The 135,491-nt window shown below is 42.2% G+C and overlaps 3 protein-coding genes across 3 annotated transcripts; 2 read left to right on the forward strand and 1 right to left on the reverse strand.

The window, feature by feature from the left end:
- The first annotated feature begins 3,108 nt into the window (after nt 1-3,108).
- On the forward strand, nt 3,109-50,337 carry LOC121354435 (cell migration inducing hyaluronidase 1). The gene is made up of 28 exons (XM_041469072.1): nt 3,109-3,184; nt 6,062-6,214; nt 6,875-7,013; nt 7,796-8,032; nt 8,412-8,591; nt 12,479-12,549; nt 13,299-13,394; nt 14,046-14,167; nt 16,346-16,487; nt 17,330-17,521; nt 25,327-25,502; nt 26,067-26,276; nt 31,530-31,735; nt 33,625-33,694; nt 34,449-34,577; nt 35,257-35,342; nt 38,029-38,160; nt 40,110-40,145; nt 40,228-40,383; nt 41,837-42,017; nt 43,235-43,450; nt 44,375-44,586; nt 45,039-45,224; nt 45,919-46,123; nt 46,868-46,954; nt 47,264-47,421; nt 47,791-47,891; nt 48,517-50,337. Exons 1-28 carry the CDS (start codon nt 3,109-3,111, stop codon nt 48,642-48,644), a joined length of 4,083 nt encoding a protein of 1,360 aa, XP_041325006.1. The 3' UTR covers nt 48,645-50,337.
- A 10,276-nt stretch (nt 50,338-60,613) lies between these two features.
- MESD (mesoderm development LRP chaperone) lies at nt 60,614-67,770 on the reverse strand. Its single transcript, XM_041469062.1, has 3 exons — nt 67,573-67,770; nt 61,717-61,949; nt 60,614-61,023 (listed from the first exon to the last, which is right to left on the reverse strand). Exons 1-3 carry the CDS (start codon nt 67,765-67,767, stop codon nt 60,759-60,761), a joined length of 693 nt encoding a protein of 230 aa, XP_041324996.1. The 5' UTR covers nt 67,768-67,770; the 3' UTR covers nt 60,614-60,758.
- Nucleotides 67,771-76,766: 8,996 nt separating this feature from the next.
- On the forward strand, nt 76,767-79,922 carry TLNRD1 (talin rod domain containing 1). The gene has a single exon (XM_041468831.1). The coding sequence runs from the start codon at nt 78,085-78,087 to the stop codon at nt 79,150-79,152; it is 1,068 nt and encodes a 355-aa protein (XP_041324765.1). The 5' UTR covers nt 76,767-78,084; the 3' UTR covers nt 79,153-79,922.
- Nucleotides 79,923-135,491: the final 55,569 nt, after the last annotated feature.

The raw sequence follows: 135,491 nt of genomic DNA on the forward strand, positions 1-135,491 counted from the left end.
TGCAAGGGACATCATGGGGATGAGAATGGTACAATAGCCTGAGCAGCTGGAGCTGACCCCCTAGGGAGATCCCTGAAGTCCTTTGGATCTCCTATTAATACCTAATTGTTGTGATTTCTGATGCTGTACAGGGGAAAAAAGCAAGATGTTTTTGGCTCGTAAGCATAAGCCCAGCACTGGAACAAGTACTTACAGAGCAAGCTTTTAGCTTCTTGGAGATTTATTTGATAATCTGTGACATGTCCAGACCCTGGATCCCAATAAAACTTTGCAGAGCTCTAACCCCAGGCTGAGACTAAACAATTGGCAAAGGAAGAGCCTGGTGAAGGAAGGAGAGGAATGTTCCTAAACTTCTGAAAAATCTCTATTCCTCCTCCCGCCCCAGAAGGAGAGCAAATGGCAAATGTCCTGGAGAGGAAGGCGTGGAGTCGTGGCGAGCCAGATGCAAACAGTGAAGTACCACAAAAGCAAAAAGAAAAATATTTACATCCTGATGCAGTTATTTGGGTAGTTAAAAGCAGCAGTTTGAAGAGGATTCAGGATGCTGTGATCCCTCTTCAGCCACAGCACTCACTTTCCTTACCTTGGGAGGGAAAAGAGCCCTCTAACCAGGGACGCTCTGCAGAGGGTACTGTTCCTCCAGGGACTGCTGGGACATTCAAGGGGATGTTTTCAGAGGCTGCTGCTAACTTGGCACTCACCAGGAGCCCGTGTGAATGAAGCTGTGGGGTAAGTGCTGCATGGGTGTTGTGTTGGAAGGAGGCTGCCCTATTCCTCCTGGGATTTCCTGAGGATATCCACCCGTGTGCTGGAGTCCCCAGGGGCTGTGAGTGTCCTCGTGGACTTGCAGCTAATCCAGGTGTGTCCAGCACATCCCATGCATTCAGGGTGTGTGGCCATTCTGGTCATCCCCAGAGCATTTCTGCAGTGGCTCTGGCACCCCCTGGAAGCACGAGCTTGGCACAGCAGAGTCAGGTCACCCTGAGCCTCAGCAAACGGGGCTCAGCTTCCCTCTCCTTTGGTGCTTTGAAAACTTCATGTGCTGGAGGAGGGTTTAATTCAGCAAAATGCTGAGCACTTCGAAAGCATGTGAAATTGGGAGGCAGTCAGCCTCAGATGGGTGGAGTGATGGGAATTGCAAATGATTTTGTTTAAACGGAGCCAAAAATTGCTTCCTTTCCTCTTCAAAGTCCGTAAGCCTCTGAAAAAAAAAGTAAGCACCCAATATTGGGAGTAACTTTAAAAAATTTTGTTGCCAGGTTTGGGTGGTTGGTGCAGAGTTGTGCAAGGGGGAAGAGTCATGGTATGTGTTTCTGAATGACCCCGGAAAGCTCTGCTCTGACCCTTCAGATTCGGTGTCTGTGTGACCCCACCACAGTACCTGTGAGGATCCAGCTTCCTCAGAGCATTTCTTCACCATTTTGTTCTCAGAATTGTCCTCAGTGTGTAGCCTCCAGCATCACACCCGTGGGAAGGGCGGTGCAGAGGGACCTCTAGTAATGTTTCTTTGAAAGAGCTCTGGCTTATCCAAAGTTGATGGTTAATGCTGTTAAAATGTCAGACACGTGCAGCCTGGTTCTGGCACAAATTCCATGGCGACGGCGCTGCTCTCTGATAATGCAGATCATTCAAAGTTATAGCACTGCTAAGTGCATTCCTCTCTTCCACTGCTCTCTAACAGCATTTCAGCACCTGATAGACTCTACCAAGCCCTGAGCCTATGCTGTTTCCAGAGCTCAGGGCTGTCAAATACACTATACCAAAGCAAACAAACATTTCCCTGGCAAAATATTTCCTGTAAAATCTGCTCCTAGTTCTATTTTTACTGCAATCACTGGATTACATGTGTTTTGAACCTATCATTGTACTTTGAGCTGTGGCACCTTTATGAACAGTACAGATGTGTTTTACATATAAAATTTGCTCCAGAATAAATCCTGGCTTCTTCCATTCTTTTTCTTGTGTTTTTGTTGTTGTTTTTGTTGTTTTTTAACAAGTGACATGGAAAATAACATTCATTTTTGCCCTAAAGAAATTGGGGTACCCTGGAATTGTTTTTCAGTGGGGTTTTTTTTTGTGTTGAGATAAACTGTGTGATGCATACATTTATCCTGTTTCATCAGTGAGATGTGACATGACAGCTACAAATAAATGTCTTTGATATTCCCCAGACACTGGCTTATATGATAAAACCTAAAGACTCCAAGGACTGCATGTGAATTTTAAACAGTGCCTTATGAATACAGAAGTGGGTGTCCTTGCCTCCCTGTGAATACACATGTCAATAAATTGTCATGAGCCTGGGGCAGAGCTGCAGAATCAATCACTGGAGACAGAGAAAATCACATTAATTCTAACTTTGACTTTCATGACACTGCTTGTTTGTTTTTGCTGGGGGTTGGCTACGGAAGAAACAAAAACAACATTAGGTAGACTGGTTTCAAAAGCAGCTTTTGGTTTTGCAAGAAAATTCTGAGCTGGCGCACTAAATAGACAATATTTTCTTAGATCTGAAATCTAAGAAACTGCATGCTTCAGGTTGGAAGTGTGAGTATGGTTTAGCTGGGGGTTACACAAAACACCAATGCTAAAAATGTGTGGGTATTTTGGGGGGAGAGAGGTGCCACTGAAAGGTTACTCCATGAAAATTTGTCACTCTGCAAACGCCTTCTCTGTTGTGTTTCATTACTTTCTAGCACATGTGAATATTCAGCCCTAGAGTCCTGACACTGGATGTGTTTATGCCACATTCCTGAGGCGTTTTTGGTTACAGCTGGTGGCTGCTTTCTGAGTGTCTATTTGGATTCCCGAGTGGGTTGATCCTAAACCAAACAAAGGGTGAGGAGCTGCCCGTGGCTCCTTGCTCTGTTCAGGCTGGTCCTGAATCAGTGCAAAGGTGTTTTCAGCCATTGAGCTGAATGGGAGTGGAGGTGGTCTAGCATAAAACTGGATTTAACTTCTGCTTCTTTCTCTCTCTCTTTTTTTTTTTTTTTAATTTTTTTTTTTTTATTTTGCAGTGAATGAGCTGAGAAAAAAAAAAAAAAAGTGACATTTTCTTGATATTCTTTTTTCACAGTTATCCATACAGAGAATTGAAAATCCTGAAGAATGGCTCTACCTACTTCCAAGTGTCTGGCTGGAAGTTTGGGGTTTTTTCTGTTCGTAGTCTCTTCAGTAAGCACAGGTAAGTTTTCTTGCCATGGGGAAAAAGGGTATGGTTTGTACTGCTATTTTTAACAGGTTTAAATTGATCAGCTTTTCACTCTTTGTATAAAAAGAGTCAAGGACAGAGTGAAAAAAGAAAAGCAGTTCAGGAGAAAAGCAGTTTTCTGGTGTGCCAATATATGCAGTCAAGGGCAGCTGGAGTGGCAAAGACTGAAATTTCTGAGCAGGTGAAAGTCCCCTCAGCAATGCCTCAGACTCTGCCACACATTCTTAAACCAAACAAAAACCCAACAAACTGCCACCAAAAAAAAAAAAAAAAGCAAAAGAAACCTCAGGTCTAATAGCTGTGGCTGAGGGAGGTGAAGGCGAGCGTTCTCCTGCATTCCTCAAGCCCAGATGTGGAGAGCAAAAAACCCTGACCTGGGACATCCCTGTCCCTTGGGTTTTGTCTCTTCCAAGCTGTTTTTTTTTACTAAGCATTTCAGGGAAGGAGGAAAGGGGAGCTTGATTTACATATTCTATACAGAGCTAATGTGGAGGTTTGTATTTGTTTGGAACAAAGAGACCATATGTCTTGCCCCAAACACTGCAGCTGCATGAAGCAACCTCTCATTGTCATGCTCAGGCCCTTTTGGTCAAGAAGCAAACATTCAGTTAATTCATTGTGCTGGGTAGAATTTGCACTTTTATTTCAAAAATGACAATGAAAGCAGTAGTCAAGCTGTCAAGGTAACTGGAGCAGCTGGCAGAAGATGCTCAGCCTGATGGTGCCATTGGCACAGCAGATGCTGGTGATGTGCAAAGTTCCTGCTACAAATTGGTTAATGAAATTGGGAATTTGGGTCCTCTGCTTCTGGTTTGTTGGCTTTTACTGTTTGTCATCCCAAACACCAACTTAAATTCCTCTTGATTTCCCCTTAGGCTTCCCTGTGTGCCTCTCTGTTTCAAAATAATGAGTTTGGGGCACAAGTCATTTTTTGAGACTGCAGGAAGCTCCTTGCATCTTCAAGTAAATGGAAAAATGAATAAGATTTTTATCCTTTACATTTGAATTGATTAATTAAGATATAATTGATAAATTATACCTTTACATTTGAATTGATTCTCTTGGTTTTATATCACTTATCATGAGCAAATTTTCTCTATTATCTTTATTCCCAGGGAAATAACAGATTTTTATTTCTTTTTAAATTGTTGTCAGTGTGTATTGCAGTAATATTTGAACATCTATTTACAATGCAAGCCCCATTCCCTGTCTAAAATATTTATCTTTTATTAATTCTCTGTGGCTTCTGGTAGGAAACCAGAAACACCTCCTCATTTTTCTCAATTACTGTAAATCAGAGGGAGTGCCTCTGACATTATTAACACAATTCCAGCTTCCAGCTGGCACAGTGGTATCAAAATCAGGTCCTGGATGTTTATCTGTATCTGACTTGCTGCCTGGTAGATTATTGGCCCTTTTTGATTTACTTCATATATATAGGAAAAGTTTGCAGAGAGACAGGTCTATGCAGCCCACAGGAAACATCCCTCACTCACCTTGAAAATTTATATTTATTGGGGCTCTGGAGACTTTAAATCTATGGCTGGTCCAATTCTATTGTTTTCTTAAGATATGAAGCTGGTGGAGGAATGTGAGCGGAAACTGAATGCAGATGGACAGATTTTGTTTTTGTTGCAGTGGAATTACAGATGTCCTTCAAGTTCCACAGTGGCGGCACAAAACAACTGCCTGTCAACTGCACCAGCAGCAGGAAATGTTTCCTTGCTTGGATTCACATCATTGTCCCTTCCATTACCTGGAGGCATTAGTACCTGTGGGGCAAAACCCACCCAACTTTACTATACCAAGTTCCAGAGACATAACCCTGGTGAGGTCAAGGTTTATCCCATGCCCATCATCATTGATTTGCTGGTGCTGTAGTTTTCTCCATGGTGTTTTTGTTTTAAGGGATAAAAACGGTAGAGCTGGTGAGAACTCCCAGCCCTGTCTGAAGGCAAAGGGCTCATTGTTCAAACTTCCACTGACCTCACCTTCCTAGGATTAGAAAGGGTTCTACCCTCAGAAAATATGCACCACACAAGAGACTCTCACTCACAGTTTTGTTGATTACAGTAAGACATGAGGCTCACATATCAGCTGAGGTGGTACCAGGGAAATATTTTATCTGAAATAAATAGTTGCAACACGAGACTCTTGCATGTGGTATGAGAGCTGTTCAGACTAACACGTCATGGCAGCCCATCATCAAATTTGTGTGTGGAGACTGCAGATGTGTGATCCCAAAGTGAATGAATCCTTATTGCTTCTGCCTGGAAAAGCTCACAAACCCAGACACACTTGTGAGGTTCCTGTTGCTCTCTGTTACTGGATTACTCTGTACTGGTAATTGCTTGTGTTTCCATGTTAGTTTGATCTCTTTTTCTTTCTATCTCCAGTGAAAATTTGCAGTGAAAACATATTTTAACATCTTTATATTAAACAAAGCAGGTTTTTGGGGACATTTTTAAAGGTAGTAGTAGTTTTATCCTTTTTTGAACACATTCCCAGGGCTTTGTGTCTAGATGGCATGAACAGAGCTAAATGTCACTGCAGGAAGGGCTCAGTGAAAGTCCCTTTTCAGTAGTTTTCTAGAAACTGCATCCCCTGCAAGGCTCCTTTGCATTGGGTTTTTCCATTCTTCCAGAAAACAGAAAAGCATACAGCTTAAGCTGTTGTTTGTTTTCTTTTGGTCGTGACCCACATGTACCCTGCTGCACTGAGGCATTGCTGTGTTCCAGGGAGTCAGCCAAGAGGCTGATGCTGAACGATACTGTAAAGATGCCCAGGTGCAGAGCTTCCTGTCTCGCTCCAAACAAACACTGATTGTCCTCACTCTCCATCTTTGCCCAGCAGAAGCAGCTGTCACATGTCCTGACAGAGAGCCTGAGTTAGAAATCTGGAACCCGGGTCACAACGAAGAAAACCGCGTTGAAATCCGCAGTGGCAGGAAGCTGCTGCTCTCTTCTTCTGCCACTGTTCACTCCATCCACATCACTGACAGAGGTAAAACCTGCTGCTGGCAAGGCTGGCTGCACTCTGATGGTCACTGGGACTGTTTAAATCCCTGTGGATCATGCTGGGAGAGCTTCTTGCTTCTTGCTGAGGAGTGGGTGGCGACTGGGCAAACACAACTTTACCTCAGTACGGGGCTGGGTGACAGCTGAGGTGCTGGGATTCTTTGGCCATTGTTACCAGCCTCATTTCTGTCCTGTCTGGAGAATTTACACAAGTAGCTCAGTGTAATGACTAGTTCTACTTCTGCGATTTGCTTCAAAAACATTATTTTTACCAAACCATTGGCCTGATAGCATCATACTGCAGTAGTTGTGTTATCAGGGCCTCAGGACAGGGCAGATGCTCATGTCCCTCTTTGCCTCCAAGGACAGAGCCATAGTGTTGCTGGCATAAATAGCTTTCATTCATCTTAATTCTAAATTTCTGTCTCAGTTTTGAATGGGTTTTCCATGTTAATCTTATTTGCACTTGTCAAGAACTGGACTAAATAAAAACCAATGTTTTCAGGATTGGTATTGAGAGCTGTTTTGGGGTGTATGAACAGAATTTTTCAAAAACTGAGATGACAGCCCAGCATTGTGTTTAGCACAATGATACCGCAACCTCACATGAGCTGCTGGGTAATAAAGCATAACCTTCTCTGCTTAGGAAAACTGGTCATCAAGGACGATGTGCAGCCCATCATCCTGCGTACAAGACACATACTCATTGAAAATGATGGAGAGCTACACATTGGCAGTGAGCTGTGCCCTTACCAAGGCAATGTGGTTATCATCTTATATGGGCGGTACGTAAGCATGATAAAATACTGCCTTAGAACCTTCTGGCATCTCTCTTCCACATCAGGGAATGAAAACGTTCCTTAAAATTACATGTTCTCAGGTACACTTACCATCAGTGCTCTGTGGAAAGTTCAGTAACTTTTTAAACAATTTAAATGGCCCACAAAAATTGATGCAAGTTTGGGATTTTTTCTCTTTTACTGGGATAAGAACACTGGGGGTTTGGGCATGCTAGAGAATCAGCATGCACCTTCCTACAACTTAAACTGATTTTCCAGAATAGGCTTAAAACCTGAGGAGTTATTTTTGTCTGAAAGTTCTCTTCTCTAAACATCCTTTCTTTCTGTATGGGAGCTGTGAGCTGAAGGATAGTATGCTTGTCTTGCAGATTGGTACAGGATCTCTTAAAATTTCAAGGAGGCTAAATTAATATTTAATAACCACTGGACCTCTTAGCTCCTGGTTAGGGTCTTGCCTGCCTCCAGAATTCAAAAACACAGATGTGCCATTCAGTCTGGGCTCCAGGCTTTCTCTGGCCTGGATATAACAAATGTAGCATGTATAAGCTATGTTCCAGAGTGCTTTTGGTCTTTGGTAGCTGCCACTATTTTTTAAGATAATTTTTTTTCTGTACAATGTGGGTAGCTCCTGATTCTTGGAATACCTGAAAGAAATGCACAGCACACCATGGGACTTCTCTCCGTGGGTCATGGCAGCACAAGGAGAGAGGTTCCCTGACTCAGATACAAACCCAAACCTGGTCCCTTTTCCTCCCTTCCTGCTTTAGAGCGGATGACGGCAGCCAGCCAAACCCTTACTTTGGACGGAAGTACCTTGGAGTCAGCAAAGGTGGCACTCTTGAGATCCATGGAAAGAAAAAGCTGTCCTGGACTTTCTTAAACAAGACTCTCCATCCTGGTGGCATGGAAGAAGGTGGATATTACTTCGAGAGGAGCTGGGGCCACCGGGGTGTCATTGTCCATGTCATTGACCCAAAGACAGGGGCAGTTGTCCACTCAGACCGGTGAGTGACCTTTTGTCTGCCTGGATGTGAGGATCCTGAGGAGCAGGTTGGGGACAGCATCTCAGCAAGCTCAAACACACACATTTCAGCATCTTGTTCAAATGGGTGTAATTGCATGAATGTACAATTCCTCCTAGACCAGCCATCTCCAAAACCAGAGTGTGAGCTGTGTTATACCTTGCAGTTTTTCAATTAGAGTTTAATCAGTTTGGTTTAACAGAGCCCTCTAACACACCCTGCTAGACAAGAGCTTTTGCAGCAGGGTAATGTTACAGTGAGCAATACAAAAGAGTACTTTCTTTATAGCACTTGCTTTTCAGTACATAAAGGTGTGGTGAATGCTGCAGTAAATGCTTATGGGTGTTTTTGATCATTTCAGGTTCGATACCTACAGAGCAAAAGAGGAAAGTGTCCGCCTGGCTCAGTACTTGGGCAGAGTTGCAAATGGCATGATCCTGTCGGTCGCAGTGAATGATGAAGGATCCAGAAACTTGGATGACTTGGCCAGGAAAGCAATGACCAAACTGGGCAGCAAGCATTTCCTCCACCTTGGGTTTAGGTATGTGCCAGTCCTGCCAGTTCTCCCAGCACAGAGGCTTTATTATGTTCCTGAGATGTCCAAATAGTTCCACTCTTTCAAAGTCACAAAGTTCTTTCACATGGGAAAAAAAAAGTAAAAAGAAGAGGGAAACTTCTCAATGTGCAGTTTTAGCAGTTAATTAGATAGTTTTAGATGCACTCAGAGTCTATATTGGGTATTTTTATTAGCAGATTGAGGAATAGCATATGATTCACATTAAAAAAGATGGTTTTCCAAGATATTGTTCCCACAGGTTGCTTATTCCAATTTATTTTCAAGCCATCCCCCAAAGATTTAAGAAGCATATTTACACACACACAGAGGATTAGATGGGCTGAGCATTAAGGAGGGTACAATAATTGCTGTGTAGCCCTGGCTACATACATACAGACACACATACAGCACATTGCTCAGCTTGTCCAGTACAGGTCTGGGGACTTGTGCAGCACAGAAATTTAGCAAACACGGATTTATGATGTGGACTGTAAATACTTCTGTGGCCAAAACAGTGTCTGTGTTGGCACACAGACTGTTGAGAATACTTGCTATTTACCCAACTGTAGCCATTATATTTTTTGTGTTTATCTGAATTTATGTAGGCTTTTTTTATGAGGAACTAAGAGGGTGTCTGCAGAACACACACACACACACACAAAATCTGCCTTGTAGGGAGAAGTGTTTCAATACAGTAGTTTGTGGAAAGAGACATCTGTCAGCTGGGCACACACAGATGGAGCAAGATCTGGGATGGCTGATGAAGAGGCTGTGTCAAAAGTTACAGGGGCTCCTGGGCACCAGACAGCACATTTCAAAGAATCACCAAGGAGGGCAGAAATGGTCTCCAAAACCAGGCTATCTCCATCAGTGCAATTCTTGCTCTCAAATCTAGAGCCCCCATTAGAGCCCAGTAGCCTGCTGGGTGTTTTTTCAAATGCTGGAATTAGGGAAACAGAATGTGGTTTTTGAACATTATGCTTTTTTTCCCCAATGATGCTACAGGGAGGAATTGATGGTTTTTACATATGTTTATAAAAGTAAATCACACTTGTTTTTTTTAGGCTGCTGTGGTGTTTTAAAGCAAGCTTCTCATCATTTTGCCATCATTGTTTACAATGGGAATAACACAGAAATTCATCCATGGAAGTGTGACTTTCAGTGTTGCTATTGTTTGTGGTCAAAAGGCTAATCCTTGCCATGCTGTTATCTGAAATGCCACAAAACTGCATTCCATGAATTATAGAGACATGTGGATAAATAATGAGGGAGTAATTGGTCAACACTGTTTTCCACCAGCATACTGGTGCGTGGAAAAATATCTGGTGCATTATTTAAAAGAACATATTTATAGGAGTGTTCTCAGAGCTTAAGTTCATCAGTTCTCAAAAACCACATTGTCTGGATGGCAGCTGGGGCCAGACTTAGAAAGGCAGTTTGATGGCACAGTGGAACACAGGCAGCCTTAGGTTTATTCAAGCTTTTCCTCTAAAGCAAATTGAACTTCCACTTCAGTGTAACAAGATTTAGACATAGTGGTTTACATTTCAGATACATCTATAACTATGAATAAGGATGTATGCACTGGACAGGTACTTTTGGAAATTTTTTTTTACTATCTCAGAAAAAATTGTTCGGAATGAGAAAATTATACACGTGTGTCCACATTTTACCCTCTGTGGCCATGGCAGGCTCTGACTGAGGAGAAGAGATGGGTTTTTCTTGCTAACATGCCTGTCACCACTCACTGCCCAGCACTGGGGTTTGCTGGCTGGTCCTGCTGAATCCAGGCTGTCAAATCTCAGCTCCTGACGATGGCTGGGGCTGGCCTTGGTCATCCCTGAGAGAAGAATAATGTAATTCAGTTGTAGATTTTGTTGGTTTCTGGAGGGGGTGTTGGTGGGGGTTAATGGGCAAATTCCTGTCCATCTCCACTTGCTCAGTATTCAAACAGATTGTGAAGTTGTGCAACTCCCCCTTGCTGTAGCAGATCCGATGTACAAGGCTGATTTATTCAGAAATGTTTCTGTGCTCCTGGAATCTCTTTTAATTGCCTATTTGCTGAGTCCAGAACATTAGGAATGAAAGGAAAATCTTGCACTCCTCTCCTATTGTTTTCCTTCTGAAAAGTGTGTTTACTCTTTCAGTGTGAGCCATTTTTTCCCCCTTTTACTAATAAATTAAGAGAAAGCCTTTTTGCACTTGATGACATAGTTATTCTCTTTGGAATTCCACACAAATATCTCCTGCTTGGCTCTGGACTTCCTGGTCGCTTCATTTCATACAGCCCAAACAGATTGCATGTGTCCTTATGTGTCAGGGTTGAACGACTTTAAAACTATTTTTAGTGGTAAAATAACTGGGAGAAACAAGTATTTTAACACATGAAATGGGGCCAAACCTTGAGCTGCAGAATAACTCCTTATCCTTTAAATTTTTTTCGAGATTATTTTTGAGGCATCATAATTTTTTGTCATTAGTTTCAAATTTGGTTTACCAAAATAATAATAATAATAACAAAACCAAAAAAAATCTATCCTGACTGCTGAGTGATAAAGTGTCCTTCCTGCTCCCATCCCCCTTCTCTCCCTGGATGGAGATCACAGCCCGTCAGTGCCTTCGGCAATTGGCACGAAGGCAAATTTTCCAGCAGGAGCATCTGGCTCGCTGGCAGGCTCCCGAGGCAGTGGTGCTGGCAGCTCCCACCGAGCCTGGCCAGGGCTGGGGCTGAGGACACACTGGGACAGTGTCCCCTTGAGCAGCCGTGTCCCCTGGGGCCATGGCATGGCATGGGCTGCACCAGCGCTCACCCTGAGCCTGCCCCGGCTGCCCCCAGAGCTGCACACCCAGCGAACCCCAGCTCGTGATCTGGGCGTGTTTCAGTGGCTCTCTGTCAATGGCTGTACGTGTTTTATTCCAGAGTTCCAAACCAGAGTGGTTTGGAACTTCACTTGCACCAATGAAAGGTGACCTGCAAGACTTTTGATGCAAGTGAAATGACCAGATATTTATAACTATAGAGACATGACCTAATCCATGGGAGTTTTTGGTAATTCAGGACAGTCTTCCGGCACCCTAAAAGCATATTTTTTATCCTCTTACTCATTAAGAGCAGATATGCCTGAACTACTCCTACTTTGAAGATAAAAACCTTCCCTGACCCCTCCTAACTGGGTTCACCCCCAAGGTTGGGAGGCACTTCTCCATTGCTTTCTCATCCTCCAGCGTGGCTGATAGCTATTGAACCCACTTGATCAAAAACCATCAGATGATAATGAACTGAATTCTGACATGGGATCAGATTTGAATAGAAAATTCAGAGCTGTGAACCTTTATCTGTGTTCAATGTTCAAAGAAGGAAACTAGATATGCAGAGACTAAGCAGTTTTTACTGTCCTTTGCCAGCCAGTCTGTCTATTAGAAATTCTCATGGGTCATTCCAAAGACAATTGTCATATACAAGGTTTCAGCATGAGCTAAATTTATTTAAGTAGAAGTGGCTTCTTTTCATATTCTTCAGTGTATACACATGTACACACACACAGAGGATTTATTTTCAGGCTCCCCAAGGAGTTGCCAGTGTCTCTTGGGTCTGTCATACACAAGTTTCTTTAAACACTCATTTAAAAAACAAACACACTTGTTACAGGCATGTTTTAAGTAGGTATTGTCTTCAAATTTGCTTCTCTTCTGATATATTTACTGAAGAATTATAGAGTGTTAAAATAATATTAATTTTAACTACACTGCCTCTGACACTAATGAGACTGTTTTGGATGTGGTGCCTCTGAGAAATTTAGGAACATTGGGCTATAAGAAATATGCATCTCATACTTGACATTACTTGATCATTTCTCATTTTCATTTTCCAGGCACCCATGGAGTTTTATTACCATTAAAGGAAATCCCTCCTCTTCTGTTGAAGACCACATTGAATATCAAGGTATTTAATGCACAAAATGCTGTCTTGACGTGATGTCTGGGAGTTACTGGAGTTATAACAGATTAATCTGGCCAATGGTGTTTTTGCTTCCCACTGCATTACATCGAAGCCATGAGCATTGGTGGTTTGACACATTTAATTGAATGTTCTCTTTATATATTGCTTCTTCCCACTAATGCATCTGGAGCAGATGAGTGAGACATAGCTTAGGTTATCCAAACCTTCAGATAAAAAGTGAAATCCTGCACCAGTGTAAGTCCATGGAACTTCACTGAGCTCAGTCACTGCCTCTCTTAAGACACAAATCTGTTGAACAGACCCAGTTCACACCAGCTGAAAATTTAATCAGTGTATCCTGAATTAGTAGCCTCAAGTCCTCCTGTGAAACCATTTTCTTGCAAGCTGAACACTGCTGAGTCTCTGTCTTCTCATGACATGAATAACACAGCTTGCTACAACATTAAATAAAAATAACAACATATGACAAATAATTCTGGGCTTTATCCTCTCTTGATTTTTGAAAGTTTTTCTTCTTCATTATCCATGCAGTTGCAAAAGTATCTTGAAGCCTCATTGCAAGATTAGTAAATTTTTCTGGAAGTTGTGCAGGACTAATTTTGAATAATGTAGTCAAAGTATACAAATATGCACAGAGACAATTATTTTCAGTTCTTACTCTTATCAACTGCATTCAATGATTTTTCCAACTGATTTCAATGATTTTACCAATGTTTTGGGTTTTTTAACAGGTCACAAAGGCTCAGCTGTGGCCAAAGTATTCAAACTATTCAAAGCTGAGAATGGAGAACATTTTAACGTCTCTTCAACGAGCGAGTGGGTTCAAGGTGAGAGGTCTGTGGGCTTTTTCACTCAGTGCTAGACAGCTGACAAATAGGGTGAATCATCCTTTTTCCTGCAATCCTTTTCCATTTGGGAAGAGTGGACTTGCTAGCTGCTATTTATGCCATCACTAAACCAATTAATGAACACTCACAGATTCTTTCCCCAGTTGTCTCTAGGACCCTCTGAATAACTGGGATCCTTTTTCCTTTTCTGCACTGGGTATGAAATTCCATCTCCTATAGTCTCAGAGATCACACACAACCTCTTCTTTTCACTGCACAGTCATCATGTCCATGTTTCAGACAACACACAGTAGCTGGTGCAACTTGATCTGAAGATCAGAGAAGGCAGCTAAGGCAGACACAGATCCAAAATCTGTATCTATTAATAATGCTTATCTATCTGTATCTATTAATAATGCTTACAGTGCACATGCCAATTATGAAGCCTTTAATAACTCTGCTCTCCCCTGGCTGGTTGCACTTCACAGCATCATTAAAAGTGGCTGACAGGCTGGCAGGAAGAGGCATGAATCAGATCATCAGTGAAGAAATTGTGAATGATATCCGAGATCATATTATGCTTCGTGCATTTTTCCTGCACTCATTAAGCTTGACTTTCAAATGACAATACTTGTTTGCACTTGTCTCCAGATGTAGAATGGACAGAGTGGTTTGAGAAGCCTGACAAAGCGAGATCTAAGGACATGGAGAAGCTGTCTGACTTCAAAGCTGCTCATCCTGACAAAGTCTGCAGGCAGCCCATTGACATCCAGGTAGGCAGGCTTACCACTCACTTTAGAGGGGCTAGTCTTCTTTGGACTGGCACTGAACCCCCAAAATAATTGTGCTTGTCAGTAATTTTTGCTTCTAAATAAAATACACCAATTATTTTACCACTCTAATACATAACCAACAAGATCTTGTATACAGTCTCGTATTGTTCTGGGACAAATTTGATAGAATTGAGTTGCTTTCAGTAAATTCCAGCTCCTGGCATGAAAAGGTGCACAGATGGGTCATGGACAGCACAGATGCTCTCATGAAATATGTGATTCCCTGCTGGAAGATTAAAAGGAGCAACCACATGAAAATTTCAAAGGTTTTAAATGGTTCTGGAATGGACCCTACCTAAAAAATTAATCACAAAATGCAACAAGACAGTGCAACTACCAGCTGTAGCAGGTTGTCAAAAATATTGGTGAGCTTTCAGCCATTTCTTGGAACCAATTGTTTCATCTCTGTGGAAAGAAATTTGAATTCTGTTTGGAGCTAAGCATTATAATTATACCATCAGGCCAGCATGCTGAGGACCACTGATACCTTTTCTGACCCTGCAAAAAACCTCTTTAAGGACAAAAAAGCCTAGCAAGAAATGAGGGTATTTTTTTTAATATGTTCACCATATACTTTTTATGCCTACCTATAGCAGAAGCATTGCCTAGAAAAAGACAATAAAATCCTTCACATCTGTGTGAGGCTGAGCCTGAGGCTCCTGTGTGCTCTGAGCCAGTGGAGTTGCTCTCATTCACAAGAATGTGGCTATTGAAGTAAATGGGAATGCTGACTGTATGAGTGAAAGTTTCCAGGGCTAGATGTTATAAAGGATGTCTCTTGAACAGAAAGGAAAAAACTGCCCTATAATTTTCTGCCAGGTTTTACCAAATCCACATTCATTTCTGCTTCCATATATGTGTATTAGAAGTGACAGCTTAGTTCAGAACAGGGGTCAGATGTTCCTTACAATACATCCACTTCTAGAATGCATGTTAAAACAGAAAGAAGATATTCTTCTGCTCTAGAAAAAAACCTTATTTTTTCCCTTCTTCTGTGAAATAAGTTGTTTTGTTTGTTTGGTTTTTTTCCCCCATGTATATTAAAAGTGAACCCCCATGCAGTTTATCCTGCAGATCTTAGGGCAAATCCTTAGGTAGTGTAATCTGGTACTGCTCATTGCTTTTATAAAGCTGCACTGATTTATAGCAGCTGGCCTGCCCCAGCTCTGGAACATGGGAGAAAATTGAAGATATGATGATAATAACAGCAGAACAGCACAGCCAGAGGCACATTCCTCCAGCTGACGGTGCTAATCCCACACACAGCAGCAGGGTGGATTCATTAATAAGGAAAGCCTGCATGAGTGAGACAATCAGGATCAGACCCTTCATTGAAAGATGGCTTTTCTCCTGGTGCCTTGCCAAAATGCACGTGGTATTTGGATTGCCCCATGCAATGCGCCACATTTTTGTGAAAGGGTCGAGAGAAATGCAAGCTCTGGAGACAGAATGTGAAATTTGACATGACCCTGAGACGTTGCCCCAGCAGGAACAGCAGAGAGGTTTCATATCTCACTGCTTCTTGGCATGATACAGCCTTTTTTCTCAAGGCAGCTCTTTTCTCACAGGCTGGTACTTGCCTGTGAGAAAAGGCCACTTTCTCCTTGTTTCTTTTGGAACAGGCAGCAGTGTTGCAGCACCCTTGGGGTTTTTTTTGAGAGACTGATCGATGCAATGGAGAAATAAAACCCCTAGCCCCTTTCTTCTGCAAGGTTCAGACAGAGCCTAGCCACCAGCAATGGAATGAGCGCAGTGCAGAGGCTTGAAGCCATGAGTTCATCTGGGTGCAAGCATCTGCGCTCAACGTTTCCATCTGCCCTCAAACCAGTGGCAAGAGAAAATCTAGGGCACTGAGGCAGCTGTTTGTGAAGCTCACAGACTCCTCCCAAAGCAGCCCCTGGTCTCATATAGACACAGGAAAAGGCGTGCACCTCAGCAGTGGCTGTGTGTGAGCAGCAGCTGGAAACTGGCTGGAGAGCCCAGGCACGGGGGTTTGCTAGGCAGTGCTTGTGCTGTCACCCAAAACAAAGCAAAGGCCTCTTCTGATGGCTCAGATGTTTTGGTGAAATCCCTTCACCTCACAGCAGCCCCTGAGTTGTATTTCCATCCTCGTTGCAGGCGATGACGCTTGACGGAGCGGATTTAACCGCGGAGGTTTTCTACAAGAGCGGCCACGATTACCAATTCCTGTGCCACGGCAAGGACCAGACCGGCCAGGGCTGCCACAACTACAGAGTCAGGTTCTTGTGTGGCAAATCTGGTATGTGCACCCTCGCTGAAAGCCAGAACTGAGAACAGCAGAAATCCTGTCCTCCCATGACTGGTTCCTTCTTGGTGTCACAAAAACTTCTGTAATTTTTCCAAGCTGAAGGTTTGTGCTGGGCTATGGACACAAACTCAGATAGAATGGCCAAAGATTTATCTCAGGAAAAATTCCTGAGAATTTTTATATAACAGACTAACAAAAGCAGCGGGGCGGTTTTTCAAATACCCAGCAAAGCTGTGAGAAATATTTGGCAAGTTCTTTCATGTAAATTCCTTGTCTTTTGCAAAAACATTTTGGGATGACGTAGGATTAGTCAATCAGAACGTGTGAAGACAACAGGGTTTGAAACTGTCATTTTGTAGTTAATCATTCCAACACCGCTGTCCTTACCTTGGTCATTAGACAGGTCATTAGGATTTTTGGAGCTGGCAGGAAAAGAAGGGTGGCACACTGTTGTTTTGCTGGAAAAAACCATGATTAGGTTAAAGACCACTTGGCTGCTGTAAACAACAGCACCCAGTGCCCACAAGAGCTGCTGCTAAGTGGGTGTGGTGAGAATGAGCCACTAAGAGCTACATTTAAATTTATCCTGAGGTTAGTGGAAAATCTACCTGCCTGCAACTAAAGACAAATACTTTCCTGTTTTCTTGCTCGCCAAGCCAAAGCCAGTAAAAAAACATGTTTGAAGGAGTTAACTTTTTTTTTTTTCTTTTTAGCATGAGAAAATAATAATTTTTGGTGCACACCAAGGAGGGGTGGGGGGGAAAAAAAAAGAAGGAGCAAGCTTTTTCTGATGGGATTGATTGAATTGCCCACCCTTCATTTTGGGTTTTCAGTGAAGCCGAAGCTCACGGTAACCATTGACACCAACGTGAACAGCACGATCCTGAATCTGGCGGATGATGTGAGCTCATGGAGACCTGGGGACAGGCTGGTGGTGGCGAGCACTGACTACTCCATGTACCAGGCAGAGGAGTTCCAAGTGCTGCCCTGCAGAACCTGCAGACCCACCCAGGTCAAGGTAGCAGGTGAGGTGCTTCACCTTATCACTCTGGCATTGCAGTTCACCAGTCATTTGCACTGAGGTGACTCCAAGAAGAACTGAAAAATGTTGAAAGACGCCTGAATTTGATGGCTGGTTGTTAGATGCTTTTGGGATATATAGCTTTCATCCTTGAAAACAATCTGACTTGATTTTGGTTCCTTTCTGCCTTCTCTTTTCATAGCTGATCCATTTTTTGTCCCCAGGCATGCTATTGAGTGGGTGAATTTACTTAAGAGGAACAGATACAGGTTATGTATCTGAGATTTGCAGTAACTGCATTTGAAATACCACTTCATAATAACTTCATTTGAAATACCTGGAAAGCAGAAGAGCACAGCTGATGGGAAGAGGGAACTAGGGCAAGAGCAGACTGTGAGACACTGTAAGGCTATGAAGTAATTTCCAGCTGGCTGCTTTCCTAAGTTCTATTTAACAAGAACTGTAATCTTACATTTTAGAAATACTGTTTTGTATTTCTGCTAGTGAAGCTACTGTTTCCCGTTTACTGTGTCTCCAGAGAGTATTGCTTAGAGGTGATGCCAAACATTTCTGGCAGCCAGTGAGTTGTCCTGAGCCTCTGCACTGGGGAGATGGAGTGGCAGGGTGCTGCCAGAGCCAGCTTGAGAAGGAGGAGTGGGACCCTTTGTAGAGCCCCAGCATTTCTCTCTTGTAGGTGACCAGCTCAAGTGCAAAACAAATTGCTTTTGATTAATAGATTTTGTAGCCCAGTGATTGTAGAATGGCCTCTGGACACAGAATCCAATTAAGAGGCATAACTATGATGAAGCACAGACTATTACCAGGATGAGCATAAAACTGAAATCCAGAGTGGGAGATTTAATCTTCACTTGAGTCTGTGAAGTTGTCTTTCCCTTCTAGAACCTTGTTTTGGCACACTGATAAGCAGACCATGGAAAAAGCACATGAACTGCCCCTTATCTGAATAGATGAGGATTACTTTGCTTCTATAATTTACAAAAGCAAACATTATTTTGCAGTGTAAAAGTCTGTAGTAGATGAGGTTGTCTTTCAGAGGCAGCATCTGCCTGGTCGTAAATCATGCATCATAATTTATCTTTGCTTGCATGCTGGCTGTTGCCCTAGGCAGAGGTCTTGTCTGCACTTACAGTAAGACCTTTCTGAGAAACCATGAGGGCACTTGGAACATCCCATGCACCAGGGAGTTCACTTGGTTCTCTGAAATGAACGACTTCAACATTATCTCTGGTGCAACTTCTTCTGGAAGGTACCAATAACTTCCTTTGGCAGCTGCCTCCCCACACAGCTTTGGCCATCCATTGTTGGAGATGTGCATTAGGCCAAGAAAAATGTTATTCACAGTCTGAATGTATCATAACCTTATGACTTCAAATGTCTAGTGCTTTCAAAGAAGATGCATTTCCAAGCTGAATATTTTTCTTGAGCAACTTTTGAGCTGTTGGACTCAGACTGGTATGATACAAGTCACATCATGAAGATGGTCTTGGAAGATTGCCAGTAAAAATAAAGATGGTGTAGGAGTCTTGGGCTTCCCATAATCTGATGGATCTGTGGAATTCATGTAGTTGCATTCATCTTCTGCAACAGTGGCAGCTAGGTTAGTTTAAGGAAACAAATAATGGATTAAAAACAACAAAAAAGTTCATGTGAATTTCAAGTAAAAAAGCAGTGGAAACACTTGTTAAAGCAATTGTGCTCTTGGTCTCCAGTTTCTCTTTAGGAGAATTAGGACATTCCTTTTATTACCACAAATGACATGAACACCAGGGCCAAAGTCTCTCCTCTCTTATATCCAGGCAACTCTATTGACGTCAATGGGATTTCACTGATTTATAAATCAAGGAAAAATTTAGTGCAATTATAAAAATCACTTCCAACTTGTAACAAAAACACATTCTCACTAGAAAACAAAATAATCTGCCTGAGTCTAAGTTCAGTCTAGATGAAATAAAAGCTGGCAAGGCTGAGATGTCCCCTGCCTTTAGGGGCCAGGAGGTCTCTGAGCTGCTCTCTGCCTGGCCATGGTGTAACTTCAGCCACTGTCCTGAGCCATGATGGATAATTAGCCAGAATAAGGATCACTAATGGCCCCTGGACTCAACACAGGTGAGCAGACCTGGCACAGCCTGGCCTTGTGTGCCTGGCCAGGTTTGTAATTGGGTGTAGAAGCACATGCATCATAAATATCTGCCTCTCTTTTGCTATGGAGGTAGGCAAGATTGCTTTGCTCCTTCTGAGAAAGGCCTTCCACACATACATTTATACACAGGATCTCAGAGGGATGTCATTTGTAATAAGTGAAAAGGCTTAATTTTCCTAAGAGGTTTAGTTTAGCAGCTGAGAACTCCAAAAGTTTGCCCTTTGAAAGACAAATGATAAAACTATTCCTCCCCATGATGATTTATTTCCTTTTTAATCTTTATTTTTTTTCTTTCTATTTATTTTTAAATTGAAACCTAAATGTCAGATCTGAACTACTTAAGAGTCTCTTTGTTATAAAAAAGGCAGAAAACCTCTGCTTTGTGGACAGCCAGTTTGGTGTGGCAGCCACTTGGCATACCAAGGTTTAATGTAATTTATGCTCTCATAATTTAATAGTATTTTAATAGACATGGTTTAGCATATTGTGCCAAAAAAGTCAAACTCATTAGTTAGCTCATGTCCTATTTATATTTGATACTTCCTGCTGAAACTCATACTTTCTTTCCTGGCTAGAAATGGATTGATTAGAGCTTTTCAAAAGAACTGAAGGCAGTTAATACTCAATTGCCATCAGGTGCTAGGAGGATTTAGTTATTTCACTATGGACATCTGCAAATCTCAGTGTAGAAAGTGAGGGAGGGCACACAGGCTCTGATCTTTTGCACTTTTTACTGGAGTAACTGCCCTAATGTACAAACTGTGTCTCTCATGGGTGAGTGTGGTTTGCATGAGGACCCAGATCTGCAGGTCCTGCTCCCAGTCAAATGGTCACTCACTTAAAGGGAGCTTTCCCCTCCTCTTGCTTTCTTTGTTTAACTCTTTTTTTTTTTTTTTACTTGTAATTTTTTGTGCCTGGATTATTTTCACTGTGGGAACAGACTAAAACTGTTTGATCTTCCAACTTCACAAGGTTTGGGGAGGGACAGCAGTGCAGGGCAAAGGGAGGGAGGGAGGAAGGAAGGAAGGGTTGTGTTGTTATGATAGAACTGGATAGTAGGAAATATCTAGTATTTTGTCTAGTTTCTCTGGGAAACAAGTCTTATCTTCATCTTGGTTGCTCTGTATGAAGTTTCTACAAATGCTGATAAGTTTCACCATGGAACAGAAATGATGAAGTGCTCTTTTGTGCTCCTATATGCTCTTGATAAAGGATGAAAAAACTATTTGTGCCTGGCATAATTGCTCCAATTATCCCACATACTGGTGAACCTATGAATTCAAGCACACATCTCTTAAATCCTGCTTATTGGGTTGCAAATATTAGAGAGTTAAGGAGTTAACTGTGATCTTGTTCATGCAGAGAACTTTGAATTAAAAGTATAAATATGTAGTTGTCTCACAAATTCAGCCTATGTCAGCATTCATCTGGTGCTGTAAGAATGGGAGAATTTACTCCACTATCAAAATTCAGATATTTTTAGAGATTTAGGGTGTTCTGTTTAGAAGTTGGCATCATTTTGGCTGGAACTTGACAAAAGCTCTTTTTTTTAAGGCAACCCTGGTGCTTGAGGGCAGGGCAGGGAATCTTTTGAAATGGTCATTTCTAACAGTCTTTCAGAGCTCCTTCTACCTTGGGGCAGTGCCTGGGAGCTGAGCTGACAGAATCTCATTCAGGTTTACATGGAACTTCATGAGGGTAGAGTTTGTGCCTGATTGCTGTTATGTCTATTTGCTGAAAACTTAATTTTCCATGTAAAAGTTGTGAATTGGAGGAATATTTGTTGATTAGGACATCAGGTTGTGCTGTGTGACTCAAGGAGCCAGCCAGCTCACCCAAACCATGCTGAGTTACAGGCCTGTGGCTTAGGGATGCAACAGCAAACCCCAGCAAGATAACTCAGAATAATGAGGATTTGAAAGATGCCAGTGTGAACATTTGTTTGTTATTAAATATAAGCAAAAGGGGCATTACCACCAGTGATGACAAGTGCTTGGAAAAAATGATAAATCTGTCAGATCTGGGCTGGCATCTGCAATGAGCTGAACTGACTTTAAAGATGCCATGAAGGATTCACTGTCACTGGATCATGTGGGTTGAACAGAATTGTGTTTAGCATTTGCCTTAAAAACTTGATGAGGAAACATCAAAAGACCATGAGGTACTGGGTCTTATCCCTTGAGAACCCAAAGGAGAAGAAAAGACACTTTAGAGAAAAAAAAAAATGCTCCAGGAGAATCTCAGCTTTTCTTTATCTTCACCAAATCCAGACTCCAGACCTTCAAGTGCTGGTTTCACTTCTCAAAGGGAGATTTAGCAGTTTGGGCCATTTAGAGCCAAGGGATTTAGGAATGTATGAGTGTACCTGGGAGTGTTTTCTGAGAGATGTAATTCACCAGATCTGAGCACTCTTCCACATTTGCAGCAGTAGAAATAGTTTTAAAATCCCACCCTTCCCAGGTTTGATAAGGCCCAAGACCCAGGTTTTATGGCTGGGTTCACATGTGGCAGGTTCTCCTTTGTACCGTTTGCTTTGAATTGCTTTGTTGACATAAGCATGCCCTTGTTGGGTGGATCATCTGTGTTTATTTTAATGTATATTTCCTTTTAATCATTACCTTATCCTTACCAACAACTGACTTCAATAGTCGCTGCCTTGAGTAATAAGCACAGGAATGTGCTCGTATTTTGCTGAATCAAGACTTCCACCAGGCAAGCCCACATACTAAGGAAGTTTTCCCTGTGAATTTACGTTGTGCTAACGGGAGGCACTGCTATGACACATGCAGCAGCCAAGCCAGGGAGCTTTTCCTGCGGGTCTGTTGTGGGGAGATGCGATCTGTGTCACTGCAAGGCCGTGTTTGGTTTAGATTACAATATGGCACAAGGCTGGCAGGGCAGTGTCTGTCCATGAGGGATGCAGCAAACCCTCACCCAAGGGAGGAGAAGGTGAATCAGTGGCCTCAGGGCTTGTTAGTGGTTGGGAAATCACAGCACTGCCTTGGATGTTGGAGCAGCAACACATCCCTCCCACTTTCAAAGCACAGGGTTGCCTTTTTAATACCAAACCACTTCAGTGCCCATTTGCAAACCCCTGGCTGGGGTTTGCCCATGGTCAGTGCTCAGGGTCTCAGATATCCTGGCTGGTCCCTGGGAAGGCTCCATGTGCCAGCTCTGAGCAGCAGCCAAACTTAAACCTGTAGCTCTGCAGAGTGAGACGCTGCCATCCTCGTGTGAACTCCCTGAGCTCACCACGGGGCAGACTCTTTTGTGGGTTTTTTCCCTGCCCACCACCAAAGATACCCCAGGCAGCTCCGTGGCAATGCCACGTGTCTGTAAATGCCCCTCACAGTGCTCCAGGTCCCATGGGAAGTGCCCGGTGTTGTAGTGCTGGTTCCCAGCAGTCACTTACAGCACACAAGGGCTCCCATGCCAGCCTCTGTCTCCCAAAAGCTTCTTTCAGCCCCGTTGCTGCAGGGAGCTTGAATTTCTGTCTGCCTTGAGAAGTGGTTTGTTTTTCAAAACTCTATTAAAGGAGCTATTATTCAAAATCCGCTTTTACTTTGGAAGGGGATTGCTTTCCGTCTCTCCTTTTATCTCCAAACATGTCAAATCAGCAAAAGCACAGAGTGAAAAACATGCACCCAATAAGTTATATTTAGAAACTGGTTAGTCCGTATTTAACATTCCTGTCAGTGCTTACCCTGTTTTGCATGTCTGGACTGGTGTTAAATTAAATTAAATACATGCAAGCATGACATTTATTATTCTAGAGCTCAGCACAGGAATAACAAAACTGCCTATCTAATTTCACTGCCACAAATCCTGGAGATGTGGCTTCAAATAGTATGTTCTTATGATTATCTAAAATCCTTCCTGCATTTCAGTAAATCAAGGAGAGGTCAGCTCTGGGGAAAACTGAAAAATAACAGCTGAAAAAGGGTTTAATAAGGAGAAACTGTTCTCCTTTGCAGACTCACTCAAGGCTCCAGCATGGGGTATTCTCATGTGGCGGGTACTTGCTGCAGTGGCTTTTTTGATGTATATGAATAAAGGAAGCAAAGCTGCTGTTTTTTGGATGGGTTGAGTCTGGTGTTGGCCACACACCTGATGAGGCTCACTGCCTGCAGGGCAGCAGCATGGGCATGGGGAAGTCCAGGATTTTCTAGGAAGACAATTGAAAAGGTGGGTGAGGTGCAAACCCAGGGTCCCTTGCAGCCCTTCATTTCTGAGATGAGCATGCAGCTCTTTGGCCATCACCACTCCCCTAGTTAACAGAGAGTGTTTTTCACAAGATCAGATGGTTTTGAAGGCAGAGGTGCACAGGCAGAAGGCACATGCTGTGGTGTGGACCCTGTCCCACAACGCAGCAGTGGAAGAGCAGGATGGAGCACTCACCTTCCCAAACCCCATCAAACTACACTGCTTGCAGCTTCAGGAGAAGAGGCAGTGAATGGTGTTTGCTTATCTTTTTTATACATTCATAGCATCATGTTTTGGTTAAAAATAATATTGTTTCAGTGTTCAAAATCCTCCCCTTGACTTGGCACTTCTGCTTAAGCATGAAGTGCTGTGCAGCGATAGCCAGGCTTCAGGCTTGCCATTTGTTTCTAATTAAGGATTTGAACGATTCAATGGAAATTAAATACATGCAAGTGTAGCATTCCTCAAAGTTCAGTGTTTACTTAAAGAGTTTATTACTTATTTTTACTGGAAGAATACAGAATGGAGTCAGTAAGGTGAACCTTTTCCCAGCTGACTTTTCTCTGCAAAAACCTGCGGAAGGAAGGAGGTAGTAGGAATATGTTTGAATGAAATTACAACAAAGAGATACTTTGCTTTCTAGACATCCCCACTGCCTGGACTTCCCCCCTTTCTGGTCAGGCCAAGGAAAGTTTTTCTGTGCTTTTAACCCCTCCATGGAGGAGGGTGTGTGTGGAAGATGTTATGAGCGACTTGGCTTGGCAAAGAGAGGTGTGGCGTGGGGTAGATGGAAGATCCCATTGACTCTGACTGCACTAGGGGAGCAAGTTGGAGATGTGAGGGTAGATCTAAAATGTAGAGATTTGGGAGGCCAGGGAGTCAGAGGTTTTACAGCCCACAAACTCGGTGAGGAGCTGTGATTGTCCCAAGCCACAATTCTTACAAGGCTTTCTGCCCACTCTGCTCCTTGCTTGCATCAACAGCCATGATGTTAGCCTGATGCTTGCCCAAGAGTAGTGCCCTGGGGTCTGAGCAGCTCCCCATGTCTTACTATGGGAAATGCTGTGCTAACCTTGGTGATTTAGACTTTTCAGCAGCTGCATCATCAGGGCTTTTTTGCTTTGGTTGTTCATACAGAGCTGCTTGTAACCCAGAGTATGCAGCTCCTTTTCAAGGTAGGAAATGTGTTTTATCTAACAGACTGTTGGTTTAACTCCCTGGATAAACGAAGCTAAGACCAAAAATCCCACTTCCTCCATTGCAAACATCTCACCAGGACCTTGGGTGTCCCCTGTGCTCCAGCCTTCCCTCCTTTGAGGTGTCAGCCAGCAGTTTGTGCTGACTCGGTTGCTCCTTTCATTAGCACACCAGCCCCACCACAGGGAGCCCTCGGGAAGCCAGCAGCGTTGGCAGAGTAACCCTGAAACTGGATCTGGTTCCTTTAGGGAAAGCCACATACCTGCACGTGGGCGAGGTGGTCGACGGCGTGGACATGCGGGCGGAAGTGGGGCTGCTGAGCCGCAACGTCGTGGTGATGGGCGACATGGAGCAGCAGTGCTACGAGTACAGCAGCAAGCTGTGCTCCTTCTTTGATTTCGACACCTTTGGGGGACACATCAAGGTGAGGCTGGAGCCCTTTGTTTGTCCTTTCCTCCTTCCAGCCACGCCTTCACACAGCAAGGAAGCCAAGGAAGGGAAAAATTCCTCATCAGCCACTGAGCAAACAAGCTCTCCCCGCAGTACAGCAGATCCTCCCTCTGGCTGCTGCCTGTCCTTTGGCTTTGAAGTGCATGTAATGCCCCCACAGACACTGAGGCTGGTGATCAATGCACCTGAGATAAAGTCTCTGCATCCCAATCCCAGTTTCCCCTGGATTTTGGTGGTGCTTAGCCCAGGAAGTTTGATTTGAACCCAGCTGGCTGAAAACCATGGAAAATTATAAATATAAATTGCTTTCCTTCTACAGTAAAGTTAAATGTGTCTATGGCAGCAGTGTGGAAATCAAAGAGCAGCTCTGGTCTCCTTAGGCCCCATGGCCCTCTCTCCCTCACCCTGCAGCCACACACTCCCCTCCACACAGTAAATCCTTCAGGAGAGATGATGCAGCCCTTCCTACGCCTGTGTTCCCCCTCCTTGCCCTCAACAGATTTTTGTTTTTCTTGACTACTGTTCTTTTGCTCTCCAGATTGGTCTTGATTTTAAGGCTACACACATTGAAGGTCTGGAACTGAAACACATGGGCCAGCAGACAATGGGGCATTACCCAATTCATTTCCATATGGCCGGAGATGTGGATGAGAAAGGAGGCTACAACCCTCCAACCTATGTGAAGGACACCTCCATCCACAACACCTTCTCCCGCTGTGTCACAGTCCACGGATCCAATGGCTTACTGGTAAGAAGTCCCAGTGTCTGCCTCAGAGGTGAAGAGAGCAGGGAAAAAATCTTCCTTATGGCATGAATGTACCTTAATTATTGCAGAATTATGTGTTTTATTGTTAAAGCCAATGCCTGACTCTTCCCACCCTGGATGTACAAGGAGTATCTCAACCTGCCAGTGTGGCACTGGGGGCTGTGTGTGACTCAGAGTGGGTAGAGCATTTGTCTGGCTACTGCAGTGTCTGCCGACCAGCCCATCCCTAATGAGTGGTTGGATCTTTCAGCAGACACAGAGTTTGCTATTTAAAGAGGATAATCAGAAGCTTTAAGTGTGCCTCATCTTTCCTGTAATAAAGGTTTGGGCTTGCAATGCCAGTCATAGCATTAAGCACTCACGGAGCTGTGATTTGTTAGAGTTGCCCTCCATAACAAGAAGTCCTTTAGGATAAATCTCTAGAATGACTGACGGTTACCAGACAAGTTACAGCACACCAGAGATGTCAAGAACATGTTCAGATTCTCCTGGATCTAGGGGTGCCTTTGTTTGTGGGGTAGGCATGCTGGACCTGTTGTTTGTGAACAGAAAAGGACTAGTGGGTGATGTGATGGTTACATGCTGTCTTGGGCATCGTGATCACAAAATTATAGTAGTTTTCTATTCTTGGAGAAGTAAGGAGGGGGGTCAGCAGAACGGCTGCCCTGGATTTCCAGAGGGTAGAGTTTGGCCTGTTTGGGAACCTGGTTGACAGAGTCCCTTGAGAGGCAGGTCCTGAAGGGCAGAAGAGTCTAGGGGGACTGGATGATCTTCAAGAAGCAAGTCTTAAAGGTGCAGGATTTCTCTAGGCAAAGGACTCTCACCCATTCAGTGAAATGGCAAGAAAAAAAGTATACCCAAGCCCTGAAGAGGAGAATTTGTACTGTCAAGAGCCCTGCTGCTATATATAACAGAATTTTAAGTGGAAATATAATTGGCAGTTGTAACCTGCATGGTCACTGTGCATTAGGAGTTCATACCTCTAGAAGTGCCAGCGTTGGAAGGGAGAGTCCCAGGCATAATTAAAATGCACAGAAGTTGAACAAAGGGCACTTAAATTGCAGTTCTAGAAGTAGACCAGCTTTTATCCGCTATTTTTGAATCTGAGGTTTTGGGTTTGACCTCTGTCCTTCTAAGTTTATAACATGATCTTGAAAACCTACCAAATGAACATGGTTTCTGAAATGAAGAGACATTTTACTGTATGAATTATATAAGTCATTCAGGGTCATGTGGCATTTGCTCAATCTGAAGCTGCCGGTAGAGGGGTTTAGAACACAATTAATGTGCAGAGTGGCAGGGCAGCATTGCAGGTTTCATTTGTCACACTGTGATGGGCTGTCACCAGTGGCACCATCAACACATCCTCTGGCTGCACAGCTGCTGAAGAGCTGCAGTTTCTTCTGGATTTAATGTGAGATCTTCATTCCCTGTTTCCAAACCAAATACCCAGAACCTGGAATTTTTCTTATCAGTCAGATGGATGGGTTCATGCAGAGAATTTGGAAATAGTTCTGTCTCTTGTGCTATCTCTGGGCAACAGCTATACCAAGGGGGATCCATGGCATAGGACTCCATGTGCTCAGGCTTTTCCAGCTGAGGTGACAAAGAGAAATTTAGACAGGCTGATGTAGCTGATGAAAGCAACTTGATTCTCTTGATGTTGTTGAACAACCACAATTCCCTAAATGATCATACTTTGCCTCCATGACAAGGCACCCAAGAGAATTCTTGTAATTTAGGACATTATTTAGTCAATACAATCTCTCTGGATTTTAGTTTATCAAAATGTGTGAATATGAAGCTCTACCTATACTTGTTTTGGTTTTTTTTAACCTCATCATTACTGATGATGGCTGAAAAGAAAGCCTCAGTGAACTAAAGAAATCTAATCAATTTTGTTCAGTTGCATCACAGAAAACATGCTCCAAAAGTTGCATCACTTAGGTGTTGTTTCACGGCTCTGATACACATCTGCAGTCAGCAGCTCCGTGCCTTGATTCATCAGGTGATCCCACCACAATCTCCTCCTTCCTTTCCTCTTCCTTCTCCCCCAGATATATTCAAAGACACCCACATGAGTTTGTGATGACTACAGTAGTTACTGTATACATTTCCCAGTTGCCTATTGTCTTTTTACTTGGGTGGCAGCAGCTGTTTCTACATGCAAGAACTCAGCTCATGCAAACAAAGATGAGCTCTGTCTTTCCCCGGGTAACATTCATTCCCTTTGAGATCAGGTAGATCCAAAGTGTACTTTGCTGAGGGAAAATTTGCCTTAATGATGTGCACACTTTGGAAATAGCCATAAAAATTCCAGCTGGATTATTAAACCACAGCACTGAGTGATGTCCTTAACACTGAGCTGTTGATTTCAGAGCTGCTTCTTGCACAAGTGTTGTAGAGTGGAAATGTTTTAATAAATGGGAGAGGGGCATCAGTTGTTTTTTACTGTCATTAAAGCAAGCAGGTAATTTACATACAGGCTCTCCTGCTTGCTTTGCTGTCACTTTTCTCATGTCACTACAGAGATACTCATAGATTCTGAACAGTCTAGGAGAAAAGAGTATCCAGTTATTTCTGATGACAGGTATTTTTCTGTGGGTCTGCACAGTCTGTTAGAAGTAGCTGTCTCAACATTAGCTCACCTCATTGATGGATTATTCTGCACTTGCATGTAAATTCATATTAGCTGAGAGGCACAGAGGGTCCTTCTGGAAACAAAGCTGTAGAAATTAGTTTCTCACCATAATTGTTGTTTTAAAATGCAATAGTTACCTAATGTTTTCTGCAATATATTGGCCAAAAAAACGCCTAGTTACAAAACTGCAATCCCAGGGAGGGAACTGTGCTCTGATTCCCACTCTCCATTGGATCCCTGTGTGCAAGGTAAAGTAGAAGCAGCCACTGGGGAAGGAAATTAAATGGTAAAGTCTGGCAAGATCAGGGGAGACCTGTACTTCATGGAATAAGAGGTTATGCTATCTAACAGCTTCAGTGGTGTCTGCTTTTACTAGTCCAGCTATACTTCACAGCAGTTGTTTTGCCAGGAAGAGCATTATCTGGCTCTAAATTGCTCATGGTTAATGTAAAATTATGGACTATTAACAAGGTTCTAATCAACGAAATAATTAAATACATTAGAGGAGTGATTTTGGAACAAGCATCTCATTTTCCATGCAAGCATTTCAGCAGTGGGCTTGTGCATGAAAACAGGCACAGGAGCAAGTCAGAGGTGACTGAGAGATGGCTTATGGGGAAATAATTAATCAAAGAGAAGGTGACAAATGCCTAAGGGACCAGATTCCTGGCTGGTAACTCCCTCTTGTTCCGTGGCCTTTCAGGGATGAGTTAGGAGAACAGGCTTTCACTGGCTCTGAGCTCTCTGCCAGTGCACAGCCCTGTCTCACCCTGCTCCTGTTCTCTCTCACTGCTCTGGGAGATGTGATCCCCTGGGATAGCACTCCCCTGCTTTGCCCCAGCTGGTCACTGCAGGTTTCCATGTCCATGTCCCAGTGCAAAGTTGTGCTAGCTGGGAAGATAAATGGCTGAAGTGGCAAACATTTTTCTAGGGAAACTGCTTCCATCATCTAAATGCCCCAACACCATTGCTTATGTGTCTTTTTGGTATTACTGTCCTGTGAGAGAAAGCTCATAGGATTTGGTGGCAGTTTCTGTGGAATTCTGACATCTCTGTGGTAAAAAATTTCTTCTATGTGTTGGAAACCTTCTGCTGAATGTTGCTCACTCTCTTGAAATGTTCTGTCCTGTAAACCTTTATCATAACAAGGATGGGATAGTTCATTATTCTGAGGGGGTACTGTTTAGTATATATGTTTTACACCTAAATAAAGAAGGCTAAACCTTGCAAAATCTATCACTTATTAGACATGGGAAGTTAGCAGTGAATTTCAGTGAGGGAGCTTAATGGAATGTACCATTTTGCAGGTCACTTTAGCAGTGTTTAATTTACTGTGATGACTTGTGCTCAGAGATTTGAGTATTTACACTGGAGCATGGATGCTACATAATAGAAGTCTGTGTGGTTGTAAGCCAGTAACAGATTTGGCAAGCAAATTGTTTGTTCTCATGTGAAAACATATTTGTAATCATTTCAACACTAATACTGGGATTTTATTTGAAATTGGTGCTCTTTGCCTCAGGAATGAGGTGTGAAGGTGACAAAGTCTCAAGCCTGTTTACAAAAGCAATTCAAGCACTTGAATGCCAATGCACTTGGTCTCTCAGTGACACCATGATGAACAGGTCTTCTAACAGGGTTAATACTGTCCTTTGTCCCCTGACAATTACTGTTTCATCAGAAGCATTTAGAGGAACACTTCTGTGGCAGATTAACCTTTGCTAGGGAGGTTTCCTGAGTCCAAGGTGATTGATGAGGGGTGGCTGATGGGAACAGCAAGGGAAGAGCCCAGGAGATCCAGACCTTGCCCTGTCAATGGAGACCTGAAATTAATTTTCTATATTCCAGATATAGCCACTGACAACTGATTTTCTGGACACAATTGCTGCATGTCCAAGGGCTGTATCTTCCCATCTTCTCCCCTCCTTAGGCTTCAAACTCACACTCCTGCTCTCAGATCTTCCAGTGGTGTGAGGGCAGTTATTCTGTCCAACCAAGAGTGCCCCAGTGTTACCAACATCCAAACCAAAACCAGAGCAGCATTGATTAATGCCAGCTGATTTGTCTCAGGGTCAAGCAAAGCTTCTGTCAACAACTTGAAGAAAAAGATCAGGTTAAACCCAAAACAAGCCAGCCTGTCTGGAAAACAAATTTCTGCCTCTCTGATAGCCTGGAAAAATATTTTTTCATCTCAACTGCATTTTTGAGTTGCATTTTATGTAGCTGCCCATGTAACTTCACGTGGCTCATCTTAATGAGCCCAGATGTGATTTGAATGTCTGATTCCTCTCCTCATCCCCCACCCTGTGTTTTTTTTTGCCAGCCTCATGCTAAGACAGTCTCTGATTTCTCAGGCAAACAAAGGAATGGAATGAGCATTTCCTAGGTGATGACAAATTCTAATTAAGTGTTAGAGTTATTGCTTTGACTATAAGCTCTTACAGGCTGAGAGGAACCTTGCTTTTGGTTTAGGTCATAGATCCTGAGTTCAAAAGGGAACTGAGACTCCTATGTGCCATCAACTAAAGTTTGTTCTAATTGTGCAGTGGCTGAAGCATAGAACCCCAACACTGACCCTTGTTCTGTCCATGCAGGTGAAGGATGTGGTGGGTTATGATGCTCTGGGCCATTGTTTTTTTACGGAGGATGGCCCAGAGGAGCGCAACACGTTTGACCACTGCCTGGGGCTGCTGGTGAAGCCCAGCACTCTGCTCCCCTCCGACCGCGACAGCAGGATGTGCAAGCTGATCACAGAGGGAGCTTACCCAGGCTACATCCCTAAGCCCAGGCAGGACTGCAGGTGAGTGGGAGCCTTCCTCTTCTCTTCCTTCTCCTTGCAGGACTTGGCCATAACAGACAGCATTCTGTGTATGGGATTATGTAGATATCTGTAGGGGTTTGGTCTGTTTGCCCCAAATTTGGGAGAGCAGTTTCCTTGGGGTCTTCATCCTTGTGCTATTCAGATACCTACATACCTAGGGTGTACTTTTAACTTTTTGTATAAAGTCCATTGAGATGGTTCCCACCCAAAATATTGTAAATCTTTCTTTCAAAGTGTGCTGCCTGGGGCTTTGTAGAGTCTTGAACCATCATTTTGGTGATGGCTCAGCAGAAAGTAGCTGAGTTCAGAATGGGCCACATTCTGACATTTGTGCTCATCTCAAATGGCAACTGTTTTTGAAAAGATTTCAGTATCACCCATTTTGTCCTCAGAATAAGCTGAGGTTTTGTTCAAACAAAGGTATTTTAAACTTTTTAGTTTGGCAAGGGAGAGAGAGGAATTCATGCAATGCTCTTTTTCACATCTGTGTTTGTTTATAAAATACCCCTAATGTCCCTGTTCTTAAAATAAGGGTTAATTAGCCAATGTGCTAATTTTCCACTGATAATTTGTTTAATAGTCATAGGGACATATTTTGTGTGTAATTTTGAAGACTGTTGCATGAATGAGTGCTTTCTAATGGAAAGGTGTTAAGGTACTTTGATCTGCCCTGTCTTCTTTTATAAAAGAATTCAAGATCTGGTCAGAAAAACAGCTCAGCTTGTTTTGCACTGGGCTCATCCAGCCTGGAAGTGCATGAGTACACCAACACTAATCCCAGTGCAGAGACAGAGGATGAGCAACAGCTGTGGCTCCAGCAGCTTGGGAGAGGCAGGCAGGGAGCTGCTGCTGGGAATTCAAACAACAGGATTGTGCCAAATGACACCATAACCTGCCCAATCCATGAGGCTCTGAAGAACGGATTAGGCTGAAAGACAAGTCACTGTGGAAATACACTGTCCTTGCCCTTGCCTACACAGCAGGAGGTGGTCTATAAATAATCCAAATTTGTTTACTTCTAGGCCAGTCCCACGCCCAAAATAGAAAAATTTTGCTGTTTTCATGATAAATTCAGACAAACGGAAATGCATCAGCAAAATCAGTTGGTCTAAAGCCCCTGTGAAGTCCCTCAGGCAAGATTAAAATAGACACAAGGGTTCCACAGGTTCATATCCTGCAGAAGGGCAAATCTCACCCAGCAAATGTAGGGGCCAGTCTGCTGGCTGTAAGTGCTGGATGTTTGCCGTGCTTGTTGGTTAACAAATTCTGGATGTCACAGGATGGACAGTGATGGATGGATTGATCTGTCCTCCTTGATGGGAATCTTTCAATTGAGAGTCTTTTATGTGCATTAGACAAATGGAATGCTTTTGTCCCAAAATAAATGTGCAGGAGGGTGGGAGTAAATAAAGTTAATCAATCACAGCAGCTCTTGGAACAGGCAGATGCGGGGGTACACTTGGAAAGCCCTTAGCAGGCAATTCATTGGGTTCCCTGATTAAACGAGTCTCTAATGAACCCAAGGGCTTATGTGGGGGCAAAGTTCTTTTCTGTGACTTGTGCAACAACATATTTACCTTATCACAAAACATGATTGACATCTGACAGCTTCATAGCAGGCTTGGAATTGCAGTTGAAATTCCTCATTTAATACATGGTGTTTTAAAAGATAAGGCCATGTTCTCTGTCAAACCACAGAGGACACGAGGTATGAGAAGAAAAAGGAAAAACACATTCCTCTTGCCCCTAGGCAGGGCCCCTTATCTGGGGAGGTATCAGCCCTGCCTGCACTGGGGGAGTTTATGGGTGACTCTGGTGTGTGCTCAAACTGTCATTTTCGTGTTATTCTTTGTTTTTCTGACCTGCAGTGCTGTATCCACCTTCTGGATAGCCAACCCACACAACAACCTTATAAACTGTGCAGCTGCTGGATCTGAAGTGAGTGCACAAGTTTCTTATTTGGTAACAGCTCAGGCCTGTGACAGCCCTGCAAGGCTGAGGGAGGCTCTCACTGGAATAAAACCTGCTATTGTGTCACAGACATTTTTAAAGCTGCTTGATTGAGACACATATTAATGTGGCTGGTGCCACCAATAAAAAGAATGGTTTTACTTTTGCTCCAAACTTCTTGTCACTTGCTGTTTCTAGAGCTGTATTTAACAAAATTCCATAGTGTGCAGCCTGAATAAATTAAACAAATGTGACTGTGGAGTCACAGAGAAGCCTTTGGCAATGATATTGTTGATTGTGGTACAGTAATGGTGCTCCAAAATTTCAGTCAGCCCAAATGCTAATTCCACAGTCAGTTTTGGTTACATCAGGATCTTTATTATCCTGAGAAGACATAAAACCAAGAAAACCAAGCCTAAAACAGAGAGATGTGGTCTTTCCAATGCTTTCAAATCTTGGGTAGCTATATTAGGACTCAGTGATCAATTTTTAGGCAACTAAATAAAAATTATTTAATTTTTAAATTTGGAAAGCCTCACTTATGCTCCAATATTGATGCCAAAACTCAACCTGAGGCACCCTGAAGATCAGAAGGGAGAATATCAGTGCTCATGTGCGTTAAACTCTTTGCTGCAGGCGTTACATGGGTCAGTGGCTGTGATTTGTCCTGAGCATGTGTCTTGTGGCTCTCCTGGGGCTAGTGCAGATCAGCAAAGTCTCAGATGTCCCTTCTCTCTCTCAGGAAACAGGCTTTTGGTTTGTCCTGCACCACGTGCCCACTGGCCCTTCGGCAGGCATGTATTCCCCTGGCTACTCCGAGCACATGCCGATGGGGAAATTCTCCAACAACCGCGCGCATTCCAACTACCGGGTGAGTCTGCACGCAACGGGAACAGGAACGCTGCCTCGGAACAAACCCCATCCCTCACTCCAGCTTCCCAGGCCTGAAAGCTATTAGAGCCTGTGCCTCCTGTTTCTCTCGGAGCTCTGCACGCTTGTGTCTGAGATAAGGCAGCTCGCGGGAGCGCTCGGAGCCAGCCGGCACCTGCTCCGCTTGGGCATCCAGAGCGGCTCTCCCCTCTGCTGGGGCTGCTTCCCTGCCTCTGTGCTCCTGAAATACTGCCTCCAGGAGCATCTGCTGGCAGCCTGTCTAATTATACACCTCAGCTGCCAATGCTGGCAATTACCTGAACAGCTTCTAGAGGGATAAATTCGGCCGCTGTGTCTAATCGCTGTCTCTGCTTATTTTCTCCTTAGCGTGCCATGTTGTGGGGCTGTGTGTTACTGAGGGCTTTAGGCTGAAGCAGAAGGTTTAGGTGCATGGGAATACATGCAATTATGAGAAAAGTGCAGCTTTGGGAATTTGCAGCCATTTTGGGGGGTATATACAAGTCCTGGCAGCCCTCGGTTTCACATGCTATTAACAGAAGCTGTTCTTAGCATCATGTGGGTGAGTTTGGCTTAGAACAATTGGAGATAGAGTCTGGAGATGGAAAGAGCTGTAAAATGTATATATATACTGTGATAATTACATTTCTGTTTTCTTTTAGGCTGGAATGATCATCGATAACGGCGTTAAAACCACCCCAGCCTCTGCCAAGGACAAAAGACCTATCCTGACACTGATTTCTGGGAGGTAAAGTGTTTTGCATAGTTTGATGTGGAAAAGACTTCTCTAAAACACTGACTGAAAGCTATGAAATTGCTCCAGGGAAGCTCAAAAGAATCATTGCAATGCCTTTGGGGTGGCTCTTTTTGAGGAAAGGTCTTCACTTAGGTGCACCTTGCCATTTCTGACTTCATCTCTTCATTTCCCTTTATAAGACACCCTCAACACCCACACTCTTCTGGTTTCATCCTCGTTCTTTAGCTCTGAGCTGAGCTGGTGTAGATACTACATCTGCTCTAGGGTGTTCCATTGATTTTTAAATTTTTTACATAAGGAAGGAAATTCACTGCCTGGTCAACAGTCCCTCTGGGCAGAAGTTGCTGCAAGAGTTTCTTAGGAATAAGAAATTTGAGTATTTCTTGGGAATGCTATTAATTTTGTTCATTCTTTTAGAACCTGCTTGAAAAGGGAGTGCTTATGTCATGAAGCTCATGCTTTGATTTCAGATTTCAGTCTAGTCCCAAATCTGATGCTGCAGTAACAATCACAATTAAATACACAGAGCAATCCTTCATTTCTGCTGCTGTGCACAGCCTCTCTGTGGTGTAATGGAGCACTTTAAAAATAATGGAAACCTCTCTCTAGACTGTATCATACCAGCAGACCTTCTGTGGTCTGGTGGCTTCTGAGACCCCACTCTTTCCCCAGAGCTGTCCCCAGAGGAGGCTGAGGAAAGGGCTGCACTTGCACCCTTGTATCTCATTACAGGTTGAGTCTGGCTCTTAGTTACCAACCCCCAGACATGCAAAAGGACTTAAATACTCTCAAATTTCGTAGTTTCTTTCCCAACAGACCAATTGCCTCCAGTCGCACCCTAACCTACATTCCCCCACAACTGCATTTCTTGACAGAAGAAACCATGTGAGGGAGAGAAACCTGCTGAAAGCCTCTGCTCAGCAGGGGAGAATGACAACTCTGTCTCCTTCTCATCTCTGGGGTGTGGGTTACCCAGACTACTGTAGTCATGCACTGGGCAAGCATTACAGGGGTGGGATCCATCTTCCTTCCCAGGAGAGCCCAGCCAGGAGCTCAGATATCAGTTATCCACATCACCCCAGCGCCCTGGCTAGAGCTGATGCTAAAGATGTTCAAAAGTGAATGTTATTTACATTATTTAAATGCTCAGTTAGCTGAAGCGATTAATTAAATGGTAAAAGTAGCTGCTTAAAAAAAACTTAAGAGCAGCCTGCTCTTGGGAGCCTGATGCTGCTTTTCCATGCAGCTGGACACATGCCTTGGGGAACTGCCTGCTGCCACAGGCACAGTTAGTGGTTAGAAAAGGCAATTTCTCCCTTGCCATACAAGGGCAAGAATGGCCCTTGGAAGCCAAACAATTCATAATGCAGTCATGGTTGTGCTTGGGGATTACCCAGCAGCATAAACTGCAGCTCAGATTATTTATTCCATTTTCCACCTTTCACATGTCAAGACTGAACTGAATAAATAACTAAAGTTGGGCTGGCTGGAGCAAACTGTGAGCTGGGCTGGACAGTGACAAGAGTTGGAGAGATTATTCTGCATTCAGTAACAGCATTAAATGTCCAAGTCAAATTCTGGACCCTGTAGTGTTCCTCCAGTTATCATGAATGTGAATGAAATTAGAATCCATCTCAAAATATCTGTACTTTACAATGCCTGGGGAATTCACGAGAGCTGATACTAAATCTGTCTCTGAAAGTAAATTCACAGTGATGAAGCTGCCAAAGCAATATTCATTTATTGGAACCCTATCAGCCTGATGCTCAGTCTTAGATTGATATGATGGCTTATTAAGAAAAGCAAAGTGCTATTGAATATCTGTTAGCAATTTGACAGCTTGGCCTCGCTATCCATGGTGAGGAATGAATTTTAATCTCTGGACCATCCGTTGCTGGCACTGAGTTGGATACTCATCTGTCAGGTTTTCTAAGCTGTGTAGTGTGATGGAGGATGCTACTCCAAGAGTAGAAAGGAGCCTCAGGATGGGGTAAATGACAGCCAAGCTCAGCATCACCTTGCTCAGATCCTGTGGCCCAAGCAGTGGCTGTCAGGGAGCAGCTGAGGGCACACATGGCTGCAGTTTCTGCTTCTCTCTGCTTTTTTTTCACCAAAGCGGGCCAATATTTCATCATACTGAGAACTTCAGGGTTACTAAATCTTGTACGTGTGTCCTGTGTAGTGGGAGTAGTGAAGGACATACTCTCAGCCCCTCTCCAAGATTTTTAAATTCCTTTCCACAGCAAGAAAAATTTGGCAGTGGTACTCATGGCCACAGTATAGCCAGAGTTAGGAGATAAGAATGCTCAAAAGGGAAAACAAAAGGATATTTATCTAAATAACAGGAACATGCTAAAGGATAGCAGCAAGAGATTAAAAAAATATCTGGAACATTTGGGAGCAATAATAAACTTTCCATGCTTTCAGCAATATATCAGCAATACAATACCAGAAAGGTGAAAGGAAACTTGGAGCAGGTCTTTACAACTGCCTTGCCTGGACCTTCCTTTCCTTGGCAGCTGGGCCTGGCCATCACAGCTTGGGCAGACACACTATGTGGATGGAGTGTGGTCCCAAAGCTGTTCCTGAGTTACCATAAAGCAGATGTTTAGCAGGGCCATGCAGGCAGCAAGGCCGCCTTCCCTCGCCAACCTTTCCTCTCTCCTTCTGGTTGCAGGTACAGCCCACACAAGGATGCTGATCCTTTGAAGCCCAGGGAACCTGCAATAATTGAGGGCTTTATTGCCTACAAGAATCAGGATCACGGGGCCTGGCTGCGAGGTGGAGATGTGTGGCTGGACAACTGCCAGTGAGTTTTGCCTTATTTCAACTCTCAGAGTTCAGCCTGGTGTTTATGGCAAGCATAGCTGTGGTTCAGACTATTTATATCGCTTTGCACCTTTCATATGGCCAAGACTGAAATGAAGATGGAATGTTAAGCCACCACAGGCATTATTTTACACAAACAAAACCTGCTTTGTCTGAGCTGAGCATCCCTCAGGTTGTTTCTCTGTGCAATGCTGACAAATTGTCACAATACACACACATGCAAATAACTAAAAATAAAACCTAATTTTTTTAATATTAAAGATGAGATGCTGACCAGCAACAAATTGTCACAATACACACACACAGATACACAGATGCAAATAACTAAAAATAAAACCTAATTTTTTTAATATTAAAGATGAGGTGCTTTGAAAAGAAAACAGTGAAATGCACCACCTTTCCTGGCTCAGCCTGATCACAGATCAGTTTTATGTGGTTCAGTGTAATGCTGAATAAGCAGGTACTGATGAAGCAGACATACAACTATGCATCACAGCAGCAAGTGTGTGTTGTGCTCTTTGAAGGCCATTTCCTGCCCTGGCCAGAGCTGATATTTGTTTTGCACTTGAAAACAGATGACCTGCTGCAGTTTCTGTTTCTGAGCCAGGCTCCTGATTTCAATCCTAGCGAAGAGGAGAAAAAGGAAAAAGCCCCTTTCGGAGGGATATTGTGATAACCCTGGTGGGAATGGCTGCCATGCTGATATCTGGTGTCCAATTCCCAGCCAGAGCTGCATTACCTTCCAGTGACCCAAACCTCTTAAAGCAACCAGTGGGATAAGCTGGCAGTAGTGCTGGTGAGAATGGGGCTGTAGCAGAAAACTCAGAAATGTCATTTTGAGCAATACAGTTTGTGTTTCTTATGACCCACAAGAATCCACCCCGCTCCACGGCCAGCAGGTGTTGCCCTCACAGATCCCACTCGGTCACTGGGACATTTGCATTGCTGAATATCCTTTGCTGGAGCAAAGGCAGGGTGCTAAATCACCAAGTGCTTTATGAGTTTCCAGCAGCAAATCTCTGAGTGTGTGTGAATTGGAGGAAGCAGCCATCAAACTGTAATTGTCTTTATAGCCAGAGTAATTTCCTTTTCTATGGCTAGAATCTAATTTATGTATCCCATTAACAGGGACAGCGTTAATGTGGCCTGCAGGGAAGCAAGGAGGTGATAGGGTGGGAAGGGCTGCCACCTACAGACAGCAGCACAGTGAGGGGATCAGCTCCCAAACTACTGGCAGGATCAGTGACAGACGTGGGAGGTGATGCTGGTGTGAAGTCACCATCAAGACTGACTCGAACTATCAATTCATTGCAGCATTTCTCTAAGCAGCAGTCAAGGACCAACATCTGTTATTTATCTTATATTGAAATTTCAGCAAAATAGAAAGATATTCTGATTTTTTAAAATTATTATTTTTAAATAAGGAAGCTCTGATCTCTGTATTCCTGTTGAGGAAAGAGAAGCCAAGCTGCTCTTTTTTTATTACCTTGCAAAGCTCTTTTATGGAAACATTTTGTGAAACATGAGGACAGGGAAGCACAGTGTGTAAAGCAAAGCACCATTAAATAATAAAAGCTGGTTGGAGTGGGAGATAAGCATGATTCTTTTATCTACCAGAGAAAAGTGTGTGATCATTAGACAAAGGGATAAAGCTTTATCAGGCAAATAAACGATGGCTAGTAATCACCATCTTAACCCAGCTGGAGCAATCAGGTGTGTGTCTGCTGCTTCATGTGATCTGCAAATTCTGCAAGATGTGCCAAAAGAGATCTTCTAAAACTGGAATGGGAACAAGTCTGGAAAAACCCGAGTTCCCCTGAGCACAGTAATTAAACCCTGCTGTTCCCCACTAGTTTGCTTGCTATAGTTTGACATGATGAACCAAAGCAGCCCCGAATCTCTTCTGAAGCATCTCTCTTCTCTTGGCAGGTTTGCTGACAACGGCATTGGGCTGACCTTGGCGAGGTAAGTGTGGCAGGGCTGCGTGCCAGCCTGGGCACGGGGCTGGCTGTCAGCAGCCCTTTCACCTCCAGCCCTTTCTTCTCAGCGGTGGGACCTTCCCTCACGACGACGGCTCCAAGCAGGAGATCAAGAACAGCCTGTTTGTGGGTGAGAGTGGAAACCTGGGCACTGAGACGATGGACAATGAGATCTGGGGGCCTGGAGGTCTGGATCACCGGGGAAGGACCCTGCCCATCGGCCCGTAAGTTCAGCTCAGCACATCAAAGCACTCACAGTTCCCACTCCCAGCACAAATCCAGCCCAGTGTGGTTTCCTCAGCGCTGTTCAGTTTAATAACCATTACACAGAAAGGATTTAATTTCATGTTTCCCAGTCCCAGAGTCCTCACTGTGCAGCTGCTGCTGGCAGGTACATCCTTGCAGGCTGCCAAGACAGATTAAGCTCCTCTTTCTTTCCCCCTCCCCTTTGCAAGGAGAGGACAGCAAGAGCACTCTGTGCTAGCAGGGCACCTCTGTCTGTGTGATCAGCAGTGCTGAGCAATGAGCTGAGCTCCATCAGCTGCCAGGAAGGCTCACAGAAACCCCTTCCTGGGCTTGCATGTGCTCATGTGTGTGCTCAGTGCTGCTGTTACTGTTTACTGCAAAGGACTTTGATGCCTTTGTTAAGGAGTTTTGAAATGGCCAATGAACGTCATGTGTAGCCTCCTCCTAGACCTCAGTCCTACAGATTGGTTTGCAAGTGCAATGCTTTTACTTCCTAAAACCAAAATTATTCTCACAGTAGCCCCACAGTGAGCAAACAGCTCAGCTGATGCTCTTCTGCCATATTGCAGGCTCAATTTTGCTGTCAGCAGTGATGCTGGAGACTTATTATAAACTATACCAATAATGAAAACCCATTCTGCTATGACTCTTCTAATATCCTTTACACATCTGTGGACATATCTCATCTTGGATGTTGTATGCAGAAACTCAGAACAAATGCACTGGAGCAGGCAGGAATTCTCTAAGGGATCATATGAGGAAGGGATCAAATTTATTTATCATAAGTGAAATTTGAAATGTCTTATCTTAGCCTCTTAAAGACCTTAAGCATCTTGTTAATTTAATTGGTATGAAAATGGTGTCTTCTTTACCTTGCAACAAATATCAGAAAAGGCTGGTAAAGATTAATTAATCTGCCCCATCAACTCTTCACAGCTCTATAGATTGTAGGACCTTTCCTTGTTTTCAAAAACATTTTTTTGTTGCAGTTGATTTGCAATGCTTCTCTCCAAATCCCTTAGAAAGATATGGTGGGACTTCTTTTAGCCCTGCCATTACTCAGCCCAAGGAGTCTGCACAGCTCTGCTGAGTTTCAGGTTTCACTGCTGCAGAACTCATTTCTGATGGCAAACATGAATTTATTCATCTTTAGCTCAGTCCTTTGGCATTGCTGTTACTTCCTTCCCTGGAGAAGTACAGGCTAAATAAAGATGATCTGTTCAACACGAGAGAACTTGAGCTGAACTTGCAAGGATAAGAGAGCTGAGAAGAAGGGAAATCCCTTCTCTTCCAAAGCAGGAACTTAGGAGTCATCCTATGGCCTGCAAGACGTGAAAGCAGCCACAAAACAAGTGCTGTGGGACCGTGCGTGTCTAGAATACATCTCCTCCTGATGCTAACGTGCCATGACCAAGTCTGTCTGTATTTCAGGGATTTCCCCATCCGAGGGATTCAGTTCTACGACGGGCCCATCAACGTCCAGAACTGCACGTTCCGCAAGTTTGCGGCGCTGGACGGGCGGCACACCAGTGCCCTCGCCTTCCGCCTCAACAACGCCTGGCAGAGCTGCCCCAACAACAACGTCACCGCCATCCGCTTCGAGGATGTCCCCGTGAGTCACCCTCCCCAGACAGCCCCCGTGCCTTGGAGATGGGGGTGTGGGCAAAAAGGAGCAAAGCTTGCTGGTTGTCTTTGCCAGAAGTCTAACAGCGAAAAGGAAGAGGAAATGTGATGGGTGCAGTGACAAAAAGATCCAATTGTCTGTCAGGTTTGCAGCAAAACAGGTGCAGGGAACAGTTAAAAAAAAACCCCAAAATTATTTCCATTTCTGTATGGCTCAGAAACTGAAGAATCAGCCCCCTTTTATTTTCAACAGTGGTATAATATTAAAGCAACAGAAGGAAGTCTGTTCTGGAAGGTCTGACTGACCTAGAAGCAGAAAATACTGATTTTGGGGAACAGCCAGTGAAACTGAGCTGATGCAGGATAATTCTGCAGCCCTGCACACCAGGGTAATTCCAGACTCCAGTTCTGCAGACATAAATGAGAGCAGAGTCCAGCCAAAAGGGGTTTGCCAAATTTTGAATTGCAGTATGAGCCTCTGGGTGCTGGTCTGAACCCGTCCTGGGGCCTGTTCTTTTGAGTTATTTTTGTATTTACCCACAAGAATACGTGCTAACTGTTTCGCTGAGGTTCACCTTTAGCAGCTATTAAATCCAGCTGCCAAACAATACAAACAAATAAATAGATAAAGTGGTTGGGCTGAAATTATTTATATTGCCTAATTTTCAAAAAATTAGCAGGCTTTCTCACAGGTCAGGAAAAGTGCTGACCAGTGCCAAATATGATGGGAAAGGCAAATTCCCCTAAAATTGTTGGTTGGTCACTCTCACGTTGCACAAGGCAGGCTGGTAACATGACATTTATTTATGTTGGATAAAAATATCAGTCAGAAGTTGCCTGAGCAGCCATTTCCCAGGGCTGACTGTTTCCCACATTGGTATGACTTCATGTGGCCTGGAACTTTGAAACTGTGCTAGCAAACAATGAGTGAAGTGGCTCTTGTGAAATCACCCCATCTCCTGAACCTCCCTCCAGAATTTTAAGACAAACCTTCCTGCTGGTGGGGCTGAAATTGTGGTTTTTTTTAGCCTTTCCCCCATGGTCAGCAGGGAAATGTGTGTCTGCTCTGCCTGACAAGTCAAACACACCTTTTAAGTCAGAAAATGGGTAATTTGAGCCATTGTAGTGACCAAGGGCATCCTTTTGTTGTACTCTAAGTGATGAATTCCTTTCTGGAGATGTAATTTGTTCCAATACTTTGTTTAGATTACTTCAAGAGTCTTCTTTGGAGAACCTGGCCCGTGGTTCAATGATCTGGATATGGATGGTGACAAAACATCAGTTTTTCATGATGTAGATGGTTCTGTGTCAGAATACCCAGGCTCATACCTGATCAAAGAAGACAACTGGTTAATCAAGCACCCTGACTGCATTGACGTGCCCGACTGGAGAGGCTCCATCTGCAGCGGGCACTTTGCACAGGTAAGGCTGCTCACCTTGCAGTGTCATTATCACTCTGGTTTGTTTAAAATTTCTTGGCACTTTAAAGCTTGACCTGTAGAAATGGACTTTCTTCAGAGTGCTCAGTGTTTATTTATCGGCGTGTCTGCACAGGTGGCTTTGAACATGAGAAATACTGTGGTGTATTTTCTGAAACCTTGGCCTTGGCTGCTGACAGCTCCAACAAGTTCTGCCTGAACCCTCCTGAGAGCTCCGTGGGCATTCACAGATTAATATTCATAAATCCATGGGCTGTCAGCTAGTTATTTTTCCCTGATTTATGGAGGGAAGTGTTGCCCACAGTGTTATGGGAAATGTGCTGATGAGTTGAAATTAGATTTCAGCTTTCATGGTGTTTCATCCTGTGTGTGACCACCAAACCATTCTTCCCACCACAGGAGCCCTGAGTGCTGCTGCCATGAGAGTCCTCACTCTCCTCTGCTGAGAGGGCCTGGCTTTGTCTTGTGTGTAGCAACAGTTGGGGTTTTTTGTGTATAGTGCCCCTACAGCCAATTTCTAACCACTGAACTGGGTTTCAGCCTTCTGAAATGCAGACAGAAGGATCCTTGTTCAGCACAAGTCAGATGTCTGAGGTAGATACTGTCCTGCTGCTGAGGGTTGCGGGATGCTGTGGAATATCTCAGCCCTGCTGCAGCCTCTGGCATGTGCACTTGAACTCAGTGGATGAGGAAATGAGCCTTTTTTTTTTTTTTTTCCCTGAAAATCGTTTGCTTTGTTGAAATGGAAGCCTAAGAAATTGAACATAAGTGAACAGCCCACAGGTTCCTGCCCAGCACACAGGACTTGCTCCAGCTCACATCTATTGAGTATCTGAACCTTTCACTGTAGTTCATTAAACCCTTGGTGATCTTTTTTTTTGTTTGGTTGGGGTTTTTTTCCATCTAGATGTACATCCAAGCCTACAAGCCAGCCAACCTGAAAATGAAAATAATAAAAAATGACTACCACAATCACCCACTCTACTTGGAAGGGGCTTTGAGCAAAAGCACTCATTACCAGCAGTATCAGCCAGTTGTAACTCTGAGGAAAGGCTACACCATCCACTGGGACAAGACAGCCCCTGAAGAGCTGGCCATATGGCTCATCAACTTCAACAAGTGAGTGAACTGAATCCCAGCATTCCAGTACAGTCATGTAACTGCACATTTTTAATGGGTGAGGTCATCACCTCATGAGCTCTTCCAGAATGAACATGCCTGTTACAGGAAGTCCATTGAGTTCATCTTTTCATGAGCCATCTCAGGTTCCTGTTTCCTCCCCCAGGAAGCTCTGTAAGATAACACAGTTCATTTTTGGAGCTTCAGAGCTAATTCATTCCTGGTGCATGGAAATCACAGGTGTAGAAGTCAGGAGCAGATCTGCCCTAATTGCTTAACTAACCTATGGTTGTTATGTCTAATTTATGTTGCATTAATCCATTCTAAACCATGAAAATTTTAACTGGACAGCAAAAAACTTTTTGTAAATTATTTAGTTTGGCTTCTAGCTTGCCCAGGAAAAGAATAGTTATGCTATAACTCGTTACAATGTGGTCCTTTGCTATTTTTAGGAATGACTGGATCCAAGTAGGGTTTTGCTATCCTAAAGGGACGACATTTTCCATTCTCTCAGACATCCACAACCGTCTCTTGAAGAAAACATACAAAACTGGCACCTTCTACAGAACCTCCCAAATGGAGAAACTGGAGCACAGATACCCCACCAAAGGGTACTACTACTGGGATGAGGACACTGGGTAAGACAGCAGGCCTTGCTGCCTTGGACACTGCTTTGGGAATGCTGCTGGAGCTGTGAGCTGTTTGCCTCATGCCACTAGCGGGGATCGCAACCAAACCAGGAAGGTTTTCTGGGAATGCGACCAGTGTTTAATTTTCCTGGGACTCCCAGGCCTGCCACTCATTCACAGCCTCTGCTGCACTGCCAATTACTCTGGGAAAGGCCTTTCCAAGTTAGAAAAGGAAAAAAGAAAAAAAAAAGAGAAAGACAAAAGCAAGTGCCGACTACAAAACTTAACTGAAGACATGCACAGCCCTTATTGTTTTGAACAAAAACTATTTATAAACACCATAACAAGGATGCACAGGAATTAAGTGCAAAGCCTGTTGTTTTAAAGGATTAAAATAAAGGGAAAGAAAGAAAGACCTAAAATACAAAGCATGTATTTCTACATATGTATCACCATGGAATAGAGCTCAGAAGGTGTTCAGGTGCTATCTGATTTCTCTGTTTTACTTTCCATAATACTCCCTAAACCATTTCTGGGATGAGTGTTCCCTTTTATTTGCATGTGGGATGTTGGGCACTATAAAACACAGGGCCAAGGGCTGCAATGAAAATTATTGTAAACCATAGGAAAGAGACCACCAAAACAGTATGTTTTTGCATAAAATGTTTGAAGGACGCTGTTTATTTTTTTTTCCTGCCTGCAGGTTGCTGTTTCTGAAACTCAAAGCTCAAAATGAGAAGGAGAAGTTTGCTTTCTGCTCTGTAAAGGGCTGTGAGAGAATAAGAATCAAAGCTGTGATCCCAAAGACAGCTGGTGTCAGCGACTGTGAAGCCACAGCCTACCCCAAGTACATTGAGACACCAATAGTGGAAGTGCCAATGCCAAAGAAGCTCTCCAGTGCACAACTGGTAAAGCAGCTGCTTTCTTATCACAGAATCATTGCTCATGTAAATCTGGCACATATTGAGCCCACAGATAGAGAAAAACTTTGTGCCAGGGTCAGCATATGCTGTGCCTGATTTTCTGAAATGGTTCAGGCGGGTGAAATAATATGGAACAGATTCTTGGAATGTATGGAGAGCCATTGCAAGCTGTATACTTGTTCTTTTGGGGCTCTGATGTGACGTGCTGGTCTTGAAAGCACAGGGTGAAAACTGATGAGCTGGAGACAGGTTGGTCCAGTGGATGTGATTTTGGAGCCTCCAGCTCCTCCAGGCTGTAAGGACAGCAGTGACAGACAGGGGACTGAATAGTAGAGTTGAATTATTGTCATTTATATAATGCATAACACAATCTCCAGTATGCAGTCTGGTTCTGGGGGAGGAATTGGGGTATTTATCTGTTATTTGGGTTTTTTCACTCATCGCCCTTGAAACAGGAATACACAGCAAAGCCTTGGAGAATTATGTGTCAGTTCTGCAAAGTAAGAATCACTCTGTCATTCAGTGAAACAGCTTAACTGGTGACAGGATGAGCAGAGAGGTTACCATTGTGCCCAGTTTCATAAGGAATTTAATTTGGCAGGTCAGTGCTTATTAGGTAGCTTCCTTGTTGATTGAATTTCAGGGTTTGAAATGTTTTCAATGAAGACACAGCATTCAGGTAATGGACATTCTCACTAGAAAATCTGGGGTTTTTTGTTTTGCAAGCAGAAGACCAAGGACCACCTAATTGAAGTGAAAATAGAAACATACAAGAAACAGTACTTCCACCTGAAGGATGACTTTGCATACATTGAGGTGAGCAAATCCTCTCAATGAACTTAATGGGGTGCAATTCTACACCACTTGCTTTATCATCACGGAAAACTTGCTTACAAAGTTACCATGGAGAGTTAAATTTGGGTCATTTCTGCTTTGTATTTTGGGGGAAAAAAAAAGGGCAGTATCTTGTCCTGATAGGCAGGATAGTAGGATCTCAGAGACCTGGAATTCTGCCCTTTGAAGCAAACAGCAGTCCCGTGACTCAAGACTATCAGTGCTTCTTATAGGTGGTTGTTTGCAATTGTGTTACTGTGAGAGATGAAGAATGTTTTTCCCCCTGCCCAGGTTGATGGTGTCAGGTTTTTCCTCACTGAAGAGGGCATCCAGCTGGTTGTGATTGATGGACACCATGGAAAAGTTGTTGATCGAGTAACATTCAAAAACTCCATTCTACAAGGAATCCCAGCACAGATAGAGAATTATGTCAACAACATCAAAGATCAGTGAGTAAATAATCTGTTCTCACTAAGGTGCAATGTACAAGAATGCATAACACTCGTCTTTTTCTTGGATTTTATCACCCAACATGGGCCAGACACCCAACAGCAGAACAATACACCCAATGTATTTTTGTGCCTGATGACTCCAAAAGAGCCCAAATGTGTGCAGGGCATGCAGGCAGCAGCAGGATGCACACTCTGATTCAGGGACTGATTGAGCCCCAGATACTGTGCAGGGCTGCACGTGATTGATAAACTGCAGAGCTGCATTTATGTTGTGGGTTATAGACAAACTGCAGACTTAAATTCACAAACAAGGGAGGAAAGTGCTCTGACTCTTCACCCATTTACACACCTCTTTGTTTCCTTCAGCTCCATAGTGCTGGTGACATCTAAAGGAAGATTCATTTCAAGAGGACCATGGACTAAAGTACTGGAGAAACTTGGAGCAGGAGAGGGTTTTAGGTTAAAAGGTAACCAGTTTTTAAAAACCCATTTCTAACCTCCCATTATTCTAGTAAAGGGATATTTTTTCTGCTTCTGAACTTTGCCTTGCTTGTTTCTATCATCACGTGCTCAAACATCCTGGAACCAGTAATTTATTTATTCAGGAATGTTGTATCCACTGCAGCTTTGGGTAACATGCTCTGTTTAAAACTGTAAATAGAAAAAACACACTGGCCATTCTTCTTAGAAGTAAATAATTCAGGAGATTTGATTTTCCAGATTAAGTTTAGATGAAAAGACTTTTTAATAATAGAAATATTGAGTCTTTTTACTCACTAAATGCCCCAAACCAGGATTTTTTATTTGTCTGTATTTGTTTTTAGCTGGTTTTCTCTTGAAACATTCTGACTTGATGGCACAAAGCATGTTGATTTCAGAGCATCACATACTGCATTAGAGTACAGCTCCACGTGCACATTGCTGCAATCAGCTCTGCCAGCTTTTGGCATGATTCCATCTGTGTGTGTGTGCATGTTACACACATGGCTCTTGCGCACCTGCAGCCCTCCAGCCATCAGGTGTAGCCATGCACACAGGTGGGTTTCTGGTGCAGTCCTGGCACACTCCAAACACATTTGCTCTGATTTGCAGAAAAAATGGCTTTTGTCGGCTTCAAAGGCAGCTTCCGCCCCGTCTGGGTGAAGCTGGTCACGAACGAGGACTCGGCCAAAATCTACCAAGCGCTGCCAATTCCTGTGGTGAAGAAAATGAAGTTGTGAGGACACCCTGCTGTGCCTGCTGGCCGCCAGCACCGCCCCGTGGGATGGACGGACAAACGGACGGACGGACGGACTACTGACCGCTCTGCGCTGGCCTCGCCCGCCCGCGCCACCGGCGTAGCATTTTGTTGTTGTTGTTGCTGTTCAAAAAGAAATCTCACTGTAAGTAGCTGGAGGGGCCACACGTGAGAGCGGAGCCTGGCGCTGTGGCCAGCGGGTGCTCGGGGCCGCCGGGCCGGGCTGGCTCGGGCGCTGAGGCCGCTCTGGCGGCACCGAGCGAGGCCTGGGCTGTTCCTGCAGGCGCTGCTTCTGCCAGCGCTCCTGGGACACACTGGTGTTCGTGCTGCCTCGTGAAGGGGAGCTCTTGGTCTGAAGACCGCCAAGGATTGTTGCTTCCACCATCCTCTAAGGTGACTTTTCCTTTTCCGTAGTGTAACTAGCTGCTCTACGCAGACTGGAATGCCAGTTCAAAGACTGGTTGACAATCTGGTGGAGAAAGAGTGGATTTGAGTGATTTCCTGGGTGCTGGGAAGTGTAACTGGACAGTAAGCATTTCCCCTAAAGCTTCTGTGAGGTTTGGTCAAGCTCTTTGGGGTGTGTGTTGTACATGCAGCCCACGGCACATAGTTGGGGAAGAAATGACAGAAGGAGTGGACAAAACATGCCAGCAGAGACTGATGGAACCACCTATTCCTGCTTCCTCAGAAAACCACGTTTTTCCTATGGATCAAGGAGTTTTAATAGTGGCTGTGCAAACAGGAAATTTTCCTTCAACAAGCAGCTGCAGGCTAGAAGGAGAGCAATGTCAATTAGCACATGTATTTTCTCAGCCTTTCCCATTCAGCCTTTCCCTCTGTATAATGACATGCAGAATCAGTTTATGGTTGCCAGCTAATGCCATCCCAGTTCAGGGCCTCTAATTTTTGACTGGGAATACTGGGACTTACCTTATTCAGCATCAAATAGGGTGAGCTGCCCTCACCTTTCCCAGGACATCAGGGGGAACAGGATCAGACTGCTCTGCTGTGTGTTGCTTTCTGATCCTGTCTTCAGGCTAAAGATATTATGTCTTGGTCCTCCTGTAAGAGTTACATGAGACCTGGATGAGGTCTTTCCAGGAGGCTGAAGAATTAAAGTGGGAATCCCAATGCACTAGTTGGATGTCTTGTACCTCCTTTCCCTCTGCTTCTAACGAAGACCTGGGTAATGATGGCAGATCAGAGTGGATCAGGACTTCACAGGGGCATCTCTTGAAGGTGGGATGTTAACATTACCTTGTAAAACACTGAAAGCATTTCTAGTGTTCAGTGATATTTCTGTCAGCTGCTCCAAAATACCACACAGGCATTTCTGGAGGCTGTGGCTGTTCTAAGAAATCTGAGGGCAGGGGGGAAGTGTGAAAGACATCATGACAAGCTTTTAAAAAATGTCAATCTTGCCAGTAAGACTTGGGTTTATTTCCCCACTTTATCTCTGCCTGTCCCCACTGCCACATAAATTATTCCAATTGCTGATGGCTACTTTGTTTGTTAATTAGGTTTTTCTTTTTCCCCACAGTATCAAAAATGTTACCTTGAAGTTAGACTAAAAAGAAAGGATTTTGTTTGTCATTCCAAAGGCTGTGCAGATACTGGTTTAGATAAGTTGCTCTGAATGTCAAAGCAAGCATGAACAAAATTTAGATATACTGTAGGTTACATTCCACTCAAGCCTCTCCTGGGTTTTGAAACTGGAAATGTTCTTTTCAGACTTGCTACAAAATTGTTTTGAATTCACTGAATGTCACGTGTATTGTATTTAACAAAAAAAAAAAAAAAAAAAAAAAAAAAAAAAAAAAAAAAAAAAAAAAAAAAGAGCCAAGCATTCCCTCCCAGCTTCCCAACAAGAGTCTGGTAATGAATGCTCCTTATGCTCCTTAGGCATTTGTGCCGTTTGCAGAGTGAATGGGCAACATTTAAAAAAGGCAAATAAGGTGGGTTGTTTATTCCCCAAAATTCTTATGATAGTTTGGGGATTTCACAAATTATTCCATGAAAGAGTCAGTCTCACTGGTGTTTCAACCATGATCATCCAAAACATTTATCTGATGTCCTGTGATGGCCACAACAGTGCCAGATCCATGAAGCCAAGGGAAGAGACTAACAGGAATTCCCCTGGGTCAGCCAGTTTGGGTTGTCTAAACCTTTTCCCTGCCCTGAGCCAGTGCTGTTGTTTGCAGCAGTTTTGGTGGAACACATTTGCTTCCAGGAGATGGACCAAAGCAGGAGTATTTCCTCCATGAGCACTTAGCAGATGGTGGGCAGGAAAGCCAGGCTTGGGATGTGCCTGGAGTGGGATTTGGCTTTGTACAAGCCCCAGTGCCGGGGTTGCCCTCTGCAGTGCTCCACTGGCCACAGCCATTTCCCCTCTCCTGCTCCCTCTAAGAGTGTAAACACCCTGGAGCATCCCACCAGGTGGGTCTGTCCCCAAACTGCTTTGTTCAGCTTCTAGGAGCACATTGCCTTTGTGCTGAAGTGTAGCTTCTGATTTTGCTGTTTTGGGAATTCTGAGGGTGAAAGGATAAGACTTGGCTCTAGGAAAAAAACCTTTTTCTTTTCCTTTCTAAAAGATCTCACCTTATTAAGAGAGAAAACTTAAGCAGCTTGTCCTGTGATGCTGAGCCTGGCACATGGGGCCTGTTTTGGAGCTGGGGAGGGTCTCCTGCTGTGAATACCTGCAGGGAATCACTGCAGGCTGCCAGCCCGAGGGACAGCAGAGCATCGTGGCTGCGTGCAGGGAAATGCCCCTGGTGACCTGCATGGCCTGGAGCCATCTGTGTGTCCTCTGGAGGCAGGATGGAGCCTGCTGCCATCTCCAGTCAGCAAGAGCCCTGTGCCAAGTGATTCCTGTTCAGCCTCTGACTGTTCTAGAAACTCTTTTCAAAGAGTGCACACTCTGACCAGTGAATTCCCCAACTGCTCGTCCTCTGTCCTCATGAGCTGCAGTGAGCCTCTCTGCAAGGTTTGATTCCTGCAGATGTTTCCATGTTTGCCTACACAGTTGCCATTGGTGAAGTGGGGGTTTTTTGGTTGCATTTTGTTTGTTTGTCTCTTTGTTTGTTCGGATGTTTGGGTTTTATTGCCTCTGTTCAACTGCTTGTTTTACCTGTCGCCGAAACAGCTGGTCCTTTTTCGGAGTTAGATGTTTGTACATTTTCTTATAGACTTTCCAATGAAAAAAAAAGATATATTTTCTATTAATTTATTACAATGGCACTAAGACAACTAAATTGCAGACATATGAAGCATTTTTACTGGAGTTGAGCATTGTCCAGTTTGTTAAGGAGGTTGGCAATGTGTCTTTTCTGATAATCTGCTTTGCACTTGAAAGCTCTCTATGTCCACAGACCGTGGTGGTGCATTGACTGTCGGGTTTATGATGACAAGAGCTCTTGGGACGTCGTTTCCAAAAGATTGTGGCTTACAACTGAAATAACACGTAGTTGTTTGGAGTACACAATGTTTATCAAAATAAATATTCAGTGCAAATTTCTTATTTTATTTTTGTCTCCCTACTTATTTCAAAAGAGAAAAGCCAAGGGGCCAAGCATTCTCTCTCTGCATTTGCTGGCTGTTCCACACAGACCTTTCACTGCCTGGTCACAGCTGCAGGATCTGAGAGAGGCAGACGGGAAGGGAAGGAGATGGAGATGGGAAGGGGGATATTACAGCCATGGGAAAGGCCTGTATTTGGGGCAGGTGGGGCACTATGGGGTGACAGGACAGGAAAATGGAAATGCACCCAGCTCGAGGGGCTCAAAGGGAGATGTGAAGAGGGTTCCCCCCGCACTTCAACTCCTGCCATCAGTGCTGTGCCACTGCTGCCCTGTGTGTGTGTGCATGTGTACCTGTGTATTTGGGATGGCTGAGCGGATCTGTCACCTAAGATTGAAAAGCATAAAAATACAGTATAACTTAATATATTTCATAAAACATAACATGATTTAATATTTAGATTACATATTACAAAGATAATATAAATATTAAAAGAGTATTATAGACTAGAAGAGAATGGAATTGTTTATCTTGGAAAAGACCCCTAAGGTTATTGAATCTAACCATCATAACCAAGCATTCCAAAGTCCACTGTCCAGAAATGCCGCATTATAACGTATTATAGTTTATTCTATATGTATGATATAATATAATATAATATAATATAATATAATATAATATAATGTAATAATTTTTACCCGGAGCAGGCCGTTCCCTGTCCGCGGGCGCCCTCTCGCGGCCCCGGCCGGGCTCGGCTCCCGGCGCTCCCGTCCCGACCGAGCCGTGAAATTCCTGCGAGTCTCTCCCGGGCATCAAGTTCCAAACGGAGCTGTCCCAGCTCCTGCTGCCAGCTGCGAGGTGTAGGGAGGCTCCCTCCGCTGCCTCACAGAGTTTTTATTCTCCGCAGCCCCGTGGGGCACAGGGCGCTCTGTCTGTCCGTGCCCCCAGGCTCAGCGCTGTTTGTGCCGCGCTTGCGGCCTTGGCAGCAGCCGGCCATCACCCGTGCGGCCGCTGCGGTGGGCCCCGGCTTTCTCAGCCTGCAAGGGCGATCCCGCAGCTCTCTCAGGGGCTGTTCTGCCACTCCCCTTCTGAGCAAAGGATGGGAGAGGGATGTGCACAAACCAGGGCTGCAGCCACACCCTTGTTCCTTCGCAGAACCCCTTCAGGAGCTGCTGGCTGCTCCCTCAGCGTGGAGCCGGGCCCAGCCCGCACACTCACTGAATTACACTAACAACAAAACCCCAGCGAGAGCTGCAGCGCTCTGCGGGCGGATCTGTCTGCAGTTTCAGAGTGTAAGGCTCACTGGAGCGGCTCGGCACTGTCAGGACATGGGAAGGGGCCTGTGACAAGGGAACAGTGACGGGATTCAACGGGAGAGAGCCCCCGACAAATAATTCTCCCTCTTCCTTTGCCAGAGGGTGTAATGTGAGATCACAATGAAACTACCAGCCCCACCATAACCCCATCTCCTCTCCTGTGTTAGTGCAGGATGAGTAGTACAGGATAATGTTTCTTAAAGCACAAACATAATATTATAATATAGTTATAACATTATAATACTATAATAGAATATGATATAATTATTATAATACAATATAATTAATATGATATAATATGATATAATATATGATATTGTATAATATATGATATGATATAATATAAGATATTATATAATATAATATAAGATATATTATATATATATATTCACCTGAAAGCAAAGGGCCTGCCAGCTGATAGCAGCACCTAAGGAAATGAATGCAGCTCGTTTGTTTCTGCTTTCCTGTAAAAAGCTCCAGTGCTCCAGCTCCGTCTCTTGGACAGACATAATATTATAATATTGTTATAACATTATATATATATATATATAATATATATAACATTATAATATATAACATAATATATATGTATTATATCTATATATAATAATATATAATATATATTATATTATATATATATATATTCACCTGAAAGCAAAGGGCCTGCCAGCTGATAGCAGCCCCTAAGGAAATGAATGCAGCTCGTTTATTTCTGCTTTCCTGTAAAAAGCTCCAGTGCTCCAGCTCCGTCTCTTGGACACAGACTGCTCTGATTACAAATCTAAAGTTGTTTTTCTCATCCCAGAAAGTGAGGCTGTCCTGGCTTATCACTACTGCCAGAAATAACAACATGGGTGAAATAATTTCAGGCCTTAGTTGGATTATCTGAGCACTCAGCGATGTGGCTTAAATGGTGATGTTATGTGGGAACAGAAACTGAGAGGAGTGGTGATAAAAAGGAAAGTGGTCTTGCCCTCATTAGGCTATACAGCTCATTAGTTCACAACAAACTACCTGGTACCCACATTAAAGGCAAGACAGTTCTTTTTTCAAGATCTTGTGCTCAACTGCTGTCTTAAATGCCAAATCATTTGCATGTCTGTGCTTCCATTAAGGTCCTGGCAACTGCATCCTATTATAAGTGCAATTATCTGAAGTCCACGCAGTGATTAACATGCTGTACAGCACCTGAAAGACAGCAGCTGACTGTCAAGGGCTGGCAAGGCACAGGGTATGGCTGTGGATACAACTGGCAGGATGAATAATAAAATACTCGTATAAAAGTCTCATGTGATTTCAAATATGTACTATTTTGGACACTTCTGAAATATCATTTTGGATGAGGGGATGAAAACGGACTAAATTTCTAAATTTTTTGCAAAAAGAAGTTGAATGAAATGGAAGGACAAGTTAAAAAAATCCCAAGTAGACAAGATGGCCTTCAGGCATGAATCTCAGAAGCAATATCAATGGTCACATAAATACACCTATTGAACTTTTTTGCTTATTTTTTACATTGACTCGGCAAGTGCTCAACCATGATCTTGTTTTCAGTACACCCTTGTGCTACAATTATTCATGTTCCTCACTAGAGAAAAAACTTTAACAGCAACATCCAGGTCACTTCATGGTGCTGTTCAATCCTTGCACCTTGCGAGCAAATTCCAGGGCCTTGCTGTTCACCTCTTTGCAATGCTCACAGCCCTGATGACATGTAACCCTGCCACCAATTAAGGCAGCTGAAGTAATTTAAATATTAATGATTTAATGAGTGCTCAGTGCTGTGGTCAGTTCCTCCCACAGAACTGGTGGGCAGGGTGCCAACACCAAAGTCCAGCCTCTGCTCAGACACAACTGATAATTACCTTTAAAAGCAGCAGATGTTATAGGCAGTAAAGATGGGCCCACGGGTTTATTTGAGGTACCAATAAATTATCTAAGGGAAAAAAGTTTGGGTTATAAACTCCATGAATTAGAGCACTGCAGTTGCTCTTCCATAAAAAACAAGGGTGTCTTCTATCCCACTGCAAGAGAGACACAATAATTCTGGAATAAGAAATAAAAAAGGTTCTGTTTCTGAGAATTTGTAGCCTTTGTCCCTAAGACAGGGAAGAGGCTGAAGCTCCTTTAACTGTCCCATTTTCCCCTCCCAAAATACCAATGTCTATGTAATAAAAATAATGACATATAACACCAATTTAAAATAATTAATTATTACCATGATTACTGTTAAGTGATGGCTAACAGATCTGGTTTTCCTACCACAGAGACAATTGATACAGTGCCACTGGTAACCCAGCCGCTATCAACACAGGTCTGTTAAGCAGCATCACACCAAAAAGGAACAAAGCATTTCCCATCTGTCCCTGCCTAAAGCCTGGCACTGTGCAATGCCTGGTTGTTGTGTTACAGCAGCTTTTTAAATGCTAATCAAAAACTGCTCTGCACAGAGCTCTTTTGCTCCAGAGCCACGGTGTCCAACCCCCTTCTCCACCTGACTACTGCAGGAGAAAAACTACCATCATCCAAAAATCCCAGTGGAGGGATTTTCCTTCTTTTCCTTTCTGGCAATTTGGTACTACCTGAATTCAGTGGGATTTGTCCTGTTAAAAGGGCACAGTATCAAAGATAAAAAATAGTGATATTCAAAAATAGTTCATTTTATCCCAGAGTAAGAATTATCAAATAGCAGGGTATCAATGGACCTAGCAGGATGACAATCTTAATAAAGAAAATCATGACAGTACCAATGAATTAAGCATTTTAAAACCAGAGGCATCCCCTCTATTGAGGCACAAGTTCTTTGAATTTCTATAAATATCTGATGCAATTAAAAGAAAAAAAAAAACTCTGGAAAAGGCAGTGTTACTCACTGATTAAAAAAGGAAATGAGCCACAGATAAAAGAATGGAAATAATTTATAAGCTTTACCAGAAAGCCATCGAGAACAGTAGCCAAATATCACATAAAAGTAGGTAAATGGTGTTTTAATTTATGATTTCCTTTTTGGGACAAAATTGAGAGTTCAGGAACAGCGACAGAAATATTTTCTTGGAAGTCAAGGCTGACCTGACTCTTCAGAGGAATGCTTTGACCACTCTCAGTTAAGATCAGAAAACCTGCAGTAGTTTGTGCCAACAGTTCAAAGAAAAAACCTGAATCAACAAAACTCAGAATATTTTCTCCAGTATTTTATTACATAAAAAGTTGATTGTCCATAGGAAATTTTTCACAAAGTGCAACCACATCCTGTGTAGCATCACTGACAAACTTTTTCTGAGTAGGACAACTGGGTTAAAAAATTTAACAGTAGCTCAGAAAAGTTAGTTATAGCACTAGAACAGAGAAGCCACTATGCTGGGAGGAGAAAGGCAGCAGATGTTTTGCTGTCATGAAAACAGATGATTTTCCATGTACCTCCGTATCGAATGGAAAAAAAAAAAAAAACTGCTCTGCACAGAGCTCTCTTGCTCCAGAGCCACGGTGTCCAACCCCCTTCTCCACCTGACTACTGCAGGAGAAAAACTACCATCATCCAAAAATCCCAGTGGAGGGATTTTCCTTCTTTTCCTTTCTGGCAATTTGGTACTACCTGAATTCAGTGGGATTTGTCCTGTTAAAAGGGCACAGTATCAAAGATAAAAAATAGTGATATTCAAAAATAGTTCATTTTATCCCAGAGTAAGAATTATCAAATAGCAGGGTATCAATGGACCTAGCAGGATGACAATCTTAATAAAGAAAAACATGACAGTACCAATGAATTACGCATTTTAAAACCAGAGGCATCCCCTCTATTGAGGCACAAGTTCTTTGAATTTCTATAAATATCTGATGCAATTAAAAGAAAAAAAAAAACTCTGGAAAAGGCAGTGTTACTCACTGATTAAAAAAGGAAATGAGCCACAGATAAAAGAATGGAAATAATTTATAAGCTTTACCAGAAAGCCATCGAGAACAGTAGCCAAATATCACATAAAAGTAGGTAAATGGTGTTTTAATTTATGATTTCCTTTTTGGGACAAAATTGAGAGTTCAGGAACAGTGACAGAAATATTTTCCTGAAAGTCAAGGCTGACCTGACTCTTCAGAGGAATGCTTTGACCACTCTCAGTTAAGATCAGAAAACCTGCAGTAGTTTGTGCCAACAGTTCAAAGAAAAAACCTGAATCAACAAAACTCAGAATATTTTCTCCAGTATTTTATTACATAAAAAGTTGATTGTCCATAGGAAATTTTTCACAAAGTGCAACCACATCCTGTGTAGCATCACTGACAAACTTTTTCTGAGTAGGACAACTGGGTTAAAAAATTTAACAGTAGCTCAGAAAAGTTAGTTATAGCACTAGAACAGAGAAGCCACTATGCTGGGAGGAGAAAGGCAGCAGATGTTTTGCTGTCATGAAAACAGATGATTTTCCATGTACCTCCGTATCGAATGGAAAAAAAAAAAGGAAATAGTAAGAGCTATAACTACCACCCTACTGGTTGAAATTAAAGGAGGTATCTCAATGTCCTGTATGTGGAACCAAAAAATCTGTTATGGAAAGCCTGATAAGCCTCCAAAGGAGACTCCATCTTCTGAGGTACTCATAGAACATTCCTGGACTTATGTAATTTTTGGAGTTTATATATATATATATATTTATTTATTTATTTATATTCATGTGAAAGATAGGGTTTGAGCTTCTTAAATCATCACCGAACATTTAGTTATGTAACACTGTCCCAGGACAAGTGCAACTGTCTCAAAGACTTTACCACTTTTAAAAGGCAATTCAGGTTATTCTTGAGTAATGAACTGTGATAGCAGAGAAAGACTGGCTGGGGTAAAGCAGCTCCTGCCAGACTGCCATATTACACTTACTGGTATATTGCAGTATTTGTTTAGTGTAAAGCATGAAAAAGGGAGAAGAAAAATGGAAGAGTAAAATAACCTTATTTTGCGAAGGCAGCATTTTGTGTTTTATATCAAAAAGCAACTGCCAAGTCATCACACAGATTAAAAACCTAAAAAAACCCAAACACAAAAAAACCCCAAGCACTTTGAAATGTGATTAAGCTATGTGGCACAAGACTCACCTGCATTTGGCATGGGCAACTGACCCAGAAACAACCAACCAATCAATCAAAAAAAAAAAAAAAAAAAAAAAAAAGAGTCAATTGGCTGGTTCAATTTCAATAAAGCTCCTTTTAACTACAAAGGGGAAACCCAATCTACTGTAAATGTAGATTTATGAATGACTAAAGCATCTATACTCAAAAGCTGGGCTATAGCTATAGTGTAGTAATTGTTTCTCCAACAGTCTCCAACCCAACCTGATCAGAAAGGAAATAACATTAGGAGGAATACAAAACTGCATTTCCATGTCTTTCTGATCAAAATCTGAATTGTCACCTCTATACCATAACTTTGAAAAGCAAAAACTCATTAATATTTCATTTTTATAGTTTCATCTGACCTCTCTTCTTCCCTTGAGATGAGAAGCAATATTGTTTACAAAGGGTGATGCTAACCCAGAATATGTGACCAAATGATAAATTAGTTGTGCACAAAATTGGACTGCACATCTCAACTATCAAAGTACCACTGAGACTCTTCTCAACTCCGCTGCACATCTGCACTAGTAGTAGAATATAAAAAGTAATAGCTAATCCTGAAGAAACAAATTTTAATTTTCCACTCAAACAGGTACAGGCCTGTTTAATGAAGTGTAGCTGCAAAGGTTTCTTTAATCTAAATTCATACAAATAAAATTAAAATTAAATAAAATGAATCAACTGGAACCTTCATCAACATCATTTAGTCCTAACATACAGAAACCAAGGATGAGTTAGTCTGCCTCTTGAATACATAACCAAATGCAGATCTATTTAAAAGGTTTTACTACTCTTCAAAGCAGTAAGTTTAGCGACATCTTTTATTTTAGAACAAGGACTCAGTTACAGTTTCATACTTTTGATACCGAAGTATTCCACAAGATCAACCATTATGGTTCAATTAGGACCTTTTATCCAAGACACTTGGATTTTAGCACCTTAAAGAAAAAGTAACACCATACCAGTATTGAATACAGTTGGTACTGTGCTCATCCTCTGTAAAATGATGTGGACCACGCTACTCGGTGCCTTTTGTCCCTAACTGGTAGTAAGGCAGAAGGGAAACAATTCTAAGCAAAGCATTTGACTGAATACAATCTGAAAAATAATAAAACCTCCCCAATTATACAAAGTATTGGCTCCCATGTGAACAGCTTCATAGTATTCGAATCAAATGTTCATTTACAATCAACCAAGTCAGTCAGGAATCTGTACCAGAAAAAAACCCCACCAAAATCTAATCAGATCAGTGTCAGTAAGTGATATGTCTGACTCAAAGTTTAACTCTGTGCTGTAACTAGTGCTTTTTCAAATATTTAAAGAAACCATTAAATCAGTAAACCAAATTAACTTCAGAGTTAAAAGCTTTTCCTTCCACCGCTCTGCCTGAGTAACAGAGCACAAGGAACAGGTGCTTCCACAGGCACAGTCCTTTAGCAGCAGGAGCAACCTGAGTGCCCTGGATCTGTCTTCACTTTTCACCCTGACACTGCTTGTGCAGGTGCTATGATTCCATTCACTTCTGCAGGGCACAGTGTCCCTCCTGTACAGATCTGCAGTGCATGAGCAGAGCTCCTACCTAGCGTCCATCACACTCCTAAGCACAGATTTCCTGGGCCACAACAGGTTGAGTTTATTTTAAAGAAACAGGCAGTCTAACCAAACATGTCCTAAACCCTTTAATTTCAGGCATCTTTGGCCACTATTCTTTGCTACTTTGGGCAGTTTGTGCCAATTATGTTATCAAACCATCTTCCAAGAGAATCTTTTCACACTGCACTTGGCTCTCAGCAGCTGTGAATCCATTATTTGCACACCCAAGATGGACACAGCTGCTACAGATGAACATCAGTGTATTCTGAGACCATAATTCTTCTTTTCCACTTAAATTAAATTTGTGATGTTAGACACACAGATTTGTAAGCTAGTTTTAAACAACAACAAAAGCATAAAAAAATTACAAACTAAAGCAGTCAATTGCTGTCATGAAGCATTACCTTTCCTGTAACTAAACAAATGGTCAACAGCAATGAGTAAACCGGTGAATTTCAACATAAATTTGAGCTTCAGTAGTCTCTGCTTCCTTCCTCCCCAAAACCCAGGACTCATCAGCAGATTCCCTTCAGGGAGCAGCAGAGCAGGATTCAGTCTGGGTACCGAGGCTGTCATAGCTCCTCTCTCTGGTTGGTTGCTCGGTTGTCCTCTTTGATGCCGTTCGATTTCTTCTCTGTGTCTTTTTTCTTCTTTGCTTTTTCAGGTTTTGTTTTGTTTTTCACTTTCTCATTTCCATCTGCTCCTTTGCCAGGATAAACCTGACCTTCCAGAGTAACATCTGCACACCTTTCCTGATTGATCAGGAAGTCTTTGATCTCCCAGGCATAGCCACCATCCCGCAGCATGAAGATGGCCCGATTGGAGCCAACAATAAACCTAGAGGAAAAATCCAAATTTTGTCAGTTAACTCTGTGCTTTTCAAACACATTTGCTCAGAGCCTCCATGACTGAGGCACATGTTTAAGAGCAAGAAGCTGATCTAGCTCTTTCCTGGGGATGGGGACATGAAAACAATATTCTAGGACATTTAAGAATAAAATGTATGAAGTATATCAATAAGTAACCAAGGAAGTAAGAATAAGGAAACAAATTTAGAACTAATTTGGCACTATGTAAAATCCACTAAAGAGCATTAAATTTGCTTTATACACTTACTGCAACCCTTCTCAGCCTCAATAAAAGAGCACAACATTCTTCTGTTTCAAAATGATGCTCTCTCAGAGAAAAAGAGTCACATTTTTTAACAGGGGAACAAAAAGTCCTTTGTGGTGACAAGTCTTCAGAGTGTGATGTTTTCCATCAAGCACACAGAGGCAAACCACTGCAGCTAGAACTGATAAATAGCTGAACCATAGTGAGAAAGAAAGAACTGGGGCTAGACACACACACATAGTGCATAAGCTTGAAGAGGTTTGTGCACCATACCACAAGTTTTGTCACAACTGACAAAGAAACAGAAATAGTAATGGATGATGGAGGTGGAGAACAGCAAAGGATGAACAGCTGAAAAGGTTTTCAGGAAGAAAGAAAGGGTTCTGCAATGGCAAGAACTTGTGCACAACAGCTCACCTTTGCACGTCGTAGTTTGCGTTGAAGAGGCTGCCCTGCCACAAGCTGGTGATTTCTTCTGTCTCCTTTTCTGTTGGATTTCCCGATACTGTGACAAACATCATCAAAGTCTTCCCCTTCTTTGTCAGCTTCAGGATGCTTTCAGGCTTGCCTGGATCTATTTTTGAGAAATCTATTGGTGCTGGAGGCCTCTTGTGTTCAGGGAGATCTCCCTCTTCGATGTCATCATCTTTCTGTTTTGAAAACGACAAGGAAGCTTTAATCTCAGCTGTTCCACAAATATATTTTGGATCTTTTTTTTTTTTTTTAATTTCTCTTTGTTTAGAGAATAACTGTGCTTTGATAAAATATTTTTTAGCTGAATGATGGGGATTGTGACACCAAAAGAAATAGTGACTGTTGTTTCAGGATACTTCACCAAGAGTGCTCTTTCCATTTATAACCCTCCCCTGAAAATGATGCACATTTTCATATTGACAGGTGGAATCTCATCACATACTGAGAAATATTTCAGCCTTAAGGCTAATTCAATACAATTCCACCTATGAAACTCATAAAGTGCTTCACAGTTTCACTAATATTTATTATGCATGCAAGATGAAATGGGAAAGTTGCAATAAAAAGCCTCATACACACATATATGAAAAAACATTCATCTGATACTGCTTTCAAAGGTCAAAACTCACTTCTGGGAATCATGTGATTGCTTGAAAATTTAAGTTCCCTTACTTTGTGTCTTTAAACAATTAAACCCACAAGAATTCAGATCTTCTGTGTGCTTATGCCACAGAAAGACTGATTAAAGGTTTCATGACTTTTCTAATGCACAGATGCAGCTCACAGCCTGACAACATAATCACCCAGAGTAAATCACTCCCACAAAGAAGAAAAAAATTAACCTCTTGATGTCTCTGCTGAGGCTGACAGCCATTTAAATATTTGGAAAGGCACAATCAAACTGCTGCCCTTAAAACAGCTCACAACTTTGAGCTGAATATGGTGACAATTTACATTAAGCCAGTACCTGATTTCTGTAACAGTAAACTTTAAAGTTTATGCACTACAGAACAGAAGCTGTAGGAGGCTTAGATTTTATCCTTTCTTTCCTTATCAAGTCTTTGTTTCAATTTTGCAAGTCTGAAACGTGCTTCAAGTAGTTCACACGCCTTGAAATTTGTGAAATGAGTGAACTGGAAGGAAAGGAGAGCCCAAGAAAGTGCCTGCCCTCACTAAGTGGGAACATTATCTTACAGGAGGCCAGAGAATGGTCAAATTGGTACAGTGAAAATACAAAATCTCATGTGATTGACTGAAAAACATTCTCCACAATCAAAAGAAGCTTAAGTCTGGTTTGACTAGAGCAAAGCCAGCTTATTCCACAGTTTTGAAACAAAAAGGCAGAAGGAAACATTTCCAAATACTTTGTATGAAATACAGAAACTGACTTTGGATTTAGTGACAACATGAGCTACTAACATGTATTGCCTAATTTTTCCCTAACTATTCAACTAAATGCTCCTGAAGTTGTATTCTTTCACTTTGAATGGAAATGTTATCAGAAGATGCCAAGAGCTCCGCTAGATGGCATTTATTTTCTTATTTCCTGTACAAAATGTAATGCAGCTGTGCTTAAAGCTATCTAAAAGGAAAAAAAGTGAAGGAAAAGTGTAAGCTTTTGCTTTGAATAGTCTGGCAGACTGTCCTGGTGTCGGGCAAATTTGGGAGGAAACTTCCAAAGGGGTCCCTCTAGAAAGCAGATTCAAGTGGCCCCTCTCTCTTCTGTTTTGGGAAAAGACTTCCTTGGAGAAAAGTGGAAAAAACCCATTTATTTAAGAAACAAAGTACTCACAAGCATAAAAAATAAATAATATTAAACAATAAAACCTCTTGCTGTTCTGAAGAGATGGCAAATGCAGAAAGTCCTTTTTGTGGGGTGTGGCTCATCTTGCTCAGTGTCTTATCAGTCCCTCCTGCACTGGAATGCAGTGTCCCAGGCCCTGGTGAGCCACAGGGGTGAGCTCCCGGTGTTTTCCTGGGTTTTTGGTCCAGAGCAGGGCCAATCAGTTTGAAGAAAAATAAAAGTCCAGGGAACTTCTCTGCCTCAGCTAGCTAAAAACTGAAAGCAAAGGAGAGCTCTCTCCTGCTGTCCGTGCTGCAGACAGCAGAGTCTGTGAGAAGGAAGGCTGAAGCTCTTGTGTTTTTGAATACAGCTGCCTCAGACGTTTCCCTGCTTCTCCTTCTCCCCGCCCCCCCTTCACTCTCAGACCTAGTTTTAAGGGTGCAAAACTTATTTCTGGGCTAAACAGATGAATGGGGATGGAAGTCAGCATCATCAAGTCACCCCAGGACACAGACTCACTCCGTTAAACAGTAACATGAGGTTCCAGAGGAAAAGCATTACATAGACATGGGGAAAACTGCATATTCCTTCACTTGCTCCTCCCCTCAGCTCCCATTTTCAGAAATTTCTCAAATGCCCTGCATTTTGATTTTTAAAAACATTAGTAATATATCTCACTTAATTGCTTTGCCTGTTCAATGATCAGAGTAAAGCCTGAGAAACTCTGAGCTTGTACCAGTAATGAACTATTTAAAGCACTTGACATTTCAGTAACTAAGAGTCCTCCAGCCCAGATTCTCAGTCCTGTGTCCAGCTCCCCAGGACTCCAGGCTTCAGGAGAATCCCTTTCCATCAGGAAAATCCCTCAGTGGCTTCCTCCAAGCTCTAGCTGTGCAACTGAGCTGCTGAAGCACCTCTGCCTCTTTGCCCATCCTTGTTTTCCACCAGATCACTCTCCCGGAGCAGGAGGCAGTCATGCACATGGTGCAAGGGGCAGCAGGGAGGTGGCTGCTCCTGCTGGGAAAGCTGCTGGAGCCACACACACAGGCTTGTGGCTGAACCCAAGCATGTCATAACCACCATCCTCCAATGGTTTTAGACTAATTGCTAGGGAAATAAAAAAATCTTTGGAGTAATTTAATTCAGTTGAAGACTTCCTTGGAGAAAAGTGGAAAAAACCCATTTATTTAAGAAACAAAGTACTCACAAGCATAAAAAATAAATAATATTAAACAATAAAACCTCTTGCTGTTCTGAAGAGATGGCAAATGCAGAAAGTCCTTTTTGTGGGGTGTGGCTCATCTTGCTCAGTGTCTTATCAGTCCCTCCTGCACTGGAATGCAGTGTCCCAGGCCCTGGTGAGCCACAGGGGTGAGCTCCCGGTGTTTTCCTGGGTTTTTGGTCCAGAGCAGGGCCAATCAGTTTGAAGAAAAATAAAAGTCCAGGGAACTTCTCTGCCTCAGCTAGATAAAAACTGAAAGCAAAGGAGAGCTCTCTCCTGCTGTCCGTGCTGCAGACAGCAGAGTCTGTGAGAAGGAAGGCTGAAGCTCTTGTGTTTTTGAATACAGCTGCCTCAGACATTCTCCTGCTTCTCCTTCTCCCCCCCCTCTTCACTCTCAGACCTAGTTTTAAGGGTGCAAAACTTGTTTCCCTGCTTCTCCTTCTCCCCGCCCCCCCTTCACTCTCAGACCTAGTTTTAAGGGTGCAAAACTTATTTCTGGGCTAAACAGATGAATGGGGATGCAAGTCAGCATCATCAAGTCACCCCAGGACACAGACTCACTCCGTTAAACAGTAACATGAGGTTCCAGAGGAAAAGCATTACATAGACATGGGGAAAACTGCATATTCCTTCACTTGCTCCTCCCCTCAGCTCCCATTTTCAGAAATTTCTCAAATGCCCTGCATTTTGATTTTTAAAAACATTAGTAATATATCTCACTTAATTGCTTTGCCTGTTCAATGATCAGAGTAAAGCCTGAGAAACTCTGAGCTTGTACCAGTAATGAACTATTTAAAGCACTTGACATTTCAGTAACTAAGAGTCCTCCAGCCCAGATTCTCAGTCCTGTGTCCAGCTCCCCAGGACTCCAGGCTTCAGGAGAATCCCTTTCCATCAGGAAAATCCCTCAGTGGCTTCCTCCAAGCTCTAGCTGTGCAACTGAGCTGCTGAAGCACCTCTGCCTCTTTGCCCATCCTTGTTTTCCACCAGATCACTCTCCCGGAGCAGGAGGCAGTCATGCACATGGTGCAAGGGGCAGCAGGGAGGTGGCTGCTCCTGCTGGGAAAGCTGCTGGAGCCACACACACAGGCTTGTGGCTGAACCCAAGCATGTCATAACCACCATCCTCCAATGGTTTTAGACTAATTGCTAGGGAAATAAAAAAATCTTTGGAGTAATTTAATTCAGTTGACAGTAATGACATTTGATTCTGTACAGCTCTATGCCCTGTGTCCCTCATTCCCAAGCACAGTTCCTGCTCTTACCCGAATTCACAGTGGCCCCTTTGTTTCTCATCCCACTCCATCAAGTGCACTCATGCCCTTTCTTCTGCTCCACCACCCCCTCAAGCCTTTCATGTTCCCTGTGTGTCCTGACTCCCACCAGGCAAAAAGCCCTGCAGCTGACCATCCCAGGAGACCAAACAACCCCCAGCAGTTGAGCCCTGCCTGGGTCCCTGCTGTGCTCTGTGTGCCTCTCCCCAGGGACACCCCCAGCCCCAGCAGTGACTGCCCAGCTGCTCTGCCACTTGTGCAGCACACTGTGACCTGGATCAGGGACCTGCTCCAGCTGAAAAGGAAAAACCCTCCAGAGCCTCCTGACCTGCCCACTAGGGCTGGAGCAGAATATACAGTCAAGAGTTACAGCAGCATTAACTTGAGTCTCCCCTTCAGCCATCTCCTTAAAGAGATGCTCAAACCTTTTAAGGTTTTTTTTGCTACAAGGCCAAATTTGGTTCAAGTTAGACAATATTAAACCTTGATGTTTTGGAAGCTGGGCCTGCTGGGTCCTTGGCTGATACCACTAACAGAAAAGTGAACTTTGAGCCTTTTATTAATTTTATTTAAAATTTTAACTCAATTTTCTAAGAAGCTCCCTTCCTAAAGGGATATATGGAGTAACAATCCATGAAATGAGCAAGTCCATGACCTGCCAACCAGGACCAAGGCAGGCATCCATACTTCCTGTTACTTTATCTATAATTCACACATAAAACACACTTCTCCACCTTGGCCTAGAGGTACAACTGGTGTTACATAAAACATACATTTTCTATTATTTCTTTCAGGCTTTTTTGCAAAATATTCCAGGAAAAAACCTCACGGGAAAGAATAAATGACAGTAAGGAGTGCTCTGGCATTCATCAGAAGATGACAGAACATAACAGAGTGAAAAGAACCTAACAGTGGCATGACAACCACATGGAGAAGAGAAGATGGGAAACCGCCAAGGAAAGTTAAGGCAGCGGGCTGATAAGGATGAAGGCGACGAGAGAGAGCTGGAATTAGAAGTTGTTACTATGAGGAAAGATAGGAAAGAAACACCAAACCAAAACAACGTATCTACCCTGTAAACGTGAAATTAATATTCCTTCTGTATCCGCCCCTCGGTCACACAATGTGTATCGCTCAATACTTCGAAAAAATCAGACTTTTCAGCCAGACGAGGCTGGCAGGCACCGAGCACCGGGCTGGGTGCTGGGGCTCTGGGAAGGCGGGACAGGGCCAGCCGGGCAGGGCAGGCTGAGGGCCGCTCGCCCCGCTTTGAAACCCCCACACACGGACCCAGAGCCTCGGAGGAAGGAACACGGCACCGGCCACCCTCCACAAGGCCAGGGGATCCCTCCCTCCCGGTCCCGACCAGGCCCGGGGATTCCCCCCTGCCCGGGACCGGGCAGAGCGGCCGCTGCCCCGCGGAGCTGCCCCGGCCCGGCCCGGCCCCGCCGCCCCCGGCAGCCGCGGCGCTCCCTCCGCGTGGTGCGGGCGGACACTGCCGGCCCCGGCGCCTGCCGCACCTCCCACTGCTCCAGCAGCCGGGCCATGTCCGCGTCGTTGTAGTCCCGAATGTCCTTCTTCTTGGGCGGCCGCTTCCCCTCGGAGCCGCCGGTCGCGGCCGCCGCGCTCAGACACAGCGCCAGGGCCAGCAGCACCCAGCCCGCGGCCGCCGCCATCTTCTGCCGCCCTCGGGAAGGCGGCCCCGGCCGCCTCATGGGCGGGGGCAGCGCGGCCGGGCCGGGAGGAGGAGCTGGAAGGAGAGTGGAGCGGGAGGGCTGAGGCCGGGAGGCGGAGCTGGAAGGCAGCGGGATGGGATGGATCGGGCCGGGAGGAGGAGCTGGACGGGCAGAGGAGCGGGGTGGATGAGGCCGGGAGGCGGAGCTGGAAGGCAGCGGGATGGGATGGATCGGGCCGGGAGGCGGAGCTGGAAGGCAGAGGGACGGCATGGATCGAGCCGGGAGGCGGAGCTGGAAGGCAGCGGGACGGGTGGCTGAGGCCGGGAGGCGGAGCTGGCCGGGCGGATCGGGCCGGGCTGGGCGCGGCCCGGGCCGGGTCCCGGAGCGGCACTGCCGGCTCCCCCCGCCGCCTGCCCGGGTGCCGCTGTCCCCGCACGAAGCCCCGCTCCAGGCGGTGCAGCCCCCGGTGCGGTCCTGCAGGGCCCGGGCAGGGAGTGAACGCTGGGCACTGAGAGGATAAAACGAGTAAATAAATGATGGGCCCAGAGCCTGGCATCTAAACTATGTGGTTGCTTTTTTTTTTTTTTTTTTTTTTTTTTTTAAACAGGATGAAAAGTATCTGGGTTTGCTGATCTGTGTCATGGGAACTGGGCTCACTGCATGAGTCTTCTGATTTTGAAAACTATCTCAGCGACATTAGGTTTCTAAAAGAAAACTATTAAAATTAATGCTGTTTGCTACTAAAATACAACTCCAGAACATCTGACCACCACAACAAAGTAAGAGATACGGCTTTTTCTTTGTGCAGGCTGTTTTTCCATTACCTAAACCAAATTACATGCATGGATGTCTGCACAGCCTTATTTCACTCCAATCTTCATTTTTTCCTCATGATAGCATTTTAATTACAAATAGCACAATCTTCTCTTCTACCTTTTTCCTTGGATTCCAGCAAGTTTAAACTTGGGAATTCAAGGGAGCATCACTGTTATTGCTAGTGGTAGATATTAATTGCAGTCAGGCTGATTAGTGAAGAGGCACTTTTCCATTTCAGCATTGAAGGTAGACCAGGTTTAGAGCAGAGTAACTAATTGTGCTGAGAGAACTCTTCAACCCCAATTCTGTTACTGTATCATATAGAATGCTGTAATAATAGAATGGTTTGGGTTGGAAGGGGCTTTAAATATCATTAGTTTTAACCCCAGATGATCCAGTTCTGGCCATGTAACGAACCAGGAACCCACTGCCTTTATGGGCAAGGTGTGCAAATAGAAAACAAAAGCAGTCAGGAGGCAGAGGTGTGGGTTTGGGGGGCTCTCCAAAGCCTGGGCTGGCTCCAGAAGTGAGCACACTGCAGGGCCACGTAGCTGGTGAACACCAGGGAGACACAGCACCTGAAGGAGCAGCTTGCCAAGCACGTGGACCATGAGAAACAGAAGAGGAGGATGTGGGATCCAAGATTTCAGCACCCCCAGAAACAAACCAGCCTGGGCTGCAGCCTCCATGTGTTTTATAACATTTCACACACGCTGCCAGTGCCTGAGGAACAGGAAGCAGCCCAGAGCTATTCGTGGAGCTTGTTAAATGCACATAACTGAAACAGGGTTTAGACAAGTACTTCTCACAGAGCTGTCCAATACCAGAGCCACTAATGAGCACATTTGCTCGGTGATCTCTCATTAAATACAATGAACATCAGGTATATTATATCGGATTGCCGTGATTAACGAGGTTTTACTAAAATAGGTTTCTGCTAACTTTTGTTATTACTGGATCGTGCATACATTCACTGGAAAAAAAAAAAGATTCTATCTTGGAATGCTGGACTTGCAGTGTAAAATGTTTTCATTGAATTTCTACTAGGAAATATTTTCTTCAATTCTGCTTTTTCTTGTTAGAACAAACCAAGCCAACTTACTTTCTTTAATAGCTGAGACTACGTTCAGATATGGATCTCAAAAGTAACCTGATTCTCTTTGGTAGGTGAACAAGTTGTTCAGTATACCCAGGACTGCACCAACAACACTATGCATTTCATTGTCATGCCAATAAAAGCTTTAATTTGCAAAGGAGGTAATTTTCATACTTGGCTCTGACTTTGCAACTACCTCTGTTCAGGCAAAATTCTGTGTCTGGGAAGACTCGTTCAAGTCTGCTGCTTGTGGGGTCAGCTGCAGGACAAACACCTGTCCAGCCCTGCTCTCTGCTGTTCCTCTTTCCCAGGCAAGAAACAAACGCAGCGCAGCACATACCACCCACAGCAGCAAATTAAACTGCATTCTCTTTTTATTGAAGCACACTCTTTTGATCAGAGCATCTACTGAATCATGCCAATATGCTTTTTACAGCTTAAGCATTTTCACATTTCTGAACAGTTTTTATAGTCCCAGCAGCTAACACTATTAGGATTGCAATACAGAATATCAGATAATACATGGCTAATTTCATTGTAGATTGCAAGGGTAAGGTGGTAAATACTTTACCTTGTAGCTGAAGTCCCATCTAATCATGCCAGGGAAGGTCTCAAGCAGTGACTGTCATTTTTGCTTCTACAACATTCAAGTTTAATTAGTATTACCTTTAATTATAAATTTGTATCTTACCAGAAAGGCAAATCTACTTCCCTTGTAAACTGTTTTCATTATTGAGCAGGGCTGGGTCAAGCTGTAATATGAGAGGATTCAGGATGTTCTAAATTTCTTTTAATGAAGTTTTAGATTATCTCTCTTTTTTCCATTTTGGAACTATAGTTGTACAAAATGTATTTTCCATACCATTCTTCCTTATGAGTTGGGAGAAGAATGTGAATTTTTAACTGCCGAAAGCTCTCTCAAGTCTTAGCTGGTGGTGGAGTTTCATATGCAATTTTCTATTTTAAAGCGGATTCCTATTTGTCACATTTTACTTTTCTCTGCAAATACAGTGCAGTAGAATCTTAAATCTTGTTCCTTAACAATCCTTGGAATTAAACCTTAGAAAAAACAGAGACTTTGACTTCATTAAGGAAATGGCAGTGCCTACCTTCTTGAAAGGACATACAGACAATTAAGACAGAAGATCAGCCCTAAGCATGCAGAAGGGAGAATGAACATGCAAGGGCTGCCTGCTATCAGCACTCACTGTGTCTGGAAGAATCAATTCATTTCAAGAACTCTACTGGCACAGAAGGATGTTTAATAGAAGCCCACATGAATTAAGTGTTGTGCAAGGCAGCCTTGTAGTGGTAATTTTGGATGCAAGTTTTGAGATGTCCCAGCATTCAGCATATTTTTCCCTGTCTAAAAGCACTATCATACATTTTACAGAATGTCAGGCTATTTTGAGTTATTTGCAGTAAAACATTCAAAATTATTGTTTTCATAGGTCAAATTATCTCAAGTACCTTAAATGTTCCCCTGCAGAGAGAATCTAATGCCCGAGCTCTCATGCACAGACAGTGCATTTGTTAATCCAACCCTCTGAATTTGCTCACAGGCAGAATTAAACCTGAAGAATCAGACCTGAACATGTTATCTTTAAAACCAAGAAAATGTCTAATAAAAAAAGCAGCACAGCAAGCAGAATATGCTGTCATCTAGAGCATGAACATTTGAATGACTCAGAATAATTTCAGTGCTCAATTTAATTTCATGCATAAGACAAGCACACTTACTTGCCATCTATTAAGAGAACACAAATTTTTGTTCCACAGCTAGTCAGCTCTTGAATTCCTGCATCCAATTTGAAAAACTAAGTCTTTAATTCAAAATTTTCCCAGATTAGGGATTAACTATGATAATTTGGACATGAAATTCTAATTCAGGTACTAACCTTGAAATTCAGATTCTGACTTGAGTTTTGAACACAAAACAAATTTTTACCCTGAATTTGTGTTATCCCGTGCACATGCATTTATAAATTAAAATTCATTGATGGGATGGAGATGCCTGATAAATGACATCACAGCTTTGTGTCATTACCTACCTGCTCAGGGCTGGGGAGGGGGGATGATGCCTGACCGTCTACTCAACTGCATTAAAGCTATAAACTGTGATCCTTAAAGTCAGAAACACCACAGAATGTTCCTCTTAGCACTCATCTTACAGCAAGATTTGCTACAAATCTGTGCTGGTTAAAACCATGTACTGGTTACACAATTTAAAGTTACCCTATTAAGAAAAGAATTACATTAAATCAATGTCAAAGAAGATTTACACAGTTCCCACAAGAATTCCATTTATAGTCTAATTTTCAGAATCTAAATGAAATTCATTTTGTAGTCCCAATTTCATTTTAGGTTTACAGGTCAGTTTTGGTACCTACATCTAATGTAAGTAATACATTACATGAACTTCAGATGAATTAGAGGTGCTAGGCTTAAATTATTAATGATCAGCAGCCCTGCTCACAGAACACAGAGAGAGGCACAATGAGAGCAGTGTAGGATCAGAGACTCCTGTGAAAACATCTATAAAATTTCTCTCACAATACATTAAAAGAGGGCAGGGAGGGGAGAAACCCAAACCCTGCTGTAGAGTATTACAGCTGCAGGACAGAACATACGACCAGAAGTGAATTCAGGAAGGGTGGGCCCTTGCACATTTTGTTCAAAATACCATGTTCTCCTTTGATCTCAAAAAAACCCAGACGTAAGAGTCTAAGGGAGGGTCTTGGATTCCTGTTTATGCTGGACCACTCTAACCAACAGCATTTGCCATTCTTGCACTGAGTGCTCCTGAGTTTCAAGGTTACAAACCTGCCTCTGGCCCTTCTCACCTGCTCCAGGGAGGGAGAAGGGACACAAGGAGTTACATGGAACCTCCTGGGCACCACCCTTGAGACACACGAGCTGCAGGAGGGATGTCTGTGTGTGTAGATGGCAGGCAAGAACAAGAAGCAAAAACAAGAAGCAAAAAGCCATTATTGACTGTATTCACGTAAAATATGGCACAGCTGTCCATTTCAGTGCAAGAGGAATTTAGTAGCTGCATTTTCCTTTTCATAGAAGTGTGTCTCTTTTCCATGTTGATGTATTAAATATCCATGGTAACACCAGGGGACAAGCAATCAATTATATACAGCAAGTGGTGAAAACAGTGCAATAAATAATGAATAAAAGGACAACAAAAGAAAAACCTCTTTTGGTGTATTACCTTTCAGTTGAGAAACAGGAACTGACCAGCATCCCACTACTGGGATATTTACGTTAATGTTATCTAAATAACAAAATAAACAATAAATTTGTTCTTACCTTTGATACTGTGTTTTTGACTATGCCATATTACAAAAAGAACACCAAGGTTAATTAAACCTGTATGTGAAAGCCCACCCACTATCCTAAAACCTATTTATTTATAGACAAAAGAAACAAAACTTGTGACTGTGTTTGCACTTTGCTGTCTCAAGTGCCTAGTTAACTGCTCCTCCAGGTCTGTGTTTTTGGCTACAAGCAGACCAGTTCTCAGGTTGCATCCCAGTGCATCGACCATGGCTACCTCTGCAGACCCGAGACAGACCCAGACCTCACGGTTTTAGTCTCTCATGAAGTAATGCCTGTAAGTACTGACCACAAAACACTTACTCAGCACCAAAGCATTTAAGACAAAATAGATCTTAAGAACAATAAGCTGGTCATTCTTGGAAACTTTCCTTCTGTGTGACTTACACTGCTGCAGAGAGGAAGGCCCATCTTCATCCACCCTCTTCTGCAATCTCTGCCTTGGTATTGAAGTATTTCTTCCATCAGTCCCTGCCAACTTTATCTTCCTGTGATTTTTAGTTTACAGCCTGACAAAGCAGCTGCATCCCTCAGAACTGGAGCTATCATTCCTGTAATTACCACCTCATGGGTTTAGTCACATACAGCTGACACAGGGGAACCACTGAATTGCCTTTTATTCCTTCATCAGCTAGCTCCCTATTAGGTTTGATCAATACATCTGTACAGGAAAGAAATACAAAGAAGTACAACCCACCATACAGTAACTTCCTCTCCCCCACCTGGCCACATACAGTGCTCATGAAATTATTGCAACTTGGTATTCTTCAGCTATTACTCAACAGTGGCTACACTGGCAAAAATCAATTCCTCCTTCACAATAAAATATTTTACTAAGTAATAAAAGGGCCAAGTCCTTTCAGACAATTCAGTAAAGAAGACTTCAGCCTCCAGTTTCTGTTGTACTAAGCACAATGCAAAATAAAGATCAATGTGACAAAAGAAGAGCTCATACAAGTAAGCCAATCTTCTGTACACTACTAAGCCACATTAAAAAGCCTTTTAATCCCTTGTATCTGACAATGCCTGCTGGTTTGAACCCCAGAGAGTTAATTCATTCAGACTCTGCCAGTGAAATCTTTTTAAAGCCAAACATGGCCACATGAATTTCACATCATCCAAGTTTTTACACCAATTTAGTGAGCTGCCCAAGTCCTGTGGATCACCTCTGCACTGAAATAAATGGGTGTGAACACATTCTCCTTGAAAGAGATGTGCAGAACACTTAGGAAGGAAATACCCACCCAAACATCACTGGGTACAAGTCTCCTCCTCAACCACAGAGATGCATGTACTGGCACTTTAAAGCACCTACCTTGCTCAGGTTAGCAGCCCAAGAGAACCCACCTCCAAGGCTGCCTTTTAGAATGAGACTGCATGTTCATGGGAAACACAGACTAAGAGGGAATCCAGCTAGGCCAGGTGTACCTAGGCAGCAGCCCTACAGTCTGTAGGATGGATCTGACAGGGACCTGCTCCAGGAAAAGCCACTTGCATGGTAAAAATTACTAATGAAGGTGGTATTTTCTACATTATTTTTTCAAAAAGCAAAAGTCAAGTCACTATTCCCCAGACATTTAATATGAAGAAAAACTAAACACCCAGGACTACTATGGGAGGACAATGGCATTTGGCAACACCTCCTTGGACACTGTCCACATGCAACACCTACTACAGGACAAAAATTACCAGTTTTTCCCCTGGCTAATACCAAGGCAGATAAGGACTGGATCAGTCTTGTAGATGGGTTATAAGAGCTAGAAAAAAAATTGCTTTATATTGTAGCAGTTACTAAGAGCTTTGGTCAGGAACTGCCACAGTTAAGGCCCAGCTGGGTTTCTGTGGAGGGAGACTGGTGGAGGAGGCACTGCAGGACCTGTCCAAACCAAGGATCTCTCCCCTTTGTCCTTGGAGAATGGCACAAATCACACAGAGCATCATGGCAGGCAGCAGCATCTAAAAATGGAAAAGATTATTAGGTCATGTAACACCTCTTCCAGCCAGGGATGAGACCTACGTTTTCTAAAATGAAATCTTTCAAACCCTAATTAAGTGTAGTCAATCCTCATTAAAGATAAACTAGGTTAATATTTATGAGAGACATTCCTTGTGCTGCATACTATCTCACCTCATTTAAGGATGTATCTGGAAATACTTTGAAATACAGTTCAGCTGGCTTCTTCTGCCCATTGATTTTTATTTTTCAGAGTACTCTGAAATCATTCCTATTTATACTTTGGAAAACAAGTCGCTGGCAGTAAGCCAAAATTGTTTAGGCCCAAATCATGACCTTCCTTGAAACTGCTATAATCTGACTCAAGTAAACAGAATTTCCCTCACAGTTTTTGTGAGGAGGGATGGGTGGAGAACTGCCCTATTTTTGACACACCCATAGACCAGCATCTACCCCTTTCCTCAATCCTGGCTTTATGGCAAGGGCTTCCCCTGCCCCCAAAGTAAGTACACCCTGTTAGCCCCCCACTTTCACATCTGTGTTCATCCTGCTCACATCCTGCTCTACAAGGAGAAGGCCAAAGGTTCTTCTAGCTAATAACTAAGAATATGTACAAATAAACTTGTCTGAATCTCTTTAAATGTACGGAATCCATCTGGTGGGCTCTATTTGCGCCAGGCTAGCGCTGGAGCTGACCTGCAACAGCAAGTGAGGAATCTGGTCCAATTTCCATTTATTTCAAGGTCACTTACAGCCCTGCAGCAGTAGGAATGTAGCAGGATGTTAACTGTGAACTGGGACAAATGTACTTCTGGATCTCTGTAACCTGCTAAATGCGTTTTAAATGCCTAGAATTAGGTGGCTGACTTAAAAAGAGAATTCTGGTTGAAAGGAACAAAATAATGATATTATTTTGCTACAGCTTATGGTGCAGCAAAATACGTAACAAACATACGATGTGGTTTCAACATGGGCTTTGATTAATCAGAATTATATTGACGCAGATACTGTGAACAGGACAGAATCTGATGTGTGCCTCAGGTTTACTGAGCATAACATCTTGCTTTTGACAAGAACCATCTCAAAAAGTTCTCGGTGTGCTGCAGAGTAGAAACAGATCAGAGGAAGTCTTTGTAGAGCTTTCAGTACACAGCAGTGTCAGCAAGCTTTCATTTTCCCTGCTGAAGTCTAATAAACAGTAACCACTGTTCAAAAACAGGGACAGAAACGGGAGAGCAACAGACCAAACTCGTCTTCGTTGGTTTAAAATCTGGGTCAAGGCCTGTGCTGAGAGCAGTATTTTGTGTAAAGAAAGCCGCAGCAATGCCCCATCCCGCGTTTTCGGCACTCCCGGCGGCCAGCCCGGGCCGGGCACCCGGAGCCCCGCGGGATGCGAGCCCCGCGCCGCCTCGGGCTCCGCCACTCGGTGCCGCCACAGGAACGGCTTCTGCCACCCGGACCGGGACAGCCCGACACGGGCCGGCAGCTCCGGAGGAACGCCGCACTCACCTGGCGGGCTGCCCGGGGCAGGGCCGGGCGGGGAGCGGCAGCCGGGCCGCCTCTGCCCCGGCGTGGGGCGGCTCCTCGCTCTCCGGGATCCGACTGCTCCGGGCGGCCGCTGTCCGGCTGCCTCTCGCCTTCCTCCCAGCGGCCTCTCCCTCCGGCAGCCCCCGCTGTTTGTTTATTCGCGGAGCCCCTCCGGAGCCCCGCGCGGCGGGGACGGGGCAGCGGCGGCGGGCGGGCGGTGCCGGCGCTGCTGCCCCCTCCGCCTGGGAGGAGCGAGCGGCGGCGGGCGCGGAGCGGCGGCGGGGGGAGGGCAGGATTTAAACGAAGGGCGGTGACACCGCACAAAAGATTTCGATAGGCTCAAGTGAGGTTACAGCAAAGGCAGCGGGGCGGGGGAGCTCCCCCGGAGCCGTGCAGCGTCTGGCTGGCAGCGCCGTCGCAGCCGCCGCTTCCCCAGTAGTTTGTCTGAAAGCCTGAGAAAGGGAATTTAAACGAAGATTTCCTACCCCTCTCTCTCTTTTTTTTTTCCCATCTTTTCCTTTTTTTTTTTATTTTTATTTTTTTTTTTTTTTTTTCCCTGGGAGTTGGCCGCTCAGCCAGGGAAGATGGCAGGAGGAGCGCAAGGCCGGGCGGGTCGCAGCATCCGCGGCTGCAGCCCGCGGCCACCACCCTTGTTTGCGGGAAGAGCCTAAGTTGGTGCGGCGGCGGCCACCGCGGGAGCCGGCGAGGAGGGCCCGGGGCGCAGGGGATGGACGGCGGCGGCGGGGAGCGAGCGCGCAGCGGCCGCGTGAATGATCGCGGCAGGAAGGAGTGAGGCAGCGGCAAAGGAAGGGGAACGGATCCGCCCGCCCGCCCCAGCACCCGGATCCGGTGGAGCTTTTTTTTTTTTTTACCCCCTCCTCTCTTTCTTATTTTTTTTTTTCTTCCCCCCGCCGTCCCCCGCGTCCCGGCTCCCCACCGCGCCCCTCTCCCCTCCCGGGCCGGCTCCCCGCGGGTGCGCGGCGGGGCCGTGCGGGGCGGGCGGGCCACACCCTCCGCGGCGCTTCCTGCGAGCCGGGGCCGCGGCGGGCGCCGGGGGCGGCACATGGTGCGCAGCCGCCGCCCCTCCGGCCCCTGCGAGCTGCGCCCGGCCGGCGCTCCCCGACCGGAGGCGCCGGGGGCGCGGTAGCAACTTGGAGGGCTGCGCCCCTGCCCCAACTCCGCGCGGCGGAGGAGCGTCCCTGAGGTATTGCGTCTGGTAAAGGGAACTTCGCGCAGGATCCCGCAGCCGGGGAGCCGGACGAGACGGTGGAAGCAAGGCGAGCCAGCGTGCGAGAAGGAAAGGAGAAAAAAAATTACGTATTTTTAGCTAAAGGATGCCAGACCGGGGCCCGGGGGCTCCCGGCGAGCGCCGCCCCGCCGCGGGAGCGCCGTAGGAGCGGAGGCTGGCGCCGGAGCGGGGCGGGCGCCCCGGCCGAGCTCGCTCCCCGAGCAGCGGCAGCCCCGGCGCCCAGAGCCTTTTCTTGCCTCCCGGCGATTAATGGAATGATGTTGCGGAAAAGGCAGAGCGATCCTGCCGGGCTCAGTCGGGACTGCTCGGGCGGCGGCGGAGGCGGCAGCAGCGGGGTAGCGAGCGGCATGCGAGTGCCCCCCCGGCGCTATGGCTAGCGGTGGCTCCGGCAAGTCCAGCAGCGAGCTCTCCGGCGGCGGCATCCCCAGCAGCAGCTCCCTGCAGAGGAAGAAGCTCATCTCTATCTGCGACCACTGCAAGATCAAGATGCAACTGGTGGCCGATCTGCTTCTGCTGTCGAGCGAGACCAGGCCGGTGAACACCGAGAGTCTGTCTGTCTTCGGTGAGTCCTTTGAGAAGTGCAGGGACACGATCATTGCCAGGACCAAAGGACTCTCCATCTTGACCCATGACGTCCAGAGCCAGCTCAACATGGGACGCTTCGGGGAGGTGGGAGAAAGCCTGATGGAGATGGGGGAGCTGGTGGTCTCCCTGACCGAGTGCTCTGCCCACGCTGCCTACCTGGCTGCAGTGGAGACTCCGGGGGCCCAGCCTGCCATGCCTGGCTTGGTGGATCGCTACAAGGTGACCCGATGTAGGCATGAGGTGGAGCACGGCTGCGGGGTCTTGAAGACCACCCCTTTGGCAGATATGAGCCCTCAGCTCCTGCTGGAGGTTTCTCAGAACATGTCCAAGAACTTGAAATTCCTGACAGACGCCTGCGTGCTGGCCAGTGAGAAATCCAAGGATAAATTTGCTAAGGAGCAGTTCAAACTCAGTGTCAAATGTATGAGCACCAGCGCCTCTGCCCTCTTGGCCTGTGTCAAGGAGGTCAAGACCTCGCCCAGCGAGCTGACCAGGAACCGGTGCGTCTTGTTCAGTGGACCTTTGGTGCAGTCTGTCTATGCTCTGGTGGGCTTTGCCACTGAGCCCCAGTTTTTGGGTAAAGCTGCCACCATTAATCCAGAGGGCAAAGCTGTGCAAACTGCCATCCTAGGAGGAGCCATGAGTGTGGTATCTGCTTGTGTGCTCCTGACCCAATGCCTCAGGGATATAGCCCAACACCCCGAAAGTAGCACCAAAATGAGCGATTACAGGGAACGGTTGAGGAACTCAGCTTGCGCCGTCTCGGATGGTTGCAACCTGCTATCTCAGGCACTAAGAGAAAGATCTTCACCCAGGACTTTACCGCCAGTGAACTCCAATTCTGTGAATTAACCCCCACATCTTCTGTTTAGATCCCAGTCATTGCTAAAGGAAAATAATATCCCACCTCCTCACCCCTTTTTTGTATACCAAAGAATTTGCTTGGATGAGCCCAATCCTTTGATTTCGTGTGGTGAAGAAGCAGAACATATTCAAACTATATGTACTAATAAAGGTAGCCAGTTTTGGCTTCTTTTTATTTTACTTTAAAGTTAAGCAAGTATCTCCAGATAAATTTTCCTTTATTCAACAAGGTCTTCACACAAGTGGTAAAACTGTTTCAAAGTTTTTTATATTTGGGGAGGTGGGGGTATCTTAGAAAAAGGAGAAAAAAAAGAGCTTTAATCGCGCTGGGTGCGGTTTTTAAAGTTTGTCTTGTCTTGTCTTCCGAAATGTCCCTTCTAAATTTTGCTGTTCGGTTGTGCAGGAAAAAGGTTACCTCAGTTCTAACTCATTTAAAAAAATGAAAAAAACCCAACAACACATAGATGATGGATGTAGCTACTATTTTGTTTGTTTCTGTTTTGTATGACTTTTTTTATTTTGCATCAAGTGTTAGGTTAGAAGTGCATTTGGTGTGTAGGAGTGGAAGGACTGGAGGTTGTGATTATGTTTTCCATGTGTTGATTTCCAAACTGGGGGAAAAGCTACTGTGAGTGTTTAAACAAACAAACAAAATTACACTATAACAAAAGTGATTTTTAATTTTTTTCCAATGTCAGTTTTTATCTTGCATGTACTGGAGTATTTATTTCATCTATTAAAATGTTATGTTTCTCAGATGCTTTTCTGTGAATCTTTTAATACTTGAATAATTGAACAACTAGGCCTGTTTGTATTGTATGTCATTTCCCCCAGGGAATGGGTGGTACAAACCTAACTGTAAGTTCTAGACAGCAGCATACAGGCTTCAATTCAGTTCTTTTACTTTCATAAATACTGTCCCTCTCCCAGTACTACCCGTAGCACACAGAGCTACTCCAGCTGTGTCTGTGGGCAGCTGGGCAGTGCTGCATTCACTGGGATAGCTGTGCACTGGGGCTGCTCTGCAGAGCACCGGTGACTGCTGCAGCAGGGCACAGCCTGGCTTTGTTTGTCTTTATCAGCAGGCAGTGTTACCTTTTGAGGAGGTTTTGTATTTTAATTCTTGCAGGTGTTGTGGGCCATCTGTGTGTTAAATCTTTGAGTTTCAGTATGATTTCTTAGAAAACTTTGCTGGTTAGCCTGGCATGTGCCGTATGTCTTTTTGGGATTGTGAAGGTTGGTTGGAGTGGTGCTTTAAGTCCTCAGAGGTTTGTGTTGGAGCTCCTCAGTAGAGATTTCTATCACAGCAGTTTGAGTTTGATGTTGCAGATTACAGGAGACCATGGCTAGCTTTTGAGGTGCAGCTGACCTCCAGTTGAATTCCTTGGGAGGTGTGAGTGGAGCTTAGCCTCCTGCAGTAGTTCCCAGAGCTTCAATGATGAATATTGTCAGCCTGGTCTTTGTGGCCCTGTGAGATCTGTTGCCTTCTATATGTTCTGTTAAGTAGAAGAGCGAGTCTCCTGGAAAGGAGGTTTTGTTTCTCTGTCCTGCTCCATTGCATAATTGTGGGGGTTTTTTATAGGTCTGCAGATTGAACCATGTTGAAGGCTATTGGCACCTTAAAAGTGTTACTGTGGCTTAACCCTCAACAAATACTGTCCTATAATTCCTTTGAAGAAGGAAACCTTTGGGCTTCGGGTATAGAATGGATCTGGAGTAATGAAAGGTCTTTCTTTTATAGCATTATTGTTTCTCTTGCATATAATGCTTTTACTTAAGTGGAGTGAACTGGGTAGTGGACAGACACATCTGTTGGAGGAGATAAAAGCTGCATCTGTGTCTTCAGGGTTAGAGAGAAATAATTCCTTAAGTACAGTGGACCTCTGTGTTAGATTTTGCTTATATTTAAATGGAACTTTTCTGCCTTCAGTGAATTGTATGAACAATTCTTTGCCACAGTCAGCCCGGGCTGCGCTCCTGCAGGGTGTGATGTTCTCGCCGTGCAGCGTGTGCTGCAGAGGCGCGGGTGCCCACAGCTACGTGGTGAAGTGTAGAAGTCCTCTCACTGTTCTTTAATAAATAAATCTGTGCACACAGTGTTCTAGCTTTGGCTGGGATGCCTCCACAGGTATTTGCTAAGAGGCTCTCAGGTGTGCACACACCAGCGTTCTCCCGTAGTATGGCAGGACAGCCGTAGGAGTCGGGCCAAGGCCATCTCCAGGGATGTGCTGTGCCTCTGCTCGGCTGTCCTTTGTATCTCCCTCCCTCGCGTGTCTCCGTGGGAGCCGAGGCACCTCCCAAGTGACTGTTCCTCCTTTTCTTTTCCGCCGGGGCTCTGGGGAAGGAGGAAAAGGGGCAGTGCTCAGGATGTGCTATCTCCTGCGGCAGACAGGAGGTGAGGAACGCGCCCCACCCTTCCTGTGCGGATCCCGCCGCGGCAGGATTGGTGCGGGACGTGCAGGGATGGTGCTGGGCTGTGGTTGTGTTCGAGGGTGCCAGGACCTGGGAAGAGATGAGAATCTTGACTCCATGTTTCAGAAGGCTGGTTTATTATATTATGATATATATTATATTAAAATGATATATTTAAACAGTACTAAAAGAATAGAGAGAAGGATCCATCAGAAGGCTGGAAAGGACAGGAATGATGACAAAAGCTCGTGACTCTCAGAGAACCTAACGCAGCTGCATCTTTGGTTGGTTATTAAGTAGAAACAACTCACATGAACCAATCCAAGATGCACCTGTTGGTAGACAATGTCCAGACCACATTTCACAGCCATCAGATAGTTAATTGTTTACATTTCTTTTCTGAGGCTTCTCAGCTAGAATAGGAGAAAAATCCTAGCAAAGGATTTTTCATAAAATTTCATAACTACCCTGGGGAGCAGCAGGGCACAGGTACAGCCAGCATCCTTGGCTCCAGGGCTTTGCAGGTGCCTCCGTTGGTGAGGCCTCCTCCTGCCACCTACAAACCAGAGGATTCTGAAGGGCAGCTCTGCAGCACGTCTGACAAAAAAAAAAAAAGTAATGTCCCACTGGCTCTTTTGATGTTTCTACTTATTTTTGGGTTTTGGTGCTGCTGAACTAATTAGATCCTTTTTGATTCATTTATACATTATTGAGATTATATGGATCACAGTACAGCCTCCTTATTACCTCTGCATATGAAAGGCATTGTATTATTAACAATGATAATGCTGATTTTTGTTGTGGTAAGATCTTGTTTGAAGTGGTTTAGTGCAATTTTTGTTTTAACAAGGTTACTGTAGATTCTTCCTCCCCTTTCTTACTATATTTTTAAGTGAGGTACATGCATACATACATAAATAAGTATGTATCATCTTCTTTTTTTAATACTGAAAAAAAAACAGACTGCCTTAGGTCTCCCTTTGCATTTGAGCTGTGTGAGTTCAGGAAGAATTCCGTTTTATAAATAAACTGGGAAATGTAGCCAGGCCATGATTTTTTAACAGGCTGATAAAAAAAATACATATACACAAATAGTAAATTCACCAAAGTAACTTCCTGTAACATTTTAAAACAATAGTAATTTTAACAGTTCAAAATGTTCAATCATTTCTTTTGAGAGTACAGCTCGCACAAAGGGAGGCACACACTGCACCCTGGCCTCAGCTCAACACTGTATCTGTCAAAATCTGTGCTACTCATGTAATTAGCACAGCAAAGTTGGGGAAAAAAAAAAAAAAGAGTTTTGATGCCAACAAGCACAACTTGCACATTGTGGCATTTTTCTGAGCTGAAAAAAGTAGGGTCCCACTAAGTGTGAATATATGTATCTATTTTAAATGCTATAATGCCACATTTATAAAAACTTAACATATATTGTGATAATTTATTTGGAATTTGTTCCTGTAGACTATTAATTCTGACATAAGGTATTAGTTCAGTAGGTAGATTCATGTTTGCTTACTTTGTACTCTCTGGGCCAGAAAAAATACCAAATGGATGAGTTTTCAGGGTGCACTTGCAAGGCCCATCGAGGTCAGTGATTATCACTTGGCACCATACTTAGGCCCCTGTTCCTAAATCTTCCACACCATTTAAGTTAGCAGGTACTGTGACTAATTAATCATGGGTTTACACAAGCGTGAGATGTTTTCTGATGTGCAGTCTTGAAGGAAAAAAATAAGTTTTAGGGTGCTTATATCACATATGTCATAGACTAATAGTGCTTTTAATAAAATGGTTAACTTATTTCTAAAGACATTATGCAATGCACGTTTGTAGCCAAAAACAACACTATCCCCACCACAAGAGAAGTAAGCTTGTTTTTAAAATGTAATAATTTTTTAACAGGGAAGAAGCTGCCACCTTTGTATTGTCTGTAAATTTGATACTATCTTGTGGTTGCTGCTTCAGCATAGGGAAGGTCATTATTGATGTAATAATACAGCAGCTGAGTTTGAGATCAGAGCAATGTGTTTTCTGATTCTAAAAAAAGTAAGTTCTGTAAGGCAACCAGTAAACCAGCAGCAAACTGCTATTGGAAAGCAAGTTCACTGTTTAAGGGAGCTTGCAAATGTAAAGCCATGTTATTTTTCAAAACTAAGAAAGAAAGAAAAAAAAAAAAAGACCCTGGGTCAGATAATTCCCTTCACTTTTTACCACAGGAAATGATCAAAGTAGCAGAAAATCTGCTCTTTTTGGCCAAACTTCTGTCAGAGACAGAAGGGGTCCAGCCAACACATGGTGTATGCAGCCTTGCAGTAACAAGGGATGTGGCTGATGGGAAAGGAGGTGGGACCAGAGAAAATCTGTAGGGCAATACCTCTTATTAAACCCACAGGAATTTTCCTATTCTAGATAAAACAGCGGCTGATCCAATAAAGCAAACGGCCAGCACAGCCTTTCTCCTGGGGCTGTCAGGAGGCTGGGAGTGTTTGGGATGCTCTGTGTCCAGCAGCTGTGCTGCTGGGGGGAACCAGAGGTCTCCGAAGAGACGGAAGAAGCACAGGCACAACGTGTACCTGCCAGGAGAGTTTGGTGGGAAACGGAGGGGTTGGGTTTTATCTTTCTTTGCTTTCTTCCCTATCAGGCTCTCTCCAGACTTCACAAGCAGAAGCAGATGGTAGGGGCCAGTACATTTTACTTCTTTGTTCTTGCTGCCTGTGAAAGGTGCCAGATGGGCAACGATAAAGATAGAAATTCTCTTCCTGTAGCCCAGGGATAGCGGAAAACGCAGAGCTTCAAGGCTGCCCTATCCTCACAGGATCACCATAACATGTTTTTTTGGGCCCACTGTTCCACTCTTTGATTTTTTGCCAAGAAACTGACAGAAAATCCCAATGGCAACTTGACAGGGGCATTGAGGACTAGTTAAATATTTCCCATATGACACCAAACCACCACCAGGTTTGGATCACTCCCAAATGATCCAAAAAGTGGATGGGCTAGGTATGAAGTGCAAGGCCAGATCCTACATATGAATAACTCAGAAAATTAAATACTGTATACTCTGAGGTGTTTACTTACTTGGGAATTATAATTACCATATTTTCTATATGTAAAACTAGTTCAAAAGTGTATTTAATTTACATAATTAGCAACAGCACTCAGAACCATCTTCTTAATGAAGACAGACATCTATGGATATGAAGGGCCTTTTCCATGACTTTAATTAAATACTGATGTTTTCCAAAGTATGTTCAAATATTAAGGGTTGTTTTTTGTGTAAGGAATTACAAAGTAAGGAATTACATATTGATTTTCATTAATCTGAATATTTTCCTAGAGCTGGTTTTATTGTGCTTGAGTCCTTTGAACCTAAGAGGGTTTCTTATTTTGTTTTTTTAAAACCATGCAGAGTATGATGCTATATTCCAACAAGTCAAAAGCAGCATTTCAAGATTAATGCAGAGATTCCTGGGGTCCTTTGTCAGCTTGCCAGGCTCTTGTTCCTGCTCTAACGTAATTCTTTATAATTTCCTTTTATGTTAATAAAGACTTCTTGTGGCTGTAAAAGTTGAAGTTGTCTCACTCCATAGACAGCCTGGTTCTTATGTAGATACTATTTAGATTATTTAGAAATCCTGCTGGTTGCCAGATGGAGCTCTTCTGGGTTTTATGTTAAATACTTGGAAAGCTAAATAGCTTGATTTTCCTCTCCTCCCTCCCTCAATAAAATAAATACTTGAAAAGTGATTACTAACAACTTGCTTAAATTCAATTTAAAAATCAAATTATTTTCAGCTGAAGTGACTGGAAGTACGAGACAGCTCAGAGTAGTTGGGTTTTGGTCTGACTTACCTACCAAGGTCTTAAACCAGCAGTTTTTCTCCAGTTTTATTTGGGCAGCAGGAACCTGAACTTTAGTCTGGAGATAGAGAACACAGCCCTGAAGCCTGGTGGGCACTGGCTCTGATGAACTTCTGTTCCATACTGAATGCACACCAGGAGTTCCCCAGGTCATGCACAAGGTGCTTGGGAAGCACTGGGAGTCAATGTCCCACTAACCATAATTCTGTTGTTGTCAACTTACAAATGTCAAGAGAGCAATTCTGGCCCTTGGGGTTATGGTTTTAAGCACAGAGTAAGAAATTGCATTTTCCCAGTCAATTTTTTTCAGTATGTATTGATTCTGTCTGGTTGACATTACCTATAGGAAGTCTCTCAATTGGCTGTTCAGGTGCACTTTGGCCCCTGTTTGCATTCTGACCATGCACACAATGGAAAAATGTGAGAAAAGTCATCTTGATATGTGCAGAGTGACAAATTATAGGCCCTGGAGCACTTCTGAATTGGTGTGCAGTTAATGCTCTGGTCTTATTTAAATACTTCAAATTTAGTCAGTGTTTAAAAATTTACTTTCTGTTTAAAAATTTACTATGAAATCAATCTGTTCTGGCTGTATTAGATTCATAGTTCAAAAACTTTATCCTCTTTCATCATCTTAAAGTAGTCATTGGTCTAAAACTCTTCAGTGTCTGGGTCTAGCTTAAAAAACAAAAAGAAACTGAGCCCTGTATTTCAGTTTTAGTACTTTTGAAAGCTTTAAAGCTAATGAGTTGACCTATTTTTAAATTACAGAGCATGGAAAAATAATGGGTGTATTCTTTCTCATGCTGAAGTGAGCTATTGTTTCTCTGCTCATAATTAAAAACTCACTTTTTAGAAATTCAGATAGGTCCTAGGCATTGCAAGAAAGTCTGTAAGTGAAACTGCCTGCATGAAATTTCCTTAATACTGAGTATAGACATGGATTCATTCAGGATCTGTAATCTTGTCTTGTCCTGTGACTGGCATAGAGGAGTTTGTCCCTAAATGGAGCTGGTAACATGGGAGTGGGCTGGAGAGCAGTTGTTGAAGTGAGTACTGCATGCTCCACAGACACCAGCACTATCTCTGAAACTCCAGATAGGTGCTGCTGCCTGGGCAGGTTGTGATGCTCTCAAGAAATTACAGTGAAATATAGGACTGAAAAAAGCTATGAGCAAGACAGGCTCAAAGGGGTTTTTAAGCAGGGAGAAAAGGAAAATATTTGGTCAGAACTACTGGAGTATTTAGGGGCTTAACTCCTACTGATTTTCAGTGGGGTGTGTATGTCTGGATGTTTTGTTGGCCTTGTAATTTGTGATGAACTTTGAATGCCTGTGGGTTTAAAATTAATTTAGGATGTTGGGTAGAATTTTACTGAAACTCTGGGAAGCTAGGGAATTTGCAGTTGCAGTACCAGCATGGGCCATAATTGTGTCCTGCCATCCTGACCCTTCTGCATGGGTTACAAGCTCTTGTTATCCTTGCAGGCACCCTGGCTGGCATCAGCCCAGAGGCCCAGCTCTGCCTCATGTGTCTTTCATGGCTGCCAGATGCCAGCATTGTGCATCTTACATTCACAGATTTCATCTCTGTCCCTCCACCCTGTGCTCCTGGTGCAACACCCAGATGTGGAAAAGAGATCCCTTTGTACTCTGAGCACATTATCCCTGCAGAGGCCACGTGTGTGAGGATAGATCCTGGTAACCAAGGGCCAGATGGCATTAGGAACATACCTGTTCTCTCTGGATGTGGATTCCAACCACCTCCATGCCATGGACATCCTTTCACAATGTGTCTTGAAGAGTTGCCCCAGATCTGTGTTCCCTGGGTCTGCATTTCACACATCTTGTCAGAGCTCTAATGCTCCTCAGAAGGAAGGGTAATCTGCTTTAGGTATTTATGAGGTGATTTGAGTTGGGGGGGAGGCAGGGGAGCTGCATAGTAGGTTAGTGGCCAGCTTACCCTTAAGATGCCCTTTTGGGCTTTTGTATGGCATTTTCTGCTTCTATTTTACCTAATTCTGCTGTTTGCTAACCTTGTGTATTGAGTTGATTTGCAGCTTTGAGTTCAGCAAGAGAGAGGAGGCATCTGAATTTGCACTGCTCTGTAATATCTATTTATTGAAGAATCTCCTATAACTTTCTGATATTGGACCCTGAGGCTTCTTTTCTTATCTTGCCATAAGTGTTTTGTTTATGAAAATTACCTTCGGTTTCTCTCCAGCTGAAGAAAATTACTCCAAAGGAAACCCTATTTGGTGTATTTATCCAATTCCTTACCTATCTTCCTTTTATGGACAGTTTCGAGATAATTAGATGAAAATTACTTTTATTGAGAAAGTAGTTTTACTCCTAAATATCAAAGTCATAGTCTGAAACTTGTGAGGATTTTCTTTTGTATGTGATTAAACCCACATCTGTTCATTGGGTAGAACAGAGGAAGAGCCATGCTTTTCTGTCTTGGTATGTAAGACAACAAAAGACCAAATGTTCTTCTTTGGTTCACTTTCATGACTGTACTGTAGTACACAGAAATGTCTGGCTGCATCAGCAGTGCTGGTTTGGGCACTGAGTGTCCTTTGATTGCAGGCCCAGCACTTTGCAGACGCTTGTATTGGGGAAAAAAGAAAAATATGGTAAAGGACCGTGTTAGTACATTGTATTGTTCTGTATTAGGTTTGGTTTTGTTTAAAACAAGAAAGCTCAAATCAGAATTATGTGCCAATTCTTTATAAGATCCCACTCATTTGGCAAAGGAATTGCATTAATTACCTCTTGTTTTCTGTACTGTGTCATTACAGAAGAGAGAGCACATGCTGCACTTGTGAATGAAATAATTCACTCACATCTTTGAAGCCTTTGCTGTATTTTTCCCTTTTCCTTTGAAAATAATGGTGGTTTGTAGAAGACTTTCCCTGGATGATAAATACACTTTGCAAATGTGCAGTGGTGATCAGGAAGAAGCTTGAGTAAAACAGACTTCTAAAATCTAGTAAATCTATCTGATAGAAACATTATTAAAAAAGAGTCAAAGTACTTTTTAAAAGCTTTTCCCAGAGGTGTTTTACCTGAGCCATAGTTTCTCCTGGGTTGCTGTTACTGTGGACATCTGCTCCCCATGAGATGATTTTAGAAGATGGGCAGGTTTCACTTAGGGAAGATGCAGTTGCTCCCTGGGTTTGGATCCTTTTTAAGACTGTGATCTCTGAGATGTTGCAGGTTCTTCCTTGTGAGACTGCATTTTACTGAAGTGATCTGGAGTTTCCATTAATCACTGATGTCCAAGGAAAATCACTCCTGTCAAGAGAATAGAGCATAAAGAATGTTCACAGTACAGCTGTAGGAAAATGCTGTAAGATGGACACTTCTCTTTCAATAACTCTGAACTAGCTCTTCTACCTCAGGACTATTAATTTCAAAATATAAAGAATTTCAGCTGCCCAAAAAATTTATAGCCTGCATGATTCACTAAAGCTTTCCTTCATATTTTGCTCTTTTCAAAGTCCATTTATCAAAAATAACAAGTTAAATGTTGGAGGGTTTGTGCCAATAAATAATAGGTTTTATTTATCAATGGGGAGAAAGCAAACTGCTTTAGTTTTCAGAAGTGGCCTGCAAAACAATATTTCTTTTCCTCATTCAGATGCTCTGTAACTAAGTTATTCTACTCCTTACATCGTGCCAAAATAGATTTTTAGTGTTGATTTGCATTGACGTCCTACAGTTTTATTTTAGAAAAGTGCTCAGCTTGTTAATGTGCTTCAGTGATAGGGACTATATCAGAACTAAATAATCCTAGTTAGTGACAGAGTGAAATGATGTTAAATTTATTTCTAAGGTGAAAAGCTAGCACTGTGCTGAAGTCAGACTGATGATAATTTCAACCTAGTAATTTTAAATGCTGCTGTATCTGTAGTAGTGTTTGAGAACTCCTGTGAGCCTGAAGCATATTATTTTCAAACTGTTTAATTTCACCACTCCAGAAAGTACAGAATTCTCAGACCATTTTTTAGGGGGGGAATTATAGCCCTTTAGAATGTGCTTAGCAAAATGTTCCTAGTTAGGTCTAGTTTGCAGAGAGAGTCCTACCTGCCAATGTGGAGCTGGGATGTACAGGTTTAACACGTTCTCAGAGAGGCTGTTGTAAGGTTAGTGAAGAACTGCATTACCTGAGGTTTGGGTATTTTGATTTTTCAAAGAAACACAGAATATTTTATTATTTATAAGCAACCTTTTAAATTAGTTTTTTGAGATGAAAGCCCTAGAAGTGTTTTATTAAATACCTCACCCCTCTGTAGTTCTTGTCAAATAGTTCCATTGCTTATCTACTTATTTAAGTATTTTTTTTAATACACCGCACAGTGTATTCATATGAAGCACTGATGTTGGCAGCAAATCAACTTCTGTTTTCAGGGGGGACAGAGTTTATACCATGATTCTCTTCACTGGATAAATCCTTCGTGTCTAGCATCTCCAGACAGAAAGCAGATCTACCAAATTACTACTAAGTACTCATTAAATACTAACTAATTATTAAATTGCTAGAAATCTGCATCAGAACAAGCAGCTAGTTGAGGGACTATATAAGCAGAGACCTATAGGAAATATATTTGGTAATAAGGTAAGTGCTTGTCATCACAGTGCCCTGCCAGTGATTTTGGGTCTCTGCATGTTAGGACTGGGAAAGAAGGTGGAAACGTGTTTGGTCAAACAGTACAGCTCAGTTCTCAGGGAATAAAAAAGCCCTTGCAGAGCTGGCTTGGATGAGCTGATAAATAGGGAGCTGTAGCTTGCTGATAACTGAGGGATTTGTAGAGCACATGGAGTCACAGGAACTGTTAAGAGCAGTTGGGCCAAGTCTGCTCACAGTGAACCTTTCTTCTTCATCAGAACAAAAACTCTATTGTCTCTCCCAGGCTGTCGTGTATCTTCACCTTTTCTAGAAGCACAGATAAAAAACAATGCACCTGTTTCCCATGAGATATGTTCCAACAGACATCACTTTTTTGTGGCTGTCTTGGTCCTGATCATGGCACTATGTAACACTGTCCAGTGATGCTTTACTTTTTTCTTGCTTTTTACACTGTCACTCACATATTCCTTAGTGCACATCATCAGACTAGAAGTCATAATTCACATCTGTTTCTATTTCTTCTCTAATGCTTCCTAAGACCTCTTGTACTGAGTTCTAAAAAAGCTGGAGCTGCAACATCACTCCATTTTAAGCTCTGAATTGTGTTAGCCATTACATTGGTTCCACACGCTGCTCGGGTGGAGCCATCAGTTCAAATTCCCAACACGGCCAGGAATTCCAGCTTTGTGTAAGTGGTGGTGACTTTCTAATTTTTAACTACATTACACTAAAAAAGAGGATTTTTCCCAGAGCAATTTACCAAGAGGGGAAAAATGGAAATAGTGTTTGAGGATGACCTTCCACCCCGGTGATCTGGGGGTGACGTTGGCTGACGTTTGTTATTGCACAGCTTTCCTGCAGTAGTCGAGTGCTTTGTCACTGCTACTAAACAGAAAACTCCTGAGCTCAGAGAACAGTTTGTGAGGGGTTTGGGAAATGGCAGAAGGATTTACGAATGCAACTGCAGAACAAATTATTCCTGAAGTTTACCTGAAACAAACGTGGGTCCTTTTTGAGCAGATTAGAATGAGTTGGTCCTAACAGTTTCTTCAATCTCAAGTGCTATTCCTGACCTCAAGATCCTGAGAAAGAGAGGAGAGATAAAAAAAGAAGGGAATTACTTTGCAGCACTCCAGCATGGGAGCAGAAAAAGTGTTGTTTTGATTGTCTCCAAAAGAGAGGCAGTGCTGTAATTCTGTTTCGTTTTCGTCCACAGAACTTGAAAAGATTTTTCCTAGAAATGTGTAATGGGACTGTCAGAAAACAGACCCCTCCCCTTCCCAGTCGTTTCCTGCTGAAGTCATTTAAGGCCTCTCACAACTTTCATCTGTGTAGGCACTGAGAGCTCATGGGCCAAGATTTTTTTTTTTTTTCAAAGGGAATACTAGCAAAACTGAAGCACTTTTTAAAAAGTCGTTAGGAACAAAAGTTGGAAGTTTCTCTGCATGTGAAGCTGGCTCTCCACTTAATCAGTTTCTCATTTCCGTTCTGTTTCCGCCAGCCCCAGTGAAGTGGCTGTAGGTGTTTTTCTTGTTTTAGGTATTGCTAAAAGCATGTGTGAGAGCTGCCCAAAGGGGCGGAGGGGGAAGTTGCTCCTTACTTCACTTCTGGGACTGTCTGTTCAGGGCTTTACACAGGAGGTGACTTGGAAAGGCTTGTGAATTCCATTTACTGTGCCCTCAGACCTGATGATCACAGTAGGCTGAGCACACAAAACCTGCTCTGCTGGCAAGAGCCCTTGTGCAGTAGCTATTTAGGAAAAAAAAAAATCCCTTTGTGGAACTGGCAGATAGCCTGCATTTGCAAAGATGGGAATTTTTGTTGGTTATATATACAGTGTTTAACACAATGATCAAGGCAATGTGCTCTCAGAAGAAACCATTCCTACTCTGAATAAATGGATGCTACTCAGCATGCATTTTCTGGTTGGACTGAATTCAAGCCTCCCATTCTGAAATGGATAGCTTTTTTGGATCGCATTCACTTGTCTCTCAGACAAATCTGTAGTGTGGATTTGTTCCTTAGATGAATGATACACATTTCATCCGGTTTCTTTCAAGCTGAACTCCGCCTGGCACAAGAATGATAAATGTTTTTTTCTTTCTCCTTCTGTTTAGAAGACCATGTTGTATTGTGAAAGATGAACTTCATTCCCAAGAGAGATGAACTGCATTCAGAGGTGGATTTACTGGTACATGTTTGTAATGCTACAGCAGTGCCACAGGCACCTCATCAGACAGACATGCACTGGGGTAGTCTTGAGCCTTAGTCATACTGCAGGTATCAGCTCTTCTGTAAAGCTTTAATTGGAAGTTATGTGTCCTTAAAGCCTAGAGGAGTCTTCTCTCTAGGGAGTGAATTCCCCTATCTTGTTTTACTGTTAGTCTTTGGGAGTAGTAGAGTATACAAGTATAATATACAAGTATTTCAGCCTTGGAGCATGAAAGGCTTCCTGATGTTAGCTGGCTGTTATAAATTACACATGCATTGAAGAGAAGAAAATGCTAGTTATTAAGTAGGCCACCAGCATGCTGTTAATGCAAGCCACTGCATTCATATGACATTTAAAGTGAGTATTTGCATTTGCTATGAAACTGTGCATACCTAATGTGTAATTTTTGGGGCTTTCCTTGATCCAGTGGATAAAGAAGCTCTGTGAGTAGAGTACAGCCTAAAGAACAAACTTACTGCTTTGAATTAAACTCCTGATGAGGTCCCAGGATCATGTTGGGACTGCTGAGCTAATCAGTACACCTGGTGAAAAACTAAAGTTCACTCCCAGCATCTGACTCTTATCCTGCAGTGCTAGCAAGCCCTGAGCATTACCTGTCCCTGTCACCTCCCCACAGCCCATCTGTCCTTGTGATGAGACCATAAGTTTGAGGCCAGCTAGACAAGATGTTCTGTGGCCTTTTTGATAGGGCTGATGAGGCCTGAAGTGAGAACATGGCACTTTTAGATATTCTGGATTTAGGTTGTCTGCAAGGGCCACCTGGAAAGGAGAAATTAGGTTGTGGCTCAAGACTGTCTCTAGGAGTGGCCTTCTCAGGTACAATTTAAGCAAACCTGCTTAATTTGCTATGGTTCTGTTTGTGCTGAAAGCTTATCCAGCCTTTCCCAAGGCTTTAGATCTTTACCTGCTTGCTAAGGTATTCTTGTTTGTCTGTCTTATTACTGGAATTATTCTTGTTGTTTATTACAGTGTCAGCAAAAGTTCTTGTCATACTGAAAACAAGATTTGAAGTGAATCCAAAGACTGTGGAGTTGGTGGAGCTGTATGATGCGGAGGAATTGGCACATGCTTTCTAAGATTTGAAACTATTAACCATATATTCAAGAAAATGGCGTCTGAAATGTCCTTATTTCAGGTGATAACTGATAATTTTAAACAAGTGTACCTTTTGATTTTTATTATAACTTCTTCTGTCAAGAGGCTAAGAGTAGCCAACCCTAGCCAACTCATTTGTGAGTTAGCAATGGAAATTAGAAATCCTGGTCTACTTTACTGTTGTATCTACATACCCTGGTAAAGATTGATAACAGGCAGGTTGTCACTCAGAAGTCATTCTGCCAAGATGTCTGTCTGCTGTTTGGCCCTTGTGTAACAAATGGTGCCAGCCACCACAAGTCACCGGGGTGACCTAATGACCAGTCACCACTAGTCACCACCTAGTCCCAGGGCAGCAGCATTTTTATACAGAATTCCTTTCTGTGAAAGCCCTTCTAAGAATCAGCAGAACAGCTGGCTCAGTAACTGAGGCATACAATGCATAGGGGTGACAAAAAACTGTACAAGCAATATAAGCCTTCCTTGTGAAGAATGGAACAGTCAGAGCTGCTGGCAGAAAGTGTTGAGTGTCAGTGGCTGCCTAGGTTAGGGGAGGATGGGGTGTGCTCAGGGAGGGGGACAGTGTTTGTTTAGGTTTTTCCTCCTGGGACTGCTTTAGTATTTCAAGCACGTTTGGGAACTTTCTTTTCCCCCAGTGGTCTGAGATGTGAACTGGACAGTGTGTACGGATCTGAGAGAATAAGACTTAGCAATGCTTCAGAAAAAGCAGTTGCATATCCTATAATGACAGCTTTGTTTCTGGGTGCCTGTGTAGACTCAGTTTTTGTTTGCTGACTTTTCTTTCAGCTTAAAATACACAAGAAGATGCCTGTTGGGGCTGAAAAACCCTGAAGATAGACAAAGCTGTAGAGTAAAATGGAGCTGAAGCCAGCCTTGTCTGGGGCATCCCTGTGTGTGCTGTGTCAGAGGGAACAGCTGGGGTCTGCTACTGACACCATTATGAAACTCACATTACTTTCCACCTGACTGTATGCTTCGTGTGTATGCCCTGTCCAGCAAAATGGAGAGCTGATGCTCATCTCCTTTTTACTCAGTGTCTGTGGGAAGGTCATTTACAGCAGCATTTGCCTGAGTCACTTTGTCACAAGCCCATTCAAAAGGCATTTGCTGTACATAAACTGCTCCAAGATGAGGAGTAGGCACAAAGGGACATACTTGTACAAGTTGCTATTCAGAGATCTTGAAACATAAAGACACATAGCTTTGAAGGAAAAGGCCAAGACCCTGAAAATAACTGGCCAGGATAACGGAAATTGTTAAAAGAATGGTTGGGAGCAGCCACAACCGTTTCCAAAATCACTACATTCATCAAGCTGAAAAATGAGCCTGGTGGTAGCAGGACATCCAGACGGCCAAGGACTCCAAGGAATATTGGTAATCCGTCCATTTGCCTGGTTGGAATCTTGTCCACACACCAGCTCAGAGGACACTCCAGAGGGGCTCCCAGACCCCCAGGCACTGAGCTCAGGGGACTCGGGCTCCTCAGCAGTGCGACAGTCGCTGAGGAAGCTGCAGGTGCAGGGGAGCTCTGTGTCAACCTGGGATGGTGATGTTGGCTCGTCCAGAGCCACTCCAGACCTGCACTCCAGTGCCTGTGCGTGCTGCCAGGGTGGCTGGGTGTGTGCCAGCAATTAGGGACCACAGGAGTCTCTGGAAACTGATGTACAGGCTTGTGCAGCTCTCCTTGCAGCACAACTTTCCCCAGCAGAGTATGATGGCTGTAACACGGGAGGGAGCTTTGCTCTATGCATGCTGAGCACCCTTATCTCTCATGTACCCTGTTCTTTCCAATTATATTAACTGGCCTAAAAAAAGATTTTTTTTTTGTTTATGTTCTTTTTCTACAAACTCTGTTTCGCTCTTGCTACAATACAATTATTAGTTCCATCCTGGAATGATTGGCATGTATGTAAATTGGAATAAAAGGATTTGATCTGAACTGTTAACTAAGTTAAAAAAAAAAAAAAAGCTAAGCATTAGTGTAAGAAAGCTGTCATTAAAATGTTTTTTAATACAATTAAAAGTCAAATATTATGGTTGCCATAATATTAAGTCATTCTCCCCACAATTCACCTGTCCTTTTAATTAGGACAAAACTTTCTCCATAAAGCATCTACTTTATTTTTAGACAAAACTGTGGCTATTTAATGTCTAGCTCATTTTAAAAACTACTAGCAAGATGGAGCAAACAGACAGTGCTATTACAACAAACCCACTCTTTGTTTTTTCTGTTTTTAACATTTTCTGTGCCACTTATATTACATTATTATTTCTTTTTTTACACTGACCAACATCCTCATATAAAACTGTAAAGACTTGATGTGGCAACAGTGAACACTAGAATAATTGAAATGATCCTAAATGTCCCCTTGCAATACATCAGCAGTGTGAAGTGAGGTGTGTGTTGCCTGCATTAGCAAAGTAAAGGTGCCAGGGACAGGGACATCCTCTCTCTTCTCCCATTTAAGTAAATATTTAAAAGACAAAAAACGTCCTTTCCAATATGGAATTGAAATGTGCTACAGAATGATTCACATCAAATAAATAAATGCTTTTCAGTTGCAATCATTCCCTATTGAGTTGAAGTGGTATTATGCTGTTTTAATCTCATCAGTTCCAGAAAGCACGCACAAATGAAAAGAAGTGATTTTAACACTGTAGGAGGGGGAATAGCAGCTCGTGCAGAGCATCCAGCCAAAGGAAAAGGAATAATTTTACAATGACTGACCTCAATTCTATGCCAGTTTACAAATTCCACTACAATTAATGTCATTATAATTTCTCCACTTCATTCCTGAAAAATTAACTCTGCATGGTAACCCATCATTCTTTAACCTATCCACAGTTTCCACACTTTTTGCCACAGAAGAATTTAAAACTTTTATAACCCTTTCCCAGTTCCATCTGACTGCCACTCCTACTCACCTTCACAGGGAAATTCAACTTCTGCTGCCACCTGCAACAATAATCAACTTTAGAGGGTATCAGCAAACATAGGCAACAACCTTTTGAAATAGTCCTTTTGGGCTCAAATGCACACACAGGAACACTCCCTGCCTAATGCTGAAACACAACCACCTCTTTGGTGAGCAGCATAAGTAATATGACAGCTTGTAGCAACACTAAATAATCATCTACTTAGCCTAGAGCAAAAATTGAAGCAGTGGGAATGTATAACATTTGAATCTGCATTTGTTGGGGAAACATTTCTCTTGTGACACAGAAACCTTATTGACTGCAAACATCCAGAAATTTCATAGTGCAGTACTTAAAGCTGGTAAATGCAGCAAAAATTACTTCACTACTATCTTGTTGATAGTACCTGTGCACTTTTGGAAAGATCTCTTCTTACAAACACCAGACTTCTTGGGAAATTTGTTCTTTTGCACAACAGGAAGTTCCAGTCCTGCAGAATGATAATATTCTGATGAGATTGTAGGCAGAGACAGTGCAATCAATAGTCATGACACTAATTTGTCATGTACAGCTAAATGTTCTGCTTGAATGAATCCCTCCCTCTCTAGACTCAGCTCTGTACTGCAAACACTTGGTTTGAGGACAGAATTTGTTCCTTCCTTTAGTACTTCAGTACTCCTGGAGAGCTGAGGTCTGATGCTCCTCTTCATGTGGAATAGCATCTGATTTCCCAAGGTGTCCATTGGTTTGAACAGGATCATTTGGTACTAGGCATACCATGGAGATGTTACAGATAGCATTTCTGAGGTTTGTCTATGCTGAAAAAATAGTTCTGCCAAGGACTTTGCTCATTAAAAGAACAGTGAAAAGCAAATCTTGGTAACACCTGAGTGCATTTAAGTTACTATGCTTAATAAGTATGCTTAAATAACAGCAAAAAATATGTAGGTGATTTTCCTATGCTATTGGTAATAACACAAAGGTGTATTTCTAGCTTCAGTTAAAGTTTTTCATTAGTTTTGGAATGTTTTTAATACAGAAAAACAAACAAAAAAAAAATCTCTATTTTCCCAGTGGTGCTCATTACAGATGCAGACTTGTCAAATTGCCACTACACTGCAGAAAGGTACACAAATCAAAAGCCTTTATATACTGGAAATTTTAACAGTTTGGCAAGCAGAATATACAATTCATATAGTTAAGAACAGAGAGCAGGCACCAAAAGAATGGAAATCTTGTTGGTTTGAGGGCTTGTAATTACAAGAACATTGTCTTGAAACATTATTCATAGATACTGCCAGGTTATCTGAATTCAGTCCTACCAACATAGCTGGCTTTTTCTTGCAAAAAATACATGCTAAGCCATTGTAGTTAACTAAAAAATTTTGTTGTTAATTTGAAAACTGCATAGAACTAACTGCAATTGTAAAATTTTAGATCAAACTGTTTAATTCTGTAACAAAATATGTATATATATATATAATTAGCAGTGTTGAAAAGTCTAACCAGATCCATTTTGATAGCAGCCAACTGCTCCCTAGTAAATATGCTCCACCTTTCTACTAGGAAGCAGCAGATGAATTCTTACAATTCTCTTTGTAACCCTGATCCAAATCCTTCTGAAGCCAGTGGAATGATTTATATTAAAACAGCTTATTAGATCTTCATTTTACATGTTTGTCTCACTGAGATGAGTGCTTATTTCCTCTTGGAATTTCAGGGCTTCCAAACTCAACTGTACAGTTTGTCAAGAGCTGGTTTTTCTGAGATAGTATATTAAAAAGAGCACTACTGGATAGCAACAGACATTTGTTACTGGACCATGGCAAGACACCAAATTGTATCAATGCTAAGAATATAATTTTAATAAATTTTGAGAGAAAAAGTCATACTGGCTGCACAAAATGTCCTTAGGTGACACCCATAATGAAGAAGTCACTTTTGATAGGCAGCTCTTGCTCTTGCAGGTGTACTCTCATAAGGCTGGGAAAGTCTTTATTTTTGGGGGTTTCCATGGTAATGCTGGCAGTCCTAAATGGAAACAAAAATATTTAAAAGGAGATGTTAAAAAAAAAAGTATTATTCCAATGTGACTGAAGTTTGTATTTTTCTAAGAGTAGAAAGCAGAAATGTTGTATATGGGTTCAAAAATTCTATATAAATTAAATCCCAAAACAAATTCAGACACATTTTTACGAACTCTTTTGGGTTTGGCATCATAAAAGACTCTTTAGAGGCAGCCTTTAAAGAATCTGCAAAAACAAAGTAGCTCTTTTCATGTTTTTTCTGAACCAGGCAGCCATTTTCTACAACCTGAATTTCCATACAATCAAGATAATATTTGCAAGGGTGCAAATGCTTGCTCCAAGAGTACATAACACAGAAGTCCAAGCAGATTTAATTGATTTTTAGAAATAGCCTTTAGGCACTTTGAAAGAGTGAAGTCAAACTTAGGCTGCCATCTTAAAAAGAAGCCTGTGACACTGGAGAGATTTTTAGATTTACTTTTTGCTGCTGGCAGTGAAACCTTGTGAGTGACAGGGCAGAGCTCAGCGAGTGCTCCCTGCCATGCCCTGCCATCCTCCTGCCCTGGGATGGAGGAAGGTTGCAGGAGGAAGGCTCTGGAGCTGGGACCAGCTCTGCACTGTCCCCTCCAGAGAAGAGCTGGAGTGATGATGTTCCAGGAGGAAGGCTCTGGGGCTGTGACCAGCTCTGCACTGACCCCTCCAGAGAAGAGCCAACAGCACACGTGGGAGGGCAGTCCTGGCACGGCCTCAGCAAGGCTGTGGAGGTGGCACAGGTCCCCAGAGACCTCAGGAGGGACAAGGGAAGCCACACAGGCTGGGACTCCACAAGTATAAACTGGAGCCTGTCACAGCAGGCTGGGGAGGAACTTGTTGTGTGAGCCTTTGCTGTGTTCCCTTTGCCTGGAAGGCTCATGCTCAGCTGGCCCAGCACTCAGGCAGTGCAGGGACCTGCTGGCACTGCTATTTATACACCCTGCTTGAAAAAAAAAAACAAAAAACACTTGGAAGTGCCTCTGTTATAAGGTCTTATTGTAAAAAAAAAAAAAAAAAAAAACCAAGCAATTCTGCATCTGTGAAACCTTCCAAAAATTGCTTTCCTCAGGGTAGAAGCCGGATATATATTTGTTGAACTAGGCTCTGGATTAGGTAGGACACAAAGGGCTTTCTCCCCCTGCAATACTTCCTGCCCAACAACAGAGTTCCCCCTGCTAACCCTGTGAACGTTTCATGGGGGACATTATTTTTTTGTTATTTTATTTATTTCCACCAAGATTTAATTCCACTGTAGAAATTAATTCCACTGAGCCCTTTTCTTTCCCGTTCCCCCACTCCCATTTTATTTTCAGGGTTTTTGTCAGGTCAAATTTCTTCCCACTTACTTGGTCTGGTCTTCTCATTGAAATAAGTTCTTCCAATGACCCCCAATCATTTGCCCTTCCCGTCCATTCTTGGTTATGCCAAAACTGTTAGTTCACAACAGGAAACCAATAGCTTGTGCTATCAGGACACATTTCCTTCACAGCACAAAATGTCTGAATAATAATTTCAAGAAAGGCTTCACCCATTTCCTGTGAGTGGAGGGAAGTTTGCCTATCCCAGTCCCCCAGAGCTCTTTGTTTCCATCCCTTCATGATGTAATGCTTTCTACATACATTCAGTGCTGCCTTTACCAGCACTGAATTCAATGTCCTGTGTAAAGTTTTGATACAGCTCTTTAGCAATAAAACATGTAACATTTACAAATAATAAAAAGTTAAGCTCTAGTTTATACTTGTGGAGTCTCTTTCAAAAAACAAACTCAACTTTTGGTGTCTGGAAAATAGCTATAATGAAAACACAGAGGCTAAATACAGTCTGGTTTATAAAATGTGCTACTTGCAGGCACTACAGTTACTTTAGCACTACAGCTCTAACTACTGAGTATCCTCCCAGCAGGTAGGAGAGCCCACCTGGGATAATTTATAGATAGATAAACTTAATCATCAATAAAGCACTGCTTACTTTCATCCCTATGTAGCAAAACAGGCTTTGACCAAATAGTGAAGAATGACTTTTTAAAGTGATATTAGACATCAAAGCCTTATTATAAGGGCAATGCTGAATTGCAAAAAGGGGAATATCAAGCAATACATGTTAGCTCCTCAGTGCTGAAATATTCAGGATGCATATTTTTAGGCAACAAGTGTGTCAAGCTATTCTTTATCTAAAAATGTAGGCATAGAAAATGCTATATGGGAGCTACTTTTTCCCATTAAGCCCTACTGTGGTGCTTCTAAACTTATTTTTGTTAAATTATGCAAACTGAAATCAGAATATATAATTAAGTTTCTACTTTCTTTTTTAAAACAAGCTTTATAAGAACTTGCAATTATGATTTTTTGTTACATCATATCATTTTTTTTTCCACTGTTGGGGAAAGCAAGAAAGCTTAAAAGGAGAATTTGTCAAAGAGTTTGAGAACCTTAAAAATAGCTCTTGTCATACTTGTTTTTATAGTGCAGTCTTAATTACAGCATTTTCTGTCACACAAAAACCATAATAAATCTCCCCATTATTTTGAAGACAATAAAATTTTTATTATATTTGTGTTCTCTCTGTCATTTGAAATGTTCAAGTCAACAAGCAATTCTACATCTCTTATTCTAATTCACTTGTTCCCAACATAGGACTGAGCTGAGTCAAGTTACTGTTTGTTTCCATCCCTCCCTTAACCAGCACTGCCTGCACATCCTGCTGCCTGTCTCCTCAGCTGGGATGCTGCAGGAGGGAGGCACCTTCCTCCTCACAGATTCTAGTCATGTTTGTGCTAGGTAAATAAACTGATTTAACACCTCTGCACAAGGAGCTGTGTTTAAGAGCAGCAGCTTTTTTTTCGACGTCTCTTGCTTGAAAGACTGGAATGTAATTTTCTTGCTGCAGACTGGCAGAACCTTCACATTTTTATTTTCCAGTCCATTTCCAAAAGTGCATTTGTCAGCTATGGACCCTGGCAGCAGATTTCACCCACCCTTACCACCTTCAGTCCTCACTTTCCCCATCAGTGACTGTAAGACGTGAGACAATGTCATTTTCTTTGTATTTATTTCAGAGGTACTATAAAGATGAATTCTGTTTCATTTCACTTATGGCTGAGGAAAGCATTTCCCTCTCAATGTCTTGGACAGATCAGAAAAGTGTTTCTGAAGGAAAAAAAAATCTGTAAGATACAATTCAGTCCTTCATCCAATTGTTCAACCTTAAACATGAATATCTTGTTGCAAACCTCCTTTGAGGGTGATACCTCAAGATATTGCTGCATTTTGCTCTTCTTTCTTTCCCTTCCCAACTTTGACTCCCTTTTCATCTGGCCGTTAAAGTGTGACAAAGTTACATTTAATTGTGCCCTAAAACTTCAAGTGTTTGTTCATTCAGCAGTTTGTGAGGCCAGATCTGGAAACCCTTTCTTTGTTCTGGCCATCTGCCTCCAAAGCAGAGTATGAGGTGAGCTGGGGAAAAAGCAGTGCAAACACCAATGCCCAAAGACACCAGCTCCTGTAAGGTTGGACATGCTGAATGTGTCTACCTGTGCCTAATGGCAAGGAAAGCTAATGGCAGTGTTATTCTATTAACTAATAGAAAAATACCAATGCCAAGGAATAACCATGCATACTTAACAAAAATCAGAGAGAATCATGAGAGAAAGCTTCCTGTCAATCCCATGTTTTAGTACTACAGAAAGATCTTTTATAGCAACTGTTGGAACACAATGTCCTTTTCAGCTTGTAAAACTACATTTGCAAAGCTCTCTGAAAAGGTCTGTGGGTAATACCACAAACTGTCAAGAAGTGACATCTTTCTTCCTATTATTAACTTGTATAATACTGTATGTACTCGAGTAAACTGCACAAAAAATCCAACATGAATGGGAGTTTGTGCAGAGTATTTCTGTTTTGCTGTGGAATCCATCACATAACTCTGTACATCCATCAAAACACATGAGAAAATGAATGCTTAATCCTAATTCTCTAGTTGGTGAGCTGAGACTTGGAAAAACTAGGCAACTTGATAAAGATTGCACAGAGAAAGAAGCAGCTCACATTCTGTTAGCCATTACAGGGGCTGCAACTGCACAGGCCAGCTTTTGGGACACATCACACAGAGGTAATGTGCAGAAGGTCCTAGAATTCTCTACAGAATACATATCAAAAGGGTCAGAGCTGTCTAGTGCCCTCCCTGCAGCTGCAGTGATGCTGTCTGACAAGGCTGCAGGGAAGGGAGCAGAGATTCAGAACAACCCCAGCAAAAAAAGGCAATGCCAGGAGCTGGGAATGATCAAATGTCCCTGCTAAACTCACAGAGCTACAGAAGGAGCTAATAGTTGACATTTTAACACTGGAATTTTCAGGCAAGTGGAATAATAATTTTATCAGAATAGTGATATCAACATTGTATCATATATAAATCTTGGCTTAAAAGTCCTGGTAGACAACAGAGCAGTCCTGGAAACTAGATACTTTTAAAATCCATGTCCCTTAAATAGGTTAAATCCCTCTAACACCTTTCATGGCAACGTTTCTTCTGCTTGGACCTCAGGCTCTCATTATGTTTGACATTTTATTTCCACTTTGTTGAGTTGTCTTTTCCTTGTTTTCGCTCACTCACGGGGCATACTGGCCAGCCTACAAAAAAGTAATTTCAATGTTTTAAACTAGACTAATATATTTAGACTGTATCCTCTCTGACACAGAGGACTGTAATGCAGCCAGCTGTTCATTGTTACTATGTTAAATAAAGTAGAACTCCCTTGTGGCATTCCATATGCTAACAAATGATGTAATGAAATTCTGGTCATGTGAAAATTCTATCACTATACCACCCAGCATCCCCCAGGAGCATTCAGAGGCAAACAGACTTCCCTGAAAAGCACCATTAACACATCATTTTTACAATACAGATCTGCAATTGGTTTAACCTGATGTGCTGCTTGTTTGCTGTGTACTACATGCCCCAGTAGTACAAGCACACTTTTCTCTGTATTGGTCAAAAGGTGCCCAAGACAAAGACAGAACACTTTATTAACTTCTGTAAACACAGGGTGTGAGGAGCTGGCTGCAAGAAATGTGATCTACAAGTGGCAGGTGGGACTGCTCAGGTGGGCAAAGATAGAGAAGGAGGGAGAGAAAGCCATACAGGGAGAGAAGGAAGGTACATCCTCTAAGAGACCTTGGTGAAGTCAATTTAACAAGTTTGTTCTTCCTCCCTCCCTCCCTGCCTCAATAAACGTTGTACCACTCCAGTGATCTGGTTTCTAACACAAGCCCACACACAGTTGTAGGATCACAGCTAAAGAAATCAAGAAATGCTGAGTGGGAGTGAGACCAAATGCCAACTGTTAAAGTTTTACATCAACACTGAAACCAGCTTTCATAGAGCTGTGCCTGAAAGTGTGAAAAAGAAGCAAGGATAAGAATGAAGGAAAAGAAGTAGATGAGCTTTACCTTAGAAAATGTGGCTACAATTTAGAAATAGAAATAGAAACCTCAATAGAAATTGTAACCTTGATTTAGGTGATTTTGAGTCACCTCTGTGACTTACATGAACCAGGGTGGCAAGAGGTACAGCTCAAATGGGCTGGAGGCAGCTGAGGAAGCAGGAAAGGAGATAAAAGCAGGCACAATGTTTTTACCAGGAGAATTTTCAGACAAGAGAAACCAAGTAAGAGCAAACTAAATTTAAATTTTTAGAAGCTGCAGGTGAATGATCAGTTCTTCAAAGTAAAATCAATATGTGGGGTACCAGCCAGTCAGTCACATGCTGCACAGGAGACTTGGTTGTGGAACTGAGTCCCTTAAATCAGCCAGTCAGCTATGGAAATGGGGCACTGCAATACAACTCTGAATTCCCTGGAGATGTACAAAGCCCTGTGAATTCTGTATTTCTGCTATATCTGAACCAAGTATCTCTTGCCCTCTTCAGGGCCCACAGAACCCACTTTTGGTGGGCAGCAGATGCTGTGTGGAAAGCAGTGAGGTGCAAAGGGGAAGGTTCTGGGCTAGCAGGGGAGCTGGGGAGAAAAGGACTGAGAGCAGCCATTCCCAGTAAGCTCTGGGGCTTCCAGGGCAATCCTGCACAATGCTGGGCTTTTTGATCACCAGAATAGGATCTCTAGAGCAAGAACAGGAGCACTGCATCATACCTGATTGTTGGATGGCAGTCTCTTTTATCAGAAATGAAGATATTGGGAGATCCCCAACTCTTCCCATTGCATGACCATAATTCAGCACTGCTAGCAACAGTGAGGGCTGATTTCTCTGGTGGGAAGGAAGTGAGTTTGTCTCTGTGAGTTTGTCAAAAGGAAAGGGAAAAATAACCTGAAGCACTTACAGAGACTAAAAAGTTTGAAATTAGAAGAAATCCTGAGCATGTATGAAGACAGCAAAGCTTTCTGCCCCACAAGGCAGAAGTGTTTGAGAGTTACCTCCATTCTCCTGCAGCAGGCAGTGGGGCTGTGCAGCCCAGAGTGTGGCCACACAAAAGTAGCAGCACATGACAATTAGTCTTACGCAAAGCCCCACTGGCACAGCTGTTCAGGCTCTGGAGGAAACCTGCTTGTAGCCAAAACAGGTATCTCTACTGAGCAATGCAGACATACCCCAGGAGCCTCTATAAACTGGTTAAAGCAGCCTGGATGCATCTCTGACAGCACTGGGATATGTTTCTTTCCATGATTCACAAAGGATAGGCAGGAACAATAAGTCAGGAAACATGAGTCCCACATAAGCTTGGCCTGATTAAGGTTTTCAGAGGAGGAATAAAGTCTCATCTGATCTTGAGCCTGGCTAGGCTGCAGTTTTGTCTTGGTGTTTATCTGTTCTTTCCTAGAGAATTCAAGGCTAAAATGTCAGCAGGCTTTCACCAGCAAGGATGGGGAGGAGGAAGAACACCATATGGCATTTCCCAAACGTGCTCACATGCCTTTCACATGTTTACATTTCTTGACCATGGTCTGAGTCCAACCTCAAGGTAACCTTGAACCTTGAAAACTAAATACAGCCCTGCCAGTGCAGCTGGAACAGGTGAGAGAGCCAGATAACACTGAGAGAGCTTAATCCAGAGTCTTGAGAAAAGAAAGAAAAAATTACTCCTCAAAATCTGTGCTGCTAGAGCCACCCTTCTTGCTACACTGACAACTTTTTATTCTGGAAATAGCAGTGCAGTATGTTCACCACCACATATCATGGATCTGAATGAAAAATCCAACAGTTTTATTGCCTAAATAGTGCACAGAATAAGGACACCTTAAGGACAGAGACAGACTGCTGACTCACCCACCCTTGCTTCTAGCTGAGCAATAGCCTTGGGGAACTGTGCAGCAGAAAAGCCATTGTACAGATCTGCTCCTACTTGTATTCTGCCTGAAGAAAATAGATAAATATTCCCTTTCTGGACCCTGGATGGTGTTTGTGAGCAGGGCTAAAGCTGTGCAGCTCCCACAGAGCCCCAGGAGAGTTGCTGACCCACCTGCAGCACCTGGGGGAATACTGTGTTTGAATTCCCTCCAGGGGATACGACTGTGGGGCTACGGGCTGTGATCCAGGCTCTGAGCCTTCCTGAAGCATTTTTATTCCTGCAACATAGTTAATGATGTAAATGAATTGGCTCTGAAACACCAATAAAACAACTCTTAATTCTTAACATGGCCTCAGGCTGTTGAATCATAAAATACATGTTATATAATATTTATTTTCTTTTAAAATTAACTTTATAAAAAACCACAAACAAACAAAACCCATCTCCTCACTTTCTCTGGAAGACAGATAATATTTTGTGAAGTATTTTAGCAGAAGACACAGGCTATTGTATTTATTGGTGACATCATAAAGAATTAAAGTAAAAAAGGGGAAAAATAAAGCTATTACAAAGAGGTCAAATTCCAGCTATTTGTCTGGAGTAGGGTTCAGTTTTGAAGTAATTTTTCAAAAAGGATTTTATAGTTACAATTTATAATGAGGTTAATTTGATACTGAATATGCTAATCATTGGTTTGATGCCCTTGACACCACAAATGTATTGCTTCCCTTGGTGTGATAATGTTATTTATCATCTTTCTTTTGCTACTCTGTCAAAAGAATAATTTCAATTTCAGTCAGAGGCTCTGACTTTCATATTCATGGAAGATTTTGTTGTTCCATTATCTTAACACTGGAAAAAAACCATCTCTGGATGAATCACAACAATTGGAGTTGGTAAGGATGGAAAATAGGATGCTGCCTGCTGAACAGTATCCATTCAGGATTGCTGTGCACAGGCTGGGAGTCTTTCCAGAGAACTGAGCATCTAAGCTGTTGGTCAGTTTGTTTGGGGTTTTTTTAATTACTTTTTTTTTTTTCTGTGAATTTTCTGTTATCATTTATAGAACAAATCTCAGGAAGTAATGATTTTAAATGTTTCAGAATTTGCAGGTTTTCATCCCCTGACTTTGAAGCTAATATGAATTCTGCAAGGCAAAAAGAAGTGAAAATAATGGTTTGCCTTTCACCTGTAGGCCACTGAGCTGAATCATGCTGCCTTGTAAGTGTTCAGCAGCATGATCAAGTGGTGCTTGAGGAAATGCTTCAAACATTTCCTAACTTAGAGTTGTTAACAACATCCAAACTCCTCTTCTGTCCAGCCCCACACAGCCCAAGTCCTCTAGCAGAGCTTAAAAAGAGAGTGAGAATGGAGAGAGGCAGCAGCCCTAACACAGATGTTTACTATTCAATTAATTAACTCTGTCAGTGTTAGTCACTGCACATTCAACTCAGAGAATGGAAACATGCAGGGGGGACAATACAACAGAAAAAAATCACAAAGAAATAAACCCATTTCAGTATGAATTGGATTCTTCATAAAAATGAAGATTTCAATCCAAAACCTGTGTGCTCTGCCCACAACTCAAAACTGACAAAACCACCCTGCAATATTGTGGTTTCCATGCTTGTTCTGCAACCCAACACACACAGAGGCATTGCCACGGAGCAAGTCCTGTGAGCACTGAGGGTGCACAGTCCTCCTTCCCTCCTCGGTGTGTGTTCCTTCCTGCAAGGCTTCACCACTACACAATTTCCCTCTTTTCTCATCCTGCCCAACTCACAGGAACCTGTGATCACCCATGAATTAGCCTTCATCCCTTCCACCCACCCCTTCTCAGAGGCCTGGTGAAACACATGGGTGTACGTGGAGGAACTGCTTTCCTCTTGGGTGTTTTACTGTCTGGACCAAAGTGTTCTGAGCTGCTGCTTCTTAAACTGTGAGAAAATAGCTAATGCAATGCAATGGCTACCTCCACCCTAAAGCTTGTGTTTTCCAAAATCACAAACTGACTATGTGGCAGCCAAATTCCCTATTCTTAAAATATATTTATGTAGATATGTGTATATTTATATTTATAGATTTATATGTTCATTACAGTATATTTATACTCACTAAATGGATAACAAATGAATCTACTGTTTTATACACAGAAGATATTGGTGTAGGCCAGTTTGGATGCAGGATAGAGCTGGATACAGAACTCCATCAGTTTTGTTGAGAGGAAAAAACATCAAAAATATCTCTGCTACATAGTTAAACACACTTCTGAACTCTGCCTAACCAATTACTTTTGTACATTGGCTTGAAAGTACAGCTGCAAGCTGTACAAAGGAAATGACGACAGGATATAAAGGACTAGGGAATATTCAATATTTACTAAACAAAGATCTTACTTTGAGCATGTGTTCAGTCATACCATAAGTATTTGACAGAAACAGCTCTCTGTGCCTGGATAGTTCAGACAGTCATTGCTGTCATTTTGCAGTGCACATACAATAACTCACTTTGCATTAAAGGTACAAGCAATAGCTGACTTTGTCCTCCCATCTTAAATTATGAATTCAAGCCAGAAAGGCTCTGGCAAGCCAAAAGGCACTGATAAATATCAGAACAAAACCTGGAACCCTGAAAGACCATGAACATTTTGAGAAATTAATTTTGTACCTTAGTTGTTCAAAGGAACTCTCTTCAAAGGAAGAATTTCCAAGCTCTGACTTGAAGACAGGTTAAAATCACACCAAGTTGTTGAAAGGGATTTTACGACTTTATCTGACTTCTTGGGTGACTAGAGAGCAGTTCAGAACATTTTTAATATTACCAGATGAGAGTTGTTCCTTTAACACAATGTGTTACGCCTTCTCCTTGGGAACTGAAGAAAAGGGCTATTGTAAAACATGATTATTTATGAACTGTGTTATGGTGTTTGCCAGATGACTGTGCAAGGGGCCCCTGTCTAATCAGGCTGTGCAGATTAGGCACTGCAGTGACAGACTGCCACATTTTGGGAGCCTTTAGTCTGCAGAGGCAACAGAGGCAAAAGGCTGGAGCTGATCACCCCTGCTGGAGATGGCCAACAGTGATTAAATTACTTGTCCTGAAACTGAGATCTGCCATAAAGCAGGAAACCAGCTCAGATCTCCCAAGGCCCATGGCTGCACCCCTGATGTGCTGTGACTCCCAGTTAACTCATGGTTGATTAATGATAATTAGGATTTCAGTTAGGAGGGATCATCCATCTCCTCTGCCCTTCACATTTTCTATGACTGCTTAAGTGGTCACATTTTACTGGCACTCTTTTTTGCAGAAATTATTTTTGAGGCCCAGATATTGAAACATCTGCAGACATCTTGGTTCACAAAAGATGACAAAAGACATGAGAGAAAACCGATAACTCCCTGCCACTCATCTGAGCCACTGTGAGCAAGCAGCAATCCCAGTACTCATACGATTTATATGAAAAGACCTTTGGTTTGTCAGCTATAAATTGGAGAAAACTGTGATCTCTTTGCAGTACTCCTTGATAAGAATAAGAGCTATAGTCTAAGAATAAATTATTTGCTAACTCCTTCAAAGTAGACTCTGTTGGAGGGGGGACGCTCTGGTGGTTCCACATTTATGATGGACTTGCAGATTTTCTGCTCTCATTTTATCAGGATCCTCTGCCATCATTGCATTTCCCAAATTTTCCTACCATTGATTTACTTTTTTCTCAGGCGTTGCTTATGCAGCAATTTAAGCAAAGTGTTAGGCAAACTGGATCGGTGTAAAAGTAGGTTTTTCTTTCTTCTTAGCTGCTAACATGGGTATGAGATTGAAAAGAATCAGAGAGACAAAAGAATAGTAGTAAGTCAAGCTTTTTGCACCTTTTGAACATCTTTGTAATGCACCTTGTTCTCCTTTTACCTTCACAGTTCAGTAGTGAACTCTGAAAGACATCTCCCCTGTTCAAGTAAAGCCTGACTCCTGTCTAAGACAGCAGTTAAGTTTTACACCCCTGCACTTCCCATTCATTCCAGAAACACCACAGCCTTCTCTGAGTTGGTTGCAGATTTTCCTTCCTCCCCCACTCCCACTCAACTGGAAGTTGCAGGAGCAAAAAGTTGTAATATTTCATTTCCTTGCAAGTTTTTTAGTGCTGCTTATCTCTGGAAGGGGTTTGATCTTTTCCTGCTTTGATTAGAAGATGACCCAGATGGGAAAGTACAGTTATTTTGTGCTACCAGCAGAATTATAATGTGTTCAAGTTGACAACTCACTAGATTCTCACTAGGTGAGGATTTATTGTGGGAGGCCTTAAGGTATAGAAAGCAACAAAAATAGCAGTACAGTATGTGGCTAGCAAGCCTTACTAGAGTAATTTTCTTCAGGTGTGCTTGACATTTCTGTGCAAGGAGCCCAATCACGGCTCTGTAGTTAACTTTCTCTTTTATGATCTCATTTTTCCTTCTGTGAAAAGGAAAGAGTTTTGCTCAATCCTACCAGCTTGTTCCAAAGTCAGGGGACACTACATTCAGTATTGAACAGCACAACAACATGTCAGGAAAAATAAATGAAATGGCTCTGTGCTGTCATTTTGGGAAGAAATGAGATGAAATATTTTTTCCATGTGTTGAATGAGCCCAGACAAAATCTGTCTAGATACTAGACTCACTGCAACCTGCTTGTAGCATTTTTGGAGGAATGACCAGTCTATTTTATGGCAGACACTCAACCATGCTACACACTCTGAAAAATACTCCCTTTTCTCAGAATAAAATTCCTTCATAGTTAGATAAAACAGAGTGGAAGTTATTTGGTAGAGTTTTCTGGAATAGCAGAACACATTAGCTGTGATTCTATACAGCACTCATATTTTTTTCTTCATTTCTAACTTCTCTCGAATCAGAACTAAATGAATAAATCCCAATAAAAGGAGAATTCAAAAAATTAAGTGCCTGTTCCAGGTGACCTCATATGTTGGAGAGCAAGTTCTGGGTAACTGTGGGTTACTGGAAGTCTATTCTGGCTGGAAATATATGTGATATTTTTTTCTCTAGGATGAAGCCAGCTTAGCTTCTACTAAGCTGATTCCAGGTAAATACTTATTATTTAAGCCTTAAATTTTCAGTTCACAGAAAGTTCAGATTGTTACTCTCTAATTAGAAACAAACAAAACTGAACCACAAATACAGAACAAAAACCCCAACACTCCACCCAAACAACAAGAACACACACGAAAAAAAGGGTACCTCAAAACCAAATGAATACAAAGTGCAAGTTATACCAGGGAGGATTATCCATGTGTAAAATGTGCCTTTTTTCTGTCTTTGACCATCCCATGTTCTCGTGAATTTATTTTACTATTAAAGCACTATCAAATAGGAGCAACAGCATTTTCTGTAACTTGCAGCCAGTAAGTCTCATTTTAATCACTGAAAATATCACATTGCCCAGCTTAAGGACAGCAAATTGAGCACAAAGAAGAAACTTTCTAGATAAGCTTTATGTGCAGAATCTCACAGTGTTCTTGGGGGCAAAAACAATATTTTAAAGAATTTCTATTTTTAAACTGCCAAGAATTCTTGATTTTTCATTCACACCTTCTAAAATACAAGTAAATTAACTCTCATAAAACTGCCTATTCCATGGCTACATTCTGCATGCTAGAAAGACTGTTTATTCACAGCAATTACTAAAAGCTCCACCCATTCTCACTGTATCTCTCAGCCACAATCACTGGTGTCAGATGTGTTTTTACTAACGAGACTGTGGAACTGGTAAGCAGAGAGCTTTCCCACCCTTCCCTTCTCCCAAGCATTTGACAAGCTGCAGTTTCAGGGTGGCCACACCCTGCTTGTTATTGTTAAATTCAAATATTAAAGGTGGGTTCTTTTATATTTTTCCTCAGCCTTTCACCTCTGTTTAAAATAGAGTGCATTCAAGGGACATCTGTGTTACTGGCAACACCATCACATGAAGGAGCTTTCTATAAATAGCATCACTACTAAATAAACAGCTGAAGCACAGCGCTCACCAGCACAGTGAAGTCAGTATTGTATTGTTTATTCTTAGTAGATCTGATGGCTGATGAATAAAGCATACATTTGTTTTCATTTTGAAATCATATGGTGAAAGTGCAAATAAAATTAAAAAGTAAGAGTCACAATGTGCATTGCCAAAATTGCTAAATTTCTTAGGACACACTGGCAAAATGACTGATATTTGCATTCAAAAAAGGCTCCTGAATTTTTACACTCACAGTTTTTAGAGGTCATTTTTGAAAGTGTTATTTCTCATCTCTCTTATCTCTGTGTTTTTCAGCTGTGAAATGGGGTTAATAACACTTAACTAGTTCACAAAAGTATTATGATGGTGAAAATATTCAAGTGAGTAAAATGCATTAAGTTTCTCTGACTGAATGAGTCACAAGAATACAGAAATTATTTCAATTTGAGATGTTTGGCATGTGAAGGAGCAAGGTAAATACCAAATCATTTTCTCCTGCTCTCACAACTGAAAAAATCACAAACATCATTAAACAGAGAACAGACTTTCAAAGAGCTATGGAAAAATCTATCCAAATATACATTCAGAGCTTTATGTAGACATTCCTCACACCAGTCCTAAATTTTTCTGCTAAGGATTGTTCAAGGACTCATCAAATCTGTGATTTGCTGGTGAAATTCAGTAAATTACTTGCTGTCTAAATTACTACTTTCAAATACACTAACTAGGTAAACCTAGTTTGGTTGTTTATGCTTTTCAAAGTAGACCCTAAATACTGACCAGTTTTCTTAACTTTTTCTTTCCAAATCACTCAACAACTCTTAGAATAAATTAACAAAGAAAAGCCTAAGAACGAATAATCAGGAATGAATAAAGAACAAAACAAAAAATACCTTTTTGCCACTGTGTAAATACATTACTTGCCCATACCCTATAGTACTATGTGCAGCTCTGGTTGCTCTTCTGAATCAATCCTTGGGAATAATGCCATGTGTCATTAAATGGAAGTGATATTTGTATTATTTTTCAGGACTGATTGACTAAGATCTTAGGTATTTTTTATTGAGATGCAGCATTAAAATATTGAATGCTGAAATCAATAAGGTTGGAGGAATACAATTGCCAAGTAAAACAAATCAGAATTAAATGTACATTTCCACTGCAGAGCTCCCATGAGTTGGTATATGAGCCTTAGGAGAGGAGTAGGCAGGTTAGGTCTCACAGAGACTTGTTTTCTTTGGCTGGCAAACAGCTAATCATTTTTTAACTTGGCTCTTGTTTCACATATCACATTCTATATGACTGCCCTTTTGTTCCCCTCTTTTAAGTATTCTGAGTTTCCTTCATATAGAGCAAGGTCTTCTAATTCAATATCAGTTTTTCACTTAGAATAAGAAGGCAATCTGCTGTGTAGTATATTAAAGGGAAACCAAATATTTTTGGTGACAACTCAACACCTAAGGGTTCAAGCTGACCATACACTAATGATTGTTATCCTATCCTGTATTCCCCAAGCCATATGGATTTTTGATTACAGTGCAACCACAGACTTGCATAACAGGCCAGTCACTACAGTAAAACACCAGTAATGACACAATCAGACGTGTAATTTGTGCTGCTCAGCCATCAGTTAGAATCTATAGGGAGCTGCAGTACCCCAGGGGAGAAGGGTGAGGCAGACCCTGTCTCTTCCAGAGCAGCCTCACAGGACTGAGGACAGCAAAGCTCACACCCTCTCTTTTAAGTTAAGCTGATTGATTGTCAGCTTGTTCTCTGGCATGAATGCAAGAACAGATGAAGAGGCACTCAGCAAAATGACCCTTCAGGAGCAAAATTTGATGGGTTACCTCAGACTGGGAGTACAGGCTCCAGCTGTGATTGACTTTTGCAAACTTCTCTGGGGTGCTGGACTGTGGTGAGAAGCTGGTTCTCCTTACCTTCTCCCAGAACTGGGCATTTTCCAGCCTGCCAGTCTTCTGAGGAACTTCAGTGGGGTAAATCTGCAGTGCCAGCTATGGAAAGAAGGGGACAATTATTTTACAATTTGCTTTTCCAATTACAACTACTCTCTGATTCTTCTGAGCCCCTGGTTTGCTGGCCCTGGGCACCTGTACCCGTTCAGGCTGAGGACAGCTCACTGTCCTAAGAAGAGCACTGCTCACTTGGGAGCTCATTTGTACAGACCCACAGCATTATTTTCTAAGTTTCACTCCTGATAGCTACTTACTCAACAAAAATCAACACATCTACCCCCAAAAATTCCCAATTCGTTTGTGAAATACCTTTACCACTCCATCCAGGTTTCATATGGTATTGCAGTGGCTGATCTGGATTTGCAGGCCATGTCTTAATAGCTTTGCACCTACCCTCCTATGAAAAACAGTAATATGGCTGTAACTAACATGTCATATGTTAATCACAGCCTAATTAGATAAGCTAAAACACTGTGGATGTATAAAACACAACCCACACCCCATGTTTCAATTACAGCTATGTGTGTGTTCCAAGGCACATGCTGAATACCTCAGATACATCCTGGCTAAATAAGCTAACACTCCTGGACTGTTGGGTAATCAAGAGACTCCACAACATTTCTTGAGATACATTATTAAGTGTAAGGCTTTAGTCAATGGTATCACATGAGAACAAAGAAGAATATGGGGAACACTTTAAAGAAAATCAGCATTTCAGTTTTAGGAGAAATCCACTAAGTTACACAGTTCATGAATGAAGAACTGTCATGATTTACAAGTATACAGTAGAAACCAAGATATTTAAAAGAGCAATTTAAACTTCTCAAACTATATTTAGTGTTCATAAAGATTGCTACAGTTTATGAACCTGTTTCTTCCATCACTTAAATTCATATTACTTTCAAATAATGGCTCCCTTTTCTTAGTTTTAATAATCCAGGGTTTCTACTAACTGAACTTCCATTGAAACAGAGCAGTCTCTAAAAAATAGACTGGTACAGATAGTTATTTGCATTAAAATTTTCATTTTCCCACTTTGCTTCTTTACACAGAGACTTCTCTTGATTAATTTTTTATTTCTCTTGATTTATTTTTTATTTGCAGACTCTGCCTGCATTTTCATTAATTTTATTTTGTTGGGGTTTTTTTTTTTTCTTTTAATCTCTCTGAAATGTAATGAAAACATGCTGCATTAAAAGGATACTTCAAATAACATAACAGGATTGTTAATCTCAAACATAAACACATTGCTTTTTCTACAGTTATTTGATACCTCCTTCTTTTCTAAAAAAATCCTTAAAAAATCATACTCACAGAGTACCTATGAGTGGCTGTCAGCCAGTAGCTTTATTTTAAATTGTAATGTCTGAAAACTTGACAACAGAATTACCTGGTTGTGTATATACAGAATGGTCATTCATGAGTTTGTTTATTTAATCACACACACACAAAACCACACACATATTTTAGGAGCTACTTGTTAACTGAATATAACTGCTGCTACAGTGTCATGCCAACAAAATTAATGTTAAAAGATTCAGTTGACAAGCTTAGAATCTTCACACAGTTTTCTTTAGCACAATGTACAGATGTTGCAGCAAGTTCTTCAGACCAAGTGCACCTTGATGGTAGGAATTAGTTCAGTGCACTGTTCAGGAGGCTGACTGCACAAGCTGCATTCATAAAGAACAGCATTAGTGCTTTTCATAGAATTTTGAGGGTTTACAGATTAAAGACATGAAATGCAGTTTTTGTTGTGAAGCAAGAACAAAATATTGTACTCTGCATATATTTATATTTATTGACTAAAGATAAAGTCAGATCAACGTTCAACTATTCTCCTTTTACAACATCAGAAATTTATGTCTGACTTTAAGAGAGGTTGCCCGGACTCTTACAGATCTGATTCCACACAGGAAACACAAAAGTTGCAAGAGGAATCAAATGATTGCTTGACAGGGCAGACAGGTCACAAAACAAAAATGCAACAGGAGAACCTTGCCTTTAACAGCACTCCCAGGTCAGTCAGGCTGCAGTCACACTTAGCATCAGAGGAAAAGTGCACTGATGACAACATTATGCTCAGGACAAACTTATTTAACCTACTTATACAAGTCTGTATTTGACACTCTGTTCTAGCACATTAGTCATGTGTATCTGACACCATTCACAAAGATTCTCAGTTGACATCTATTACCAGTGCATTACATTTACTTTATGGCTTACAACTTGGAAAGGAGCAAACTGCCTTTGGTGATGTTATACAGCTATTTCTGCAGTTTTACTTTTGGATTGACCCCAAAACTTTCACAGCAGCAAATCCCAAAATACTTACAATCATGTACTAGCTCATCTGGGAACTACTGAAAAACATTATTTCAAATAAAAGCACACAGAGCTCAGCTAATGTTTGTCAGTCTATCAAAATCAAACAAAAAAGAACTCTCAGAAGAATGACATAACATTAACAGTAGTTTCAATAGTAAACATCACAGAACATCTGGTTTTGTTACATCTTTTGTTTCTAATACAAGAAAAGGCAAACTCACTCTACCATACCTGCAAAACCTGTTTTCTCTCCAATCTAAATCCAACAGCAGGTGAATGGGGTTTTTGGACTGTGTCAGAGATGAGCAGAGAGGAAGTGAAAACAGCCACAGCCTCATTCACCAGTGGGAATGGGAATGGACAAGAGCCACTTCTTAAACAAGGTGATTCCCTCAGAAAATCTGGCATCTCACAGCTAACCTGCAGGCAGCCAAGTTAAACACCTGCATGCCAGACAAAACCAGCTGTCTGTCCATCTCTGCCAGCCACCTGCTCAGTATACCTGCTCCAGTGGGCTGAGATCTTTTGGCAAATACCCAGTCCCAACACAAGGTTGTTTGGTGTTTTCCTTCCTTTTCTCTACTCTTCCTTAGGACTTTAATTTTCAAAGCATCCATTGATTAACTACACTGATACAACTACCTTTACTATCACCAGTAGCTGAACATCACCTCCATTTCAGTTGATGACTGTGGAGGTATAAGTAACACACACACTAAATGAGTGATTATTAAATTTCTGTTGCCTTTATTACTTATAGACACATAAACACTGTGTTACTCAAGCTTATGACAAAAGAATTAAAAATGAAGGGTAAGATTATGTTTTGACACAGTTAATTTATCAAAGTATTCAAGAAGAGATCCTATAAGGGAAAATAGAAATTTCTTTTGGCTATCCAGCATTTAAAAATATGTTAGCTACTATGGAGCATACACAAATTTAACATACAGACACAGAATGGATAGACAAAAGGGATTGTATGGGTGTAAGACTCAGGAAGGAAAAAATATTTAAATTGCTTTTCATTTCATCTTTGGCAGCTCCACAGTTACACACACAGCTGTTATTAACAGTATCAGAGTCCGAATTTGTGTCAAGGGAAGAAATGCCACCCCACCCTCCCTTCTCAGCACAGAGGTTCTCAAATCCATCCTCACAGAATTAAGTTTTCACAACTATTAATAAGATATAGGTGGGTTTGCTGTTTATGTGTGTAACAGGAGCTGCAGAAAACCCTCACCAAAGTCCCACAAAACCAAACTTTGCAAGCAGTCTCTGCTATCAGGCCTGAACATGGTATTCCATTTGTTCTAAACAACAGGGTTTATTCTTCCCTTCCTTGACTACAGACCCACTTTCTCCTTAGTTTCCAGGTTAGTTGCTCCATCTGTTTTGGAAAGCATTTTGACAACTGACAGGTTGAAGGGTGTCACTTAGACTAATTATAATATATAAAGTCTAATTATAATAATTTTAACCTCTTTTATCTCTCATCCTGCTCACTCCTGTGTTAGTATTTTGAAGGAGGAGGACATGTTAAGTAGTGTCTGAAGAGGAGTGACTGTGCATTTGCCTTTGAAAAGTTCCCAACAGCATTGCTCTCTGTTTGCTGGGTGCTGGGAAGCTTCTCCACAGAGTGAACTCTTGGTTCACTCTTTGTTCACATAGACTATCTGTCTATTTTCAAACTGGTAGAGCTGAACGGGTGCTACACAGGATGTGCCTGATCAGGGAGGCTAATACAAACCAGCAGGACACTTTCAGCATTGTGTTCATTCCCTTCATATGATGTCACCCTACTGCTGTCCAGGGAAGGGGGGAGGTGAATGGATTGATGACTTACTGTTCTAAAATTTATAGGTAAATTACCTAAACTAACTGAAAATTCTTAATTTCAGTACATTTTCCTGTAAAAAATACTTAAAAAGAGGTAAGGCAGAACTTTCTCACTCCTTTCCTAGCTTGGAATCACTTGCTGTAAGGTTTGTGGGTATCCATGAACTGCAATTTAAAAATGGAAGTATACTTTTAAGTAAGGTGATGTCAAAAAGATTTTGGAAGTGAATCATGGTATTGCTTAATTCTACAGTACCTGCAGTGTCTTCCTCTGGCTCCTCCTCTCTCCAAGAATGCCCTAATAAAAAGTGTCACCTCAGGTCCTGGAAGAGACAATGTTTCACGGCTACTTACAACCAACCCTGCTCATAAAAACACAGCATAAATTTCATGTTCAGGCTGGTTCTAAATGCTGATGGTTTAGCAGCTGCACAACATATCAATGTGGAAAGGCATCAGCCATTCCAATGTGAGCTGTGCCCCAGGTACCAAAATCTATGATGAATTTTATATTCCTTTATGGCTATCTAACCATGGATATAGAATCCTTTGTTTTCTTCCTTTTAATGTTTTTTTTTAAATTAAAATACTTGTGGTTTAAAACATATTCATATACTTTATAGGAATTTTTTTTTGTTAGTGGTACAGAGCTGTACTGCTTGCTTAATTATGGACTGATCCCATTGAACTTGAGCTGGCAGAACTCCTAACAGTAAGGTGCTTCTGGGAAGTTTTGTTGTCTTTAACTACATCCAAGCCAGAGGTAAAAAAAATGAATTATTTTCAATTTGGACTCAAAAGCAAAACTATGTTTTTGAATTCACAACGATTATCAAAAATGTGGGATGGAAAATGGTTCAGAGTAGGAGGCTACATCTCAAGTTCCTTTCTATTTTTAAGTCGTGTTTGCCTTATTTGCTACTGTCAGAATGGCAAGAACTCAAACAGAATATTCACATCAAGGTCACAGTTCACCCCTTTAACTACTGATTTGTGTGAGGGAACGCAAAGAATTTAATACAAGCTGCAAATTGTTCCATTTCCCTTAATTATTTTCCCTGTGTCAGATACAGTTCTTTGGTGGGTGTTTGTTTTTGCAACCATAGTGATGAGATATATTTGCTGGCTGCAGTCAAAATAATTCCAAACATTTATCTACTGGCAGCATTTTTTATTCCGAAAATCCAGACATTTGCCTGCTTTACACCCAAAGGGTAGGAATTTGGAAGCTATACTCCCAAAATAACTCTTACATTATTTTTAAAAATCAGAGCAAGAGTTTTGAGGTTATTTCATATATTCCCACCAAAAAATCATGGCCACTGCTCACACCAGCACAGAGCTGCATCCATTTGAATTTTTCTTACTCCTTTCTTGAGAAAAATCCCCAGATGATCTCATTTAAATCATAAATATAAATATTCTTCAGAGCAACTTCCCTTATAACATGTGTGCAATAAATCACTTTTCCCACAGTGCTGCTCTGCTACTACTCCTCTTGGTGGGAAAATCTCACAGTATATGATTTGACAAACTGCTGACAAAGCCAGCTTCATTTCAGAACCATGGAGGAATCAAACGCTCACCAGGAGATCGTAGTTAACAGGCAGAAGTGTATTTAAAAGCACGTGTGCACATGCATATAAATACACATTGGCTAGTTGACTTCACTGACCTTGCATGCAAGCAATGATTTTGACAGATCCATACTGGTGACAGCTCTGAAGAACAGGGTTTAACCCCCTGTGATTAGTTTGGAGGCTCCTATTACAATTTTTGCTGGAGTAATGAGTGCTAGCAGGATAGTGACCTTTTCAGCTGCTGAAGTCAAAATCCATAAAGGACTGTGAATTGGAGCCTTCAGCAACTGCTGCTCACAGGACAGTAAAAACTGAATTTTACGGCTGCTTGTTCTGCTACCCCAGACCGGTGTCTCAGGGCAGGAACACTGCCTGGCTGCCACCCCTCCCACTGGCCTGACAGCATCTAGGAGAACAGGCAGAGAGCTGGAGGCAGGAATCTCTTTAGCTATGCCAGCATGAATTGGCAGAGTTTGGGATTCCAAGCACGTAGTCACATGAGCAGGCCTTATTCTCAGAGCTGGAATAGCCCCATTGATTCAGTGTATCCAAAGCAATTGGATTATGAAACAAAAGTAAATTCTGTCCTCCTGTTTTCTCTACATCACTTCCTCTTTGCATGTGCTGCCTTCAATTCTATTTTCAGAAAGAGACCATGGGTGCAATATAACTATGCTTAGAGTGTAACCAGCCAGTTAATAGTGCTGAGAAGCTGTGGGCTGTGGAGAGCTGAATATGCTGGTAGGAAAGGAAGGAGATACTTGATTTGGGAAAGCACCAGTGGTTAATATTGTTTCAAGTAATTCTGGGCAAGTACCCATCTATTTGAACTCAAAAATTGTCACAGAGCAGTGGTTATTTTGCCAACACTTTCCAGGAGGTGCTGTAAGACATTATTGGAAGTAGCAGATGACTAAAGATTCAAATGTTTTGTCAAATTACAAAATTACATTGACTGTTGAAAGGTAGCTAAGGCATAATCTTGCTTGCATAACCTGGAATCAGCAAAATACTCCTTGTCTCTGGCACAAAATACTCCTTGTCTCTGGCACACAGCTTGAATCCAAACCAAGGGCAGAGATGATTTCAGGTTCCCTGACTGACAGCTTTCCAACATATTCACTTTCTGTCATGAAGAATGTGCTGGCACAATGACTCTAAAGAAGCCTTTGTGCAGGACTGAGTGTAACAATACTGCACTGTGGGAGTAATTTGTTTCCTTTTCATTAATGAAGATGTATAAGAATGAAGTACTGATCACTGACTTTTCATCATGTCTGTTAGAGGTGGCATCTTCTGTTCCCAATTTAAGCAGGAGTTGAGATGACAGTCAGAGCAATTGACGTCCTCTAGGATGGGTGTTGCTAGAGAGTATTATTGTTTAAAAATAGTTTCTAAACAAAATGTTGTAGGAGGATAAAAGTTCAGTTGAAGTTGGGCAGTGGCCAGCCTGGGTTCATGGAGTAATTGCTAATTGTGTAAGCTCTGCCCAATGCTCTGTTTACCAAGGATGTTTTGCCCATTTTAGCAGAGGTGGGGCTCATTTCCTTAACAGACACAGAACAGAGCTGCAGTCTGCTCTGTATCCTGCTTGACAGAGCATGCTCAGATCCTTAGGCATTCATAAAATGTAAAAGTAACTTCTCCCTCTCCCTACTAAATAGTGAGCTCACATAAAAGGATCAGGATGTCCCTCACATTCAATATTTACCTTTTCCTGCTTGTATATTTCAGAAACATTCACAGTCCAGTTCAAACCAGTGCTTGTCCCAGTTAATCCTTGCTGTCAGACTTGGTTTAAATGCAGCATTCCCTGTATTCCATTTTGGTCATCAGGGCATGAACAGCAATCTAAGAAACTGAATGCACAGCCCCTGCCTTGAGTTTGTTCAGTAACTTCTCACAATTACCAGCAGTAGAGCAACACATGTGGTTGCTGACATGAGCAAACCTCAGTCCTGACTGCAGTCAGAGGAAAGCTAAAATTTATTTAGTACCAAAACTTGCTGTGGATAACAAGCTCAATGGTGGATATTAGTGCATTCATAGAAGTGATTTACCTCAAATAACAGCCACCAGCTGCAAAAACACAGAGTATAAAGGCATCAGTTTTTTTCTTAATGAGCTCTTGTCTCCTTCATTGTAAAATTAACCCAAGCCTGAATCAAATAAAGAAGTTTTTAAAATAACCTAAAACTTAAAGCATGTGGTATGTAATTGAAGGAATGGTTTTAGAATGCTCAAAATTCTCTGCCAAGTATTCAGAAACTACAGCCACAACACTTCTGTAAATCAATGCCAGGTCAGAGGATTATAATTATAATTTACTATGATTATTCTTCTCATGCCACATTACACTGGTAATTGCTGCTACAGCTGCAGTTAGGGCACCCACTTGTACCTTCTTATCTTGTAAACGCCACATTCTTAGAAATTTTTCAGATGTTGAGGTATTTATATAGCGCCATGCTAAATCAGACACACTTGAACAAGGATCCAGAGCCTGTTACATGGAACTGGGTAGGCAGTGGATGGCCCACGTGGAGCTGCATAGCTGCATTACACGTAATGGTGCTGGAGTTAATTATGTCTGCAACAGCAGTCTTAACTCTGGATTCCTCAGCCTTAGCCAAGTTACACCTAGAACATAGAGAACCTTGTATGCCTCTGTTTGTTTAACAGCAGTGTGATCCACATACCTCACCCTTATAAACAAGGAGAAAAGAGTTGGGTGCGTGAGTCTTTCACTTTTAACAATGACATGGCACTGGAGAAGGCAACAGATACCAAATAAAGCAATTCCTCGCACCCTGAACCAAATCTGAGTCATAGCCCTTGGGACCTCAGGACCTCTGAATAGTATTTCCTTTGCCTGTTGTCTTTAGCTTATTAGCACACCCATCTGACTGAAGGAGACTGCTACTGATTGTGTACCACCTCCAACAGTAAGTCAGGGTGGGTCCTGGGGGAAGGATGTTTGAAGTGCTTTGGAACAGAAAGCCTGCAGCCAAAACTTTAAGGAATATTGTTCCCCGGGGTTTAAACTCACTGAACTGCATGTCAGTGCTTGAGAATGCAGTGTACCCGCTGAACAGAGAGGACATCCAATTGGGCAAAATTTGTAGAAAATCAGAAAAAAAATCCTACCTTCCAGGAAAAGTTGCATTCTCGGAACTAATATTCACAGCTTTCAGTATAGCCATGGCACGTTCTATTTACAAAAGGCAACATGTTTTGTGTTTCAGCCAGAATCACTGCACATACTGATATTACACTTTTGTTTCCATTCTTTTCTATTCCTGCATGTTTCAGCCCCACAATTCCCTGCAGCAGGGTTTGGCTGCCATACTTTTTAAGATTTCATGGACAGTAAAAACTACATGCTTATTATAAAATACTTCAGTGCTTCTGGTTTGTGTTGGAATTATCAAGACTACTCATATTAGAGCCACAGGGGGCTTCTGTGCTACTGCCCAAAAAACATTTGACTTACTGCAAATGCACTCTGTGTCTGTTCTGAAAATGTAACATGGACATATCTGGAATCTCCAAAGTGCACAGTGTCTCTGCCTAAGCTACTGAACATCCATAAATCCTGGCCAAATGTAGAAACCGCTCAAATTCCTCCAACAAAGAAATTTCCAGATGGCAAAAGAAGATATGCACAAGGAAATCAGACCATAATTTAGAGATGCCTTTGCTTTTCCTTGTCAAGAAGGATGTGTGCACACAGTCTCCTCTTTTTCTATTCCAGTCTTCTGATCCTTCAGTGCAGAAGTCAGTGTTTCAAAGGTATCATATGATACACAAAAGTGCCATTTAGTTGAAGAAAAGCCCTTACCTAATTAACTTGGCAAGTATTTAAAAAGAATATTTGCTATAAATAGGGCAAACAAGAAGCACACATACCAACACAAACACCTCTCCATGCTCTTCCACTACCTACTGCTTTGCCTTTAACAATGAAATATTTTCCAGTTACCTAAATAAACGCTTCTATTTACCTTCTGAGATAAATCAGGGCTGTATGTCATGGTGTAGTTTCACAAGAAGCTGAGAAAAACAAAAAAAACCAAAAAAGGGTAAGATTTTGTTTCCATTCTCTTTTATGCCATTCCTCCCTTCTTTGCTATGGTCCCATTTGCCCAAACCACAGCACTAATCACCTATTTTTATTAATCAATTCCATTTATTAACTCAAGAAAATCCTGCTCCTTTCCTGCAGGGTGAACAGGTTAAAGTGGACTCTCCCAAGGGCTAGATAACACACAGAAAGTGCTGGGTGTATTAGCTGGGAGCAAAAGAACAAGATTATCCTTTCAGCAGTGGTAAACTACTAGATCAGCTCACCTTGTCTCATGAAACCACAGGCTTAGAGGTTGAGTTTACCTCAACACCTGGAGCCATGCAGATAATCCACTTAACCCGGCGTCTTTGCTGGGCAAAGTACGTGCTCAGCCAAAGGATTGTGCTGCTCTCTGCACCCAGAGAGCTCACCAGCAACCCAGAGCTCCCTGTTCTGCCACTGAAGGAGGAGAATTCCTTCTTCATAGCACCTCTTGTCCAGAGCTCCAGACACGGCTGCATTTACATCACAAGCATCAGTGGGGACTGCTCCGTTGGTAGATATAGGAAAGGAAAAGGAGAAAGAGAGAAGGAACTGAATGAGAAACCAAGTGCATTTACTATTCTCTGCTTGCTTTCTTTGTTATTCACACACTTTCCCAGACCAGAGGTTAATTCCTTTTGCATGCTAACAAAATTTGATTTAATTGTTTAAAGTGTTTTGTTTTTTTTTTTTTTAAATGTGGAGTCACATTTGCTGAGGTAAATCCTTTCAGATGTCAGAATCTCATCTATTTTAGTTAAATGAACAGCAAAACTGTCTCCCAAAACTTTGTTGAAATTAAAATATATGGAAATAGAAGATTTTCTTTCAGCAGAATTTAGGGGGGAAATCTGCTTTTGACCATACCTTTGTAATATATTGGTACAAAATAAGATCTAGTTTATTATGAAATGTTGGAGCAAGTTTTAGTACCTCTAATGTCACTTTAGAAGTATCACAGTATAATCTTGTTCGTGCAGAAACATCAGTTACACACTAGTATACATTGCTGACTGCCTTATGTCTAAAGCTTATAATTTCTAAAATTATGTTCCATAATTAAACCAAACAATTCTATAATATAAGAGCATTAGTTTAATGAAAACCAGTTATGTATCAGTCTTCAGCTTAATTTGCTCTTCACAGACTCCAGAAATAAAGGGATTAACTATTGCAAATCCTCCCGGTACTTTACATTTAATCACAAGCAGTTTATGATAATTTATTCCACATGTCTGATGCAACTGAAAAAAATTTGCAAATAAAGCTTGCTGATGCCTGCAGGAAGTGAGCTTTCATTCTGTTCTAATATTAGCAGCAGCCTGCACCAGTGCAACATGGAGCACTCACTCCATATCCCCAGTGCTGTCAGCCATCATTTTATGCGCACACAAAACCAATGAGTGTTTGACAGTGATTGGGCTGAGGAACATCTGCCACATCAGCACTGAAAGACTATCAAGAACTGAAAAAGAAACTTTTCTGACGTTTCAATTCAATGGTAGAAGAGTGTCAGAATCAATTTCCTGCTTTTTTCATAATTGAAATAAGGTCTCAAAGTGAGAAAATACTTTTAACTATGGCATATGTTTTCCTGTCTTGATATTGCACATAGTGCAATTATAGTGCATCCCCATAGTGATGGTTTGTTTTTCCATTTTATTTAAATCTGCTAGATTCTTGAAAATCATAACTTTCTTCTTATACCAGGATGCTGCAAGAGAGAAGTTGCCTTCTAGGGTACTGTCACTGATTACTGGCCAAAGTCCCCATGGTATGGCAACCAGGGGCTCACAGCTCCTGCTGAACTTCAGGGCAGTGAGATCCTCTGGACTCACTAGCTCTATCCTGACTCTGCATGAGGCCAGGGCACCTGGCTCTCCCTCAATTTACAGTTCAGAATGAACCAGGAAACCTACTATTGGCACACACAACTTCTAATTTGGGAAAAGAAAATACTGCCTGGCAAGCTTTGCAAGGCTGCTGACCCTGGGCTGCTGGAACAAGGCAAATCACCCTGCTCTGTGCTGCATCCTGAGCTAATCAGTCCTTCCTTGGCTTGCACAAATCCTTTCAAACTGGTCTGTGTGAAGAGGAATCTGTGTAAAAGATCCACCACTTCTCTCATAATTTTATATCCAGCTTTAGGTGTATAATTTTGGCATTTGATGTAATTCTTTTATGGGCTTTTGAACTCCCATGTCAAAGCACAACATGGAAGCAGACTTTTTTTGGACCTTTAGGATTCTATTAGGCAAACTAGCACTCTCCAGGAAATAGTGGCATGAAAATGCCTGTCTAGAAGTTGCCTCCATGGCCTCCAGCTCTTATTTCTAGAAAAAAACCAGTAAAATGAGTATTTAGATTGCAGAGAGAGGCCTGATTGGCGTTTAGATTTAGATATTCATTCAGTTGACATAATAATGACTATTTTTCATTTGTCCATATTTTGGAAAGAGTTTCAAGGCTGCCTCTCCCTGGACCCCCCCTTCACCCCCCCACCTCCCCTCTGAAACATTTGTTCTCTATCTTCCTAACCATAGCTCTTCCCTAAAGACTATAAACCTAATTATGAGAGGACTAAAGAAATTGATTAATTTCCCAGTAGCACCATGTCTTCAGTCACCATGTGTATATCATCAAGCCAGACTTTGGTTTCTTAGCTTGCTGTTTTTTTAAAGCCACTTTCTGGCCTGCAGAGACCAGCAGGGCCAAGCAACAATAGCCATCTTGGCACAAAAACTACCACTGACCTTGAAATCCAGATTACTAATTCACTTCAAGCACTTGTTGCAAAGCATTATTTCTGCGTATTGTATAACATCTTGCTATATGAGGTGGAAGGATCCAAGCTAGAAAAATTAATAGAAATCCTGCATTATTGAATGTATTCAATCATTAATAAGTAAGTCACTTTCTTGAAACTAATTGTGAAGGACAAAGCAGGTTTAAAAGGCTAGAAGTGTTTATGACACTTAACAAAACATCAATTCTGAAAAATTTAAAACATCAGGTCAATTTTCTTTTTACAAATATGGCAAGAAGAAAACCAGGAATTAAGATTTAACAATCAGAAATTTGCTCAGGACAGATTACACACCCACAAGATTTGGAAATAAGGGTTAAAAGAATCATTAACTTTCATTAGAAGTAAGAAAGAATAAGACCTGGTTGGTGTGGCATCTCTGTATGATTCATTTGGCTTTGAAAATGAGAAGCATTGTTACACATCTGACTGGGAATATTACAGTTTAACAGCTCTGAATGCAGTGTGTAGAAATAGAGGCTTTGTGCCCCCTGCAATCAGATTAGGTAGCATTTTATTTAAGTTTTAAAAATAAAATCCCTGCTATTTTTGTCAGCAGGGAAAGTTCTCAGACATGTAAATCACTAAAACTGCCCCACATGTTTCAGCAGAATTCATGCCATGTTTACAAGAAAATTTAAAACAAGGAAATCCTTCCCAGATACAAAGGCTCTTACTGCCTATTGTTTTCCCCAGATTTAAGTCCTGCTTCCTGTTGAATACCAGAGCTTTTAATGTTAATTAATGTGTCAGTTTTTATGGGCATTTTCAAGAGTTCAAATGGTAACATGTTAATCATTTCAGCAATTCTTTGCTCTCAAGCAGCTCCTGTTTTCTCTGAAATCCAAAATATCCAATAGAAATTACGTGAGCAAACACACAATTTTGTCATATGAATTATGATCTTTGAACACATTTCAGGAAAATGTGTGTGCTATCCTGAACAGCATTAAAAATAGCTTCTGTGCAGACATTGATTTCTGCCCAGTGGTATTTGTTCTGTGTAAATGAATCACCTTCACAGCATAAAATGTGAAGGAAAATGATGAGTGGGGAATGAGTGATGTGTATGGGAATCTCAGGGATGACACACTTCCATTGTGTCTTTGCAGTGTAAATCTTTCCATCTGTAAGGTTACAAAACAGTTCAGTTCAGGATTTTAGGGCAGATTTGCTATGTCCTTCCCTAAATCTATGGTTGGGTGAGGATTCAGAAATCTTTCCACTGGAGACTTTCTGCTAAAGAATAAATCCAGTTTGTAAAACCAAAAGTAGCTGTTTCTTTTCTACTAGAAAGTACTAAAGCACAGTTTTGGAGTAATTTTTAGAAGAAAAGATAAAAACAGATTTGAATGATTGTTAGTTTGTCAACATATGTTAGGTCTGCATTAGTAATTTGGGCACAACAGGAATGTATCAATACATCAAAACAATTTATTCTCAAGCCTTTATGCTTACACAGTGTACTTTTCTAGGTTGTCTCTTGGACTAGATTTAATCTTGCCCCCAGATTAAATGTCTCCCACATGCACAGTTTTACAGCAGCCAAAGGATCAGTCACTGGTACAGACTGCAGTAATATTGAAGAGAGAGGTATAGCTAATACAATTTAAACACTGTCCTCAGTAAAAAATTAGTCTAATTAGGGTGAAGTGGTATTTTATCCACTAAGAAAACAGGCATGCATCCTAAATTCCTTTCAGACAAAGGCATGATGACACATTTGGCATGAATTATATTGTGGTGCCATAACACTTATTTGCAGGACTGACTGCCACTGCAAAAACATTTTCCTGTTCCTATCTTCAGCAAATTTCTAGAAATAATCAGTGTAACAAGCAGAACAAATCAATTTCCAAGGGTCAAAGTACTTTGGCATATCTACTGCTAAAACCAAAAAAGCACTGAGGTACTATTTGCTCTTGACCACATTGAGAAAAATCATTCTGTCTCACTGCCTCCTCTTCCTTCCTGAAGCTCCAGCCTTGTTCTCCATTGTATCCACAAGGTTGCTGGAATTATCATTTGCTTTGCCTGACACTGATCATGTTTCATTCCCTCCTTGAATCTCATTTACAGGTTTCAACTCCCCCCTCCAAACTTCCTGTCTTTACCCTTCATGTCTAAACAGCATCAACCTCCAGTGCCTGCTCTGACTCTGGATCCTTGTGCTGCCCAGAGAGCTGAGGTAAAAACTGCACCTCAGTACTTTAAAAAATATATATACAAATACATTATTCAGCATACCACTGTGGCAAAGCCTGAGGATTCGGACAACACAGAAATACATGAGAATAACTTGCTGCTGAAAAGAATGGTAAGGCCACCAAAAAACTCCATCTGCTACCGACAAGCTGCTTCTAGTGACAAGCATGAAAACACTACAGATAAGAGTCTGGACAATAAGTACTACCATAAGGATGTTTTTAATTTCAGTGCTTTGAATTGCCTTTTTCCCTTTTTGCTCTACTGACTGGTCATAAGCAGATAAGCAAGCTTACTCCAATTAAACAGAAAATGTCTCCCTGGGATATCATGTGCTATCCAGTGTACCCATCACCCTGGTTTTCTCCAAGATGTGAGGAACTCTGAAGCATGAGCTGGAAGTTTTTACAGCTCTAAGAGCTGACATTATAATGTACAGATGACAATCCAGAATTGGTCCTCTATGCTGCCCAACCTCAGTTTAAAAACATCAAAATCACAGAATCATAGAATGGTTTGGGTTGGAAGGGGATCCTGAAAGGCTTCTGTTTTCCAGGCTGAACAATCCCAGTTCTCTCAGGCTTTCCTCATAGGACAGGTCTCTTAGCTTTCGTCCTCTCCTGGATGAAAGCTGAGAGAACATTCATTGGAGTTTGGTAGAGATGCATTCTGGACCACAGAAACAGCTATAAGGATGATATTTTCCAATTTCAGTTCTTTGAAGTAAACACAGCTATGCACTATAAGCAGATTATGGTTGCATTTATCTGCCATTATAGTGAGAAGGATATCATAGTCAAATATCTCCTTTAGTACTGCCTGAAAAAAAATCTAGTTCAATTTTTGTTACATTTGATAACCTTTGCTGGAATTAGCAGTTCATCAGCTGGACACAGGCTAACAAAGGAATAAATTAAATGAGTTCATGCCAGGATATGTGAAACAATGAGAACAGTGAACCTTAGCAGAAAATTAAGCATGCTAAATTAGCATGCAAATACAAACCTCTTACAGGAGCAGCAGAAGTTATTAAAGCAGCAAAGCTGTCCTCCAGCTTTCCAAATTTAACTAGGATCGTGCAGGATTCATAACAGCACAAAAGATGCCATACAATAAAAATTAAGAAGCACCAGATATTGCCAGGCTTTCAGCATATTTTCCTGCTGTAGGGAACAGAATCATCCCTCATGATTTTACAGACTGAAGCTCAATACTTTTATCAGCTTAGACTATGAGTTTGCAATAGCCAGGGCTATTTCTAACAATTTGTTTTGCATTTCTAACAATTTGGTGACATTTCACAGAGAGAAGAATCAGCCATTCTCAGCTGCAACCATTTCTTCTGTCAGATACATATTTATTCCATTTGTTTGCTTTCTCCTATTTTTCTTTTTAATCCCTTGGCAAGACTTCACACACATTTCTGAGGAGGAAAAACATATTTAAAAATCATTACTATAAGTCAATGCAGACTGTATAAAAGAAAGACTTTTACCAAAAGTAGGAAAGCATATAATCTTGTTATGAATAAAACTAGCCAAACTTCACACAACCATGCCAGGTACCTGCAGCTTGGAAAGACCATGTCTAATTTCCACAAATCATTGTTGCTTTTAGTCTCTTTCATACTCCATAATATGGAAGATGGAAACAACCGAAGATGCTTGCTACAGAAATAGTGTTATAAAAACACTCCCAAATAAGATACAGTTATAATAAATATGTAAGAAGCCATAGGACTTTCAATGTAACTTTCAGAATAGATCAAGGTGCTGCCCTTCAATTATGTTGCGGTGTGCATTTTACTCAGGATTTAACAAACAAACACAAGAGAAGAAAAGAGACAAGTGGTTACAAAAAAATAATGGATAATTAACACACAATATCTATGATACTCAGAAAGTACCTACAGGAATTAATATTGGCAAAAATACCTACAACAGTAGAGTCTCATCAGAAGTGCCTATGAATTCCCAAAGGACCAAACAGCCCTGATTCTATGAACTAGAGGATCAGGAAAAGAAAACCCCAAAATGAATGAAGAAAACAACTTGAGAGGCAGCAAAAGTGAACAGAACTTGAGAGGTGCAGGACCATCCTGGATAAGAGAGCAGAAGGAAAAAATTATGTTCATTCTAAAGCTTCTTTTAGAATGCAGCTGTCTACAGCTTCCTCACAAGGGGCAGAGGAGGGGCTGGCACTGTTCTCTTTTCTCTGGTGACAGTGACAGGACCTGAGGGAGCAGCATGAGGCTGAGTCAGGGGAGGCTCAGGTTGAATATGAGGGAAAAGGTGGTTGGGCAGCCCAGCAGAGGGTGGCTGGGCACAGGAACAGCCTACCCAGGGAACTGGTCACAGCACCAAGCCTGACAGAGCTCAAGAAGAACTTGGACAACACCCTTGGGCACATGGTGTGATTCTGGAGTGCAGGGCCAGGAGCTGGACTCAATGATCCCAGTGGAACTCTTCCAACTCAGGGTATTCTGATTTTGATTCCTTCTCTGCTGTAATGTCACCATTGCATTCCTTATCAACCAGAACCCCATGGTCAGCTTTGACTCTTTCTTCATGCTCCAGGTCTGAAAGAATCAGGAGAATGCCACTTATTCCTCCATCCAACCACTAAGAGGCAAACTTTTCTCTCTCCTTACAGCTAGTCTTCAGATCTAGCTGGTCTCCCAGGGTTAATTCACCTTTCTCCTTTCTGAATTTATTCATATGATATACAAGTGCCCCAAATTTCCACATGAAATGTCTTTGCTAATGTAACCAGTTTCCTGATGTTTCTCATTTTACATTTTCACTAATATTTTGACATAAAATCCTGCATTGTTGCACTAATTGCATATTTGTACTCTTAATCCTTGGAACTTGAGCCCCTGCATGACCATCTCCATTCAGAATTTTTTTATCTCAAAGTTGACTCTACTGAATCACTTACATACCCTGTTACATCATGGGAAATCAAGCAAGTCCTCTGGAAGACACCATTGCTGCTTTAAGTTTTGCCAAAGACTGCTGCCAAGATCAACAGAGATTAAAAAGTTCTTTGTGGATTTAGTGATTGTTCTCCACAGAGAACTCTATCACCACATGAATTTTTTAAGAGAGAGAACAGTTTTTGATGCCAAAAGACTACACAAAATGGAGATATAAATGCAAATGCATTTCCTCTTTGATAATCATCTTATGCAAATATCAGTCCACTTTCATGAGACCCTACAAGAAGAAAATCTAAGCTTTTATTGAATATAATTCATTAGCTTTTATATCACTAATTTCTTCTTTAATTTCTTGTTTGCCATAGCTACTACTGCTTAAGATTGCTCAAATGTTGTATTTCTCTTTCCATGTGAAAGCCCTAGTTAAAAAGCTAAATAACCTTGACATTGATTTGATATTGCTTGCTCCTCAGTAACTCCTATCAAGATGATAGGGAGTATCATAAACTTTCTTAGGGAGTAAGATAGGAAAAAATTGTATGGATTATGATGACTCTATGCATTCTTTTGTGTGTCTGCTTCCTCCCTCCAAGATGGATTCTCAAAAGTTTAAATAATAGCAATGCTTATGGTCTGGTGATCTTCATAATTAGTTCTGATATATTGTTGAAAATACTTTCGGCTGACAGAAGCAGGGAGAAGGGAAAGCTGCTCTTTGGTTACCTTAATGAACATAAATAATACAATTTAAACACAATTTATTCTGAACTTTATCCGAGAATTTCCTACACCTATGAGATGCCAGTGCAATTCCGAGCTGCTTCCAGGATCTCCCCTGACTAAGAGGCGAGCACAGATCCCCCCAGTGCCCTGTGTCATAGAGACCCCAGGGGAGCAGCACAAAAATGCTATTCCTGCACACAGACCAGACACTCTGCCTCCTTTATAAAGAGCTCAGTCTTTGCTTTTACACTAATCCATTTTACTTGTTTGTTTTTAGGAGGCTTCAGTTAAAACTCAGATTAAAAATGGCCTATTTTGTATCATTCCAGTCCACTGAAAAGTACATATAGGAGGACTCTTTCTAATAATTAAAAGTTATTTCAGCAAGAAAGTTATTTCTCTGCAGAACAGGTGTTCATGGAACGAGTGGTCTAGCCTTTCAGTTTGGACTAGCAAATAAACTTTGTATATTGTACATTACAATGACCATTTTAGCAATTTTCTTATTTATTCCATTATTTGTGCTCCATCCATTTGTTGCATCCTCAGCATTACATTGCAACACAGTTTCTCTCCCACAGCTCAAATAAAAGCCACCAGCTAAGCAGCACTAATTTACAAGCCCATTGTTACATAGAAATGCCAAAATCTTCTGAGTCTCAATTTAGAACAGTTGCCAGGGTCTTCAGACATATAAAATATTTTCTGCAGGCCGTGATGTCTGACATAAATACACTGCCAGAGTAGGGTCAGCCAATTCAAAACCATAAATAGCAGAATGGTGGCAGAAAATGTTAAAAACAATTACAATACACATGTTCTTTCCCCCTCAGGACAAAAGAGTCTCATCACGTTCCTTTTTGCTCTGCCAGAAATATTTAACTGATTCATGCTTTGTGGTATAAATACATAAATCAGTTTCTGTTCCTGTTTCTAGACAGCTCATTTTATGTAACACAGATTCATGTGAACCAAGGTATCCTGATCTCTTTAATTTCCTTATCTCTAAACCTTAACTACCACAAATAAGTTTTTAATGGGGGCCAGTGGGATACAGTTTCTAGCAAACAAATTTAGGAAAGGTTGGAAGATAGACTGACCCATATCTCCAGTGCTATTTGTGTACATCATTACTTTGCTTCAGGACTGGAGCATATATTTGCACCATGGAAAATGAAGGGAACAGACTGGTCTCTTTTGTAACACTACCCTCACAGGGAAGGAAAATCCAAAAGGAGGAAAGTGACATCACTTGTGTGAAGTGACATCACAGGGCAAGGATTGATCCAATAGGCAATTCACAATAAAGGAGAGGAATCATGCTGCAGGCAAGGCTAAAAAGGGAAGCAAAGACAATCCCGAGCACTATCTATAGATAGCCATAAAGTGGGAACTAACAGAATGATCTGGGTCACGAGAGGTCATGCAGAAATGCTGCCTTCCATTTTCAGAAGCAGTATGTCCACATTGGCAGGACTTTATGCCTGAAAAACCCACACAGTCAAAGTCAGCTTAAGTCATGGAGCTTAGCGCTATTTTTTTTTTCTCTACAGATAATCATGCTATTGCTTTTTACATGTAAAAATTGCTAACAGAAAGCAAATTTCAAAATCTCAAAAATGAGTATTTATGGAAACTAAAGTTTAACAGATCAGTAACTACAAGAGACCTGATTTCCACCCATTATAATAGGACCACACCTCAGCCACAGTGATTTTGTGTCAGTGTCTGTTCTGAGGACAGAACTCTGCAGTTCAGCACATGCAATGCACTCCATACCTTGGAACTGGGTGAACACCACAAGTCTCTTCAAGTAGGTCCCCAGCAAGCAGTTCTTAAAAGAAGTCAGCTGAGACTTTTTCTCAGCCAATGACATGGCCAGTCTCATTGTTCTGGTCAGACACCTTGGAGAAATACTCCACAGCTTGGAAAATAAGCATTTTTAAATTGCTTAAGGGTAGACATACATAATGCACAGTCCTGTGAAGAGACAAATGTAAGAAGCAATGGAGCTTTATTAATGGTGTTTCTGCTCACATTAAACTATTTCTGATGAAAGTATTTTAACTTATTCAGAATTAATACAGATCTCTGAAAAATAAAGTGTTATTTCTTGGAGACATACTTTAAAATTTCTAGATTCTTTTCATAAATTACTGTTTCTGGAATGACAATATTTTTCTGAGAGATACAGAACTCTAGTGGTTTTTCAAGTCCACCTGCTGAACAGAATTCAGCCAGGCAGAGGAGAAAATCTTCAAATACCTGGAAGTCAGTCATGATGGAACAGCTCAATTTGAAGAGAAAATATTCGTTATACAATTTCTCTAAAGGGAAAGCTCTGTACACGTCTAAATTAGAAACGAGTAGAAAACACCATGGAGATGTGGATAACTCAATCCAAACTAACTGGCAAGTATTATTATTATTATTGTTATTATTAGACTTAGACACATTACAAATTATCCCCTTCCCCTTTCCTCCTTTTCCAGCAGAATCTTTTGGTTAGAAAACACAAATTAACAATAATATCGATTTTGGATGTCTTTAACCAGATACCATACAGGGTAACTTTCCACTCATGTGCCTGTATCAGCAAATATGGCATGCAAGAATCCTGCTCCTTTTCCTTGTAAAAGATGGACTTTTTTTGAAAGGTCAGTTTAATGGATTGCTACATTTCAGAAAATAATGTACCGTGAACAGGTTCACCACTTCCCAGCAAAAATCATTACAGGAAAACTCCACACTGAATTCACAGCCAAAATGGGAGGCATCCCCACAAGTGGCAAAACAACAATTCTTAAATCATATCACACGAACTACTTCATTCCTTTTGTTCTGTGAACAGAGGAGTGTTTGAGGCACAGGTTAGAATAAGAAATGTAGTTATATCATTAACAAATAGATTAATCACTTTAATAGCCAGAAACCTAATTACAGCAAAGAAAACTGATTCATAGCATGTGTCAGAATAATGCTAGTGTAAAATAATAACATGAAAGGAGACAAATTGTCCCAGGGAACATTTTACTCTTGTGCAGTATTATTTAGTCTGTATTCTTAATCAAATTTGGCATACTCACAATTTTCAAAAGAAAAAAGGAAACAGGAAAAAACCCCCATAGACACACTCCCAAGGCAGAAAAGGCAGGTATTAAAAACATTCCCAGCCAACATGTGTGTGATTTGATGACTTAGTTTTAGTATTTTTTGCTCTTCTCTAAGTAAGATCACATTCATCTTTCATGAACTTAATATACATTCACACCCATTCAGACCCTCTCCTTTTAGTCATATTGGA

The sequence above is a fragment of the Pyrgilauda ruficollis genome, unplaced genomic scaffold, assembly GCF_017590135.1.
Source record: "Pyrgilauda ruficollis isolate IOZ18807 unplaced genomic scaffold, ASM1759013v1 scaffold23, whole genome shotgun sequence".
NCBI lineage: Eukaryota > Metazoa > Chordata > Aves > Passeriformes > Passeridae > Pyrgilauda > Pyrgilauda ruficollis.

What these genes read in the sequence shown, in the direction of transcription:
- LOC121354435 (XM_041469072.1), top strand. Translation starts at nt 3,109, where the DNA reads ATGGCTCTACCTACTTCCAAGTGTCTGGCTGGAAGTTTGGGGTTTTTT. An exon ending in TTCCTCCACCTTGGGTTTAG is followed by an intron (nt 8,592 to 12,478) that starts GTATGTGCCAGT and finishes TTCATTTTCCAG; the next exon opens with GCACCCATGGAGTTTTATTA. An exon ending in AGAGGGTTTTAGGTTAAAAG is followed by an intron (nt 47,892 to 48,516) that starts GTAACCAGTTTT and finishes TCTGATTTGCAG; the next exon opens with AAAAAATGGCTTTTGTCGGC.
- MESD (XM_041469062.1), bottom strand. Translation starts at nt 67,767, where the DNA reads ATGAGGCGGCCGGGGCCGCCTTCCCGAGGGCGGCAGAAGATGGCGGCG. An exon ending in GGCTGCTGGAGCAGTGGGAG is followed by an intron (nt 61,950 to 67,572) that starts GTGCGGCAGGCG and finishes TTTTCAAAACAG; the next exon opens with AAAGATGATGACATCGAAGA. An exon ending in GCAAACTACGACGTGCAAAG is followed by an intron (nt 61,024 to 61,716) that starts GTGAGCTGTTGT and finishes TTTTTCCTCTAG; the next exon opens with GTTTATTGTTGGCTCCAATC.
- TLNRD1 (XM_041468831.1), top strand. Translation starts at nt 78,085, where the DNA reads ATGGCTAGCGGTGGCTCCGGCAAGTCCAGCAGCGAGCTCTCCGGCGGC.